The 121896-nt window shown below is 48.0% G+C and overlaps 1 pseudogene across 1 annotated transcript; it reads right to left on the bottom strand.

The window, feature by feature from the left end:
* Positions 1–1525: 1525 nt before the first annotated feature.
* LOC147672511 (uncharacterized) lies at positions 1526–115641 on the bottom strand (annotated as a pseudogene). Its single transcript, XR_015303512.1, has 3 exons — positions 115530–115641; positions 58611–58702; positions 1526–4902 (listed from the first exon to the last, which is right to left on the bottom strand). The product of XR_015303512.1 is annotated as an uncharacterized LOC147672511 (transcript).
* Positions 115642–121896: the final 6255 nt, after the last annotated feature.

Below are 121896 nucleotides of genomic sequence, written 5' to 3'. Positions count from 1 at the left end.
ATTAAGATGAGTAAAATCCAGGAACGGGGTGGAGATCAATTGTTAAAACTAAGACGACTGGAATCGAGAATGATTTTGAGCATGGGAACAGAGGCACCATTTGGCCCTAATTTGGATGCTGAGTTACATGTACATTTGTGAGACACCATATAAGTATTGATACTATCCGAAACAACACATGGAATTGAGTGACAATGTACATCATAGAATATAAGATGTTGGACCAATACATGCCTGAAACAATCATGTAAACAGTATATTATGAAAAATAATCAGATCATAACAGTCAAAAACATTGGAATAAACAAGAGAAAAAATAATAAAGGAAGGAACATCAAAAGAACATTAATGTAAGAGGATTTACTTAAACATAGTACTCCACAGTTACAGGCATCTCTAAAACTATAAGTGGGAATAGAATGGTTTAAGATGGCGATAAATGAACTAGAAATGTAAATAATTAGTAAATCCAGGCTGCAGACCCTTTGTAAATGGATATGTTATACATTGACTTAGTTTAACTCTTCACCACTTGTATACTTCATATTGTATATAGTAACCACCACCATCCCCCCCTTATCTGAGATTTAACATATAGACGCCCACAAATGAAATTTTGGTTAAAATGTTTATAACAAGTCCTGTCTACCCTGACCCCCCCCCCCCTTCGCTTTATATTCTTTTGTCTTGTTTTCGTTACAAATTAATGTGAGTACTTCACTGAAATGAGTTGAACAAATGATAATCAATACTGTATATAGAAGAAACTTGAATATAAATACCTCGTTTAAGACAGAGAGTTAAAACTGTACCTTACGTAAATACTTCATTTAAGACACAGAGTTTAAACTGCACCTTACGTAAATGGTCTTAATTGCACTTATACAGTTTTCCGATAGTACTTCACTGAGACATGTTAAGATTATGATCTGATGAATAATTACTGTATATAGGAAGAAACTGATTTGATTATAAATACTTTATTTGGGATACAGGGTTAAATTGTACTTCACATGAATTGTAACCACACCGGTAAAAGTATTAAGAGCATGTACTAGCCATTCGTTAACTATGCAGGGTTGGAGGTCTAAATGACTATGGAAATAGAAGAGGGTACTTGCACATATCACTGTATAAAAGTAAGGTCTAGACCAGGAGACTCTATGGTCCAGTTGAAGGCAGGAGCCGAAACGCGTAGACTGTCTATTTGATGCACTTTCTTTTGCACATGGTGTGTAAATAAAACTGTGAGAAGATCAACTGTTGCTGTGCCGTGTCTTTATCTATGAACTCGTAGGAGAAGAAGCGAAGGTGATATATATATATATATATATATATATATATATATATATATATATATATATGTATATATATATATATATATATATATATATATATCCATTGTCACATTCCTTGCCCTTGATGGTTTTCCAGTGTGTATTCGCTGATATTTGCTTAATATTGATGATTCACTAAAACTACTTCTACATTCTCTGCAATGGTATGGTTTTTCCCCTGTGTGTGTTCTCTGATGGTACTTTCGGTCTGATAATCGACTAAAGCTCTTCAGGCATTCATTGCACTTGAATGTTTTTTCCCCGGTGTGCGTTTGCTGATGAATCCTTAATGTTGAAGATTCACTAAAACTGCTTCAAGATTCACTGAACTTGAATGATTTTCCCCTGTATGCGTTATCTGATGCTGTTTTATGTCTGATAATCGAACAAACCTCTTCATACATTCACTGCACTGGTATGGTTTTTCCCCGGTGTGTGTTTTCTGATGCTGTTTTAGGTATGATGATTGACAAAAGCTCTTCACACATACACTGCACTTAAATGGTTTTCCCCTCAGTGTGTTCGCTGATGAATCCTTAATGTTGAAGATTCACAAAAACTACTTTCACATTTACTGCACTGGAATGGTTTTCCCCCTGTGTGTATTCGCTGATGCCGTTTTAGGCTTGATAAATATATAAAGCTCTTCCCACATTCATTGCAATTGAATGGGTTTTCCCCTGTGTGTGTTCGCCGATGTTGCCTTAATGTTGATGAATCACTAAAACTTCTTCCACATTCACTGCACTGGAAAGGTTTTTCTCCAGTGTGTGTTCTCTGATGACGTTTTAGGTTTGATAAATATATAAAGCTCTTCCCACATCCATTGCACTTGAATGGGTTTTCCCCAGTGTGTGTTCTCTGATGCTGTTTTAGGTGTGATAATCGAATAAACCTCTTCTCACATTCGCTGCACTGGTATGGTTTTTCCCCGGTGTGTGTTTTCTGATGCTGTTTTAGGTGTGATGATCGACAAAAACTCTTCACACATTCACTGCACTTAAATGGTTTTTCCCCTGTGTGTGTTCGCTGATGATTCCTTAATGTTGCAGAATTCCTAAAACTACTTCCACATTCACTGCACTGGAATGGTTTTTCCCCTGTGTGTGTTCGCTGATGAATCCTTAATGTTGTAGATCGACTAAAGCTACTTTCACATTCACTGCACTTGAATGGTTTTTCCCCTGTGTGTGTTCGCTGATGAATCCTTAATGTTGAAGATGCGCTAAAACTACTTTCACATTCACTGCACTGGAATGGTTTTTCCCCTGTGTGTGTTCTCTGATGCTGTTTTAGGCTTGATAAATATATAAAGCTCTTCCCACATTCATTGCAATTGAATGGTTTTTCCCCTGTGTGTGTTCGCAGATGTTTCCGTACTGTTGATGAATCACTAAACCTTCTTCCACATTCACTGCACTGGAATGGTTTTTCCCCAGTGTGAGTTCTCTGGTGACATTTTAGGCTTGATAAATATATAAAACTCTTCCCACATCCATTGCACTTGAATGAGTTTTCCCCAGTGTGTGTTCTCTGATGCTTTTTTAGGTCTGATAATCCAATAAACCTCTTCTCACATTCACTGCACTGGTATGGTTTTTCCCCGGTGTGTGTTTTCTGATGCTGTTTTAGGTGTGATGATTGACAAAAGCTCTTCACGCATTCACTGCACTTAAATGGTTTTTCTCCTGTGTGTGTTCGCTGATGATTTCTTAATGTTGACACATCACTAAAACTACTTCCACATTCACTGCACTGGAATGGCTTTTCCCCTGTGTGTGTTCGCTGATGAATCCTTAATGTTGAAGATTGACTAAAACTACTTCCACATTCACTGCACTGGAATGGCTTTTCCCCTGTGTGTGTTCGCTGATGATTCCTTAATGTTGTACATTGACTAAAACTACTTTCACATTCACTGCACTGGAATGGTTTTCCCCCGGTGTGTGTTCTCTGATGCAGTTTTAGTCCTGATAAATATATAAAGCTCTTCCCACATTCATTGCAATTGAATGGTTTTTCCCCTGTGTGTGTTCGCAGATGTTTCCTTAATGTTGATGAATCACTAAAACTTTTTTTACATTCACTGCACTGGAATGGTTTTTCCCCAGTGTGTGTTCGCTGATGCTGTTTTAGGTGTGATAATCGATTAAACCTCTTCACACATTCAGTGCAATTATATGATTTTTCTCCTGTGTGTGTTCTCAGATGGTATTTTAGGTCTGATAATCGACTAAAGCTCTTCAAACATTCACTGCACTTGAATGGTTTTTCTCCTGTGTGTGTTCGCTGATGATTCCGTAATGTTGACGAATCACTAAAACTACTTCCACATTCACTGCAATGATATGGTTTTTCACCAGTGTGTGTTCCCTGATGCCGTTTTAGGTTTGCTGATTGACTAAAGCTCTTCCCACATTCATTGCACTTGAATGGTTTTTCCCCTGTGTGTGTTCGCTGATGATTCCTTAATGTTGAAGAGTAATTAAAACAACTTCCACATTCACTGCAATGGTATGGTTTTTCCCCTGTGTGTGTTTGCTGATGTGTCTGGAGACCTGATAGCTGGCTAAAGCTCTTCATACATTCAGTGCAATTATATGGTTTTTCCCCTGTGTGTGTTCGTTGATGTCTTTGTAGGCCTGATAACTGAATAAAGCTCTTTACACATTCAGTGCATTTGAATAGTTTTTTCCCTGTGTGTGTTTGCTGATGGGGTTTTAATATTGAAGACAAACTAAAGCCCTCACTGCATGTGTCTGAGACTTCTCTCTTGGTTAGTGTCTCTGGGTCTGGTATATATTTGTTTACATCCATAGACTGTACTTCCTGAAGGGCCAACATGACTGATAAAGCACTTGTGTTATTCTTGCAGTCTCTGTATGTATCGTATTTTGCACGTTTGCTTTCTGATTAAAGAATAAAGTGCAATGGTCACCAATTACTTCCCAATCTCATAACGTGTGTAAGGCTTCATTGTGGGCGATTCTGTCTTCAGACTGGATAATGGTTCTGCACGCATGCGGGTAAAGATCCATCGTCTTTCTGGTCGGGGCACACTGGGACAGTGCTCTGTATTTTAGACAGCAAAACCCCCATTTCTTTTAACCCTCAGTTGTCTGACTCCACTCAGTTGCGCTTTTCAATGGTTGCTGTGGATTGGTTTGAAACAGTTTGCAATACACCTCTAAGACTGAATGGTGGCCTGGTATTATTTAAGGAAGCAGATCACTGCTGTAACCACCTCATACCAACATCATGATCAAAGCTGTTATTGGACATGTTTACACAAGAGGAGCTTTATCAGTGTTGTCTTAATTGTCTAGATGTTATTTCTTCGTTTTGAGGCATGGAGGTGCACAGCTGAGACTCGTGGAATCCCTGAATTTCTCGTGTACCTTGTCCCTTCTTTCAGGATGTCTCAGTTTATGTTCGGCTCCGGCTGGCTCTGACGGCACTTATGTTTTCCTGAATACTGGAACTCAATATTTCGGACTTCGTCTTTGCAGATTTACAGTGTTATCTTCCTTATTTTGAAACATTTCGTACAATCAAAGATTGTTTTCTGTCGGATGTAAAAAGATTTAAAATAACTTAAAGTGAAACATAACGGAATGTACATACACAATTTTTAATTGATTGTATAAATATTTCTTGATTACCATTTTTGAAACTTATGAAGGCATATTGAACCATAGAAAATACCAAGTTTCAGAGGAGGGTCAAGGGTAAGTAGTTTAAAGACCATCAAAGTCACAACCCCTACTCAAGCTACTAGAATCAACAAAAAACTTGACGGTCTGCAATTAAGCTGAGTCTTAGATGTTCTCACCGGAAATAGTCAGAACTGGACATGCCCTGAGCCAGCCTCACAGTAGTCAAGAGACACTAGTAATGTAAACAAAGTCCTATCAGCCCACCCTCGTGGCTGAGCATCATCATTTAGGATATATGAAACCTGGCTGGTGTCTCCGTGCCTTGATGTATTGGCAGGATGACATGTGCCAAAGGTTCAATGAGTGATAGTGTCCTCGCTCCTGGCGGTGCTGGTACAGTGCAGTGCAGTGAATGTAGTGAGTGATATTAAAATGACTATTGAGGCAAAAAAATATTTTATTAGGTATTCACCTAGACGTCAGGTTAAAACGAGTGAGAGAACAGTGTGAAAAAATCACTGTATTCTTTGCTGATTGGTCAAACAGGCCAACATGTTTCTGCCTTATGGTGAAAAGTCCACCGGCATTCTTCAGGGCCAAAGCTGTAATACTACTACTGCAAAGTTAAACTCAAACTTGAAGTGCAAAGTAAATTAAAGTGAAAAATAGTATAATAACTGGTATCGTCAATTAGACGATCCTACCGTATCCTTGTAAATTCTATAGTAAGTGGAGGATACCATCCCTGTAAAAGAAGAGAAACAGAGAAACACACCCACTCAATATTCTGTTGATGTGCATGTTCAATTCCAGGAAACATAGGGGTCCTGGATCAAATCATTAAGTAAGAATCAGAAAGACTCAGCTCGGTCAGTCTTTGATTAACTGGCCAGTAATATAAAAATATCAAAATATCGGTTGCCCAAAGGGTCAATCAACATCTTATGATTACAGAGAATTAATCAACAAATTGACTTACCCAGCAAGTTGTGGGAGTATAGCCTCACCTCACTCGGCAACGACTCAGAGTGATGAGGCCCCGCTCTGTGCACAGAAATAAATATGAAAGGCACATTTGAGAAACCTCATAAGTGTCTTATACCATTGGTATCTACTACTATGTGCATATAAATTGTTCGTAATCTACCCGCAATAATCACTTCGCCGTGGCACCAAAGGTAAGTGTAGCATCCGATATTAGGTACAAAAAGCTCTATATAATACTGGTAGAGCAGGACCCAAATTAGTCCTGCTGAGTGACGTGGAGATAACACTCAAATGTCTATCTTGGTCCCTGTGGCTAGAAGATGTAATTTAATTCTAAAGCCCATGACACCCAAGGAATATTGTCATTCATCCCTACCACATCCGTCGGAGAGGTGAGTGTGGTGCGGGTTGGAACTGACCATGAGCGTTTGACTAGTCTATCTTTCCCTTGGGGGTCCCTGAGGGTTAAAAGAACTGAGGCTCTCTTTATCTAGACCTGACATTGTTTAAACTTACAAAACAGCAACGTGCATGCTGCCCCTGATTAGCTTTTGAGACACTAATCCCTCTAGAGTGATTTTGAAGACTATGATGCAGGGGGTTATTGACCATTAAGCAGCATAGAGGACAAGGCGGTCTTCCCCAGTCATGGGCTTTAGAATTAAATTACATCTTCTAGCCACAGGGACCAAGATAGACATTTGAGTGTTATCTCCACGTCACTCAGCAGGACTAATTTGGGTCCTGCTCTACCAGTATTATATAGAGCTTTTTATACCTAATATCGGATGCTACACTTACCTTTGGTGCCACGGCGAAGTGATTATTGCGGGCAGATTACGAACAAGTTATATGCACATAGTAGTAGATACCAATGGTATAAGACACTTATGAGGTTTCTCAAATGTGCCTTTCATATTTATTTCTGTGCACAGAGCGGGGCCTCATCACTCTGAGTCGTTGCCGAGTGAGGTGAGGCTATACTCCCACAACTTGCTGGGTAAGTCAATTTGTTGATTAATTCTCTGTAATCATAAGATGTTGATTGACCCTTTGGGCAACCGATATTTTGATATTTTTATATTACTGGCCAGTTAATCAAAGACTGGCCGAGCTGAGTCTTTCTGATTCTTACTTAATGATTTGATCCAGGACCCCTATGTTTCCTGGAATTGAACATGCACATCAACAGAATATTGAGTGGGTGTGTTTCTCTGTTTCTCTTCTTTTACAGGGATGGTATCCTCCACTTACTATAGAATTTACAAGGATACGGTAGGATCGTCTAATTGACGATACCAGTTATTATACTATTTTTCACTTTAATTTACTTTGCACTTCAAGTTTGAGTATAACTTTGCAGTAGTAGTATTACAGCTTTGGCCCTGAAGAATGCCGGTGGACTTTTCACCATAAGGCAGAAACATGTTGGCCTGTTTGACCAATCAGCAAAGAATACAGTGATTTGTTCACACTGTTCTCTCACTCGTTTTAACCTGACGTCTAGGTGAATACCTAATAAAATATTTTTTTGCCTCGATAGTCATTTTAATATCACTCACTACATTCACTGCACTGCACTGTACCAGCACCGCCAGGAGCGAGGACACTATCGCTCATTGAACCTTTGGCACATGTCATCCTGCCAATACATCAAGGCACGGAGACACCAGCCAGGTTTCATATATCCTAAATGATGATGCTCCGCCACGAAGGTGGGCTGATAGGACTTTGTTTACATTACTAGTGTCTCTTGACTACTGTGAGGCTGGCTCAGGGCATGTCCAGTTCTGACTATTTCCGGTGAGAACATCTAAGACTCAGCTAAATTGCAGACCGTCAAGTTTTTTGTTGATTCTGGCATATTTAACCATACACAGAAATTTACATAAAAGTTGCTTTGAATATGTCTCATCTTAATTATTCATGAGTAAGTTGGTAAAAAAAAGGGCGCTCGCATAGCACTCATACACTAGTTACAGCTTTAGCTAGTGGCATATGGCATAGGTTTTGTAAAATAAGAACAGCTCTTTGAATAAGAGATAGGAGATGGATCAGGAAGACTTGAGACAGAAGGGTGGACATCAGAGTGTTATGCCATGAATCAAATATTGCTGCTCGCAGAGGCGCCTGGCTTCATCCACTACACCCACAATATGCAGTAGAGCAGCAGTTTAATGATTGTATTTACTTTGTGGTTTTACTTCTCTCACATATACTTTTAAGTTTGTCAGTATTATCCACCGGGATGGGAGTTTCCCAGCTGGACGAGGAGATTGAGCTGGGCTGCTCTGTGGTTTAGTTGTCCCACCTCTAACTTTAGAGCTTGAGATAGCACACTAGCCTGGCGGCTCACTAGTTGAGAGCTGTGGTGCATCAGCGTAGCAAGAGCACAGATGGTGCTCCAAAGCCAAAGCCTGTTAGCACACTTTCATCTCTGGGTCTTGCTCAGCACCCGAAATAATCTTAAAAACATCTCTTAAGTCAAACTGCTCTGTCCATATATCCTACACCTCTGCTGCCCTCCATACAAGGTAGGGCCTGTTCTCAAATGTATTCACCTGCACCTCTCATGCATAGACCTGCTTTCAACATTCCATTTCCAGCACAAAACCTGCGAACAACATTTTCCAACTACGTAATTCCCATGACTTTTCATGGGTCTCTCCTCCTACTCATGCTTTTCAACATCACCTGTACAAACCACCATGGCCACATTTAATGGAACAATACTGAGGTGCGCTCAGTCTTTCCACAAGATGGAGAACGCACCAGAACAGCTCATGCTGCACATAAGATAAAGATAAAGTGCCATCTGCTACTCTCACACATGCCTGGCAATGACACAGTCTCTACACAGCTTTTACAAAGGACCAGATGCTTAGCATTGCTTTTCAAATACACACAAAATGCCATAGGCACAGCTCAACAATGTAAAATAAAAGTATTTCACAGTGTGAAATGCACCGCCAAATGATCCAAAGCATGCAGCATGCCACCAAGGTTCTTTACTATCTCAACTGCGTTCTACAGCAGCAAAGTTTGTTGTCACCAAAGTTTTCTTCATTTGAAAAAGGTGCTATGCATGTGGTATTTGTGCAGCACAAACCTCAACAAAAAGCAGCTGAGCTCCCTATCAGTCCAAGGCAGGCACAGAGTCAACGAGTGATAGGTGAGGCGGCTGGATAGTGGATTGTTACTGCGTTGTGATCGAAGAGCCTGAAACTAGCAGCATGTGTGCTAATTCCTCAGCAGCTTTCCCTCTATGACATGTAGAGTGGGTGCAGGCCAAGATCAGACAGAAATAAAACATTTATAGCTCAGTAATATTCAGAGATATAGAAGCGGAAAGTAGGATGCTGGCTTCCAATAATACAGCACTGAGCACTCCACCTCAGCCAATCTTTAACGAATGTTTGAAGAACAGAGCAACGGGAAGGTGTTTTAAATGCCGACCATCGACCTTTCACCAGCTGCACACGGGGGACAGCATTGGCTAGATGAACGCTGTGCTCCTGCAACTGCTCAAGTCATGCATACAGGCGCTACAACATGTTAGCCAAGTGTCCTGGAACCCTCGATTCCAATTCACTCAATTTAACTACACACATTACAGTTAACTCTCCCCCACCGTATCAAGAGCGTGTTTCCTGATTCAACACCAGAGTGTCCGTGCTGTAAACTGGCTGATGCTGGTTTCTAACATATGGTGTGGGAGTGCCCACCACTACAGGTGTCATGGCTCGAGGTTACAGCCACCATAGCAGAACTTGCAGATTATACACTGTCAACTACCCTGAATCCTGCCTGCTAGGCCTTCAGCCTAAAGCAAAGGGGGGCAAACACTTCACCGGTTCATAGACGTTGCATACGTACTTTTCAAGTGATGAATAGGAATGTCTTGGAAAGCGGCCTGTGTGCCGGACACTAAGAGGTGGCTGCATACTCCCTTGCACTGTGCACAAGCAGAGAGAAAATTACAAAAAACAATTTGATGGACAGAATGTAGATCAGTGTCTTACATTCACCCCAGTACAAGGATCTGGGCCTAAATCCATCGTTTTTTGCACTCCACACCACCCTGGGTCAGATAATGGCTTTATGCAAATCAGCTCTGACCCTGTGCCCCATGGGAACAGTCCAGTCCGAACTACAACAGCCATATCTTTCCCAGACCGGAATCAAGCATCCGAAGACCGGACCGGTTTCGAGGTAACACCTATCATCAGCCCGGCTAGCTTGACTCCAGTGGTGTGGAGGCTCTGGGACCCACGTCTGAGCTACCCCAGTACACTCAGGGAGAAAATTACAAAAAACAATTTGATGGACAGAATGTAGATCAGTGTCTTACATTCACCCCAGTACAAGGATCTGAGCCTAAATCCATCGTTTTTTGCACTCCACACCACCCTGGGTCAGATAATGGCTTTATGCAAATCAGCTCTGACCCTGTGCCCCATGGGAACAGTCCAGTCCGAACTACAACAGCCATATCTTTCCCAGACCGGAATCAAGCATCCGAGGACCGGACCGGTTTCGAGGTAACACCTCTCATCAGCCCGGCTAGCTTGACTCCAGTGGTGTGGAGGCTCTGGGACCCACGTCTGAGCTACCCCAGTACACTCAGGGAGAAAATTACAAAAAACAATTTGATGGACAGAATGTAGATCAGTGTCTTACATTCACCCCAGTACAAGGATCTGGGCCTAAATCCATCGTTTTTTGCACTCCACACCACCCTGGGTCAGATAATGGCTTTATGCAAATCAGCTCTGACCCTGTGCCCCATGGGAACAGTCCAGTCCGAACTACAACAGCCATATCTTTCCCAGACCGGAATCAAGCATCCGAGGACCGGACCGGTTTCGAGGTAACACCTCTCATCAGCCCGGCTAGCTTGACTCCAGTGGTGTGGAGGCTCTGGGACCCACGTCTGAGCTACCCCAGTACACTCAGGGAGAAAATTACAAAAAACAATTTGATGGACAGAATGTAGATCAGTGTCTTACATTCACCCCAGTACAAGGATCTGAGCCTAAATCCATCGTTTTTTGCACTCCACACCACCCTGGGTCAGATAATGGCTTTATGCAAATCAGCTCTGACCCTGTGCCCCATGGGAACAGTCCAGTCCGAACTACAACGGCCATATCTTTCCCAGACCGGAATCAAGCATCCGAGGACCGGACCGGTTTCGAGGTAACACCTCTCATCAGCCCGGCTAGCTTGACTCCAGTGGTGTGGAGGCTCTGGGACCCACGTCTGAGCTACCCCAGTACACTCAGGGAGAAAATTACAAAAAACAATTTGATGGACAGAATGTAGATCAGTGTCTTACATTCACCCCAGTACAAGGATCTGGGCCTAAATCCATCGTTTTTTGCACTCCACACCACCCTGGGTCAGATAATGGCTTTATGCAAATCAGCTCTGACCCTGTGCCCCATGGGAACAGTCCAGTCCGAACTACAACGGCCATATCTTTCCCAGACCGGAATCAAGCATCCGAAGACCGGGCCGGTTTCGAGGTAACACCTCTCATCAGCCCGGCTAGCTTGACTCCAGTGGTGTGGAGGCTCTGGGACCCACGTCTGAGCTACCCCAGTACACTCAGGGAGAAAATTACAAAAAACAATTTGATGGACAGAATGTAGATCAGTGTCTTACATTCACCCCAGTACACGGATCTGGGCCTAAATCCATCGTTTTTTGCACTCCACACCACCCTGGGTCAGATAATGGCTTTATGCAAATCAGCTCTGACCCTGTGCCCCATGGGAACAGTCCAGTCCGAACTACAACAGCCATATCTTTCCCAGACCGGAATCAAGCATCCGAGGACCGGACCGGTGTCGAGGTAACACCTCTCATCAGCCCGGCTAGCTTGACTCCAGTGGTGTGGAGGCTCTGGGACCCACGTCTGAGCTACCCCAGTACACTCAGGGAGAAAATTACAAAAAACAATTTGATGGACAGAATGTAGATCAGTGTCTTACATTCACCCCAGTACAAGGATCTGGGCCTAAATCCATCGTTTTTTGCACTCCACACCACCCTGGGTCAGATAATGGCTTTATGCAAATCAGCTCTGACCCTGTGCCCCATGGGAACAGTCCAGTCCGAACTACAACAGCCATATCTTTCCCAGACCGGAATCAAGCATCCGAGGACCGGACCGGTTTCGAGGTAACACCTCTCATCAGCCCGGCTAGCTTGACTCCAGTGGTGTGGAGGCTCTGGGACCCACGTCTGAGCTACCCCAGTACACTCAGGGAGAAAATTACAAAAAACTATTTGATGGACAGAATGTAGATCAGTGTCTTACATTCACCCCAGTACAAGGATCTGGGCCTAAATCCATCGTTTTTTGCACTCCACACCACCCTGGGTCAGATAATGGCTTTATGCAAATCAGCTCTGACCCTGTGCCCCATGGGAACAGTCCAGTCCGAACTACAACAGCCATATCTTTCCCAGACCGGAATCAAGCATCCGAGGACCGGACCGGTTTCGAGGTAACACCTCTCATCAGCCCGGCTAGCTTGACTCCAGTGGTGTGGAGGCTCTGGGACCCACGTCTGAGCTACCCCAGTACACTCAGGGAGAAAATTACAAAAAACAATTTGATGGACAGAATGTAGATCAGTGTCTTACATTCACCCCAGTACAAGGATCTGGGCCTAAATCCATCGTTTTTTGCACTCCACACCACCCTGGGTCAGATAATGGCTTTATGCAAATCAGCTCTGACCCTGTGCCCCATGGGAACAGTCCAGTCCGAACTACAACAGCCATATCTTTCCCAGACCGGAATCAAGCATCCGAGGACCGGACCGGTTTCGAGGTAACACCTCTCATCAGCCCGGCTAGCTTGACTCCAGTGGTGTGGAGGCTCTGGGACCCACGTCTGAGCTACCCCAGTACACTCAGGGAGAAAATTACAAAAAACAATTACAAAAAACAATTTGATGGACAGAATGTAGATCAGTGTCTTACATTCACCCCAGTACAAGTATCTGGGCCTAAATCCATCGTTTTTTGCACTCCACACCACCCTGGGTCAGATAATGGCTTCATGCAAATCAGCTCTGACCCTGTGCCCCATGGGAACAGTCCAGTCCGAACTACAACAGCCATATCGTTCCCAGACCGGAATCAAGCATCCGAGGACCGGACCGGTTTCGAGGTAACACCTCTCATCAGCCCGGCTAGCTTGACTCCAGTGGTGTGGAGGCTCTGGGACCCACGTCTGAGCTACCCCAGTACACTCAGGGAGAAAATTACAAAAAACAATTTGATGGACAGAATGTAGATCAGTGTCTTACATTCACCCCAGTACAAGGATCTGGGCCTAAATCCATCGTTTTTTGCACTCCACACCACCCTGGGTCAGATAATGGCTTTATGCAAATCAGCTCTGACCCTGTGCCCCATGGGAACAGTCCAGTCAGAACTACAACAGCCATATCTTTCCCAGACCGGAATCAAGCATCCGAGAGGTGTTACCTCGAAACCGGTCCGGTCCTCGGATGCTTGATTCCGTTCTGGGAAGGACATGGCTTTTGTAGTTCGGACTGGACTGTTCCCATGGGGCAACAGGGTCAGAGCTGATTTGCATATCGCCATTGTCTAACCCAGGGTGGTGTGGAGTGCAAAAAAACGATGGATTTGGGCCCAGATCTTTTGACTGGGGGAGTGTGTGACATTGATCCACATTCGGTCCATCACTTGTTGTTTTTGCAGTTGCCGCCCTAAGTGCACTGGGGATGCCCAGACGTGAGTCTCAGGCACTCCACACCACTTGGAGTCAAGCTAGCCGGGCTGATGAGAGGTGTTACCTCGAAACCGGTCCGGTCCTCGGATGCTTGATTCCGTTCTGGGAAGGACATGGCTTTTGTAGTTCGGACTGGACTGTTCCCATGGGGCAACAGGGTCAGGGCTGATTTGCATATCGCCATTGTCTAACCCAGGGTGGTGTGGAGTGCAAAAAAACTATGGATTTGGGCCCAGATCTTTTGACTGGGGGAGTGTGTGACATTGATCCACATTCGGTCCATCACTTGTTGTTTTTGCAGTTGCCGCCCTAAGTGCGCTGGGGATGCCCAGACGTGGGTCCCAGGCACTCCACACCACTTGGAGTCAAGCTAGCCGGGCTGATGAGAGGTGTTACCTCGAAACCGGTCCGGTCCTCGGATGCTTGATTCCGTTCTGGGAAGGACATGGCTTTTGTAGTTCGGACTGGACTGTTCCCATGGGGCAACAGGGTCAGAGCTGATTTGCATATCGCCATTGTCTAACCCAGGGTGGTGTGGAGTGCAAAAAAACGATGGATTTGGGCCCAGATCTTTTGACTGGGGGAGTGTGTGACATTGATCCACATTCGGTCCATCACTTGTTGTTTTTGCAGTTGCCGCCCTAAGTGAGCTGGGGATGCCCAGACGTGGGTCCCAGGCACTCCACACCACTTGGAGTCAAGCTAGCCGGGCTGATGAGAGGTGTTACCTCGAAACCGGTCCGGTCCTCGGATGCTTGATTCCGTTTTGGGAAGGACATGGCTTTTGTAGTTCGGACTGGACTGTTCCCATGGGGCAACAGGGTCAGAGCTGATTTGCATATCGCCATTGTCTAACCCAGGGTGGTGTGGAGTGCAAAAAAACGATGGATTTGGGCCCAGATCTTTTGACTGGGGGAGTGTGTGACATTGATCCACATTCGGTCCATCACTTGTTGTTTTTGCAGTTGCCGCCCTAAGTGCGCTGGGGATGCCCAGACGTGGGTCCCAGGCACTCCACACCACTTGGAGTCAAGTTAGCCGGGCTGATGAGAGGTGTTACCTCGAAACTGGTCCGGTCCTCGGATGCTTGATTCCGTTCTGGGAAGGACATGGCTTTTGTAGTTCGGACTGGACTGTTCCCATGGGGCAACAGGGTCAGAGCTGATTTGCATATCGCCATTGTCTAACCCAGGGTGGTGTGGAGTGCAAAAAAACGATGGATTTGGGCCCAGATCTTTTGACTGGGGGAGTGTGTGACATTGATCCACATTCGGTCCATCACTTGTTGTTTTTGCTGTGCACAAGCAGAGGCCAACACACTACACATGCTACTCTCCAGAGGAGTGGGGAGAAGGGGTAGGGGGTGGGAAAGTAGGATCTGCTTTCATGGTTACCCCCACTTTTTGCTGGTGTCATACAGTTTTTTCTGACTAGTCTGACTGAGATCCTGCTAATCAGGGCCCCAGTCACTGGGCTTCCTTCCTAAACTGGCTATGGTGAGTACCTTGGTACATTCCTAATTGGCTGCTGTTGTACGCTAGTAAGTCCCTAGTATGTGGTACTCGGTACCTAGGGATTAGGTACTCCAGGGGACCCTTATGGGCTGCACTATGTGTTATGCCACCCATAAGGGACCTCCAAACTCTGACTACAGGCCTGTCACTGCAGTCTGTGTGAGTTGGTGCATGTAGAATTGTACCCAAGTATGATGTATATCCTCCTGTTCATGCGGTCTCTGTTCCCCTGTGGACAGTGGGGCCGGAAGCCGCACCGGCAGATTGCATGGATTAGACATTATGTTGATCTACACTTAAGTGTTCCCGGCAGCCTCCTCCGTACATACTACTTCCTTATAATGTATTGTTTTATTGGCGCACTGTCTGCCATTAGGATTGGCATGTGTCATTGTCCTCACCATCCTCCTTGCCCTGTGATCACCCTTTACTTTAGCCCCCTCGCTGCCAGGCCTTTTGTCCCCCTGTACCACTCCCTTTTTTGTTATAATCACCATCTTCCCAGCTTTCAGGAACAGGGAGACATTTGTCAGAAAACCAACATTTTCTACAAGGTTTTGGCATTTTACTAGGAAATAGCCTATGTTCCTATTTTTTGTGCTTTCAACTGCCTTCCAGGTAGTGGTAGAAATGGATCCCGGAAAGCAATAGATTTATGAACAAAGACATAATTCTGAATTTAGCAAAGGGTCAAATTGTGTAGGTCCTTCAAGGTTTTCCTATAGAAAGTAACAGTTGAAATAAAAAAAATATTGAAAATGAGTTCAAAACAACAGTCATTTGTGCCTGCATTTAACTTCTTCCAACTATGCTAGATTTTTTAAAGCAATATACTGTTATGTTTGCAGAACCCTTCTGTTAGCGGGGATATATCGGGCTTGTAGGTCCACCAAGAACCCGAGATACCCAGAGCCAATAACTGAGCTGCACCTTGCAATGGTTATTCATTGTGTATCGGGTAGACAGCAATACATTTGGTAAAATATAAAGAATGAAAAATAGGTATCAAGGAAATCTACGTATTTCTCATATTGGGAACAAGATAAGGAGTTTTGAAGCAGTGGTTATTTGCACATCTCAGAATTTGTGGATAGCCATACCAGCATGTGTTTTCAAAATGTCTTCTTTTTTATACACTGTATTACATTTGGAATACAGAAATGCTTAGAAAAACAACCGGTAATAACACTTGTTCTAGTATTCTGGGTTCTCCTAAGTCTACTGATAAAAAGAGTACCTCACTTGTGTGGGTAGGTTTAGTGCCCGTGACAGGTAATGGGTTAAAACGCAACATGGGCATTTTTTGAAAACTAGACACCCAAGGGAATCCAGGATGGGGGCACTTGTGTGGCTCTCACCAGGTTCTGTTACCCAGAAACCTTTGCAAACCTCAAACTTTGTAAAACAAAAAACATTTTCCTCACATTTCTGCGATCTGTGGGGAGTCACAACATTCCAACCTCCCAGCATTCTGCCAAGTCTGTCGATAAAATTGGTACCCACTTCTGTGGGTAGGTTTAGTGCCCGCAACAGGAATCGGTCCCAAATAAAAGAAATGTGGTCACATAATTTGTTGCAAGGAAATGGACCCTTCTTTTGCAATGTGCCTACCTGTGGAGTTTGGACCCTAGTTCAGCCTGCACATAAGGAAACATAGCAACAGGAAATTGTCCAAAACGTACTGTGGACACTTCAAAATTATTGATCACAAAAAGACATGGTTTTGCGAGGGAGTCACATGAGCTTTTGGTCACAGGCTTGCCAGCCATCTAGGGAAACCTACCAAACCCAGACAATTCTAAAAAATAGACACCTGGGAGAGTCCAGGCAGGTGTGGCTTGCGTGGATTTCCCAATGTTTTCTTACCAAGAATCCCCTACAAACCTCAAATTTTGCTAATCAAAATTAAATTATCTTCACATTTCTGTTATGAGATCGCCATGCCAGCATAAATTCCCTACCACCAGGAGTGCCCCTTAAAAAATAAAAATGATACCTCACTTGTTTGGGTGTCCAATGCAGAATCGCCTAAAAAAATGTAAAAATAAATAGGGTGTTAGAGCTTGCTGTGCTATTTCCTCAGTCTCTACGTTTTTGGCCTTTCCCAGTCGCAGACCCTTGGCCACCCAAACAAGTGAGGCATCATTTTTAATGGGAGACTGAGAGGAATGCCGGGTGATAGGAAATTTGTGCAGCATGGTGTACCCACACAGAATTGTGAGAAAATGTTATTGTTTAGCTAAATTTGAGATTTGCAGGGGATTCTGGGTAAGACAACATTGTGGAACCCATGCAAACCACACATCCTTGGACTCCCCGGGTGTCTAGTTTTCATAAATGTCTGAGTTTGGTAGGTTTCCCTAGATGGCCACCGAGCCAGGGCCCAAAAATGCACTTGCCCACCTTGCAAAACAAGGTCATTTTGTGATAAATAATGTTGATGTCTTCACACTGTGTTTTGGGACCCTCCCTGTCGCAGGCCCTTAGCCTTCCCACACAAGTGAGGTAGCATTTTTATCAGGAGAGCTGGGAGAACTTTGGGTGGTAGGAAATGTGTGAGGGCTTGGTAAAAAACTCCCTTCGCAAAAATAGGTTGTTTTGAGATAGATTGAGAGCACCTGCATTTTTTGGCCCTGGCTTGCATGCCATCAATGGAAATCTACTAAACATAGACATTTCTGAAAACTAGACACCTGGTGGAGTCCAGGGATGTGTGGCTTGCATGGATCTCCCAAAGTTTTCTTATCCAGAATCCGCCGCACAGCTCAAATTTAGCTAAAAGGTCACATTTTTCCTCACATTTCTGTGTGCCAAGTTTGTGAGATCACTGTGCGGCACACATTTCCCACCACCCAGAATTCTCCTCAGTCTCCTGATAAAAATGATACCTCACTTGTGTGGGTGCCCAAAGCAGAGTCAGCCTAATAACTGCCCTTTTGGACCCTCTTTGGCCCCCCTCAGTGTTTCATTTTATTAGTTTTTAGGTTCTCTGTTTTGGGCGCCCACACAATTGAAGTATCATTTTTATCAGGAAACTGAGTAGTATGCTGGGTGGTGGGAAATTTGTGCCAGCACGATGATCCCACAACTTTTCCACACAGAAATGTGAGGAAAGTTTGACTTTTTAGCTAAATTGACGTTTTGCAGGAACTTCTGGGTAGTAAAACGCTGGAGGTTTCACGCAACCCACACCACCAGCCAAGCGCCATCCATGCACACCACCAGCCAAGCACCATCCATGCACACCACCAGCCAAGCACCATCCATGTACATCGCCAGCGACACAACATCCACATACATGCCAGCCAAGCAACACCCACACATACCGCCAGCAAATCGAAAGTCCGCACACACACCGCAAGACATGGTCCATCCATGCAGACCGATAGCCAAGCGGCGGTCCACTCACACTACCAGCCAAGCGCAAGTCCACACACATCACCAGCAAAATGCAGGTGCACACACGGTCCGCCAAACGCCAGTAAACACCGACCATCAGCCGCACTCCAGTTCCCACACAGAAGCTAGTGTCTAGAGGCTTTCTGCAGATTAGCCTGAAAATATTGCTGACCTGGCCTAAGAGGGTGGGAGAGCAGAAGCAGCAAAATGTTGTTCACAAAAAAAGGAGAGCAACCCTGCCTAACCCCATAAACATATCTCTGGTTCCTAGTAGGCTTTCTGCCCCCCGGAGCAGATCAGGGTCTGTTGCTCTTTTGGGGGAGGGGGCATTGGCATCGCACCCGTCTTTTATTTAAAGAAATCCTGGTGTCTAATAAGATTTCTGCCCCTGGGAGCAAATCGAGGGTAACTACCCCCATCTGCCCCCTCGAGGCGGGCAGAAAGACTGTCCCATTTTTTGTTTGGAGGTGGGGACATTGGCATACATATTGAAAACAAGAAATGAAATCCCCGGGGCCTAGTGGGCATTCTGCCCCCCCGGGGGTGACCGGGGCTAGTACCCTCAATTGCACGTGAAGGGGGGAGCAGAAAGACTTATTTTTATAATTCTGAATGGGGGCACGGCTTTGCCCACCCCTCTTTTATAATAACAATGAAATCCCTAGTGTCTAGTGGGCTCACCACCCCAAGGGGGCAGATCGGGGGTAATAACCCCTATCTGCTCCCGGCACGGACAGATAGATTGTACCTTTCGTTTTGGGGAGTAGAGACATTAGAATGCCCATTCTGGGAAGCCCCCACTCCTCTTTCAGAGAGGAAAATAAACCCTGGCGTCTAGTGGGCTTTCTGCCCCCGGGGAGACTGATCGGGTTTAATAACCCCCATCTACCTCCCAGAGGGGCAGGCAGACTTTCCCTGCTGTGTTTAGGGTGTGTGTGTGAGAACAAAGGAGTTAGGTGCTGGCGGGACTGAGGGAAGGGCTGGACCATTTAAACTAACAGAAACAAAGAAGATGCCTGAACCCTCATATCTTAGTATGGAACTTATTAGATAAAGACCAAGTGCAACTTTATGAAACCTGGTAAGGTACTTTTATTTATACCTATTACTCTTGTTTTTTAAATTATTTTTTGAAGGAATTTTGTTTTTTGGCACTGCCATGGGGTGTCCTTATGCCCCAGAAATGGCAGTGCTCTACATGGCACAGTATGAAATGAGATTTGTGGACAACAATAATCCCTACATCAGGAACATCGCACAGTGGTGGCGCTATATAGATGACGTCTGGCTCCTGTGGCAGGGGAGCCAGACCGATCTATTAGCGTTCCATGAGTGGATTAACACAAGACATAATGACATCAAGTTTTCCATTGAACGAAGTACTACCAAAATGAACTTTCTGGATGTAGAGGTAACTTGTAGTGATGGTGTCCTGAAAACTTCATTATACAAGAAACTGACTGACAAAAACACCCTTTTGCACCACAAGAGTCACCATCCCAGGAATCTAAAAGCCAATTTGCCCTATGGGCAATTACTGCAGATATGCAGAAATTGCACGGAGATTAGCGATTATGACCATCACGCACAGACATTCTGCCAAGAGATGATCCATAGAGGGTATCCAAAGAAACTCCTAAAACACTCTTACAAAAGAGCCCGATTCCCACCACAGGAGTGTTTGTTACAAACAAAGGAAAAGAAAGAACTTGATCGCTTGGTGTGTGTGACCACTTTTGGCCCGACACACACAAAATGAGACAAACGATTCTGAAAAATTGGCATGTGCTAGAAGGATTGGATTGTCCATTTCCTCGCCCGATCTTTGCATACAAAAAGAACAAAAGCATAGGTCAGCAAATCGTGAGAGCGAACCTGGCGCAGCCTAAATCCAAACATGACATTCTGTCCTGTTGGAACATGAAGCCGATCGAGGGTTATCACAGATGCGGCAATTGTGTTGCGTGCTCCAGCACAATTGAGGGAAAAGAATTTGAACATCAGGGGGTCAAGTGGAAACACTCTGGTTTTTCTAATTGTAAGACTAAGAATGTCGTATACGCAATAACATGCCCGTGCCAAAGAATCTATATTGGCAAATACAAATCAGCAAGTGAACCTACGCATCAGTCAACATAGGTCCCGGATTAAAAAGAAGGTCCAAACTGCCCCTATCGTAGAGCACTTCATGGACAAGTCCCATACTGAGCACGATTTCAAATGGACAGGTCTCTTCACAATAAGTATAGTGCAGCGCCCATCGGAGGTCGACAGGGTGTTGCTTCAAAAGGAAGCTCACCTCATTTTGAAATTTAATAGTACATTGACAGGCCTCAACAGCATGTCTGAATTATCAAGGCTTTGATGGTTTAGTCATTCACAATGGCAATATGAAACGCATAAAATACATGAAATATACTCCCTGCCCCCCCCACTCCTTGTGTCTGTTCCTACATAAATAAAGGCGCTCGATTTTTCATTCATTATTGAAGTGAGATAAACACATGTCAGCCTTCAAGTTTGAGACCGCCCGTGTGACATGCAGTGAGATGAATTCTTCGCCTCCACTTCGAAGTAATTATAAATCACCTCTCTCCTCTGGCAACAACAATATGGGACTACATGTCCCACAATGCCTACAGACAAGGAACTCGTGACCTTTATAATAACTAAGATGGCCTCCGCATTTTTCTAATCGCGCGAGTGAGAGCCTGACGGTGAAGCCAGCAAGTGAACTCCAGATGCGTGCACATTCAGGTTAGGACGCGTTGTCTTTTGCGTTAATCTGCTATTGACACAACAGTTACCGCACACATAATTTATCGCCCCTTACTGGCTTCTAATTTAACTTTTAGTGTGCTACGAGCAAAGAGGAACACACGGACACCCTGTGGGCTGCACAAAATTAATACCTGAATCCAGTTGGTGTTCCAGGTACGTTTGAGCCCAGTACAAGACTTGGGGGTGTACACCAATAGACGCGCGCTGGTCTTTCACTCTGTTTCCCGAGTATTGATTAGTTCTCATTCTTCTAAACAGGTCGGCCCACTAAAACAGAGTGCCAGTAAGAGATCGGAAATATATTTTTGAATTTGGATACAGACACAAGGTATGGGGCTTATGTAATGATGATATATAGTTCTGGTCCAACATCTAAATGGCCGCACAACAAATGTATTCTCTTCTTGATTAGGTTAATTGTCTTAGTGACCGCAACCTCCTCCCTTCACGAGGCGCCGGACGGTGCACAGTGAGGTAGGTAGAACTAAGGGATGTTCCCTAAAGTACTTTAAGTATTTTAATAAACTCTGCCAAATCTTTGACACAACCCATGCTTCATCCACTTTAGAATTAAAGCCTGAAGCATCGTCCCCCAGGTTTACAAATGAAAATACGTTCTGCCTGAAAGACACAGGTATTTTCTCTATTATTTTCCCAAATAAGAGAGGTAATTGATTGAGGCAAACAGGTTCTCAACAAAACTTTATTGTTTTTGTGTCCCACACAGACAAATACCAAAACCCTGATGAGGGTTCGAAAACTTGCTATTCGAACCTGAAACGCGTCGGCACATCTACAAGAGTGAGTTATATCATTGAGGGATTGATGGAAATACATTATATTCTGTTTTTGCTCTTGGTTTCGCATTGCTTTGTTTGTCTACAAATATGAATTCATTTGCAAATATTGATGAAATGTTTTCTTTTAATGTGTATTGTTCTGTGTTACTGTGATATTGTTTTGATTTGTTTTTTCTTGTCAAAATTGTAAAATAGTGTGTAAATGTGGTAAATGTGCATCTATTTGTGCCAAAAAACAAAATTAATTCAAAAAATAATTTAAAAAACAAGAGTAATAGGTATAAATAAAAGTACCTTACCAGGTTTCATAAAGTTGTACTTGGTCTTTATCTAATAAGTTCCATACTAAGATATGAGGGTTCGGGCATCTTCTTTGTTTCTGTGTGTTTAGGGTGTGGGCATAGATATGCCCATTGTGGGCAGCTTCCACCTCTCTATTATGAAAACAAACGAATAAACCTGGTGCCTAGTGGCTATTCTGTGACATTATAGTGCCCATTTAGGGCAGCCCCCACCCCTAAGTAAAAAGAAAAAAAAAATCCTTGGTGTATAGTGTTCCTTCCGCCTCACCCCCCGGGGGGGCAGAAAGACTGAACTTGGCCAAATTATGATGAGGGAGCAAAGGCCCTTGCCCAAGGGGCCCGTCCCCCCTCCCTGGTGTCTAGTGGAGAATCCCTGCTTGGGGATCACCCTCTTGCGGTGATCCCCAAGCTGTGATCAACTAGATTCTCCCCTTTCCAATGATACCTCTTGTGTCTGCCTATGTGCATGGGGGTGAGATAGCCCCAGGAACATGTAGGCAGTGAAAGTGAAATGAGCTGATCGGCTAAATTCACTTTAACTATAGTGAAGTCAGCATGCAATGTGCGCCGATTGTCCGTACACTGGAAAAAAAGTGCCTCGATTTCAAAATAGTGGGCCTTAGACGTAATGGTTACTTTCTTGGCACCAGAGTACCACAACTAAGTATGGGCGAAATGTGTGAATTTGCTTTCGGCGTATTTGCGTGAAATGGCACCCTCTGGTTCATCACTGCCACCCTCTGGTTCATCACAGCACCCTCTGGTTCATCACTGTCACCCTCTGGTTCATCACAGCACCCTCAAGTCCACCACTGCTTCACCACTGCCACCCTCTGGTTCATCACTGTCACCCTCTGGTTCAAAACTGCCACCTTCTGGTACATCACAGCACCCTCTGGTTCACCACTGCTTCATCACTGCCACTCTCTGGTTCATCATTGTCACCCTCTGGTTTATCACTGCCACCATCTGGTTCATCACAGCACCCCCTGATTCACAACTGCCATCCTCTGGTTCATCACTGCCACCGTCTGGTTCACCACTGCCACCCTCTGGTTCATCACTGCCATCCTCTGGTTCATCACAGCACCCTCTGGTTCACCACTGCAACCCTCTGGTTCATCACTGCCACCCTCTGGTTCATCACAGCACCCTCTGGTTCACCACTGCCACCCACTGGTTCACCACTGTCAACCTCTGGTTCATCACAGCACCCTCTGGTTCACCACTGCCACCCTCTGGTTCATCACTGCCACCCTCTGGTTCACCACTGCCACCCTCTGGTTCACCACTGTCACCCTCTGGTTCACCACTGCCACCAGAGTGGTTCACCACTGCCACCCTCTGGTTCACCACCGTCACCCTCTGGTTCACCACTGCCAGCCTCTGGTTCATCACTGCCACCCTCTGGTTCACCACTGCCACCCTCTGGTTCATCACAGCACCATCTGGTTCACCACTGCTTCATCACTGCCACTCTCTGGTTCATCACTGTCACCCTCTGGTTCATCACTGCCACCCTCTGGTTCATCACAGCACCCTCTGGTTCACAACTGCCACCCTCTGGTTCATCACTGCCACCCTCTGGTTCACCACTACCACCCTCTGGTTCATCATTCCCATCATCTGGCTCAACACAGCACCCTCTGGTTCACCACTGCCACCCTCTGGTTCATCACTGCCACCCTCTGGGTCATCACAGCACCTTCTGGTTCACCACTGCCACCCACTGGTTCACCACTGTTAACCTCTGGTTCATCACAGCACCCTCTGGTTCGCCACTGCCACCCTCTGGTTCATTACTGCCACCCTCTGGTTCACCACTGCCACCCTCTGGTTCACCACTGTCACCCTCTGGTTCCCCACTGCCACCTTCTGGTTCCCCACTGCCACCTTCTGGTTCACTACTGCCACCCTCTGGTTCATCACTGCCACCCTCTGGTTCATCACTGCCACCCTCTGGTTCATCACAGCACCCTCTGGTTCACCACTGCCACCATCTGTTTCATCACTGTCACCCTCTGGTTTATCACTGCCACCCTCTGGTTCATCACAGCACCCTTTGGTTCACCACTGCCACCCTCTGGTTCATCACTGCCACCCTCTGGTTCATCACTGCCACCCTGTGGTTCACCACTGCCACTCTCTGGTTCACCACTGTCACCATCTGGTTCATCACTGTCACCCTCTGGTTCATCACTGCCACACTCTGGTTCACCACTGCCACCCTCTGGTTGATCACTGCCTTCCTCAGGTTCATCACAGCACCCTCTGGTTCATCACTGCCACCCTCTGGTTCATCACTGCCACCCTCTGGTTCATCACAGCACCCTCTGGTTCACCACTGCCACCCTCTGTTTCATCACTGTCACCCTCTGGTTTATCACTGCCACCCTCTGGTTCATCACAGCACCCTCTGGTTCACCACTGCCACCCTCTGGTTCATCACTGCCACCCTCTGGTTCATCACTGCCACCCTGTGGTTCACCACTGCCACCCTCTGGTTCACCACTGTCACCATCTGGTTCATCACAGTCACCCTCTGGTTCATCACTGCCACACTCTGGTTCACCACTGCCACCCTCTGGTTGATCACTGCCTTCCTCAGGTTCATCACAGCACCCTCTGGTTCACCACTGCCACCCTCTGGTTCACCACTGTCACCCTCCGGTTCATCACAACACCCTCTGGTTCACCACTGCCACCCTCTGGTTCATCACTGTCACCCTCTGGCTCAACACTGCCACCTTCTGGTATATCACAGCACCCTCTGGTTCACCACTGCTTCATCACTGCCACTCTCTGGTTCATCATTGTCACCCTCTGGTTTATCACTGCCACCATCTGGTTCATCACAGCACCCCCTGATTCACAACTGCCATCCTCTGGTTCATCACTGCCACCCTCTGGTTCACCACTGCCACCCTCTGGTTCATCACTGCCATCCTCTGGTTCATCACAGCACCCTCTGGTTCACCACTGCAACCCTCTGGTTCATCACTGCCACCCTCTGGTTCATCACAGCACCCTCTGGTTCACCACTGCCACCCACTGGTTCACCACTGTCAACCTCTGGTTCATCACAGCTCCCTCTGGTTCACCACTGCCACCCTCTGGTTCATCACTGCCACCCTCTGGTTCACCACTGCCACCCTCTGGTTCACCACTGTCACCCTCTGGTTCACCACTGCCACCCTCTGGTTCACCACTGCCACCCTCTGGTTCACCACTGTCACCCTCTGGTTCACCACTGCCAGCCTCTTGTTCATCACTGCCACCCTCTGGTTCACACCTGCCACCCTCTGGTTCATCACAGCACCATCTGGTTCACCACTGCTTCATCACTGCCACTCTCTGGTTCATCACTGTCACCCTCTGGTTCATCACTGCCACCCTCTGGTTCATCACAGAACCCTCTGGTTCACAACTGCCACCCTCTGGTTCATCACTGCCACCCTCTGGTTCACCACTACCACCCTCTGGTTCATCATTCCCATCATCTGGCTCATCACAGCACCCTCTGGTTCACCACTGCCACCCTCTGGTTCATCACTGCCACCCTCTGGTTCATCACAGCACCCTCTGGTTCACCACTGCCAGCCTCTGTTTCATCACTGTAACCCACTGGTTTATCACTGCCACCCTCTGGTTCATCACAGCACCCTCTGGTTCACCACTGCCACCCTCTGGTTCATCACTGCCACCCTCTGGTTCATCACTGCCACCCTGTGGTTCACCACTGCCACCCTCTGGTTCACCACTGTCACCATCTGGTTCATCACTGTCACCCTCTGGTTCATCACTGCCACACTCTGGTTCACCACTGCCACCCTCTGGTTGATCACTGCCTTCCTCAGGTTCATCACAGCACCCTCTGGTTCACCACTGCCACCCTCTGGTTCACCACTGTCACCCTCCGGTTCATCACAACACCCTCTGGTTCACCACTGCCACCCTCTGGTTCATCACTGTCACCCTCTGGTTCAACACTGCCACCTTCTGGTATATCACAGCACCCTCTGGTTCACCACTGCTTCATCACTGCCACTCTCTGGTTCATCATTGTCACCCTCTGGTTTATCACTGCCACCATCTGGTTCATCACAGCACCCCCTGATTCACAACTGCCATCCTCTGGTTCATCACTGCCACCCTCTGGTTCATCACTGCCACCGTCTGGTTCACCACTGCCACCCTCTGGTTCATCACTGCCATCCTCTGGTTCATCACAGCACCCTCTGGTTCACCACTGCAACCCTCTGGTTCATCACTGCCACCCTCTGGTTCATCACAGCACCCTCTGGTTTACCACTGCCACCCACTGGTTCACCACTGTCAACCTCTGGTTCATCACAGCACCCTCTGGTTCACCACTGCCACCCTCTGGTTCATCACTGCCACCCTCTGGTTCACCACTGCCACCCTCTGGTTCACCACTGTCACCCTCTGGTTCACCACTGCCACCCTCTGGTTCACCACTGCCACCCTCTGGTTCACCACTGCCACCCTCTGGTTCACCACCGTCACCCTCTGGTTCACCACTGCCAGCCTCTGGTTCATCACTGCCACCCTCTGGTTCACCACTGCCACCCTCTGGTTCATCACAGCACCATCTGGTTCACCACTGCTTCATCACTGCCACTCTCTGGTTCATCACTGTCACCCTCTGGTTCATCACTGCCACCCTCTGGTTCACCACTACCACCCTCTGGTTCATCATTCCCATCATCTGGCTCATCACAGCACCCTCTGGTTCACCACTGCCACCCTCTGGTTCATCACTGCCACCCTCTGGGTCATCACAGCACCTTCTGGTTCACCACTGCCACCCACTGGTTCACCACTGTCAACCTCTGGTTCATCACAGCACCCTCTGGTTCGCCACTGCCACCCTCTGGTTCATAACTGCCACCCTCTGGTTCACCACTGCCACCCTCTGGTTCACCACTGTCACCCTCTGGTTCACCACTGCCACCTTCTGGTTCACTACTGCCACCCTCTGGTTCATCACTGCCACCCTCTGGTTCATCATTGCCACCCTCTGGTTCATCACTGCCACCCTCTGGTTCATCACAGCACCCTCTGGTTCACCACTGCCACCCTCTGTTTCATCACTGTCACCCTCTGGTTTATCACTGCCACCCTCTGGTTCATCACAGCACCCTCTGGTTCACCACTGCCACCCTCTGGTTCATCACTGCCACCCTCTGGTTCATCACTGCCACCCTGTGGTTCACCACTGCCACCCTCTGGTTCACCACTGTCACAATCTGGTTCATCACTGTCACCCTCTGGTTCATCACTGCCACACTCTGGTTCACCACTGCCACCCTCTGGTTGATCACTGCCTTCCTCAGGTTCATCACAGCACCCTCTGGTTCACCACTGCCACCCTCTGGTTCATCACTGTCACCCTCTGGTTCATCATTGTCACCCTCTGGTTTATCACTGCCACCATCTGGTTCATCACAGCACCCCCTGATTCACAACTGCCACCCTCTGGTTCATCACTGCCACCATCTGGTTCACCACTGCCACCCTCTGGTTCATCACTGCCATCCTCTGGCTCATCACAGCACCCTCTGGTTCACCACTGCAACCCTCTGGTTCATCACTGCCACCCTCTGGTTCATCACTGCCACTCTCTGGTTCATCACAGCACCCTCTGGTTCACCATTGCCACCCACTGGTTCACCACTGTCAACCTCTGGTTAATCACAGCACCCTCTGGTTCACCACTGCCACCCCCTGGTTCATCACTGCCACCCTCTGGTTCACCACTGCCACCCTCTGGTTCACCACTGTCACCCTCTGGTTCACCACTGCCACCCTCTGGTTCACCACTGCCACCCTCTGGTTCACCACTGCCACACTCTGGTTCACCACCGTCACCCTCTGGCTCACCACTGCCAGCCTCTGGTTCATCACTGCCACCCTCTGGTTCACCACTGCCACCCTCTGGTTCATCACAGCACCATCTGGTTCACCACTGCTTCATCACTGCCACTCTCTGGTTCATCACTGTCACCCTCTGGTTCATCACTGCCACCCTCTGGTTCATCACAGCACCCTCTGGTTCACAACTGCCACACTCTGGTTCATCACTGCCACCCTCTGGTTCACCACTACCACCCTCTGGTTCATCATTCCCATCATCTGGCTCATCACAGCACCCTCTGGTTCACCACTGCCACCCTCTGGTTCATCACTGCCACCCTCTGGGTCATCACAGCACCTTCTGGTTCACCACTGCCACCCACTGGTTCACCACTGTCAACCTCTGGTTCATCACAGCACCCTCTGGTTCGCCACTGCCACCCTCTGGTTCATTACTGCCACCCTCTGGTTCACCACTGCCACCCTCTGGTTCACCACTGTCACCCTCTGGTTCACCACTGCCACCTTCTGGTTCACTACTGCCACCCTCTAGTTCATCACTGCCACCCTCTGGTTCATCACTGCCACCCTCTGGTTCATCACAGCACCCTCTGGTTCACCACTGCCACCCTCTGTTTCATCACTGTCACCCTCTGGTTTATCACTGCCACCCTCTGGTTCATCACAGCACCCTCTGGTTCACCACTGCCACCCTCTGGTTCATCACTGCCACCCTCTGGTTCATCACTGCCACCCTGTGGTTCACCACTGCCACCCTCTGGTTCACCACTGTCACCATCTGGTTCATCACTGTCACTCTCTGGTTCTTCACTGCCACACTTTAGTTCACCACTGCCACCCTCTGGTTGATCACTGCCTTCCTCAGGTTCATCACAGCACCCTCTGGTTCACCACTGCCACCCTCTGGTTCACCACTGTCACCCTCCGGTTCATCACAACACCCTCTGGTTCACCACTGCCACCCTCTGGTTCATCATTGCCACCCTCTTGTTCACCACTGTCACCCTCTGGTTCACCACTGCCACCCTCTGGTTCATCACAGCACCCTCTGCTTCACAACTGCCACCCTCTGGTTCATCACTGCCACCCTCTGGTTCATCATTGCCACCCTCTGGTTCACCACTGCCACCCTCTGGTTCATCACAGCACCCTCTGGTTCATCACTGCCGCCCTCTGGTTCATCACTGCCACCCTCCAGTTCACCACTGCCACCCTCTAGTTCATCACTGCCATGCTCTGGTTCCTCACTGCCACCCTCTGGTTTACCACTGCCACCCTCTGGTTCACCACTGCCACCCTCTGGTTCATCACTGTCACCCTTTGGTTCATCACTGCCACCCTCTGGTTCACCACTGTCACCCTCTGGATCATCACTGCCACATTCTAGTTCATCACTGCCACCCTCTGGTTCGCCACTGCCACCCTCTGGATCATCACTGTCACCCTCTGGTTTATCAATGCCACCCTCTGGTTCATCACTGCCGCCCTCTGGTTCATCACTGCCACCCTCGGGTTCACCAGTGCCACCCTCTGGTTCACCACTGTCACCCTCTGGTTCACCACTGCCACCCTCTGGTTCATCACTGCCGCCCTCTGGTTCACCACTGCCACCCTCTGGTTCTTCACAGCACCCTCTGGTTCACCACTGCTTCATCACTGCCACTCTCTGGTTCAACACTGTCACCCTCTGGTTCACCACTGCTTCATCACTGCCGCCCTCTGGTTCACCACTGCCACCCTCTGGTTCATCACAGCACCCTCTGGTTCACCACTGCTTCATCACTGCCACCCTCTGGTTCACCACTGCTGGACTTCTAAATGTGCTGGACTTGTAAAGCGCGCAGCTGCCCGTAAGCATCCCGGCGCTTGCTTAGGGAACCCGTCCTGGTATTCCCCTGTGAGAAACCACGGCAGGGTGTCCACAAGGTGAAAGCCAGGCATCCCGCCGCCAGGGGCCGTAGTGGAGATTAAGCAAGCTATTGCCCAGAGTCGCAGAGTGTGACCCTGTGAGTTACTGCCACCCTCTGGTTCATCACAGCACCCTCTGGTTCACCACTGCTTCATCACTGCCACTCTCTGGTTCATCACTGTCACCCTCTGGTTCATCACTGCCACCCTCCGGTTCATCGCAGTACCCTCCGGTTCACAACTGCCACCCTCTGGTTCATCACTGCCATGCTCTGGTTCATCACTGTCAACCTCTGATTCACCACTACCACCCTCTGGCTCATCACTGCCACCCTCTGGTTCATCATAGCACCTTCTGGTTCACCACTGCCACCCACTGGTTCACCACTGTCAACCTCTGGTTCCAGCACCCTCTGGTTCACCACTGCCACCCTCTGGTTCATCACTGCCACCCTCTGGTTCACCACTGCCACCCTCTGGTTCACCGCTGTCACCCTCTGGTTCACAACTGCCACCTTCTGGTTCACTACTGCCACCCTCTGGTTCATCACTGCCACCCTCTCTTTCATCACTGCCACCCTCTGGTTCATCACAGCACCCTCTGGTTCACTACTGCCACCCTCTGTTTCATCACTGTCACCCTCTGGTTTATCACTGCCACCCTCTGGTTCATCACAGCACCCTCTGGTTCACCACTGCCACCCTCTGGTTCATCACTGCCACCCTCTGGTTCATCACTGCCACCCTCTGGTTCACCATTGCCACCCTCTGGTTCACCACTGTCACCATCTGGTTCATCACTGTCACCCTCTGGTTCATCACTGCCACCCTCTGGTTCACCACTGCCACCCTCTAGTTGATCACTGCCTTCCTCAGGTTCATCACAGCACCCTCTGGTTCACCACTGCCACCCTCTGGTTCACCACTGTCACCCTCTGGTTCATCACAGCACCCTCTGGTTCACCACTGCCACCCTCTGGTTCATCATTGCCACCCTCTTGTTCACCACTGTCACCATCTGGTTCACCACTGTCACCCTCTGGTTCACCACAGCTACCCTCTGGTTCATCACAGCACCCTCTGCTTCACAACTGCCACCCTCTGGTTCATCACTGCCGCCCTCTGGTTCATCACTGCCACCCTGTTTCACCACTGCCACCCTCTGGTTCATCACAGCACCCTCTGGTTCATCACTGCCGCCCTCTGGTTCATCAGTGCCACCCTCCAGTTCACCACTGCCACCCTCTGGTTCATCACTGCCACGCTCTGGTTCATCACTGCCACCCTCTGGTTCACCACTGCCACCCTCTGGTTCACCACTGCCACCTTCTGGTTCATCACTGTCACCCTTTAGTTCATCACTGCCACCCTCTGGTTCACCACTGTCACCCTCTGGATCATCAGTGCCACCCTCTAGTTCATCACTGCTACTCTCTGGTTCGCCACTGCCACCCTCTGGATCATCACTGTCATCCTTTGGTTTATCAATGCCACCCTCTGGTTCATCACTGCCACCCTCTGGTTCATCACAGCACCCTCTGGTTCACCACTGCTGCATCACTGCCACTCTCTGGTTCATCACTGTCACCCTCTGGTTCATCACTGCCACCCTCTGGTTCATCACAGCACCCTCTGGTTCACAACTGCCACCCTCTGGTTCATCATTGCCACCCTCTTGTTCACCACTGTCACCCTCTGGTTCACCACTGTCACCCTCTGGTTCACCACTGCCACCCTCTGGTTCATCACGGCACCCTCTGGTTCCCAACTGCCACCCTCTGGTTCATCACTGCCACCCTCTGGTTCACCACTGCCACCCTCTGGTTCACCACTGTCACCCTCTGGTTCACCACTGCCACCCTCTGGCTCACCACTGCCACCCTCTGGTTCACCACTGCCACCCTCTGGTTCACCACCGTCACCCTCTGGTTCAACACTGCCAGCCTCTGGTTCATCACTGCCACCCTCTGGTTAACCACTGCCACCCTCTGGTTCATCACAGCACCATCTGGTTCACCACTGCTTCATCACTGCCACTCTCTGGTTCATCACTGTCACCCTCTGGTTCATCACTGCCATCCTCTGGTTCATCACAGCACCCTCTGGTTCACAACTGCCACCCTCTGGTTCATCATTGCCACCCTCTGGTTCATCACTGCCACCCTCTGGTTCACCCCTACCACCCTCTGGTTCATCATTGCCATCCTCTGGTTCATCACAGCACCCTCTGGTTCACCACTGCCACCCTCTGGTTCATCACTGCCACCCTCTGGGTCATCACAGCACCTTCTGGTTCACCACTGCCACCCACTGGTTCACCACTGTCAACCTCTGGTTCATCACAGCACCCTCTGGTTCGCCACTGCCACCCTCTGGTTCATTACTGCCACCCTCTAGTTCACCACTGCCACCCTCTGGTTCACCACTGTCACCCTATGGTTCACCACTGCCACCTTCTGGTTCACTACTGCCACCCTCTGGTTCATCACTGCCACCCTCTGGTTCATCACTGCCACCCTCTGGTTCACCACTGCCACCCTCTGTTTCATCGCTGTCACCCTCTGGTTTATCACTGCCACCCTCTGGTTCATCACAGCACCCTCTGGTTCACCACTGCCACCCTCTGGTTCATCACTGCCGCCCTCTGGTTCATCACTGCCACCCTGTGGTTCACCACTGCCACCCTCTGGTTCACCACTGTCACCCTCTGGATCATCAGTGCCACCTTCTAGTTCATCACTGCTACCCTCTGGTTCGCCACTGCCACCCTCCGGATCATCACTGTCACCCTTTGGTTTATCAATGCCACCCTCTGGTTCATCACTGCCACCCTCTGGTTCATCACAGCACCCTCTGGTTCACCACTGATGCATCACTGCCACTCTCTGGTTCATCACTGTCACCCTCTGGTTCATCACAGCACCCTCTGGTTCACAACTGCCACCCTCTGGTTCATCATTGCCACCCTCTTGTTCACCACTGTCACCCTCTGGTTCACCACTGTCACCCTCTGGTTCACCACTGCCAACCTCCGGTTCATCACGGCAACCTCTGGTTCACAACTGCCACCCTCTGGTTCATCACAGCACCCTCTGGTTCACCACTGCCACCCTCTGGTTCATCACTGCCACCCTCTGGTTCACCACTGCCACCCTCTGGTTCACCACTGTCACCCTCTGGTTCACCACTGCCACCCTCTGGTTCACCACTGCCACCCTCTGGTTCACCACTGCCACCCTCTGGTTCACCACCATCACCCTCTGGTTCAACACTGCCAGCCTCTGGTTCATCACTGCCACCCTCTGGTTCATCACAGCACCATCTGGTTCACCACTGCTTCATCACTGCCACTCTCTGGTTCATCACTGTCACCCTCTGGTTCATCACTGCCACCCTCTGGTTCATCACAGCACCCTCTGGTTCACAACTGCCACCCTCTGGGTTATCACTGCCACCCTCTGGTTCATCACTGCCACCCTCTGGTTCACCCCTACCACCCTCTGGTTCATCATTGCCATCCTCTGGTTCATCACAGCACCCTCTGGTTCACCACTGACACCCTCTGGTTCATCACTGACACCCTCTGGGTCATCACAGCACCTTCTGGTTCACCACTGCCACCCACTGGTTCACCACTGTCAACCTCTGGTTCATCACAGCACCCTCTGGTTCGCCACTGCCACCCTCTGGTTCATTACTGCCACCCTCTGATTCACCACTGCCACCCTCTGGTTCACCACTGTCACCCTATGGTTCACCACTGCCACCTTCTGGTTCACTACTGCCACCCTCTGGTTCATCACTGCCACCCTCTGGTTCATCACTGCCACCCTCTGGTTCATCACAGCACCCTCTGGTTCACCACTGCCACCCTCTGGTTCATCAAAGCACCCTCTGGGTCATCACAGCACCTTCTGGTTCACCACTGCCACCCACTGGTTCACCACTGGCAACCTCTGGTTCATCACAGCACCCTCTGGTTCGCCACTGCCACCCTCTGGTTCATTACTGCCACCCTCTAGTTCACCACTGCCACCCTCTGGTTCACCACTGCCACCTTCTGGTTCACTACTGCCACCCTCTGGTTCATCACTGCCACCCTCTGGTTCATCACTGCCACCCTCTGGTTCACCACTGCCACCCTCTGTTTCATCGCTGTCACCCTCTGGTTTATCACTGCCACCCTCTGGTTCATCACAGCACCCTCTGGTTCACCACTGCCACCCTCTGGTTCATCACTGCCGCCCTCTGGTTCATCACTGCCACCCTGTGGTTCACCACTGCCACCCTCTGGTTCACCACTGTCACCCTCTGGATCATCAGTGCCACCCTCTAGTTCATCACTGCTACCCTCTGGTTCGCCACTGCCACCCTCTGGATCATCACTGTCACCCTTTGGTTTATCAATGCCACCCTCTGGTTCATCACTGCCACCCTCTGGTTCATCACAGCACCCTCTGGTTCACCACTTATGCATCTCTGCCACTCTCTGGTTCATCACTGTCACCCTCTGGTTCATCACAGCACCCTCTGGTTCACAACTGCCACCCTCTGGTTCATCATTGCCACCCTCTTGTTCACCACTGTCACCCTCTGGTTCACCACTGTCACCCTCTGGTTCACCACTGCCACCCTCCGGTTCATCACGGCACCCTCTGGTTCACAACTGCCACCCTCTGGTTCATCACAGCACCCTCTGGTTCACCACTGCCACCCTCTGGTTCATCACTGCCACCCTCTGGTTCACCACTGCCACCCTCTGGTTCACCACTGTCACCCTCTGGTTCACCACTGCCACCCTCTGGTTCACCACTGCCACCCTCTGGTTCACCACTGCCACCCTCTGGTTCACCACCGTCACCCTCTGGTTCAAGACTGCCAGCCTCTGGTTCATCACTGCCACCCTCTGGTTCATCACAGCACCATCTGGTTCACCACTGCTTCATCACTGCCACTCTCTGGTTCATTACTGTCACCCTCTGGTTCATCACTGCCACCCTCTGGTTCATCACAGCACCCTCTGGTTCACAACTGCCACCCTCTGGGTTATCACTGCCACCCTCTGGTTCATCACTGCCACCCTCTGGTTCACCCCTACCACCCTCTGGTTCATCATTGCCATCCTCTGGTTCATCACAGCACCCTCTGGTTCACCACTGACACCCTCTGGTTCATCACTGACACCCTCTGGGTCATCACAGCACCTTCTGGTTCACCACTGCCACCCACTGGTTCACCACTGTCAACCTCTGGTTCATCACAGCACCCTCTGGTTCGCCACTGCCACCCTCTGGTTCATTACTGCCACCCTCTGATTCACCACTGCCACCCTCTGGTTCACCACTGTCACCCTATGGTTCACCACTGCCACCTTCTGGTTCACTACTGCCACCCTCTGGTTCATCACTGCCCCCCTCTGGTTCATCACTGCCACCCTCTGGTTCAATACAGCACCCTCTGGTTCACCACTGCCACCCTCTGTTTCATCGCTGTCACCCTCTGGTTTATCACTGCCACCCTCTGGTTCATCACAGCCCCCTCTGCTTCACCACTGCCACCCTCTGGTTCATCACTGCCACCCTCTGGTTCATCACAGCACCCTCTGGTTCACCACTGCCACCCTCTGGTTCATCACTGTCACCCTCTGGTTCATCACTGCCACCCTCTGGTTCATCACAGCACCCTCTGGTTCACAACTGCCACCCTCTGGGTTATCACTGCCACCCTCTGGTTCACCACTGCCACCCTCTGGTTCACCCCTACCACCCTCTGGTTCATCATTGCCTTCCTCTGGTTCATCACAGCACCCTCTGGTTCACCACTGCCACCCTCTGGTTCATCACTGACACCCTCTGGGTCATCACAGCACCTTCTGGTTCACCACTGCCACCCACTGGTTCACCACTGTCAACCTCTGGTTCATCACAGCACCCTCTGGTTCACCACTGACACCCTCTGGTTCATCACTGACACCCTCTGGGTCATCACAGCACCTTCTGGTTCACCACTGCCACCCACTGGTTCACCACTGTCAACCTCTGGTTCATCACAGCACCCTCTGGTTCGCCACTGCCACCCTCTGGTTCATTACTGCCACCCTCTGATTCACCACTGCCACCCTCTGGTTCACCACTGTCACCCTATGGTTCACCACTGCCACCTTCTGGTTCACTACTGCCACCCTCTGGTTCATCACTGCCACCCTCTGGTTCATCACTGCCACCCTCTGGTTCATCACAGCACCCTCTGGTTCACCACTGCCACCCTCTGGTTCATCACAGCACCCTCTGGGTCATCACAGCACCTTCTGGTTCACCACTGCCACCCACTGGTTCACCACTGTCAACCTCTGGTTCATCACAGCACCCTCTGGTTCGCCACTGCCACCCTCTGGTTCATTACTGCCACCCTCTAGTTCACCACTGCCACCCTCTGGTTCACCACTGTCACCCTATGGTTCACCACTGCCACCTTCTGGTTCACTACTGCCACCCTCTGGTTCATCACTGCCACCCTCTGGTTCATCACTGCCACCCTCTGGTTCACCACTGCCACCCTCTGTTTCATCGCTGTCACCCTCTGGTTTATCACTGCCACCCTCTGGTTCATCACAGCACCCTCTGGTTCACCACTGCCACCCTCTGGTTCATCACTGCCGCCCTCTGGTTCATCACTGCCACCCTGTGGTTCACCACTGCCACCCTCTGGTTCACCACTGTCACCCTCTGGATCATCAGTGCCACCCTCTAGTTCATCACTGCTACCCTCTGGTTCGCCACTGCCACCCTCTGGATCATCACTGTCACCCTTTGGTTTATCAATGCCACCCTCTGGTTCATCACTGCCACCCTCTGGTTCATCACAGCACCCTCTGGTTCACCACTTATGCATCTCTGCCACTCTCTGGTTCATCACTGTCACCCTCTGGTTCATCACAGCACCCTCTGGTTCACAACTGCCACCCTCTGGTTCATCATTGCCACCCTCTTGTTCACCACTGTCACCCTCTGGTTCACCACTGTCACCCTCTGGTTCACCACTGCCACCCTCCGGTTCATCACGGCACCCTCTGGTTCACAACTGCCACCCTCTGGTTCATCACAGCACCCTCTGGTTCACCACTGCCACCCTCTGGTTCATCACTGCCACCCTCTGGTTCACCACTGCCACCCTCTGGTTCACCACTGTCACCCTCTGGTTCACCACTGCCACCCTCTGGTTCACCACCGTCACCCTCTGGTTCAACACTGCCACCCTCTGGTTCATCACAGCACCATCTGGTTCACCACTGCTTCATCACTGCCACTCTCTGGTTCATTACTGTCACCCTCTGGTTCATCACAGCACCCTCTGGTTCACAACTGCCACCCTCTGGGTTATCACTGCCACCCTCTGGTTCACCACTGCCACCCTCTGGTTCACCCCTACCACCCTCTGGTTCATCATTGCCTTCCTCTGGTTCATCACAGCACCCTCTGGTTCACCACTGCCACCCTCTGGTTCATCACTGCCACCCTCTGGTTCACCACTGCCACCCTCTGGTTCACCACTGTCACCCTCTGGTTCACCACTGCCACCCTCTGGTTCACCACCGTCACCCTCTGGTTCATTACTGTCACCCTCTGGTTCATCACTGCCACCCTCTGGTTCATCACAGCACCCTCTGGTTCACAAGTGCCACCCTCTGGGTTATCACTGCCACCCTCTGGTTCATCACTGCCACCCTCTGGTTCACCCCTACCACCCTCTGGTTCATCATTGCCATCCTCTGGTTCATCACAGCACCCTCTGGTTCACCACTGACACCCTCTGGTTCATCACTGACACCCTCTGGGTCATCACAGCACCTTCTGGTTCACCACTGCCACCCACTGGTTCACCACTGTCAACCTCTGGTTCATCACAGCACCCTCTGGTTCGCCACTGCCACCCTCTGGTTCATTACTGCCACCCTCTGATTCACCACTGCCACCCTCTGGTTCACCACTGTCACCCTATGGTTCACCACTGCCACCTTCTGGTTCACTACTGCCACCCTCTGGTTCATCACTGCCCCCCTCTGGTTCATCACTGCCACCCTCTGGTTCATCACAGCACCCTCTGGTTCACCACTGCCACCCTCTGTTTCATCGCTGTCACCCTCTGGTGTATCACTGCCACCCTCTGGTTCATCACAGCCCCCTCTGCTTCACCACTGCCACCCTCTGGTTCATCACTGCCACCCTCTGGTTCATCACAGCACCCTCTGGTTCACCACTGCCACCCTCTGGTTCATCACTGTCACCCTCTGGTTCATCACTGCCACCCTCTGGTTCATCACAGCACCCTCTGGTTCACAACTGCCACCCTCTGGGTTATCACTGCCACCCTCTGGTTCACCACTGCCACCCTCTGGTTCACCCCTACCACCCTCTGGTTCATCATTGCCTTCCTCTGGTTCATCACAGCACCCTCTGGTTCACCACTGCCACCCTCTGGTTCATGACTGACACCCTCTGGGTCATCACAGCACCTTCTGGTTCACCACTGCCACCCACTGGTTCACCACTGTCAACCTCTGGTTCATCACAGCACCCTCTGGTTCGCCACTGCCACCCTCTGGCTCATTACTGCCACCCTCTGATTCACCACTGCCACCCTCTGGTTCACCACTGTCACCCTCTGGTTCACCACTGTCACCATCTGGTTCATCACAGTCACCCTCTGGTTCATCACTGCCACACTCTGGTTCACCACTGCCACCCTCTGGTTGATCACTGCCTTCCTCAGGTTCATCACAGCACCCTCTGGTTCACCACTGCCACCCTCTGGTTCACCACTGTCACCCTCCGGTTCATCACAACACCCTCTGGTTCACCACTGCCACCCTCTGGTTCATCACTGTCACCCTCTGGCTCAACACTGCCACCTTCTGGGATATCACAGCACCCTCTGGTTCACCACTGCTTCATCACTGCCACTCTCTGGTTCATCATTGTCACCCTCTGGTTTATCACTGCCACCATCTGGTTCATCACAGCACCCCCTGATTCACAACTGCCATCCTCTGGTTCATCACTGCCACCCTCTGGTTCACCACTGCCACCCTCTGGTTCATCACTGCCATCCTCTGGTTCATCACAGCACCCTCTGGTTCACCACTGCAACCCTCTGGTTCATCACTGCCACCCTCTGGTTCATCACAGCACCCTCTGGTTCACCACTGCCACCCACTGGTTCACCACTGTCAACCTCTGGTTCATCACAGCTCCCTCTGGTTCACCACTGCCACCCTCTGGTTCATCACTGCCACCCTCTGGTTCACCACTGCCACCCTCTGGTTCACCACTGTCACCCTCTGGTTCACCACTGCCACCCTCTGGTTCACCACTGCCACCCTCTGGTTCACCACTGTCACCCTCTGGTTCACCACTGCCAGCCTCTTGTTCATCACTGCCACCCTCTGGTTCACACCTGCCACCCTCTGGTTCATCACAGCACCATCTGGTTCACCACTGCTTCATCACTGCCACTCTCTGGTTCATCACTGTCACCCTCTGGTTCATCACTGCCACCCTCTGGTTCATCACAGAACCCTCTGGTTCACAACTGCCACCCTCTGGTTCATCACTGCCACCCTCTGGTTCACCACTACCACCCTCTGGTTCATCATTCCCATCATCTGGCTCATCACAGCACCCTCTGGTTCACCACTGCCACCCTCTGGTTCATCACTGCCACCCTCTGGTTCATCACAGCACCCTCTGGTTCACCACTGCCACCCTCTGTTTCATCACTGTCACCCACTGGTTTATCACTGCCACCCTCTGGTTCATCACAGCACCCTCTGGTTCACCACTGCCACCCTCTGGTTCATCACTGCCACCCTCTGGTTCATCACTGCCACCCTGTGGTTCACCACTGCCACCCTCTGGTTCACCACTGTCACCATCTGGTTCATCACTGTCACCCTCTGGTTCATCACTGCCACACTCTGGTTCACCACTGCCACCCTCTGGTTGATCACTGCCTTCCTCAGGTTCATCACAGCACCCTCTGGTTCACCACTGCCACCCTCTGGTTCACCACTGTCACCCTCCGGTTCATCACAACACCCTATGGTTCACCACTGCCACCCTCTGGTTCATCACTGTCACCCTCTGGTTCAACACTGCCACCTTCTGGTATATCACAGCACCCTCTGGTTCACCACTGCTTCATCACTGCCACTCTCTGGTTCATCATTGTCACCCTCTGGTTTATCACTGCCACCATCTGGTTCATCACAGCACCCCCTGATTCACAACTGCCATCCTCTGGTTCATCACTGCCACCCTCTGGTTCATCACTGCCACGGTCTGGTTCACCACTGCCACCCTCTGGTTCATCACTGCCATCCTCTGGTTCATCACAGCACCCTCTGGTTCACCACTGCAACCCTCTGGTTCATCACTGCCACCCTCTGGTTCATCACAGCACCCTCTGGTTTACCACTGCCACCCACTGGTTCACCACTGTCAACCTCTGGTTCATCACAGCACCCTCTGGTTCACCACTGCCACCCTCTGGTTCATCACTGCCACCCTCTGGTTCACCACTGCCACCCTCTGGTTCACCACTGTCACCCTCTGGTTCACCACTGCCACCCTCTGGTTCACCACTGCCACCCTCTGGTTCACCACTGCCACCCTCTGGTTCACCACCGTCACCCTCTGGTTCACCACTGCCAGCCTCTGGTTCATCACTGCCACCCTCTGGTTCACCACTGCCACCCTCTGGTTCATCACAGCACCATCTGGTTCACCACTGCTTCATCACTGCCACTCTCTGGTTCATCACTGTCACCCTCTGGTTCATCACTGCCACCCTCTGGTTCACCACTACCACCCTCTGGTTCATCATTCCCATCATCTGGCTCATCACAGCACCCTCTGGTTCACCACTGCCACCCTCTGGTTCATCACTGCCACCCTCTGGGTCATCACAGCACCTTCTGGTTCACCACTGCCACCCACTGGTTCACCACTGTCAACCTCTGGTTCATCACAGCACCCTCTGGTTCGCCACTGCCACCCTCTGGTTCATAACTGCCACCCTCTGGTTCACCACTGCCACCCTCTGGTTCACCACTGTCACCCTCTGGTTCACCACTGCCACCTTCTGGTTCACTACTGCCACCCTCTGGTTCATCACTGCCACCCTCTGGTTCATCATTGCCACCCTCTGGTTCATCACTGCCACCCTCTGGTTCATCACAGCACCCTCTGGTTCACCACTGCCACCCTCTGTTTCATCACTGTCACCCTCTGGTTTATCACTGCCACCCTCTGGTTCATCACAGCACCCTCTGGTTCACCATTGCCACCCTCTGGTTCATCACTGCCACCCTCTGGTTCATCACTGCCACCCTGTGGTTCACCACTGCCACCCTCTGGTTCACCACTGTCACAATCTGGTTCATCACTGTCACCCTCTGGTTCATCACTGCCACACTCTGGTTCACCACTGCCACCCTCTGGTTGATCACTGCCTTCCTCAGGTTCATCAAAGCACCCTCTGGTTCACCACTGCCACCCTCTGGTTCACCACTGTCACCCTCCGGTTCATCACAACACCCTCTGGTTCACCACTGCCACCCTCTGGTTCATCACTGTCACCCTCTGGTTCAACACTGCCACCATCTGGTATATCACAGCACCCTCTAGTTCACCACTGCTTCATCACTGCCACTCTCTGGTTCATCATTGTCACCCTCTGGTTTATCACTGCCACCATCTGGTTCATCACAGCACCCCCTGATTCACAACTGCCACCCTCTGGTTCATCACTGCCACCATCTGGTTCACCACTGCCACCCTCTGGTTCATCACTGCCATCCTCTGGTTCATCACAGCACCCTCTGGTTCACCACTGCAACCCTCTGGTTCATCACTGCCACCCTCTGGTTCATCACTGCCACTCTCTGGTTCATCACAGCACCCTCTGGTTCACCATTGCCACCCACTGGTTCACCACTGTCAACCTCTGGTTAATCACAGCACCCTCTGGTTCACCACTGCCACCCCCTGGTTCATCACTGCCACCCTCTGGTTCACCACTGCCACCCTCTGGTTCACCGCTGTCACCCTCTGGTTCACCACTGCCACCCTCTGGTTCACCACTGCAACCCTCTGGTTCACCACTGCCACACTCTGGTTCACCACCGTCACCCTCTGGTTCACCACTGCCAGCCTCTGGTTCATCACTGCCACCCTCTGGTTCACCACTGCCACCCTCTGGTTCATCACAGCACCATCTGGTTCACCACTGCTTCATCACTGCCACTCTCTGGTTCATCACTGTCACCCTCTGGTACATCACTGCCACCCTCTGGTTCATCACAGCACCCTCTGGTTCACAACTGCCACCCTCTGGTTCATCACTGCCACCCTCTGGTTCACCACTACCACCCTCTGGTTCATCATTCCCATCATCTGGCTCATCACAGCACCCTCTGGTTCACCACTGCCACCCTCTGGTTCATCACTGCCACCCTCTGGGTCATCACAGCACCTTCTGGTTCACCACTGCCACCCACTGGTTCACCACTGTCAACCTCTGGTTCATCACAGCACCCTCTGGTTCGCCACTGCCACCCTCTGGTTCATTACTGCCACCCTCTGGTTCACCACTGTCACCCTCTGGTTCACCACTGCCACCTTCTGGTTCACTACTGCCACCCTCTAGTTCATCACTGCCACCCTCTGGTTCATCACTGCCACCCTCTGGTTCATCACAGTACCCTCTGGTTCACCACTGCCACCCTCTGTTTCATCACTGTCACCCTCTGGTTTATCACTGCCACCCTCTGGTTCATCACAGCACCCTCTGGTTCACCACTGCCACCCTCTGGTTCATCACTGCCACCCTCTGGTTCATCACTGCCACCCTGTGGTTCACCACTGCCACCCTCTGGTTCACCACTGTCACCATCTGGTTCATCACTGTCACTCTCTGGTTCTTCACTGCCACACTTTGGTTCACCACTGCCACCCTCTGGTTGATCACTGCCTTCCTCAGGTTCATCACAGCACCCTCTGGTTCACCACTGCCACCCTCTGGTTCACCACTGTCACCCTCCGGTTCATCACAACACCCTCTGGTTCACCACTGCCACCCTCTGGTTCATCATTGCCACCCTGTTGTTCACCACTGTCACCCTCTGGTTCACCACTGCCACCCTCTGGTTCATCACAGCACCCTCTGCTTCACAACTGCCACCCTCTGGTTCATCACTGCCACCCTCTGGTTCATCACTGCCACCCTCTGGTTCACCACTGCCACCCTCTGGTTCATCACAGCACCCTCTGGTTCATCACTGCCGCCCTCTGGTTCATCACTGCCACCCTCCAGTTCACCACTGCCACCCTCTAGTTCATCACTGCCACGCTCTGGTTCCTCACTGCCACCCTCTGGTTCACCACTGCCACGCTCTGGTTCACCACTGTCACCCTTTGGTTCATCACTGCCACCCTCTGGTTCACCACTGTCACCCTCTGGATCATCACTGCCACATTCTAGTTCATCACTGCCACCCTCTGGTTCGCCACTGCCACCCTCTGGATCATCACTGTCACCCTCTGGTTTATCAATGCCACCCTCTGGTTCATCACTGCCGCCCTCTGGTTCATCACTGCCACCCTCGGGTTCACCACTGCCACCCTCTGGTTCATCACTGTCACCCTCTGGTTCACCACTGCCACCCTCTGGTTCATCACTGCCGCCCTCTGGTTCACCACTGCCACCCTCTGGTTCATCACAGCACCCTCTGGTTCACCACTGCTTCATCACTGCCACTCTCTGGTTCAACACTGTCACCCTCTGGTTCACCACTGCTTCATCACTGCCGCCCTCTGGTTCACCACTGCCACCCTCTGGTTCATCACAGCACCCTCTGGTTCACCACTGCTTCTTCACTGCCACCCTCTGGTTCACCACTGCTGGACTTCTAAATGTGCTGGACTTGTAAAGCGCGCAGCTGCCCGTAAGCATCCCGGCGCTTGCTTAGGGAACCCGTCCTGGTATTCCCCTGTGAGAAACCACGGCAGGGTGTCCACAAGGTGAAAGCCAGGCATCCCGCTGCGAGGGGCCGTAGTGGAGATTAAGCAAGCTATTGCCCAGAGTCGCAGAGTGTGACCCTGTGAGTTACTGCCACCCTCTGGTTCATCACAGCACCCTCTGGTTCACCACTGCTTCATCACTGCCACTCTCTGGTTCATCACTGTCACCCTCTGGTTCATCACTGCCACCCTCCGGTTCATCGCAGTACCCTCCGGTTCACAACTGCCACCCTCTGGTTCATCACTGCCACGCTCTGGTTCATCACTGTCAACCTCTGGTTCACCACTACCACCCTCTGGCTCATCACTGCCACCCTCTGGTTCATCATAGCACCTTCTGGTTCACCACTGCCACCCACTGGTTCACCACTGTCAACCTCTGGTTCCAGCACCCTCTGGTTCACCACTGCCACCCTCTGGTTCATCACTGCCACCCTCTGGTTCACCACTGCCACCCTCTGGTTCACCACTGTCACCCTCTGGTTCACAACTGCCACCTTCTGGTTCACTACTGCCACCCTCTGGTTCATCACTGCCACCCTCTCTTTCATCACTGCCACCCTCTGGTTCATCACAGCACCCTCTGGTTCACTACTGCCACCCTCTGTTTCATCACTGTCACCCTCTGGTTTATCACTGCCACCCTCTGGTTCATCACAGCACCCTCTGGTTCACCACTGCCACCCTCTGGTTCATCACTGCCACCCTCTGGTTCATCACTGCCACCCTCTGGTTCACCATTGCCACCCTCTGGTTCACCACTGTCACCATCTGGTTCATCACTGTCACCCTCTGGTTCATCACTGCCACCCTCTGGTTCACCACTGCCACCCTCTAATTGATCACTGCCTTCCTCAGGTTCATCACAGCACCCTCTGGTTCACCACTGCCACCCTCTGGTTCACCACTGTCACCCTCTGGTTCATCACAGCACCCTCTGGTTCACCACTGCCACCCTCTGGTTCATCATTGCCACCCTCTTGTTCACCACTGTCACCATCTGGTTCACCACTGTCACCCTCTGGTTCACCACAGCTACCCTCTGGTTCATCACAGCACCCTCTGCTTCACAACTGCCACCCTCTGGTTCATCACTGCCGCCCTCTGGTTCATCACTGCCACCCTCTGTTTCACCACTGCCACCCTCTGGTTCATCACAGCACCCTCTGGTTCATCACTGCCGCCCTCTGGTTCATCAGTGCCACCCTCCGGTTCACCACTGCCACCCTCTGGTTCATCACTGCCACCCTCTGGTTCATCACTGCCACGCTCTGGTTCATCACTGCCACCCTCTGGTTCACCACTGCCACCCTCTGGTTCACCACTGCCACCTTCTGGTTCATCACTGTCACCCTTTAGTTCATCACTGCCACCCTCTGGTTCACCACTGTCACCCTCTGGATCATCAGTGCCACCCTCTAGTTCATCACTGCTACTCTCTGGTTCGCCACTGCCACCCTCTGGATCATCACTGTCATCCTTTGGTTTATCAATGCCACCCTCTGGTTCATCACTGCCACCCTCTGGTTCATCACAGCACCCTCTGGTTCACCACTGCTGCATCACTGCCACTCTCTGGTTCATCACTGTCACCCTCTGGTTCATCACTGCCACCCTCTGGTTCATCACAGCACCCTCTGGTTCACAACTGCCACCCTCTGGTTCATCATTGCCACCCTCTTGTTCACCACTGTCACCCTCTGGTTCACCACTGTCACCCTCTGGTTCACCACTGCCACCCTCTGGTTCATCACGGCACCCTCTGGTTCCCAACTGCCACCCTCTGGTTCATCACTGCCACCCTCTGGTTCACCACTGCCACCCTCTGGTTCACCACTGTCACCCTCTGGTTCACCACTGCCACCCTCTGGTTCACCATTGCCACCCTCTGGTTCACCACTGCCACCCTCTGGTTCACCACCGTCACCCTCTGGTTCAACACTGCCAGCCTCTGGTTCATCACTGCCACCCTCTGGTTAACCACAGCCACCCTCTGGTTCATCACAGCACCATCTGGTTCACCACTGCTTCATCACTGCCACTCTCTGGTTCATCACTGTCACCCTCTGGTTCATCACTGCCATCCTCTGGTTCATCACAGCACCCTCTGGTTCACAACTGCCACCCTCTGGTTCATCATCGCCACCCTCTGGTTCATCACTGCCACCCTCTGGTTCACCCCTACCACCCTCTGGTTCATCATTGCCATCCTCTGGTTCATCACAGCACCCTCTGGTTCACCACTGCCACCCTCTGGTTCATCACTGCCACCCTCTGGGTCATCACAGCACCTTCTGGTTCACCACTGCCACCCACTGGTTCACCACTGTCAACCTCTGGTTCATCACAGCACCCTCTGGTTCGCCACTGCCACCCTCTGGTTCATTACTGCCACCCTCTAGTTCACCACTGCCACCCTCTGGTTCACCACTGTCACCCTATGGTTCACCACTGCCACCTTCTGGTTCACTACTGCCACCCTCTGGTTCATCACTGCCACCCTCTGGTTCATCACTGCCACCCTCTGGTTCACCACTGCCACCCTCTGTTTCATCGCTGTCACCCTCTGGTTTATCACTGCCACCCTCTGGTTCATCACAGCACCCTCTGGTTCACCACTGCCACCCTCTGGTTCATCACTGCCGCCCTCTGGTTCATCACTGCCACCCTGTGGTTCACCTCTGCCACCCTCTGGTTCACCACTGTCACCCTCTGGATCATCAGTGCCACCCTCTAGTTCATCACTTCTACCCTCTGGTTCGCCACTGCCACCCTCTGGATCATCACTGTCACCCTTTGGTTTATCAATGCCACCCTCTGGTTCATCACTGCCACCCTCTGGTTCATCACAGCACCCTCTGGTTCACCACTGCTTCATCACTGCCACTCTCTGGTTCAACACTGTCACCCTCTGGTTCACCACTGCTTCATCACTGCCGCCCTCTGGTTCACCACTGCCACCCTCTGGTTCATCACAGCACCCTCTGGTTCACCACTGCTTCTTCACTGCCACCCTCTGGTTCACCACTGCTGGACTTCTAAATGTGCTGGACTTGTAAAGCGCGCAGCTGCCCGTAAGCATCCCGGCGCTTGCTTAGGGAACCCGTCCTGGTATTCCCCTGTGAGAAACCACGGCAGGGTGTCCACAAGGTGAAAGCCAGGCATCCCGCTGCGAGGGGCCGTAGTGGAGATTAAGCAAGCTATTGCCCAGAGTCGCAGAGTGTGACCCTGTGAGTTACTGCCACCCTCTGGTTCATCACAGCACCCTCTGGTTCACCACTGCTTCATCACTGCCACTCTCTGGTTCATCACTGTCACCCTCTGGTTCATCACTGCCACCCTCCGGTTCATCGCAGTACCCTCCGGTTCACAACTGCCACCCTCTGGTTCATCACTGCCACCCTCCGGTTCATCGCAGTACCCTCCGGTTCACAACTGCCACCCTCTGGTTCATCACTGCCACGCTCTGGTTCATCACTGTCAACCTCTGGTTCACCACTACCACCCTCTGGCTCATCACTGCCACCCTCTGGTTCATCATAGCACCTTCTGGTTCACCACTGCCACCCACTGGTTCACCACTGTCAACCTCTGGTTCCAGCACCCTCTGGTTCACCACTGCCACCCTCTGGTTCATCACTGCCACCCTCTGGTTCACCACTGCCACCCTCTGGTTCACCACTGTCACCCTCTGGTTCACAACTGCCACCTTCTGGTTCACTACTGCCACCCTCTGGTTCATCACTGCCACCCTCTCTTTCATCACTGCCACCCTCTGGTTCATCACAGCACCCTCTGGTTCACTACTGCCACCCTCTGTTTCATCACTGTCACCCTCTGGTTTATCACTGCCACCCTCTGGTTCATCACAGCACCCTCTGGTTCACCACTGCCACCCTCTGGTTCATCACTGCCACCCTCTGGTTCATCACTGCCACCCTCTGGTTCACCATTGCCACCCTCTGGTTCACCACTGTCACCATCTGGTTCATCACTGTCACCCTCTGGTTCATCACTGCCACCCTCTGGTTCACCACTGCCACCCTCTAATTGATCACTGCCTTCCTCAGGTTCATCACAGCACCCTCTGGTTCACCACTGCCACCCTCTGGTTCACCACTGTCACCCTCTGGTTCATCACAGCACCCTCTGGTTCACCACTGCCACCCTCTGGTTCATCATTGCCACCCTCTTGTTCACCACTGTCACCATCTGGTTCACCACTGTCACCCTCTGGTTCACCACAGCTACCCTCTGGTTCATCACAGCACCCTCTGCTTCACAACTGCCACCCTCTGGTTCATCACTGCCGCCCTCTGGTTCATCACTGCCACCCTCTGTTTCACCACTGCCACCCTCTGGTTCATCACAGCACCCTCTGGTTCATCACTGCCGCCCTCTGGTTCATCAGTGCCACCCTCCGGTTCACCACTGCCACCCTCTGGTTCATCACTGCCACCCTCTGGTTCATCACTGCCACGCTCTGGTTCATCACTGCCACCCTCTGGTTCACCACTGCCACCCTCTGGTTCACCACTGCCACCTTCTGGTTCATCACTGTCACCCTTTAGTTCATCACTGCCACCCTCTGGTTCACCACTGTCACCCTCTGGATCATCAGTGCCACCCTCTAGTTCATCACTGCTACTCTCTGGTTCGCCACTGCCACCCTCTGGATCATCACTGTCATCCTTTGGTTTATCAATGCCACCCTCTGGTTCATCACTGCCACCCTCTGGTTCATCACAGCACCCTCTGGTTCACCACTGCTGCATCACTGCCACTCTCTGGTTCATCACTGTCACCCTCTGGTTCATCACTGCCACCCTCTGGTTCATCACAGCACCCTCTGGTTCACAACTGCCACCCTCTGGTTCATCATTGCCACCCTCTTGTTCACCACTGTCACCCTCTGGTTCACCACTGTCACCCTCTGGTTCACCACTGCCACCCTCTGGTTCATCACGGCACCCTCTGGTTCCCAACTGCCACCCTCTGGTTCATCACTGCCACCCTCTGGTTCACCACTGCCACCCTCTGGTTCACCACTGTCACCCTCTGGTTCACCACTGCCACCCTCTGGTTCACCATTGCCACCCTCTGGTTCACCACTGCCACCCTCTGGTTCACCACCGTCACCCTCTGGTTCAACACTGCCAGCCTCTGGTTCATCACTGCCACCCTCTGGTTAACCACAGCCACCCTCTGGTTCATCACAGCACCATCTGGTTCACCACTGCTTCATCACTGCCACTCTCTGGTTCATCACTGTCACCCTCTGGTTCATCACTGCCATCCTCTGGTTCATCACAGCACCCTCTGGTTCACAACTGCCACCCTCTGGTTCATCATCGCCACCCTCTGGTTCATCACTGCCACCCTCTGGTTCACCCCTACCACCCTCTGGTTCATCATTGCCATCCTCTGGTTCATCACAGCACCCTCTGGTTCACCACTGCCACCCTCTGGTTCATCACTGCCACCCTCTGGGTCATCACAGCACCTTCTGGTTCACCACTGCCACCCACTGGTTCACCACTGTCAACCTCTGGTTCATCACAGCACCCTCTGGTTCGCCACTGCCACCCTCTGGTTCATTACTGCCACCCTCTAGTTCACCACTGCCACCCTCTGGTTCACCACTGTCACCCTATGGTTCACCACTGCCACCTTCTGGTTCACTACTGCCACCCTCTGGTTCATCACTGCCACCCTCTGGTTCATCACTGCCACCCTCTGGTTCACCACTGCCACCCTCTGTTTCATCGCTGTCACCCTCTGGTTTATCACTGCCACCCTCTGGTTCATCACAGCACCCTCTGGTTCACCACTGCCACCCTCTGGTTCATCACTGCCGCCCTCTGGTTCATCACTGCCACCCTGTGGTTCACCACTGCCACCCTCTGGTTCACCACTGTCACCCTCTGGATCATCAGTGCCACCCTCTAGTTCATCACTTCTACCCTCTGGTTCGCCACTGCCACCCTCTGGATCATCACTGTCACCCTTTGGTTTATCAATGCCACCCTCTGGTTCATCACTGCCACCCTCTGGTTCATCACAGCACCCTCTGGTTCACCACTGATGCATCACTGCCACTCTCTGGTTCATCACTGTCACCCTCTGGTTCATCACAGCACCCTCTGGTTCACAACTGCCACCCTCTGGTTCATCATTGCCACCCTCTTGTTCACCACTGTCACCCTCTGGTTCACCACTGTCACCCTCTGGTTCACCACTGCCACCCTCCGGTTCATCACGGCAACCTCTGGTTCACAACTGCCACCCTCTGGTTCATCACAGCACCCTCTGGTTCACCACTGCCACCCTCTGGTTCATCACTGCCACCCTCTGGTTCACCACTGCCACCCTCTGGTTCACCACTGTCACCCTCTGGTTCACCACTGCCACCCTCTGGTTCACCACTGCCACCCTCTGGTTCACCACTGCCACCCTCTGGTTCACCACCGTCACCCTCTGGTTCAACACTGCCAGCCTCTGGTTCATCACTGCCACCCTCTGGTTCATCACAGCACCATCTGGTTCACCACTGCTTCATCACTGCCACTCTCTGGTTCATCACTGTCACCCTCTGGTTCATCACTGCCACCCTCTGGTTCATCACAGCACCCTCTGGTTCACAACTGCCACCCTCTGGGTTATCACTGCCACCCTCTGGTTCATCACTGCCACCCTCTGGTTCACCCCTACCACCCTCTGGTTCATCATTGCCATCCTCTGGTTCATCACAGCACCCTCTGGTTCACCACTGACACCCTCTGGTTCATCACTGACACCCTCTGGGTCATCACAGCACCTTCTGGTTCACCACTGCCACCCACTGGTTCACCACTGTCAACCTCTGGTTCATCACAGCACCCTCTGGTTCGCCACTGCCACCCTCTGGTTCATTACTGCCACCCTCTGATTCACCACTGCCACCCTCTGGTTCACCACTGTCACCCTATGGTTCACCACTGCCACCTTCTTGTTCACTACTGCCACCCTCTGGTTCATCACTGCCACCCTCTGGTTCATCACTGCCACCCTCTGGTTCATCACAGCACCCTCTGGTTCACCACTGCCACCCTCTGGTTCATCACAGCACCCTCTGGGTCATCACAGCACCTTCTGGTTCACCACTGCCACCCACTGGTTCACCACTGTCAACCTCTGGTTCATCACAGCACCCTCTGGTTCGCCACTGCCACCCTCTGGTTCATTACTGCCACCCTCTAGTTCACCAATGCCACCCTCTGGTTCACCACTGTCACCCTATGGTTCACCACTGCCACCTTCTGGTTCACTACTGCCACCCTCTGGTTCATCACTGCCACCCTCTGGTTCATCACTGCCACCCTCTGGTTCACCACTGCCACCCTCTGTTTCATCGCTGTCACCCTCTGGTTTATCACTGCCTCCCTCTGGTTCATCACAGCACCCTCTGGTTCACCACTGCCACCCTCTGGTTCATCACTGCCGCCCTCTGGTTCATCACTGCCACCCTGTGGTTCACCACTGCCACCCTCTGGTTCACCACTGTCACCCTCTGGATCATCAGTGCCACCCTCTAGTTCATCACTGCTACCCTCTGGTTCGCCACTGCCACCCTCTGGATCATCACTGTCACCCTTTGGTTTATCAATGCCACCCTCTGGTTCATCACTGCCACCCTCTGGTTCATCACAGCACCCTCTGGTTCACCACTTATGCATCTCTGCCACTCTCTGGTTCATCACTGTCACCCTCTGGTTCATCACAGCACCCTCTGGTTCACAACTGCCACCCTCTGGTTCATCATTGCCACCCTCTTGTTCACCACTGTCACCCTCTGGTTCACCACTGTCACCCTCTGGTTCACCACTGCCACCCTCCGGTTCATCACGGCACCCTCTGGTTCACAACTGCCACCCTCTGGTTCATCACAGCACCCTCTGGTTCACAACTGCCACCCTCTGGTTCATCACTGCCACCCTCTGGTTCACCACTGCCACCCTCTGGTTCACCACTGTCACCCTCTGGTTCACCACTGCCACCCTCTGGTTCACCACTGCCACCCTCTGGTTCACCACTGCCACCCTCTGGTTCACCACCGTCACCCTCTGGTTCAACACTGCCAGCCTCTGGTTCATCACTGCCACCCTCTGGTTCATCACAGCACCATCTGGTTCACCACTGCTTCATCACTGCCACTCTCTGGTTCATTACTGTCACCCTCTGGTTCATCACTGCCACCCTCTGGTTCATCACAGCACCCTCTGGTTCACAACTGCCACCCTCTGGGTTATCACTGCCACCCTCTGGTTCATCACTGCCACCCTCTGGTTCACCCCTACCACCCTCTGGTTCATCATTGCCATCCTCTGGTTCATCGCAGCACCCTCTGGTTCACCACTGACACCCTCTGGTTCATCACTGACACCCTCTGGGTCATCACAGCACCTTCTGGTTCACCACTGCCACCCACTGGTTCACCACTGTCAACCTCTGGTTCATCACAGCACCCTCTGGTTCGCCACTGCCACCCTCTGGTTCATTACTGCCACCCTCTGATTCACCACTGCCACCCTCTGGTTCACCACTGTCACCCTATGGTTCACCACTGCCACCTTCTGGTTCACTACTGCCACCCTCTGGTTCATCACTGCCCCCCTCTGGTTCATCACTGTCACCCTCTGGTTCATCACAGCACCCTCTGGTTCACCACTGCCACCCTCTGTTTCATCGCTGTCACCCTCTGGTTTATCACTGCCACCCTCTGGTTCATCACAGCCCCCTCTGCTTCACCACTGCCACCCTCTGGTTCATCACTGCCACCCTCTGGTTCATCACAGCACCCTCTGGTTCACCACTGCCACCCTCTGGTTCATCACTGTCACCCTCTGGTTCATCACTGCCACCCTCTGGTTCATCAAGGCACCCTCTGGTTCACAACTGCCACCCTCTGGGTTATCACTGCCACCCTCTGGTTCACCACTGCCACCCTCTGGTTCACCCCTACCACCCTCTGGTTCATCATTGCCTTCCTCTGGTTCATCACAGCACCCTCTGGTTCACCACTGCCACCCTCTGGTTCATCACTGACACCCTCTGGGTCATCACAGCACCTTCTGGTTCACCACTGCCACCCACTGGTTCACCACTGTCAACCTCTGGTTCATCACAGCACCCTCTGGTTCGCCACTGCCACCCTCTGGTTCATTACTGCCACCCTCTGATTCACCACTGCCACCCTCTGGTTTACCACTGTCACCCTATGGTTCACCACTGCCACCTTCTGGTTCACTACTGCCACCCTCTGGTTCATCACTGCCACCCTCTGGTTCATCACTGCCACCCTCTGGTTCATCACAGCACCCTCTGGTTCACCACTTCCACCCTCTGTTTCATCGCTGTCACCCTCTGGTTTATCACTGCCACCCTCTGGTTCATCACAGCACCCTTTGCTTCACCACTGCCACCCTCTGGTTCAGCACTGCCGCCCTCTGGTTCATCACTGCCACCCTGTGGTCACCACTGCCACCCTCTGGTTTACCACTGTCACCATCTGGTTCATCACTGTCACCCTCTGGTTCATCACTGCCACCCTCTAGTTCACCACTGCCACCCTCTGGTTGATCACTGCCTTCCTCAGGTTCATCACAGCACCCTCTGGTTCACCACTGCCACCCTCTGGTTCACCACTGTCACCCTCTGGTTAATCACAGCACCCTCTGGTTCACCAGTGCCACCCTCTGGTTCATCATTGCCACCCTCTGGTTCATCACAGCACCCTCTGCTTTACAACTGCCACCCTCTGGTTCATCACTGTCACCCTCTGGTTCATCACTGCCACCCTCTGGTTCACCACTGCCACCCTCTGGTTCATCACAGCACCCTCTGGTTCATCACTGCCGCCCTCTGGTTCATCACTGCCACCCTCCAGTTCACCACTGCCACCCTCTGGTTCATCACTGCCATGCTCTGGTTCATCACTGCCACCCTCTGGTTCACCACTGCCACCCTCTGGTTCATCACTGTCACCCTTTGGTTCATCACTGCCACCCTCTGGTTCACCACTGTCACCCTCTGGATCATCACTGCCACCCTCTAGTTCATCACTGCCAACCTCTGGTTCGCCACTGCGACCCTCTGGATCATCACTGTCACCCTCTGGTTTATCAATGCCACCCTCTGGTTCATCACTGCCGCCCTCTGGTTCATCACTGCCACCCTCGGGTTCACCACTGCCACCCTCCGGTTCACCACTGTCACCCTCTGGTTCACCACTGCCACCCTCTGGTTCATCACTGCCGCCCTCTGGTTCACCACTGCCACCCTCTGGTTCATCACAGCACCCTCTGGTTCACCACTGCTTCATCACTGCCACTCTCTGGTTCATCACTGTCACCCTCTGGTTCACCACTGCTTCATCACTGCAGCCCTCTGGTTCACCACTGCCACCCTCTGGTTCATCACAGCACCCTCTGGTTCACCACTGCTTCATCACTGCCACCCTCAGGTTCACCACTGCCACCCTCTGGTTCATCACAGCACCCTCTGGTTCACCACTGCTTCATCACTGCCACTTTCTGGTTCATCACTGTCACCCTCTGGTTCATCACTGCCACCCTCCGGTTCATCGCAGCACCCTCTGGTTCACAACTGCCACCCTCTGGTTCATCACTGCCACGCTCTGGTTCATCACTGCCAACCTCTGGTTCACCACTACCACCCTCTGGTTCATCATTGCCATCCTCTGGTTCATCACTGCACCCTCTGGTTCACAACTGCCACCCTCTGGTTCATAACTGCCACCCTCTGGTTCATCACAGCACCTTCTAGTTCAACACTGCCACCCACTGGTTCACCACTGTCAACCTCTGGTTCCAGCACCCTCTGGTTCACCACTGCCACCCTCTGGTTCATCACTGCCACCCTCTGGTTCACCACTGCCACCCTCTGGTTCACCACTGTCACCCTCTGGTTCACCACTGCCACCTTCTGGTTCACTACTGCCACCCTCTGGTTCATCACTGCCACCCTCTCGTTCATCACTGCCACCCTCTGGTTCATCACAGCACCCTCTGGTTCACTACTGCCACCCTCTGTTTCATCACTGTCACCCTCTGGTTTATCACTGCCACCCTCTGGTTCATCACAGCACCCTCTGGTTCACCACTGCCACCCTCTGGTTCATCACTGCCACCCTCTGGTTCCTCACTGCCACCCTCTGGTTCACCACTGCCACCCTCTGGTTCACCACTGTCACCATCTGGTTCATCACTGTCACCCTCTGGTTTATCACTGCCACCCTCTGGTTCACCACTGCCACCCTCTGGTTGATCACTGCCTTCCTCAGGTTCATCACAGCACCCTCTGGTTCACCACTGCCACCCTCTGGTTCACCACTGTCACCCTCTGGTTCATCACAGCACCCTCTGGTTCACCACTGCCACCCTCTGGTTCATCGTTGCCACCCTCTTGTTCACCACTGTCACCTTCTGGTTCACCACTGTCACCCTCTGCTTTCACAACTGCCACCTTCTGGTTCATCACTGCCACCCTCTGGTTCATCACTGCCACCCTCTGTTTCACCACTGCCACCCTCTGGTTCATCACAGCACCCTCTGGTTCATCACTGCCGCCCTCTGGTTCATCAGTGCCACCCTCCGGTTCACCACTGCCACCCTCTGGTTCATCACTGCCACGCTCTGGTTCATCACTGCCACCCTCTGGTTCACCACTGCCACCCTCTGGTTCACCACTGCCACCCTCTGGTTCATCACTGTCACCCTTTGGTTCATCACTGCCACCCTCTGGTTCACCACTGTCACCCTCTGGATCATCACTGCCACCCTCTAGTTCATCACTGCCACCCTCTGGTTCACCACTGCCACCCTCTGGATCATCACTGTCACCCTTTGGTTTATCAATGCCACCCTCTGGTTCATCACTGCTTCCCTCTGGTTCATCATTGTCACCCTCCGGTTCACCACTGCCACCCTCTGGTTCACCACTGTCACCCTCTGGTTCACCACTGCCACCCTCTGGTTCATCACTGCCGCCCTCTGGTTCACCACTGCCACCCTCTGGTTCATCACAGCACCCTCTGGTCCACCGCTGCTGCATCACTGCCACTCTCTGGTTCATCACTGTCACCCTCTGGTTCATCACTGCCACCCTCTGGTTCATCACAGCACCCTCTGGCTCACAACTGCCACCCTCTGGTTCATCACTGCCACCCTCTGGTTCATCACTGCCACCCTCTGGTTCACCACTACCACCCTCTGGTTCATCATTGCCATCCTCTGATTCATCACAGCACCCTCTGGTTCACCACTGCCACCCTCCAGTTCATCAGTGCCACCCTCTGGTTCATCACAGCACCTTCTGGTTCACCACTGCCACCCACTGGTTCACCACTGTCAACCTCTAGTTCATCACAGCACCCTCTGGTTCACCACTGCCACCCTCTGGTTCATCACTGCCACTGCCAGGGAGACAGAGAGTCAGAGGGAGACAGAGAGTCAGAGGAAGACAGAGAGTCAGAGGGAGACAGAGAGTCAGAGGGACAGAGAGAGGGAGATGGAGAGGGAGAGGGAGGGAGAGAGAGAGAGACAGATGTGTCTATGCTAGGTCTGGTGAGTCTGGTGGCTCAGTGGACGAAGGCGTCCACTGCAAGGACCTATGATCAACCTCATGGTCACAGTTTTTTTTCTTGCACCAGCCCCGCCCCTTCCCCACTGACCCCGCCCCCACCGGTGTGGCCCTCAGACACAAACAACACTGTAAATTTGGCCCCCGAGAGAAAGTTTGTGAGTACCCATGACTTACAGGGTTACAGCAGGTGCCCAAGTTGAAGTTAATTTCTTTGTAACCATTTTGTAAATGTTACAAGGAAATTAGCTTCAACTTGGGCACCTGCTGTAGCCCTGTAAATCCTGCATGTACTTCAGTTTTTGAAAAAATCCGTCCCGCTCGTGAGTTCGCGGATTGTTCTGCAATTTTGCGAGATTCGCGGATCGCAGATTCGCGGATCGCGAAATTGCAGAAAATCCGCAAATTGCGCGAGCGGAACGAATTTTCCGTCCATACTTAACCACAACCTTGGACGTAACCGTTATGTCCAAGGCATGGAAGGGGTCAGTAGATCTTGCTCTGACACTGATGTAACTGGCAATATTTCCCAACCATGATGTGCTCTACATATGCCACATATATTTGTAGTGAGGGCGGGGTTCTACTTGCACACATTGCTATGTTAGCATAAGCGTTTTAGAAGTTAAACGCCATTTTGTCACTTTTTTGCTTTCTGCACACAACACTGTAGGTTGCTGTTGTTGCAAATTAGAATGCTTTATTTTTTTCACATGAGAACGGTCTGTTTTCCACATCCCTAGACTTACACTGCGACCTTAGTCTGCACACTGCTTGCAGAAATCTTCAAGGTCAGAACAATAATGTATGCTGTGATTCAGGTTGATGCACTTGGAAGAATATCGTTTCCAGAGTCAGAGAGCTTTGCTGATCCTGATGTGATTCACCTCTGCTGATCTTGGAGGTATGGGGTTCCTCAGGTAGTAGAATAGAAGGTCTAAGAGACCTTCTATTATTATAAAACCTAGTTCTTAGCAGGGGTGGGTGGTACACAAGGCACTATAGGACCTGTTTCCACTATCATTGTAATATGATTTCTCCCTTTCTGTTTTATGGAATTGTAACAATGCTGACTGTTTAATTTCAGATCATATGCCTGCTTATGTTAGCCAAAATACTGCATCTTAGAGCACGTAGTCCAAAATAAACATTTTAAACTTTTCTGTGTCTCTAATTACTCATGTTGTGGACTGGTATGAGAATAAAACGAAAATGTGTTCTTGATTCCCACCATTCCCAAGAGTACCCTAATTCGCATGGTCTGGGTTGTCTAATCATTGGTAGCTTCGCTCTAGGACAGAGAGCTAATGAGACACTGATGCTATTCGGATAGGGGTTCTGGGTTCTGAGGTGAGTTTCTGGTCCACCACAATTCACTAAGGTCCTGGTTTTCTGTGCATAAACAGAATCCCTGCAACATATTATGTTATTGATGTTCCCTGCAACTTGTATTGCTCAAAGAGTTTCCACTTGTTGATGTTTTACAAGAATAAAAAATGCAATCAAATATTTATGAGACAATGAGATGCAAACATACCTCCAGCCTGCACATCCTGGGACAAGACTGCTGGAAAGAGATCGATGGGAAATGAGAAAGGTTTGGAGGTGAGCAAAACACTGAAACATTACCTGAAAGAACAAATAAAAAAATAAAATTGAAAGGAGAAGATAGATGGATATTTGAAATTACACTAGGGACAAGCAAGAGAAGGAAATAAACTCATTAGCCCTGTGATTTTTTACAGAGCAAAAAAAAGTAAAAAATATTTAAAAAATTTGCAAAACACTGAAAAAAAACTACCATTTAGAACCCATAGAAACTGAAAACAGAAACGCCTATGAATCTTGTTTTCAATGCCTATGATCAGAGAAGAGGACTTGTTGCATGTATGGGAGTATTAACAACGAGACTTAGTGTGTCATGACGGTGCACCAGGTGTGGTTTTCTGTAGTCATGCATTGCAATGGGCTCTGGGAAGTGCAGTCTTTTTGTAACTGTGTTTAACTTGGAAGCTGATAAAGCTATGGATGAAATGCATAATTGTTGAGACTTTCTGAATCTGTACACTTAGGAAAACCTAGGTTTTGAGCATGTCCACTTTCACCCATACTCCTCCTGATAGCCCCAGAGCCCCTCACATTCACTCTATACTGCTCAGAAGACATTTGGGGAACTGAAACCAAAGCCGGCAACCTGGAAATTAAGCTGTATACGGACAACATACTCCTCACTTTACCCTCTCCAGAACGTTTGCGGCCAACACCGATGTTCACCATATCAGACTTTACAGCATTTTCCAGGTACAGAATGAACTAGACCAAAAGTGAAGTCTTACCCTTGATGGTCTATACTACGAGGGAAGCCATCCATGAACATCCATTTCGGTAAATGACCACCAAGATGAAATATTACGAGTATTGATTATTGAGTATTGATTACTACCGATTTTCCAACGATGATCAAAGACATTATGACTGCACTGACTGATCAAATGCACAGGATTTTCAGTAAATGGATCAAACCGCAATTGTCGCTATGGCAGACAAATCCAAACTGGAAACATGGTGGTAGCCCGAGGTTTAATTAAATTTTCTGCATGCTGCCTATACTAGTCCTGGCATCAGAACTATGCCTAATAGATGCAGTCGTTAAAACATACTTGTGGCAAAGTGAGACACGCAGACCGGCCATGTTGAAACTCGAAGCCGCTACTGCAGGTGGACTGAGACTTCCAAAGATAGAAATGTACCATATGGCGCATCAGCTCTCACAGGAAGCATATCATTCTGCCACATATCTGGAACGCACCAATTGGGTACTCCTGAAACAACAACTGTGGGTGGGCACAGGGACCGCAGGTGATATAGCTGCATCATCCCTCACAAATACCTCAAATAGAACTGCTTTGGGGGCCTCGAGCTGCAGAAGCGATGAAGGGGGAAATCTTCACCACCATCTACTCTGCCATTGGTGAGGGGTGCTAGTTTTTATCCTTCCTTCCCTGTTTCTCTCACAGATCGACATCATAAACCCAGAAGGTCGCAATGTGATATTAGCAGGCAAACTAGATGGCAAAGATATAGCCTGTGTGAACACTCATGCCCCCAATGTGGGCCAAACTATCATCCTATTCTCCCTAATTTTCTCGTCACCCGAATACATCATTACCCTATGTTACTCGGAGGAGATTGCAATTGCATGGCTGATGTCACTTTAGATAGATCACACCCCCACTGCCCACATCCCCACTACATAAAACTGCCCACGCATTTCGATGATGGATTAACAATTGAGGATTTGTTGATACCTGGAGAACCTCAACTCCGGAGGGCGGCTTCGACTCTTATTACTCGGGTACGCACAAGCTTTCAGTACACTTAAATACTTTCTTATGCTCGGCCAGCGTACATGCGAGAGCTAGAAGGGTCGAATATCGGGTGAAAAATACTGCGACAACCACCCGTTATTACAGATTCTGGCCTGGGCGCTGATCAGACCCCGCACTGCGACATGGAAGCTCAATACTGCAAAGCTGATGACCCAGTCTTCAGACCTACCCTAGGGAACGTGATCAGTAATTACTTTATGGAAAATTCGGGTACGACTTCCTCCCCACTAGCCGAGTGGGAGGCATTCAAACTAGTGGTGCGTGGTCGCAGCATCTCAGCAGTAGTAAGGACTCGGTCCCAGCTTCATACTGAGATCAATCACTTGGAGCTCCTCTTAATGAAACTGGATCTACTGACAGAGGGAGAACAGGTGCTGCATGACAGACTGAGAGCAGAAAAGGAAAAACTGCTCAAACTAGTGGAGCGACTCTCGGCATACGATTATCGAGCATATATAAAACTAGGGCACACATAGAATGTTATAAATCCGGCAGATTACTAGTGTGGTTGGCCAATCCTGATAGACAGGGTTCCCAAATATTTCAGATGCAAAACAAGGGGAAGGTGACCTTGTTTACAGGTATGCCGTGATTAATACAGTCTTTGCTGTCTATTATTCTAACATCTATGGGTGCTCTGATGTGGCCCCCACCCAGCCCATGCAGGATTATGTTCCATCGGCAAGTACGAAGCAAATGATACAGGTAGTGGCTGCATCCCTAGGAGGTGACATCACAATCCAGGAGGTGAGGGGGCGAGTAAAGCCCTGGGCAAGGTACCAGGCTCAGATGGCTTGACCCTGGAATTTTATGCATTTTGTGCAAACTCGCTTTCACCAATCTTGACTACATTGTATAATGCAGCAAGAGCAGCGGGGGTCTCCCACCAACCATGGGCGAGTTCCTGTTTCTTCCACTCCACAAAAAGGGTAGAGTGACAAGGTAACATCCTAAAGACTGCTCTCCATATTAAATGTAGATTATAAACTGCTTATATAAAATGTTGGTGACTGGGCCCCCATTTAGGTGATCTTATTCACACGGATCAAATGGGGTTTATACCTGAGGTTCCGTGACGGTTCCGTGACGACTTGAACCCGTGTTTTCAAGTTTGTCGGAAATACATAAAAATGGTATCAGTGAACCGCAAATGATCCATTTAGTATATCCTAGTGTTTTCGCTACGCTACAAGTAAGAGCACTCCTTCCACTGACACATTTCTGATCTACCCATGGCATCCATCTTAGATCATGGCCGCCATTTTGTGGTTCCTTGCCCTCACATATGCAATAGCCTCTGATCATTTCATTCACTCCACTTTGATTAAGGACACGTAGCCTTAGCCGGAGATTCACCTCTTACATGACACGTACACCTTAAACCAGATCACGCTGTAGCTACATGACTCGACAAAGGCTGCCTCCTCTGCCCGAGGCCAGTCCTGCCAAACTGGTCTTCGTGTCCATTGTACCTGATCATAATTAGGCGGCCGAAGCCGGTAGCCTTGCCCATTTACAACCCACAAACATCTCTTATCCCGCTTTCCTATCTTCTGCACCTGGCTCTGCTCCTTTCCTTCTGGGCCTTTATTAGGGGGAGGTAACGAACTTTACGATGAGGCGGTCCGGCTCTTGAATGCAATATTGACAAGGGATTGTGATGGACTGGTGGGAACCCCTCTTCGTGAATGTTTGGTATCAGATATTATCGACAGTTCCTGTGTAACGCCAAATATTTATTGTTTAGAGACACAAAGGTTTGGGAATGTACCGACATGTGAAATATTTGCCTAGAGCACAATTTTTAGTATATAAGGAGCAACCCACTTTGTACAAATCGAACAGTCTCCTGAATTCTGCCCGTGTGTAGATTCAGTGACTTCTGTGTCCCTGCAGTAATAAACCTTTGGTCTTTGACGCCACCATCGAGAAGCCCGTGTTTCTGTTCATTTGTGCACCAAGGCAGGTGGAACTCCGGGGTCTTCGGGTGTTGTACCCTGACACCTCTGGACGGAACCAAAAAGTCCAGAACTCCAATTGGCGCCCAACGTGGGGCGACGTCATTCGGTACCGGTCCAAAAGCCTGAAGAGTTCGAGAAGCTTCGTGTGAAGATTCCTGAGGGAGGCGCCCCACTTCATCGATCCCGGCATATCGCACAAGTGGCCCTGAAGTTCTCTTCCACGAGGGTTCCCGTTCAGGACGGCTGCAGTGGGCCGTTGCCTTGACCGTCGCCCTGTCTTGGACCCGAAGTGGTGCAGTCCTTAGTACGGCGAAACGTGACGGGTTTCTCCTTGGTGACGTCTTCAGTGACTCAGTTAAGTATTTAGTGATAGCTAGCTGGTTACTTTTGTGAGGATTGTTAAAAATCCTTGATCGGTTCTTGGTTTGGTTTGGTTTTGTAAGATTATCTTTGGTTGTTCTAATTACGATAATCTATTTGGTTCAGTTTTGGGTATCGATACATCAGTTCGTTTTTGGTAGGCCTAAGTTCTTGGTTCAAGTGCACAATTTGTTTCGTGTCTGTTTGTTTTGTGTTCCGGACTGAAAATGGTAAGTCGGAAAATGTTGTCTTGTTTTAGTTGCAACAGTGACTCACAATTAGAGGACTCTTGTCTGGTTCCTCCGATTGGGACTCCCCTTTATGATTTATACTGTAAGTATGGTGTGGGTCCTATAACTTATAATGAGATATGGGTCCGTTATTGTAAGAAGGATGGTGTCCTTAGTTGGCCACTGCATGGTAGTTTTGAACAAGAGATTCTCGACAACTTAGAAGCGAAATTGTTTAGGAAGAAAGCCCGGCCGGCAATGTTTGACTCTTTTCGTTATTGGCGGAAAGAATCCAAACAGAGAGAAATGAAAAGGTTGAAAAAAGAGCAAAAAGAGCAAGAAGAGTTAACTCTAGAGCAAGCGACTAAACAGTTGCAGGCTAACGAGTGTGAGAAGGCCATAGATGTAGCCATTAGAGAGCATAACTTAGCGATTGACAAGTGCTATCCTGCCTTGCCATCGAAAATGGCTAAGATACTGGAGGATTCCGAAAACGATCCTCTGCTGTCTTATCTGTTACGTTCGCCTCCACCGTATGCACAAGGTGCTACGGCTCCACTCATCCCGAATGTTCAATTGCCGGTTGCTGGACAACCTGGTGTTCTTGTTCCTCAGAATCTAGTTCCTGTACCTCCTGTGATCAATGTAAATGTTCCTATAGCTCCTCCTCTTCCCGCACTGCTGGCTCCTATACCTACCACTATACCTACTGTTCCTCAAACTATTTTCCTCGATACTCCTACTGTTTCGTCATCTATTCCTACCTCTACCGCATTCTCTATGTCTGCGAGTGTACTAACTCCACTTTCTGTTCGTCGAAGAATCACTGATTCTGTTACTAATATGCTGTCTCCTATATATAAAACCTTGATTAAGACTCCTACTCCTGACTCTGTTCAGAGACGGAGTCAGCTTCCAAGTACTGAGGAACGGGGAGTTTTAGACTCCACGGCTCTCAGATGGATTACGAAAGTTAGAAGATATAGTACGAGAGATGTGTTAGAGACATTTATGCAATGGGGAGAGCCAACGCAACGGTACGTCTTTGATGAGATGTGCTCGTTGTTACGTGAGGAAATAGAAGAAGACGATGTTGAATCAGATTTGGAAGATTTAATTAAGGTGCAGAAAGAGTTTGCTGCGGGAATGATAGTGGGCGATAATATAAAGGAAGCGATGGAACTTATTTTGAGTTTTAGGATTGATCCATCTCTTCGTTCGCCGAGAGATTTAGAAAAAAGTAAAGTGAAGCCAAGTCGCCAATATCCTATGAGGGAGGTTCCTCCAATTTGGCGCGAAGCAGTACAACGTGATGATAATGCGGGTATTGCAGCTGCTCCAGCACAGTTCCAAAGAGTATGGATACATATTCCATGGAAGCGAGCAGAAGTGTTAGCAGTGAAACAGGCCTTGCCAGATCCACGTAAGAATCCAGCCGGATATTACAAGGAATTGACACAGACAGTTGAGGCTTGTATAATGAACTTAGCCGACATTGATATGTTGTTTGGTAATGTAGTTCCGCAACCAGTGTGGGCTAAAATTCGTAGAGAGGATCATCAGGCTGCTTTAGGTGGTGATTGGGCAGCTATCACTGCAGCAGATGCTCAACAAACGGGTGGTGCGAAACCCGAACCCTTAATTGCTAATCTTCCTGGTAGAATAATTGATCTAATGAAGACTCTGATGCCAGCATTGCGTGTTAATTGGGATAAATTATCCGCATGCAAGCAGAAGAAAGACGAAAGTGTCTCTGACTTCTTCACGAGGTTCGAAGAGACTTTTGTAGACCATAGTGGTCAGGACATGAGCACTGAAGGAGGACAGAGATTGTTTGTCGATAAATTTGTGCATAATTTGTTACCTGAATTATGCAATAAATTGAAAGACTCAGAAAGTGCGTGGGCTGTATCTACGACAGCGCAAATACTTGCGACTGCACAGTACTACGAAAACAGGGATAAAGAGGAAAAGGAGAAATCAGAGAAGAAAACGAAAGATTTAAAAACTAAAGTTCTTTTACAGCAGGCGTATCCGCCTCGCACGAATCAGACTAATATGCAACAGAACTCGTATCAAAAGACAGATTATAATTCGACCAGGCCTCAATACCAGTGGAATCAGTGTGCGTACTGTAAGAAAGAGGGTCACTACAAGAATGATTGTCAGATTTTAGCGCAAAATAATGCGGCAGCAGCTCAGAGAGGTCGTGGTGGTTTTGCACAGAATTCTAGAGGACGAGGACGAGGTGCTATGCCTCCGCAAACGAATGATCGTCCCTCTAATCACTTTGATCAACGAAATGTACAGTCAGCTCAACAGAATAGATCTCAGCAATATCTTGTTGAGGATTATTGTGAAGTTGAAGAGGGATTTCAACAAAATGGGTACTAGGACAGCCATAGACAGAGAGAGGGAGTAGTATCAGTTCCAGTAGATCAGAGTGGGCCTTATGTCGCAGTAGCAACATCAGGTGTAGTCGAACCGTTTCTGTTGGATACTGGTGCCGCGAAAAGTTCTATAATTCATGCGAAACTCCCTGGCGCACCTTTGTCTGGCTCAACAAATGTTTCCGTAGGTTTTTCAGGCGCCCCTGTGTACAACCCGATATCTGGTCCTTTGTCTATTTCTGTTGGACCGTGTCAATTGAAAGCACCCCTGATTTTGACGACAGGTTGTAATGAAAATCTGCTTGGTTTAGATTTGTTAAAACGACTATATGCGACATTGTACTGTTCTCCGGAAGGAGTACAGCTTACTTTGGGCAAAAATATCACCTCTCCGATGTACTTGTCAATGGACGCACTCCCGCCGGAGCTACGTTCACTCCCAGATTCTCTTTGGGCGACTGGTCCTAATGATGTAGGCCTGTTGGAAATTCCACCGTATGTAATAACTTTGAAAGCGAATGTGAAATTTCCAAGAATTCCTCAATATAAAATATCGAGTGAAGGTGAGCGTGCACTCTTATTGATTGTGCAAGATTTGATTAAAAAAGGTGTGGTTGAAGAAACGCGAGGAAATGTTTGTAATAGTCCTGTATTACCGATTTTGAAACGAACTGATCCTACAAAGCCTCCAGTCTATAGGTTTGTCATAGACCTTAGAGAAGTTAATAAGATTGTAATTCCACAGTTTCCTGTAGTGCCAGACATTACTGCCTTGTTAACATTGATTCCTGCCACAGCTACGTGGTTTTCAGTTATAGACCTCAAGAATGCATTTTTCAGCATTCCGATAGCTGAAGAAAGTAGGGATATTTTCGGCTTCTGTTTAGGAGGTCGCAGTTTCAGATTTAAACGCGCTCCACAAGGCTACTGTGAAAGTCCATCCATTTACAGTCAAGCTTTAAAAAGTCAGCTAGATTCTTTTGTCCTTCCTCCAGGCTCTGCCCTAGTACAGTACGTAGACGATCTTTTAGTGGCTGCCGATGACAAGGCAACTTGCAAAGCAGCTACAATTTCACTATTGCATCATTTGTCTAATTTGAATCATAAGGTGTCACCTTCCAAAATGCAATATTGCTGCCAAGAAGTAACCTACCTAGGTCACCTCTTATCAAAGGAGGGAAGGAAGTTGACCCCAGAAAGAATAAAAGCAATTACGCAGATGAGTGTTCCACGCACACAGAGGGAAGTACGTGCCTTTCTAGGTATTACCTCTTACTGTAGGCAGTGGATTCCAAATTTTTCACTGTTAGCAAAGCCATTGGTAGCTTTGACTGGGAAAAATGTTCCGAGTCCGGTGCCATGGTCTGATGAATGTCAAGAGAGTTTTATTGAGTTACGAAAAGCACTGTGTTCAGCTCCTGTATTGGGTACACCGGATTATAGCAAGCCATTCACGCTCTACGTTCACGAAAGGGAAGGTTGCGCGTTGAGTGTTCTGACACAGAAGTTTGGTGATAAACAACGCCCTTGTGCGTATTTCTCATCAACATTAGATCCGGTAGTTAGAGCATTGCCTAGTTGTTTGAGGGCTACAGCGGCAGCTGCAGCCTCCATTCGACAATCTGCTGGTTTGGTGATGAACAATATGCTAGTGGTCATGGTTCCTCATGCAGTGGATACACTCATGAACCGAACTAAGACACAACACCTTACTAGTGCGAGATTATCTGGTTACGAGCTGACGTTATTAGCGAGCCATATTCAGATCAAAAGATGCAATGTATTGAATCCAGCAACACTGTTGCCGACTGATCTAGAGTCGAGTGATTCTGAGCCACATGACTGCTATTTTAAAACGGAGGAAGAGACAAAAGGACGAATTGACCTTAAAGATACTCCGTTACCCGATCCGGATGGTACGCTGTATGTGGACGGGTCATGTTTTAAATTAGAGAATGGTGATGTGACTGCTGCTTACGCAGTGACGACTTTGAAGACGATTGTGGAGACTGCAAGAGTGAGTCAGAATTCTGCCCAAGCTGCAGAATTAATAGCTCTTACGAGAGCGTGTGTTTTAGCTGAGGGAAAGAGAGTGAATGTGTTTACAGATAGTCAGTACGCATTTGGCGTGGCCCATAGTTTTGGCCGGTTGTGGAGAGAAAGGGGTTTCATTACGTCCCATGGGACTAAGATTCAACATGGTCAGCTAGTTAACGACTTGTTGGAATCTTTAACCTTACCGACTGAAGTTGCGATTGTGAAGTGCAGTGCTCATAAAGCAATCACGGATGATGTTGGCCGGGGAAATGCCTTTGCTGATGAAACCGCTAAACAAACAGCTAGAGACATGATGAGTAGAATGTATGTTGCAACATCTGCAAGATGGATTGCTGAGTCTGGAATGTGTGAGGACACAATGGAAAGTGTGAAAGAGATTCAGAAAGAAGCGACTGAGGAAGAGAAACGCGTATGGAGAGAAAGTACGGGCAAATTGGACTCGAATGGATGTTGGATCGATTTGACAGAACAGCAGCGTTGGATGTTGCCTGATGCGTATGTGCTTGCAGTAGTGACGATGGCGCATGGAGTGGCGCACATAAGTTCTAAAGGGATCTGTAAGATGTTGGCTCCGGTCTGGAAGAATGATGGAATCAGTAAATGTGCAGAGAGAGTGGTGAAAAATTGTATGGTGTGCTTGATGCATAATCCTGGCAAGGGAACTCCAACTCCTGCTGGTCATTTTGCTCCTCCTTCCTGTCCCTTTGAAGTAATCCAGTTAGACTTCATTCACATGGAACGCTGTAACAATTTAAAATACGTCTTGGTGGTGGTTTGTGCTTTTTCCAGGTGGATAGAAGCATATCCACTGAAGGACAATACTGCCTTATCAACTGCCAAAATCCTTCTCAAAGAATATTTCCCTAGATTTGGAATGCCACGGATTGTATGGTCAGATAACGGAAGTGAGTTTATAGGGAAAGTTATGCAGAGTGTGTGTGCAGGCCTAGGACTGAAACAAAAATTTCACAGTGCGAACCATCCCCAGTCTGCTGGTTTAGTCGAGGGTTACAATGGCACCCTCAAGCTGAAATTAGCCAAAATACAAGCATCCACAGGTTTGGCTTGGCCAGACGCACTTCCTTTGGCCTTGTTATCAACGAGAGCAACAGTGCATTCTAGAATAGGGCTTTCTCCATATGAGATTGTGTTTGGCCGCCCGGCAAATGTCTGGGGTGTGCCAAGGCCAAAACAATTTTGCTCCATTGAATATCCTATGTTGATAGACTACCTTTACGACTTGACTGCTAAATTGAGTCTTATTCATCAACAGGTTTTTGATGCACTACCAAAGCCTCCGGAGAGTCCAGGGCATCAGCTGAAACCGGGTGACTTCATTGTGGTCCGGAACTTCGCGAGGACAAAGAACCTTCAGCCTCGCTACATCGGCCCCTTCCAAGTCCTACTGGCGACGAGGACAGCTGTACGTGTTGCTGGCCGCAAGCACTGGATCCACGCTTCTCACGTAAAACGTGTTCCACTGCCGCTGCCCTACGACGACTGGGTGAAGAAGGGAATTGGTGCCTCCGAATCTGAAGCAATTCCGAAATTTGTCCCTTTCAGCAATGCCGATTTGATTACTGACACTTTGAAACTTGACTCTCCTCATGAAAAGACTGCTTTGAACATTGAACATTTGTCTCCAGCATCAAAAGAAACTTTGCCATCTGCGAACTTAAACTCTACAACAGCTGCTAGTGATACACTATTTTCCGATCAGACAGTACCAGCAAAGAAGAGATACAACCTTAGAAGCCATAAAACGAACTAATAAAGCAGGCAACTGCACATTGTGATTTTGATATTTATATACATTGAACATTTTGCTTTTCAGCCAGGAAGTTTGCTATTGTTTATTGTTTTTAATAAATTGCCTTGCCGTCTGGGTAGCCGTAGGGTCGTGGCTGTGTGCCTAGTTTGAATTTGCAGGGGTCTGACACAAGGTCGATCTTTCTGTTAGTACTGGGAACTCCCAGGGCTGACAGAGGCATTTTCATCTACGTACACATCATCAGTGGTCGCGAGCGGATTGTAGAAGATGGAACTTCCTGCGCTGCAACGAGAAAATGTGATTTACGTTCGCAGAAACAGACTAAATAGAATCCTTCACAGCAAATGTTTCTTGATGCAATGTGCCATTACATTTTTGATTGTTTTAGCAACATTGGTGGGTGGAATTGTCTTTAGCATAAATTTGATTTTTGTGCCAGTTTCTACAGTGCCTCCCCTTGATCCAGCTATTTCTACTGTTTCTTCTATACACTCTTTTCACTCATTTCCAGAACATGAGCAAGCTCGACGCTCAGAATTCATTAATAACACTTTTGTACAGCTCTTGCACCAACACCAACTGGTAGTTAACACTACAGACTGCTGGGTGTGTGGCTTGATACCTCACACTATGGATAAAGGTATTCCCTATTTGGTTTTGCCTTACAGCTATAATGGATCATTTCAGGCCTTCCAAACCATCTTTGCTTATGCCCTTGAGACCTATCCTCCACGTCCACCACGCTCCACTAAATATAACTCTGCCAACAAAGCTTTAGTCCAGGGAATTATTGACATGATCAAGGATGTCAATAATACTCCATCTTACCCTAGAGACGAATTGCGAGTATATTTAAGTTGGAATACTTCAGAGTATCGCCTTAGTTTAGGAGAAAGCAAGCGTAAAAGCTCAACTCCAATCTGGGTTGTACCTCACCGAGGTCAGGTCTGTTTGCAAGGTAATGGGAGAAATCCGAGAGCTCAGCTAGGGAGGAGTGAGTGCGTAGAAACTTACGTATTTTCGGCTAACTCCTCCCCTGCCTTCCTTACTGCTAGGGGTACCTACTTCATTTGCCAAGACAGAGCTTATACATGGTTGCCTGCTGACTTCTCAGGATCATGTTATATTGCTCGATTGTTGCCTCCGACATACACTGCTTCACCGGATTACCACAGAACAAGAGTAGCTAGAGGTGTTTTCAGCAAGGAAGATACCGCTGGTCAGGAAGCTGGAGACTTCTTCAAAGGCTTCCTTCCGTTCTGGGGGCCTATGGCCAATAGTAGAAACATACGTCAGCTAACACGGGTAGTTGAATCTACTATTACCGAAACTGCTGGTGCCCTTAGCAATCTGACAGCTGAGCTTCAGGCGGATAGACTCATGACGTTGCAAAACCGTATGGTTTTAGACGTTATCCTTGCAGATCGAGGTGGGGTATGCAGAATGATCCAATCGAGCTGCTGTGTCTTTATTCCTAATAATGCTCCAACAGTTTACGAGGCGATCTCTAAGTTGCACAAGATTTCGGACTCCATACATGTAGACAAGGGAAACTGGTCCTTCATGGAGTGGGTTTGGACTCTGATCTCAGCGTGGGGATGGAAGGTTCTAATGGTCATTGGTGTCATCTTAGTATTCCTATTCTCATGTTGTCTGATTATCCAGTGTGGTCCTGCTCTGTGTAGTCTTTGTGCTGCAGCTTGTCTCAGAAAACCACCTGCGTTTGGAGAAAAGGCACGAGAAAGGATGATGATACAACAGCATGTCACTGACCTAATGAGCATAGAACTAGATTCAGATATAGACTGATTAATTGCCTATGTAAGGGCAAAAGGAGGGTCTGAGGTTCCGTGACGGTTCCGTGACGACTTGAACCCGTGTTTTCAAGTTTGTCGGAAATACATAAAAATGGTATCAGTGAACCGCAAATGATCCATTTAGTATATCCTAGTGTTTTCGCTACGCTACAAGTAAGAGCACTCCTTCCACTGACACATTTCTGATCTACCCATGGCATCCATCTTAGATCATGGCCGCCATTTTGTGGTTCCTTGCCCTCACATATGCAATAGCCTCTGATCATTTCATTCACTCCACTTTGATTAAGGACACGTAGCCTTAGCCGGAGATTCACCTCTTACATGACACGTACACCTTAAACCAGATCACGCTGTAGCTACATGACTCGACAAAGGCTGCCTCCTCTGCCCGAGGCCAGTCCTGCCAAACTGGTCTTCGTGTCCATTGTACCTGATCATAATTAGGCGGCCGAAGCCGGTAGCCTTGCCCATTTACAACCCACAAACATCTCTTATCCCGCTTTCCTATCTTCTGCACCTGGCTCTGCTCCTTTCCTTCTGGGCCTTTATTAGGGGGAGGTAACGAACTTTACGATGAGGCGGTCCGGCTCTTGAATGCAATATTGACAAGGGATTGTGATGGACTGGTGGGAACCCCTCTTCGTGAATGTTTGGTATCAGATATTATCGACAGTTCCTGTGTAACGCCAAATATTTATTGTTTAGAGACACAAAGGTTTGGGAATGTACCGACATGTGAAATATTTGCCTAGAGCACAATTTTTAGTATATAAGGAGCAACCCACTTTGTACAAATCGAACAGTCTCCTGAATTCTGCCCGTGTGTAGATTCAGTGACTTCTGTGTCCCTGCAGTAATAAACCTTTGGTCTTTGACGCCACCATCGAGAAGCCCGTGTTTCTGTTCATTTGTGCACCAAGGCAGGTGGAACTCCGGGGTCTTCGGGTGTTGTACCCTGACACCTCTGGACGGAACCAAAAAGTCCAGAACTCCATACCTAAACCCAGTTTGATCCCTAACATTCGCCTTATGCTCCATACCTCATTAGTGGACTATCCTAAAGCACTAGTGATCAACACTGACACAGAGACAGCATGTGACTATTGGCGCTGAGACTTTCTTGATGCTACTCTGGCCAGCATGGGACTGCGGAATAGCTTCCTCACCTGGACACGTCTGCTATATGGGCCCCTGATGTCTCCGGTCCGAAATGGGGTGTGATATCAGCACCCTGTAGGGTAGAGGCTGATACCACACAGGGTTGCCCGCTGTCGCCAGTGCCATTTGTCTTGGCTGTTGAGCCCCTGGTCCTGATGCTCTGCACCACCCATCATTATCAAGGAATAGTGATTAACGACCACCCCATCTATATCTCCCCATACGGGGGATGATCTATAAGTGTACCAGTGTGGGGAACACGCAAATGTGGATCACGCATTTAGCGCTTTGGATGATTTTAGCCACATGTTGGAGTCCAGGTGAATTGGGATAAGTCAAATACATTCCTGATACACGCTCCGAAAACAGCCGCTATTCTGCCAGAAATGGGGCAGGATCCATGCTCGGAACCAGTCACATTATTCTACCTGGGCATTCATATTTACTACAACTTGGCTGATCTTGGCCAATCTTCAACTGGCACTGAATTTTACAGATATCCATATATTTCTGGATAACACTTCCTCTATCAGTCGCAGGCAGGGTGGTACTGCGAAGATGGTTTTCCTTCCCAGTCTCTTGCATTACTTTGCAGCTCGCCCAATTTGGCTAACAAAATCCATCTTTTGGGAGATTAACAGCCTATTGATATACCTCATATAAGGCACAGGACGTCGTAGACTGGCATTAACCAAAATCCGGCTCTCCACTGATGGAGGTGGGTTAGCGGTGTCTGACTTGGAGCTTTATTGCCTTGGGGCGCACCTGAAATGGGCAGCTTACTGAAGGCATTGTTGATGGGGGAGGAGGGGGCATGATAGTGACTGGCGTACACTTTCTCTCCACCAGTACCATGCTATAGGCCAGATTGATTTGTCATAATGCTCAAACAGGCGTTAAATATTCTGGTCTCTTGCTGGATACCCTGCAATTTCAGAGGTCTTGCAGAGAACACAAATGAGGGTTCCGTTTGTGAAGTACCTCACACTGTCGACATTACTACAACTCTCGCATGAGGGATATTGGTCAGGGTTGCTGGAGAGAAAGGGTAGGAATATGCTATGGAACTAGTAACAGGTGGAGAACTAAGGAACTTTGTGGAACTCGCAAACAAATACACCCTACCCTCGCATCAGTATTTACTGTATGGGGCAGTGGCAGCAAACATGTGGAGGGAATGGCGGAAGACAGGTAAGAACCCCCGAAACAGAGGGGAGAAACCATGTGGAAGTAACGCCAATCCACAAGGTGGGGGTGGGGGGGATAGAGTTCTGAGAAGGTCCTCAAGAGCCAGTTACACAGCTGTAGAAGGCCCAGCGGATCCTTGCATCTATAACACTATTCAAACTATCAACTAAGAAATTCCATAACAGAACACAACATGACCAATGTCTGTACACTGCTATATTACATCAAATAACAATAAACAGTAAAGGCATCCTATCTGCAGAGGCTACACATCTCCTTTTTTTTTTTTTTTTTAAATTTTTTGAAACCTTTATTGTGCAGATTCAGCAAACAAATACGGGCCCACAACCACCTGGCCGGCCGTGAAACATTTAAAGCACTGTTGCAAACTATACGATGACCCAGTAGCACGTCAGTACAAATAAGCAATCGATCAGAGATTCACTAGACCCACTCGTACTACCGAGAGACAGGAGGAATAAAGGTTAATTTTTTTAAAAAAATTGGGGACTTTTATAAAAAAAATATAAAAACAAGAAGAGTCATAGTCCAGTCAATCCCACTACAACACGAGTGTGCAATGATCAGCAGGCGAGTCCCAAGAGACAAAGGAGAAGTTATAATCGGAGCAGCGGCATGACGAAATACACATCAGGATAAGTAAGCACACAGTATGTCTTATGCCGGTCAGTGCCCACCTCGCATCGAACCAAACTACAACCCAAAGACAGAAATAAGACAAGAAAAGAAGTCGGAAGAAAGAAAAAAATAAGGCCCATAGAAACGAAAACGCACAAAAGAAATTCCCCCCCCCTGCCCCCCACCCTACACGCATGCAGAGGCTACGGCCTACCCCCCCCCTCTAGCAGTGTGCCTGTCGCCCAAAAAAAGAGTACCCGAAATATAGAAACAGAGAGATAAGTAAGAAAGAAAAGAAAAAGAAATTCGTATATAAAGAGAGGTGGAGGAGGAGCCCGCTACCAGTCCCTCTGCGCCATCTTTCCACAGGTCAAGCAGTTCCATAGTAGCCCAGGATATATTGTTCAGTAAAAGAACAGCAGTACAAGCATATAATGTTGAAAAGCGCAAAGTCGGCACACCGCGTCACCCAAAATACCAACATGGTCCACATCCAATTCGGTCTGCAACAGGGAAACCATCAGGCAACAATAAAGTACGATCATCCCTGTCCCGTCTTCACCCTCCCCTCCCTGCCAACAAAGGTAACCCAGAAAGGTGCCAGCAGTAATCCAAAGGGGGCACATCGATTCCCACACTCAACCAGAGCAAGGGCACTGAGGGCCAACGGTCCCGCAAAGGAGTACACAACCCCCCTAGGAGACTTCGGGGCCGAGCGGGGGAGGAGAGTCTCGATGTCCAGCTCCTGTTGGAGCGAGCTCTGGGTTTCAAGGGGCGAGGCGCGGGGAGAAGACTCACGTCTTAATCGCAAGCCACGGGTCACGCTTCGGTCCAGGCTGGCGTCGCTCATTACAAAGGCAGCCCCGGATCCTGAAGTCCCAAGGCAATCACTGTGAAGCGGGGCCGCCATCTTGTAGTAGTCGGACCCGGGGAGAAGCGTAGCACTGTGGTCCGGCAAGTCCGCCATGTTTGAGCACCCCGGTGCAAACAGTATACCGTCAACCTTGCCAATCAGGGTTAGCACGGAGAAAGTCATTTCTTGACGGAAGGAGACAATGGCCGCCAGTAGAGCACCGTAGTCTTGGGTACACCCACGCTCACAGCCACTCGCATCCCCCAGCTCGCCACATCCGTGTCCGCTCGACGGCCCCGACTCCTCAAGATTGTGCGCCATTACTCACTGCACATGGAAGCCCTCCAAACCAGGGGCTGGCCGCTCGCAATACACAGTAGGGCTATGCCCAGATAAAGTGGCAAGCAGACCCAGGAAGCAGCAGTTGATATTATCCCACAAGCCAGTTGTTCCGCTTGAAGTCGGTGGGGTAGATAGATGGGAGACCTCTCGCTAGCAGCAGGGCAGCAGTAGGGCAAACAATCGGCAACGAACGATAAGGGTTCCCGCAATTAGAAAATCGCTCCAGACACAGGCGCCGGGCACAATCAACCCTGTACCTGCAGTCCGATGAAGCGGGAGGTCCAGAACCGACCGTGATTCCCTCAATTGGTCCGGCCGGCGAAGTACAGCTGCCGACGCCCGGTGTTATTCACTCCACAGCCGGCTCCAACATCTGCTCGAGGCCCCGGTCTGAGGGCCGCCGCGGGCCTCGAACTTCAATCGAGCATTTCTCCCAGTTGCAGAGGAGCGCGGTCTTCAGGATTTCCCCACTAGCCGACGGGGCATTACGGCTACTGCATCGTGCCGACTGAGCGCAGGATCGGTGACAGGATAGGCGCGATGAAAGAGTTGGTCGGCGGAGCCGAGGGACTACACGTCCGACCCAGTCGCCATCTTGGCTCCTCCCCCCTTCTCCTTTTTTTAACACCACCCACACACACACACACACACACACACACAGTGAACCACACACCCTAAATATCGATTCCAAAATATAGACTGCCCAAAATATCGAATCAAAAATATAGACTGCCTAGAATATCAAATTACCACAATATAGTAAGTCAGAATATCGAATTTGGGGTATGAAATATCGAATTCCATAATATCGAATTTAAAATATCGATTTCCATAATATCGAATTTTTTTAGTGTATGGTAGTATATGTATTCAAATTATGTATTAAATTTGTAATGTATGTTTAATTTTGTTATAGTTAATTTTTGCGTAATTTAATTCTGTCGCGGGTTGTGGGTTTATAGGGGAATAGGTTGGGAAGTGATTTAATTATAGTAAATTAAATATCAATTTTTATTTATATGTATTGATAATTAATTGATAATTAATTAATAATTGGTAATTAATTGGAAATTATTTTTTTTAATTCGTAATCAATTTTTATTAATTCGTAATTAATTTTTTTAATTGGTAAGTCATTTTTATTTATTGGTAAATATCTTTTATTAATTGATTAATTGATAATTATGTTAATTTTATTAATTTTTGGGAGCGGGTTGTGGGTTTATAGGGGAATAGGGTGGGAAGTCATTTAATTGTAATAAAGTAAATATTTATTTGTATTTATACGTATTGATACTTAATTGATAATTAATTATTAATTGGTAATTAATTTTTAATAATTTGTAAATAATGTTTGTAATTGGTAAAACATTTTTATTAATTGGTATTTATTTTTAAATACCAACAACAAGGATAGCAATGGGTCAAAAAACTAAAAACTATCTGTGTGTCTATAGGGTACAGCCGTGAAATCCACTTAGAGTATTTCGTGGTGAGAAAATTATTCCCATCAGATTACCGACCTGTACCGCCCTACATCATTTGGAATCCTTCACCATGAAGGCAAGTGGTTTTACCCACAGCAGATTTGGCAGGTTGTAGCCTAATCTGATGGATATGTCTCAAATGTGAGTGTGGTATACTGTAGTATCAGGTGGTAATCTGACTAGCAGTGCTAACTGTGCATAATGTGAGAGAATCGTAAAATTGGGTAGTGAAAGTGGAGAAAAAGAGCAATTTTAATGGGTTCCTATCCACTCCCAAAACAAAATCAGTGCATAGTAGTGTAAACAAATAACTACTACGATTTACATAAAAAAAAAAAATCATAAAAGCACAACAAATGCATGTAAAAACATCACACTCAATGAAAGCTTGCATGTTAAATTTAGCATTTGAGAAGAGCTACGGTCATAATCGAATCTTAAAAATCATCCAATACAGTTAGAATTACAAATAGTGATAACCAGCACAAAATACATAAAAAGACCCAGGCAAGAATATTTCACAGCATGGTTTTCCGCAGCAACATGACCGATCTTAAAAACCGAGATACCACAAAAATCACATGCTCATCTTCCAATTTTAACAATCGTACGAATGCAGGCTTACAGTTTCTTACTCCCCATCGTTTTAACAAAGGTTTCAAGTAAAACTTTCTGGGGGCTGAATAAAAGGAACAAAAGAGCATTAAATGCAGGTTAGATTGGAGTGCGATGCTATCACACGGACAGATCAAAGTCGGTGTAGACCAGTTATTCACCTCCGGTACAGAAACCATACGAAAGAAAGTACCGAGACGTAAACGAGTCAAAAGCATTCTATAATAAGGGCTGGGGTCCACTTTTAAATACTTTTGCATGCCTTCACTAGGGGTGATTTCTTGGAAATTTAGGATGGTTTGCTTACTTTTTTCAGTGTTCCATCTCAAAGTTTCCAGATGGGTGGTCAGTGTTTTCTTAAGAACTGCTCTACTCACACCCTCCATGCTCCTGGGATTTACATAGTAATCCAGATGGCCTATGTCATTGAGTACAGATCTTACGTATGACAACCACCGGAAGTTTGCGACCCCATCTAGGGCCAAACAGTCCTCCAGAATATCCCTGTTAAAGCTGGCCTCTCTGGTAGTCCAAACCTTGTGCCATAAAAGAATTGGGGCTGTCTTAATTGTGTCCCCCAGATGTTTAACTCCCGCCTCTATATGTGTCATAAATGAGGATGTAGTCTTTGGGACACCCAGAAGGTAGTTGATGAACTGATTCTCACAACTCTGCAAGGATTGGTCCTTCTCGATGCCCCAAAGACCCGCCCCGTAGGTGGCCGTGGACACACACTTCGCCTGGTATATTTGAACCAGTTCTTTGGCTGGTTTACCACCCACTCTATTAGAAAAGGCGCGTAAGGCACCTATAGTATGGATGAAGGCCAGCTTTCTGGCTTCGATCGCCTGTTTCCAGCGACATTTCCTTTCAAACATTATGCCAAGGTAGCAGAACTTGTCCACGGTGGCTATATTCTGATTGTTCAGGAGTACTTTGCAAGGGATTTTAGTGAGCTTGTTACTACATGGCATGGTAAAAGTCTTCTGGATATTTACTTTTAACCCTCTATCATGCATAAAGCCTGCAAATTTAGACACTGCCCTCTGCAGTCCCACTTGTGTACGGGACATTATTGCCGCATCATCTGCGTACAGAAGGATCGGAACCGGTAAGCCTTTCACAGTAGGGTAGTCGTTTTGAGAGAGAGAAAGGTAGTGGCTCACTGAGTTGATATAATAAGTGAATAGCCTAGGGGCTAAGATGCACCCTTGCCTGACTCCTCTTGACAAGGCGAATTTGTCCGTGCATTCGCCTTGCTTACCAAATCTCACTCTTGCCCCACAGTTATGGTATAATTCTCTAATAAAGGTGATTATGCATGCATCGATGCCCATTTCGGTCAATATTGACCATAACAAAAGGTGATCCACACAATCAAAAGCCGAAGTCAAATCGACAAAAGTAATAAAAAGTGATCCGCCTCTAGCCTGCGTGTATTTGGCACAGAGAAGGGCCAAGTTTAGACACTGCTCAGCAGTCCCTATACCCTTCCTGAAACCATATTGGAGGTGCGAAACTGCATTGTGTTCCTCCTCCCATTCTTGGAGTCTCTTTAAGATAATCCTCCCTGCTAGTTTCATAAGGCCATCTAATAAAGATATCGGCCTATAGCAGGTTGGATCATCACGCCTGCCCTTTTTAAAAATTGGGACCACTATTGCGTCGGACCAGCTATCTATGAACCCCTGTTGGTTGCCTTTGTTCAACACATTTGTGAGCAAGGGGGCCCAGAAGTCTGGTTCAGCCTTGTACACATCCACAGGGGTACAATCTGGCCCAGGAGCTTTGCCTGATGCACTATCCCTAATTGCATCACACATCTCCCCCACCGTGAATGTGATATCAATAGGGAAAGCAGAAACGTGGGGACCGGTCTTTCTTCTGCTGTCTATGATTTGTGGGATAGTTGGAACATGTCCTATTAAAGTGGTAGTTGCAACTGGCTGTGTGTCCGTATACAGCTTTTTAAAATGTGTCAACCATATGTCGCCTGTTATTGCCAGATCAATTTTATTACCATTGTTAATTGGCTGGTACGAGGATTTAACGAGCCTCCAGAACTTGGTGGAGTTTTTCTGGGCAGAGGCTTCTTTTAGTGAATCCCACGCTTGCTTTTTTAATGCCAGAGTTCTTTCTTTTAAAGTACTTTTATATGTTTTCCTAGCACTACGAACTGTGTCGGGGTCTCTAGGTTTGAGGGCTAAGGCTTTTTTAAGAGATTTTAATGCTTTTGTGCAATTCCGATCAAACCACCCTTCTCTTTGTACATGGTTAGTATTCGCTGCCCTGGTCAGCAAGTTTCTTATTCGCTGTTGAATATTACCAAAGGCAGTCATAACAGAAGAAGAGTCCGCTTGTTCCTCTAGACAGAGGTTAACATCGTTTACAGAGTCTAAAAGTAGTTTTTTCAAAAAGGCAGCGGGAACAATCCTCTCCCATTTCACAGTGTAGCCGTTAATTTTGGCTAGATCAACACCATAGGGGTACCTACAAGGGGTTGGGTTCTTAGAATTACGTTCCTTTGTTTTAAAACTGACAGAAAGGGGGTAATGGTCGCTAAATACATCCTTCCCAACCACACACGAGGTTAAAATTCCAGAATTGGCAGTGGAAATTAATATAAAATCAATGGTTGAATTGCAATCTCTACCAAAGAACGTTGGCTCAAACTCCACAGGTGAGGGACAGTGCAAGTTGGCAAAACAGAGATTAAATTTAAGGACAAAAGTATTTAACAACATCCCTCTCTTTGTATGCACGAAATGAGTAGGATAATCCTCTCCAGGGTCCGAGATACCACACAGGGGGGATTCGGACTGTGGACAGATGGTACAATTGAAATCTCCAACCCACATTATTGTAGCCCCCTCAAGGTTATCCACAATATGTGACAGCAGGCGAGATATATTTGACATGGTGGTCTCCAGTTCAGTGTCAGTCATATTATTATAAAAGTTCAGCAATACTATATTCTCTAATGTGCCCCACCTGAGAAGTAAAATTTGAAAGTGGGTATTAGAGATGAATTTGTGAATTTTAGCCTTTGTTGCTGTTGATACATAGACACAGAGTCCCCCCTTATTGTGACCCTGGGCTGATGGTATAGCAGGAGAAAAGAAAGTTTGGTACCCCAGTAAGTGCACTTCACTACAGCACCAAGTCTCTTGGAAACACAGGATATCATACCTATGGATAAGGTTCAGCCAGGCTTTATTGAGGGCCTTGCTGGCTAGGCCCGCCACGTTCCATGAGATAAGTGAGCTAGTGGCAGTAACCTCACAAGTGACTACAGAAGGACGACCCCGATTCACACAAGATAGGTCAAGTTGTTGTCTTCTGGTGATACAAGTGTGTGAGGAATTCAAAGAATTGGGAGTTACACTGTTACCCACACCCTGTTGTGACTGTGGGTGATCAAGTGACCATAGTTCGTTTGATGTGTCCGTACCCACTTCTGTTCTGCCACTCATGCTCTTTAGAGGGCTAGATGGCGCGGGGTAGATGAGGATATGGTGGCTAGAACAAAGGCCATCCGAAAATTTCTCTCCAATAATTGATTGATGGAGTCATTCATTGTCATCCAATCCCGATAATGGTTGGTAAAAATTTGACATGGGTATGTTCCAAAATTCTTTGGGATTGTGATGACGTGGGTTGCCCCAGTAGAGGTTTAAATGGTTAGTTTTCCTTGGTTGTGAAGGTACCTGACTGGATTGTTGCCAGAAGTCATTGGTGTTTTGGAGTAGATTCTGATCTATTCGTGTCTTTGCATGGGCCAAGCTATCATGGCCAAAGGGTCTATATGACAGTTGGACAAGAGGATTTGGATGGTAGGGAAAAGGAGTGTTATCGCCCTTGTGGGGGTTATGAAATGTAGGGGTATTAAAACCTCCGGGGGTTTTAGGACAGCCATGGCTATACAGATGGTGGGGCCTAAACTGAGGTGGCGGTTTCCTCAGTATGGCCTCAGGATAGAAATAGCTTAGGTTGTGAGTTGAAATTCCCCCCTCCCCCATTCCAGGATACCAATCACTAATGTAGGTTACCAATCTGTGATCCTTGAAATTTACTAGGATCACGTCGCCATCAATATCCTTGGGTCTAGTACCTACCCAATGGCATCGTCTTGCCGAGACGATATCGCCATTAAGGTGAGGCGGGAGTGGTCTATTTCTCCTAAGCCAATAGATGACCTTATTTTTTAGGTTGGCCTGATGTTCACGCTTGCCTTCTGGCGGGGGCAACACTCCTGTTAGTGCTATAACATAATTTAGGCATTCAGGGGGCAAGTCTACGGTGTTCTGTGTTCCACTGATTGACTTATGTGGCATGGTAAGTGTGGGTTTTGAACTAGTACTATTGTTTGAACGCTTAGTGTGGGACCTTCTAGGAGAATTAGGTTTATCCGCAGTCAGAGGTTTTTCTGGTACAGTTGTTTTACTAATACTTCTATTACTATTTTTAGCCTGTGATTTCGAGTTTTGGGCCGGTTTTCGTGGCCCTGATGTTGGAGGTGCAATTGCCTTGGGTGTACCAGACACTGTCTTAGGTGTTTTAGATGTTTTAGATTCATTGGGTTCTTTAGAAGACTGTGTAAAGACTCCAGGGTCAGTTGGTTTAAGAGAAGATGGCTCTGAATACCCCTGCAGGAGTATTTCCACACTCTCCCCTAATCTTTTGATCCTTTCAGTAAGAGGAAGGATCAGTGCCTTAATGAGGCGGTCGATGTCATCCAATAGACCGGCGTAGCTGGGTACCGAGATGGAATTGGGAATAGCCTCCATCTCGGGCAGTGCAGGCCCAACCTTATTAGGAACAGTAAATATGGAAGGTGAAGGTTGATTTAAGGGGACAGCTCTCTTCTTAATTGTCAACTTCTTTCTCCGCTTCCTAGGGGGGGAGCCAAGGGGGAGTTTACTAGAGGGGGTTTTAGAGCTTTTAGGAATGTCCATAGGTAATGTCGATGGGTGCTGGGCCAGATTCAAACGCTTATTGTGGTGGTCAGATGTACTTGGTGTAAACACGGGAGATGGAACGTCTGGGTCGTAGAGAGGGGCTGGATCTACAACAGGGGTACATAAGTCAATTGACTGAATGTCAAGTACCTGAGAATTAACAGGCCCATCAATAGTGATGATTTCATTCTGTGTGGACAATTCAGTCTGGAAGATGAGTGGAATGTCATCTATAGGAGATGAAATGTTTACAAGATCTACTGAAGGAGTAAACTCCATTACAGTTGAGCTGACTGTTGTAATTGCATCCACGAGTGTTGTGGGTTTTAATTTCAACCTGTCAATAGAAAGACGCCGACTCGCCCTTTTTTCAGCCAAAGTAATTTCCCGGTCAACATCAGTTTTAATTTTGGCAAAGAATTTGTCTAAAGGGCCTAACGTGAAAGACCCTTGTGTGACCGGTGTCTGCAATGCCTCAGAAGAAGACATCGTTGTCGGTAGTAAAGCGATGCAAAGGCAATATAGGCAGGATTTCAGTAAGATAGCTTACTGGAACAGTTAAGTTCCTGGGTGGGACTTAGAGAAAGGGCCCGGCCCGGCCTCGTTTGGCCCCGGACGGCCACAGACGGCCCCGCTCTTGTCCCGGTCTTCTCCCGGCGCTCCCCGCGCGCTCCCGCGCTGCGGAGGTAGTGCTTCTTTTTATGGCTATACTGGATTGGCTTCACCGAAGGGGGCGGTGCCGGCAGGGAGAGCAGCCCAGCTGTGATTGGGCGCGCGGGGACTCCTGGTCCGTGGAGTCCCCCGCTCTCCGCTCGCAGCCCTGCCGGTCCTGTTCGTTGGTATGAGGCCCCTGTGATTGGTTGTAGCAGCTGCCCAGAGCCGCGATGCGGGACCCGCGGAGCGGGTCCGGCGAGGCGTGGAGGCTGCTGCTGGCTGTAACGGTGGTTCTTGCAGGAAGGTCGGCTTAGTTATTGGCAGTCCGCTGTTGCCTTGTAAATGCGGCCTTTTAATGATTGTGAAGGCGGGGGGCGGTGCCGGCAGGGAGAGCAGCCCAGCTGTGATTGGGCACGCGGGGACTCCTGGTCCGTGGAGTCCCCCGCTCTCCGCTCGCAGCCCTGCCGGTCCTGTTCGTTGGTATGAGGCCCCTGTGATTGGTTGCAGCAGCTGCCCAGAGCCGCGATGCGGGACCCGCGGAGCGGGTCCGGCGAGGCGTGGAGGCTGCTGCTGGCTGTAACGGTGGTTCTTGCAGGAAGGTCGGCTTAGTTATTGGCAGTCCGCTGTTGCCTTGTAAATGCGGCCTTTTAATGATTGTGAAGGCGGGGGGCGGTGCCGGCAGGGAGAGCAGCCCAGCTGTGATTGGGCACGCGGGGACTCCTGGTCCGTGGAGTCCCCCGCTCTCCGCTCGCAGCCCTGCTGGTCCTGTTCGTTGGTATGAGGCCCCTGTGATTGGTTGTAGCAGCTGCCCAGAGCCGCGATGCGGGACCCGCGGAGCGGGTCCGGCGAGGCGTGGAGGCTGCTGCTGGCTGTAACGGTGGTTCTTGCAGGAAGGTCGGCTTAGTTATTGGCAGTCCCTACAATAGATGTTTGGTCGATATGTTTCTGCAGTAAGGGCGGAGCCAGTTGGTCTCCTACTGCTTCTTCAGGACCTTAACTTATGCTACTGCTTAGTGTAAATTAAATCAGTGGAAATAGTGAAAAATAAAGGAGATATTTTATATCACCTGAAATTTGCCTGTTGTGATGGTTCGAATGTCACCCAATATCAACAAACAAATACACAGAAAGACACACCGAAGATTGAATTATGAACATACATCAAAAACATATGTATTACATTGTAATTTTAGTGCCAACTCATTATGCTGGTCACTGCATGCAGTATTGATGAGTTCTATCAAAGTAACCCAGTAGATGTCATGTTTACTGATTAGTAGTAGATTAGAATTTTTACTCACCTAGGTTTTAGGGAATGTATGCCCCACCTCACCTGGCCACAGCGCAGGTAAAACGGAGCACCGCTCTATTGAGGGGAAGAGAAGGTAAGTAAGGGAAGGACTTATATGCTGCATTGTTTATATTAGATGAAAAGCCCTGATGTCGGGGTCGTCATATATTTGATAGTAATTGGCGCGAAAAACGCCTCTTAGCTTCGTATTCTTTGCCATTAATACAACCCCAAATCGGGCATTGACGTAGTCGTCACATATATGATATAAAATTGAAATTGATATGAAAATAGCGCCAAAAGCAGCTCGTGGCGCCGTGTTTGTAGCAATTACTGCAAATCCTTTGTAGTTGTTAGGTCAGGGATTGCTTGCTGTGCTACCCAGTAATCATTACGTAAGGAATAAATTCAAAAAAATGAAACGAGTGGTTAAAATTAAGCAATCAGCGCGTTGCACTCAACAAAGCCCACTGGTAATGGGCACGGACCTACTGGACAGGTCCTTCGCCTAGAGCCGGGTAGGTTGAGTTAAATACTCAGGCTGCGAGTAAAATATCGGTGTTAGAGCTAGGTGCTTACCTGTCCGTCGGTACCCCGGAAGTCCGTCTACGCTGTCTATGGGGAGGTACCTGACAGGACAGGAAGCCACCATTAGTACACGCTGCAACGTGACTCCCGCTGCACGTGATCTTGCGTGCGGACGTAAGGGGCGCCTGGAAATTGTAGTTTGTTGTCCCGCGGCTTCGTAGTAAACAAACTACTTAGTCGCTGTTTGCCGGTCGCCATTACAGAATGTGTAAACGCTCAAGGAACAATGATGATGCCTCTATTAATGTACTCTTTGCATCATGTTGCTTCTATGGCCATTTATTCCCTGTTCTCAAAACTAATAATCAATAATTTTTTTGTGTTCAAATCTTTTTTATTAAGCAAAAACAAAATTGAGGGCAGCAATAAAGCATCGTTATTCATACAAACATATTGGAGTGATGCCGAAATCAGTCATAGTTCAAAACATATAAAATGATATAGGAAATAAAGAATAAAGAATAAAGGCGCATAAAATAATACAATAATCACTGTACCGATCTAAAAAAGAGGTGATAACAATTTAGAAAACAATAAACAATCAGCATCGCAGTATTACTGTTGCATACAATTCCGTAGAAGCCTTCCATCCATAGCCAGGCATGTAATGTCATGCAGTACCTCGTCATCCCTGCACAGTACGTCTCTGGTTATTATGCCCATTCTGTGCAGAAGGTATCCCAAGGAATAACTAAGCATAAAGTTGGTCGGACAGTACCTTATGGTGGGTCGAAGGTGAAGGAGGAGGAAGCCTGGTCTAAGGAGGACCACAACTTGTTGTTGCTGACCTGCCATGGTGATGTGTGTAGAGCGGAGTTGTCAGTGCCTCTGATGCAGGACAGCCATTCCCTCCAGGCATTTAAAGAGACCTCTGCCGCTGTTTTCCAGTTGCATAGGATCACCTTGCATGCCAGTGTTAGTAAGAGGTCTAGAAACTGGCGGTCGTGGTCTCCCTTTAATAGTGGATCTATGGCCCCCAGGATGATATAAGTGAATTCCCTTGTGAGATGTATGGCAAATATGTGTCCAATATAATCAAAGATCTTGGTCCAATATGTGTGAAGCATGGGACAATTAAATAACATGTGTGGGAGATTACCAACATCCAAAGAGCAGTTCCAGCATGTCGGTGTATCTCGTAGGCCAACCTTATGTAGTCTCTGTGGGGTCCAGAATGTCCTGTTGAGTATCATATACTTAGTCTGCGACAGTATCAGCGAAACCTTGTGTGTGAGTGCCGATGCATGTATCCTGGTCCAGTCTATGTCTATACCAGTGTTGTTTGGTTCTGCTTCCCGTTTGAATTCATTACGCCTCATCGATTTGTTAGGTGTTGGTGCAAGTAGTTTATATATTTTTCAGACGAAATGTCCGGAGGATTGGAAATGTGGAAGCATAGACGTTAGCCACGGTGTCGCTGGCTTGAATGTTCGTGTGGACAGAGCCGATTTTATCTTCAGGAAAGCGTAGAAGTCAATCGGTAATAGGGAGTGCCTAGCTTGTAGAGTCGAGAAGGGCAATGGCATGTTATTCTCATAGAGATCTGAGACCACGTTAATACCGCTATCAGACCAGTGGTCCCATATAGGGGGTGAGCCGTTGATTTTAATCGATGGGTTGCGCCATAAGGATGCAGAGGTTGATTTGTGGAATTGCAGACCAGTCTTGTGGAGGTGATCTAATCGCAAAAGTGCTCTCTTGGTATTGAGCATGATGTATTTAGAGTGCGTAAGGTGTGAGAGGTCCATTGTAAGTACTGCAGAAAGCGGGGCCTTGCCTATAATGGATTTCTCAGTATCAATCCATAGAGGCGTATATTTAGGATCTTCAGCAAACCAGGAAGCACCCTGCTTGCAGAGAAAGGCGGCTTGGTAATTTCTGAAGTTGGGTAAACCTATACCGCCTTTTAATTTTGGAAGTTGTAGCTTTTTCATGGCAATTCTCGGTTTCTTCCCTTTCCATAGGAAGTCTGTGAATGTCTTCTCTATTTTATGCAGGAAATCTTCCGTGAAGGTCATGGGAAGCATGCATGCCATATAGTTTACCAGGGGACTGATCATCATCTTTAACGTCTCAGCTCTACCCCACCATGAGAGGAATTTCGGCGACCAACCATCTAACAGTTTTTGTATTTTCTTATAGAGTATATCTTCATTAATTTTCAAGGTGGTAATCAAATCCCTCTCAAATTCCATACCTAAATATTTAAAACTCTTCGGCTGCCAGGTAAGTCCGGAGTCACCCAGGATACTTTTGTTACTCAGGTTGTTTAGTAATTTCACTTCTGTTTTATCCTTATTCAGGGAGTATCCGGAGACACACGAAAATTCTTCAATTGTAGTGAGCAAAGCCGGTATAGCTTTATCAGCCTTCTCACTCAGGACAAGCACGTCATCGGCGTATGAAGTGAGTTTAATTGTGCAGTCTGTGAATGGAATTCCTGCAATGTCAGGGTTTTCCCTTATATAGTACAGGAAGGGTTCGATTGCCAGAAGGAACAAGGACGGGCACAAGGGGCAGCCCTGCCTAGTACCTTGTTCCAGGTTAAAAGGGGGGGAAAATGCACCACCAGCTCTCACTCTAGCGGAGGGACAGGCATAGAGGGACATGACTAATTTAGTAAATAGGGGACCCAGGTCGAAATTATGTAATACCGCATTCAGGTATGTCCAATCCACTTTGTCGAACGCTTTCTCAGCGTCTAGTGTAATCACCACAGTGGGTGTGGATAAGAGCCACGCCTTTTCAATAACGTGAGCCAGAATTCTAGTGTTATCACTCGACAACCTGTTTTTCAGGAATCCCGCTTGCGATGGATGTATTAAGGACGGCAAAACCTTCTGGATGCGTCTTGCTAGAATCGAGGCCAGGAGCTTGCAGTCTAAGTTTATCAGCGATATAGGCCTGTAGTTTTTAGGGAGTTTAGAGTCCTTGCTCTCCTTGGGTATTACTGCAATTACTGCTTCAGCCATAGTGCCTTTAACCTCTCCCGTGGTACTAATTTCTTGAAAGACCTCTAATAGTGGAGTGGTAAGAACATGAGCAAAGGTCTTATAAAATGGTGCTGTATAGCCATCTGGGCCAGGGGCTTTCCCCTTCTTGAGGGATTTGATCGCGGTAATAACCTCTGATTCAGATACCGGTTCGTTTAAGGATTCTCTTTCTGTGGATGTAAGTGTTGGAAGTGTACAATTTGAGAGGTACATCTCCATTTTTTCTCTGTCAACGTGTACGTTCCTGGCATAAAGTTTCTCATAGAATTCTTTGAAGATGTTCGAGATTTTATTGGGGTCAGAGCTAGGAGTGCCATTCTCATCTATCAGAGAAGTAATGGCGTTTTTTTGAATTTTAAATTTGAGATATGCCGCTAGTCCCTTCCCTGCCTTGTTAGAATCACAAATTTTAAAACGCTTCCTCCTATCTAGCCAGATACCTGCCTTCTCACTTATAAGTTTGTTATAGGTGTATTTTTGGTTGGACAGTTCAGTTAGAGTCTCAGGGTTTCTATCATTCAGGTATTTGCGCTGGAGTTGTGAGATGTCTTCTTCTAATTTTAGCAAGGCCGCGGTGCGGTTCTTGTTAATTGCAGAGGATATTTTTATAATAAGTCCCCGTATGGTGGATTTTAGCCCCTCCCACCGAATGGTGTCTGAAGTTTCCCCTTTTTTGTTTGTCAACAAGAAATCTTTAATGGCGTTGTCAATGGTTTCTTTGTGTTTTGTGTCATTGAGAATTGTGTCATTGAATCTCCACATGGACTGATGAGTAGTTGGCTTAACATTAGATAGTGTGAGAGAGACGCAGGAATGATCAGAGACTAATCTGGGAGCAATGTCCGAGTCCTCAACTCTGGCCACCGCGTTTTTAGATATGAGTATGTAGTCAATTCTCGAGAACGAGTCATGAGGTGGGGAAAAAAAAGAATAGTCTCTACCATCAGGATGTAATAAGCGCCATGTGTCTATCATATGAAACCTACTGCATAGTGTCATGAACGCCTTGTGGGCCTTACCTGGGCGAAAGACACATTTGGAGTCTCTATCTATTATCGGGTCAAACGGAAGATTGAAGTCGCCCGCCAGGACATGAACTGCTGTGTCTGGAATGGAGTTGATCTGTTTCGTGAGGCCCAGCCAGAAAGACGGGTCATGTACATTAGGGGCATATATTGTCGTAATGAAGAATTCAGTATCATCTTTGAGTAGTTTTGCCGAAACCCATCTGCCTTTCGTGTCTGTTGTAGTGGAGATCACCTCCACGTTTGCAGATTTTGCTATGAGCATCACCACCCCATTTTTCTTAGAAAGTGCTTCAGAGCCTATTACCTCAGTGTAGTGTTTGTTGCGTAGTGTGTGAAATTGCTTCATTTCCAATTTTGTCTCCTGCAACAGGGCTATGTCTCCACGTTGCCTACGTAAATAATCAAGTATCTTCTGGCGTTTAACCGGTTGGTTAAGGCCTTTCACATTCAACGATAATATTTTGAGGTTGGCTATAGTGGTTGTCACTATTGGAGTATCTATAACAGGAGCCATCAATTATATAAGATCTGATATTGTCTCATAACGCATTTATATGCATAGGACTTAGACCGTAAAGAGAGCATTAGACATTTGTCAGTATCGGCAGTAGCATATCTTATATTGACTGCAGGGCACGCACAATATGCACAATATGCAGGAAGTTGAAGGATAGAATGCAAGCTTCGGAATGCAGTGTGATACGGTAGATGCAAAGTAGGATGCAAAATGTGATGCAGAATAGAAAAAACAAAGCAAAACAAAGTACAGAATGTGAAATCAATCCCTCCCTTCCCCCCTACTAACCTCCCTCCACCCTCCTCCCTCACCCACAGCCCACCCCTCCCTCCCCAATAGTAGAAAATAAACATGGAGACTCGGGAATGACGACCTCGAGACCGCCTCCGTACAGCCTATTCATAACTATTAATCCTTGGGGCTGCGACCCCAGATTAGCGAAACAGTGAAACAGGTATGAAGGCATCGAGAAACAACAATAATGCCATAACATTGAATTCTTTAACAAACAGGGGTGGTGATGGAGAGTCTCCTAATTAAGCAGAATGCTCTCACCCAGTCAAGAGATCAGGGCTAGATCCAACACCGTTTTTTAGCTCACTGCACCATCCCAGCTCAGAACCTGGCTATATGCAAATTAGTCTGTTCCTGTCCCAGTGCATGATGGGAACAGGGCAAACCAAACTACCAAGCCAATTCTTACACTGGGAAGGAAACAAGCTTCCGGGGACCGGTTTCTGGCATTTCAGCCGTTGTCGGCCCGGCTTGCTTGAATCCTGATGGTGCAATGAGCAAGGGACTCACATCTGAGTATACCCTTCCACGCTTAGGGTGGACAAAATATTTAACAAACAGGGGTGGTGATGGACAGAGTATCTGAATTAAGCAGAATACTCTCACCCAGTCAAGAGATCAGGGCTAGATCCAACACCGTTTTTTAGCTCACTGCACCATCCCAGCTCAGAATCTGGCTATATGCAAATTAGTCTGTTCCTGTCCCAGTGCATGATGGGAACAGGGCAAACCAAACTACCAAGCCAATTCTTACACTGGGATTTGCATATAGCCAGGTTCTGAGCTGGGATGGTGCAGTGAGATAAATAACGGTGATGGATCAAGCCCTGATCATTGGACTGGGTAAGAGTGGTCTGCTTAATTCAGACACTCTGTTCATCACCACCCCCTTTTCTGAATCGTTTTTGGCCACTATAGGTGTGGCAGGGTATACTCAGACATGAGTCCCTTTCTCACTGCATCATCAGGATTCAAGAAAGCCGGGCCGAAGACGGCTGAAATGCCAGAAACCGGTCCCCGGTAGCTTGTCTCCTTTCTGGTGAAGAATTGGCTTGGTAGTTTAGTCTGCCCTGTTCCCATGATGCACTGGGCCAGGGACAGACTGATTTGCATATAGCCAGGTTCTGAGCTGGGATGGTGCAGTGAGATAAATAACAGTGATGGATCAAGCCCTGATCTTTGGACTGGGTAAGAGTGGTCTGCTTAATTCCGTCACTCTGTTCATCACCACCCCCTTTTCTGAATCGTTTTTGGCCACTATAGGTGTGGCAGGGTATACTCAGACATGAGTCCCTTTCTCACTGCATCATCAGGATTCAAGCAAGCCGGGCCGAAGACGGCTGAAATGCCAGAAACCGGTCCCCGGTAGCTTGTCTCCTTTCTGGTGAAGAATTGGCTTGGTAGTTTAGTCTGCCCTGTTCCCATGATGCACGGGGCCAGGGACAGACTGATTTGCATATAGCCAGGTTCTGAGCTGGGATGGTGCAGTGAGATAAATAACGGTGATGGATCAAGCCCTGATCTTTGGACTGGGTAAGAGTGGTCTGCTTAATTCAGACACTCTGTTCATCACCACCCCCTTTTCTGAATCGTTTTTGGCCACTATAGGTGTGGCAGGGTATACTCAGACATGAGTCCCTTTCTCACTGCATTATCAGGATTCAAGTAAGCCGGGCCGAAGACGGCTGAAATGCCAGAAACCGGTCCCCGGTAGCTTGTCTCCTTTCTGGTGAAGAATTGGCTTGGTAGTTTAGTCTGCCCTGTTCCCATGATGCACTGGGCCAGGGACAGACTGATTTGCATATAGCCAGGTTCTGAGCTGGGATGGTGCAGTGAGATAAATAACGGTGATGGATCAAGCCCTGATCTTTGGACTGGGTAAGAGTGGTCTGCTTAATTCAGACACTCTGTTCATCACCACCCCCTTTTCTGAATCGTTTTTGGCCACTATAGGTGTGGCAGGGTATACTCAGACATGAGTCCCTTTCTCACTGCATCATCAGGATTCAAGCATGCCGGGCCGAAGACGGCTGAAATGCCAGAAACCGGTCCCCGGTAGCTTGTCTCCTTTATGGTGAAGAATTGGCTTGGTAGTTTAGTCTGCCCTGTTCCCATGATGCACTGGGCCAGGGACAGACTGATTTGCATATAGCCAGGTTCTGAGCTGGGATGGTGCAGTGAGATAAATAACGGTGATGGATCAAGCCCTGATCTTTGGACTGGGTAAGAGTGGTCTGCTTAATTCAGACACTCTGTTTATCACCACCCCCTATTCTGAATCGTTTTTGGCCACTATAGGTGTGGCAGGGTATACTCAGACATGAGTCCCTTTCTCACTGCATCATCAGGATTCAAGCAAGCCGGGCCGAAGACGGCTGAAATGCCAGAAACCGGTCCCCGGTAGCTTGTCTCCTTTCTGGTGAAGAATTGGCTTGGTAGTTTAGTCTGCCCTGTTCCCATGATGCACTGGGCCAGGGACAGACTGATATGCATATAGCCAGGTTCTGAGCTGGGATGGTGCAGTGAGATAAATAACGGTGATGGATCAAGCCCTGATCTTTGGACTGGGTAAGAGTGGTCTGCTTAATTCAGACACTCTGTTCATCACCACCCCCTTTTCTGAATCGTTTTTGGCCACTATAGGTGTGGCAGGGTATACTCAGACATGAGTCCCTTTCTCACTGCATCATCAGGATTCAAGCAAGCCGGGCCGAAGACGGCTGAAATGCCAGAAACCGGTCCCCGGTAGCTTGTCTCCTTTCTGGTGAAGAATTGGCTTGGTAGTTTAGTCTGCCCTGTTCCCATGATGCACTGGGCCAGGGACAGACTGATTTGCATATAGCCAGGTTCTGAGCTGGGATGGTGCAGTGAGATAAATAACGGTGATGGATCAAGCCCTGATCTTTGGACTGGGTAAGAGTAGTCTGCTTAATTCAGACACTCTGTTCATCACCACCCCCTTTTCTGAATCGTTTTTGGCCACTATAGGTGTGGCAGGGTATACTCAGACATGAGTCCCTTTCTCACTGCATCATCAGGATTCAAGCAAGCCGGGCCGAAGACGGCTGAAATGCCAGAAACCGGTCCCCGGTAGCTTGTCTCCTTTCTGGTGAAGAATTGGCTTGGTAGTTTTAGTCTGCCCTGTTCCCATGATGCACTGGGCCAGGGACAGACTGATTTGCATATAGCCAGGTTCTGAGCTGGGATGGTGCAGTGAGATAAATAACAGTGATGGATCAAGCCCTGATCTTTGGACTGGGTAAGAGTGGTCTGCTTAATTCAGAGACTCTGTTCATCACCACCCCCTTTTCTGAATCGTTTTTGGCCACTATAGGTGTGGCAGGGTATACTCAGACATGAGTCCCTTTCTCACTGCATCATCAGGATTCAAGCAAGCCGGGCCGAAGACGGCTGAAATGCCAGAAACCGGTCCCCGGTAGCTTGTCTCCTTTCTGGTGAAGAATTGGCTTGGTAGTTTAGTCTGCCCTGTTCCCATGATGCACTGGGCCAGGGACAGACTGATTTGCATATAGCCAGGTTCTGAGCTGGGATGGTGCAGTGAGATAAATAACGGTGATGGATCAAGCCCTGATCTTTGGACTGGGTAAGAGTGGTCTGCTTAATTCAGACACTCTGTTCATCACCACCCCCTTTTCTGAATCGTTTTTGGCCACTATCGGTGTGGCAGGGTATACTCAGACATGAGTCCCTTTCTCACTGCATCATCAGGATTCAAGCAAGCCGGGCCGAAGACGGCTGAAATGCCAGAAACCGGTCCCCGGTAGCTTGTCTCCTTTCTGGTGAAGAATTGGCTTGGTAGTTTAGTCTGCCCTGTTCCCATGATGCACTGGGCCAGGGACAGACTGATTTGCATATAGCCAGGTTCTGAGCTGGGATGGTGCAGTGAGATAAATAACGGTGATGGATCAAGCCCTGATCTTTGGACTGGGTAAGAGTGGTCTGCTTAATTCAGACACTCTGTTCATCACCACCCCCTTTTCTGAATTGTTTTTGGCCACTATAGGTGTGGCAGGGTATACTCAGACATGAGTCCATTTCTCACTGCATCATCAGGATTCAAGCAAGCCGGGCTGAAGACGGCTGAAATGCCAGAAACCGGTCCCCGGTAGCTTGTCTCCTTTCTGGTGAAGAATTGGCTTGGTAGTTTAGTCTGCCCTGTTCCCATGATGCACTGGGCCAGGGACAGACTGATTTGCATATAGCTAGGTTCTGAGCTGGGATGGTGCAGTGAGATAAATAACGGTGATGGATCAAGCCCTGATATTTGGACTGGGTAAGAGTGGTCTGCTTAATTCAGACACTCTGTTCATCACCACCCCCTTTTCTGAATCGTTTTTGGCCACTATAGGTGTGGCAGGGTATACTCAGACATGAGTCCCTTTCTCACTGCATCATCAGGATTCAAGCAAGCCGGGCCGAAGACGGCTGAAATGCCAGAAACCGGTCCCCGGTAGCTTGTCTCCTTTCTGGTGAAGAATTGGCTTGGTAGTTTAGTCAGCCCTGTTCCCATGATGCACTGGGCCAGGGACAGACTGATTTGCATATAGCCAGGTTCTGAGCTGGGATGGTGCAGTGAGATAAATAACGGTGATGGATCAAGCCCTGATCTTTGGACTGGGTAAGAGTGGTCTGCTTAATTCAGACACTCTGTTCATCACCACCCCCTTTTCTGAATCGTTTTTGGCCACTATAGGTGTGGCAGGGTATACTCAGACATGAGTCCCTTTCTCACTGCATCATCAGGATTCAAGCAAGCCGGGCCGAAGACGGCTGAAATGCCAGAAACCATTCCCCGGTAGCTTGTCTCCTTTCTGGTGAAGAATTGGCTTGTTAGTTTAGTCTGCCCTGTTCCCATGATGCACTGGGCCAGGGACAGACTGATTTGCATATAGCCAGGTTCTGAGCTGGGATGGTGCAGTGAGATAAATAACGGTGATGGATCAAGCCCTGATCTTTGGACTGGGTAAGAGTGGTCTGCTTAATTCAGACACTCTGTTCATCACCACCCCCTTTTCTGAATCGTTTTTGGCCACTATAGGTGTGGCAGGGTATACTCAGACATGAGTCCCTTTCTCACTGCATCATCAGGATTCAAGCAAGCTGGGCCGAAGACGGCTGAAATGCCAGAAACCGGTCCCCGGTAGCTTGTCTCCTTTTTGGACTGGGTAAGAGTGGTCTGCTTAATTCAGACACTCTGTTCATCACCACCCCCTTTTCTGAATCATAACATTGAATTCAGCAAAAGCCACTACATTAACTGTGTATGCGGGAACTAAGCACACCAGAATAACAGTTTAAGCCCCATGGATCTGCACCAGACCAAAGAGGTGTGCTACATAGTAAGGCTATAGCATAATGTATTAATTTAAGGCATAGGAGCATTAGTATGGTAATCTAGACATAGCAAGGGCTTGAGAGACCGTTCCGACATAGTTCAGGATAGTGGAAGATTCGCTGGCAGAGTGCACAAGAAACTCGCAGAGCAGAACAGAACAGAATAGGTCGTCGGCTTGGCAGAATTTAAATGAGCAATGAACAAATCTATTTGTGGTAAGTAACCATGTACCACATTCGGCCAAAGACAGTCTTACTCAGTTTAGGCCAGAGTAGGTGCATTATGCGGAGCTAGGAACATTAGATTAGCAGCAACGGTAGACAAAAAACTCATCCTAGGCCGGATGAAGAGGCTCCCTGTTGAGTTGAGGGGGAGACCTCGATGCTGCTATCTCCCTGGTTGGAGAGGGGCTGTCGCAATTTTCGTGGGTCAGAGAACACATGAGTCACGCCTTGTATTGTTACTTTAAACTTTGTCGGGCCTATGAAGCCATACATGCAACCAAGTGTCTTCAGCTGTGGTTTTAATGCAAGGAACGCTTTCCTGATTTCCATAGTCTCCTTACTGAAATCTTGTGAGATGAAGATTTTGTGGCCTTTCCATAGCACATGGTTATGCTTGCGGACGAAGGTGAGTATCTGCTCTGTGTGTTGGTATTTTAGTGGTTTGCATAAAATCGCTCTCGGACCCTTCTGCTCTTTGGTAATTCGTCCCGGTACTCTATGCGCTCTGTCGAACTACAGTGGCTGAGTGAAGGTTAGATTTGTGGCCTGTGTGAACCACTGCTCAAGGAAGGGTATGCAAGAGCCATGGGATTCCTCTGATTTTTCTGGCATACCAAAAATTCTCAGGTTCCCCCTTCTATTTCTGTCTTCCAATTCCGCAACTTTCCTCACAAGATGGTCCGAACAAGAGGAGAGATTCTTGATGGCTCCAAATGTTTTATTTTCGAAGTCTTCCAATTTACTTATCCTGCTCTCAGACTCCGTTAATCTCGTATTAATGACTTTGATGTCCTGGCGGATTGCAACAACATCCTCTTTGGTGGATTTGGCTAAGTCCCTAACTTCTTCCAGTCTGCTCAGTATTGTTTCCATAGCTTCTGCCATTACCTTATTTCCTTTGACTGGCGTTGGTGGGTCAGATTTCAGGCGCTTTGAATTTTTCCCATTCTCCTTGTCTCCCATTATTAAGTTGTTTACTGCAATTTGGCTTCGTCTAGCCGTCGGCTATCACTGCTCGCCACCGAGCTCACCTAGGACACAGTTGTTGATCTGTATCTAACCTGGTATTGCTTTGATGTTCACCAACCTCACCAACCTCACAGCACTGAGACTGAATTGCTTTAGCACATTATATACCTTTCTGCTTTATTCTGGTGGTTGTGAGTAGTGAATAGCGATTTGCTAATAAGGAGTTATGCGTATATTACCAGCATGATAGTTGCAGACCGCCCCATGTACACTCATTTACATTATCCGCCATTTTGTACATTGCGTGTGTTTACTCCTTGTAAATATCAAATGCAAATGGCTGCTGTAGAGGTTCAACCAGCACAATTCACAGTATTACAGATTTTATCTACTCAAGGGTGTTACAGGTCACAGAGTCTCAATGCCTTAGTATGAGTGACTTAGTAGATCCTCTCAATTGTCTTAGTAAATCCTCTTAGTAAAGCCTCGTAATTATTCCAACCATTTCAATGCAGCTCTGTCATTCAAACACGATCCAGTCTCTGTGGGCGTTTACATTTGTGTGTTCGATTGCAGCGTTATACTCGGGAAATGTGCATGGACACAATGATCAGAGTGTTAGAGTGCAGGGCGATTCAAGCGCGATTTTAGACGTGCTGGGGAGCCGCCATTTTCAACTGTTATTTCTCGCGCCGTTTTTCACACAAATGTACATTTACCAGCAGCCTCATCCGTGAGGTCCGTTTACTCACGGTACAGTTGTTGCAGCTCGCCGGTCCGCAGCCGTGTTTCTACTTGTGTGGGCATTCCCGCTCAGCGCGTTGTGGTACGGCCGAAGCTCCGGGAGACCGCGTGGATGTGTCCGGAAGTGGGCTCCGCAGTGCAGTGCAGGTTCCTCCGGTCGGGGCAAAACTGCAATTAATTCCTGTCTCCTTGGACGAATTTGTCTCAAACTTCCCTCATCACTGGTTCTAATGCTCCGACAGCCAGGCACTCGTTCTTGGCCAGAAGTAGAGTTGGATTGCAGCTCTTTTGGCAAACTCAATTACGGCCGCATGGAGGAGGAAAAAGTTACGCTGCCATTTCTCCGGCGTCCAAGCCACGCCCCGCACTAATAATCAATAATAATGGAATGTGTGTGCAATTCGGAATAAGTACGATTTCGACTGGAATTGCATATGCAAGTCGCCATGGGACGGCTACTAGCAACTCATAGAATATTCTTAAAGTAACCGTGGTAATCGAACTACTTAGTCACAGTTAGCCAGTCGCCGTTGATGAATGTCTGAATACTTGGAGAACAGTGGTGATGCCTCTATTATCTCGCTCTCTTACGTATATTGGCTAGAATCCCATATATAGTTTTACAAGGGACAGCTACTGCCAAATCTGTCAAATCTGCAGATACTCATAAGCCAGTACGTAAAAATGGCCTCTATAGATTTTGCCCACCATTAATAAGGTAATGCTAATCAGAATGTCAAATGTTGGTGGCATTGATGTAATGGTATCATCAGTGACTGTATACAGAGGTCAGCAGACGACTAGATAACATATATAGTGCAATTTTATCCATGAAGAAAGAAGTCTATTTTGCGGGATGACTGTCTGGGTGATACAGAAGCTAATATTATAGCGACATCCACGGAATGTCCTCATTTTATCCCGTCTTGTCTGTCTGTAATCTGTAGACCCATTTCTGTTCTCGTTTAATTAAAAAGGCACTGATATCCGTAATGTGAGGCGAAATCATTGGCTGTTCTAGTACAGTCCAGCGCGAATCTGTTGGCAGATGTTGTGCCTGAATGAAGTGGCTAGTGAGTCTCGTGGCTTGTCTCGAGCATCGTATAGAGCTTTTATGCTCGGATATCCGTAGCTTGACTTTCCGAGTCGTCATTCCCACATACTTCCTATTGCACGGACATGTGATGAGGTAGATGAGGTTCATACTATTGAAGTTGGTAAACCTTCGCTGCTGCCATGGTCGATCTGTCCCAATATCGATGGTCACCGTTTTTGATGTTTGTGGGCAGGCGGCACAGTTGCCACATGGGTGGTGACCTGTTACTGCGGGCATGTCCCATAAGGTTCCCACAGCTCGTGGGATCTCACTTTTTGGTCTTGTGTGGACCAACCGGTCCTTTAAATCCTGTCCCCTTTTGAAAGCAAATAGTGGGAAGGGCAAAGTATCCTTGCCTGTGTTCAAAATGCTGAAGTGTTTCTTTACAATCTTTTGGATTTGGTTGGACTGTACACTAAAGGCACTGACACAGGTTATGCGATCTGATTTTCGTTTTGGAGGCAAGATTTCTAGCAGACTAGCTCTATTGTTATTCGCAGCTCTTTTCTTCAATTGCCAAATCAACTTTTTAGGATACTCTTTGTCAGCTAGATCTTGTGCCAAGCTATTGGCATGGACTTCAAAAGTTGTTTTCGTCGAGCAATTTCTTTGAATATGTAAAAATTGCCCATAGGGCAAATTGTCACGTAGTGACTTGGGGTGACAGCTGTTATAGTTGAGCAAGGAATTCCGTGCCATTGGCTTGCGGTATAGTTCTGAGGCAAGACCAGACGGAGTACTTGAAATTAGCAGGTCCAGGAATGCCAGTCTGTTATTATTATATTCCATGGTGAATTTGAGGAATTGATTACTTTGGTTGAGCCAGTCGTGGAAGTCTTTCAGTTGGTTCTCTGTACCTCGCCACACGACGAAAATATCAGCTATGTAGCGCTTCCACGTTCGCAGACACCTAAGATGTGGGTTGGTGTCTGCGAAGATGTGCTCTTGCTCAAACCTGTGTACGTACAGATTAGCGAGACTAGGGGCAAAAACGGTGCCCATGCTAGTCCCTCTAATCTGCAAATACAGAGAATCTTCGAACTGGAAGAAATTCTCAGTCATCGCCAGAGTGGCAAATGTCATAATCAGTCTGACTGGGGTTATTGAATTGAGCTCTCTTGTTGCTAGAAGCCCCTCGACAACCTTTAAGGTCTCCATTTGTGGTATCGATGTATACAAACTTTCAACATCGAATGACACCAAGATGTCAGTTTGTATGTTGTATTTAATGTCAGGCAACAGCCTGAGAACATCTTTGGTGTCCTTTATGAATGTTGGGATTTCTATTACCATGGGCTTTAAAAAGAAGTCGACAAATGTCGACAGGGGCTCCAGTAGAGACCCCATCCCTGATATTATGGGACGTCCTGGAGGGGGTCGCTGTGTTTTGTGTATTTTAGCGAAAGCATACCGTAAACTTACATCAGATCCTACTGAAAGACTAACAACTGAAATTGGACATATTGTTGAGGAGGCGCTATCTGAAGGGTGGATCACAACCAAAGAAGGGCAACATCTTCGTACATCAAACACTAAGACACCCTATTTTTATCAATTGGTGAAGGATCCCAAATGATGTAGGGCGGTACAGGTCGGTAATCTGATGGGAATAACTTTCTCACCACGAAATACTCTAAGTGGATTTCACGGCTGTACCGTATAGACACACAGATAGTTTTTAGTTTTTTGACCCATTGCTATCCTTGTTGTTGGTATTTATAGTTGTTAGGGGTGATAGTAATGCTCGGTCGGTAAATATCCCCTAGGACCCTCCTCCGTTTTTTGTAATTATTTTTAATAAATTTTTTATTGGTATTGATAATTAATTTAATTTTATTTTAATATTGAATCATTACTTTCCCTACTGTTGCACTCTCTGGAGTGGGAATAGTAATTTTTACCCCTATGGTAATCAACGCTTTCCATACTGTTGCACTCACTAGAGTGGGAACAATAATTTTTACCCTCCCGCTATCCAACGCTTTCCCTACTGTTGCACTCTCTGGAGTGGAAAAAGTAATTTTTACCCCCAGCTATCCAACGCTTTCCCCACTGCTGCACTCTCTGGAGAGGAAATAGTAATTTGTATCCCTACGCTATCCAACGCTCTCCCTACTGTTGCACTCTCTGGAGTGGGAATAGTAATTTGTACCCCCCACTATCCAACGCTTTCCCTACTGTTGCACTCTTTAGAGTGGGAATAGTAATTTTTACCCCCCACTATCCAACGCTTTCCCTACAGTTGCACTCTCTGGAGTGGAAATAGTAATTTTTACCCCTACGCTATCCAACGCTTTCCCTACCGTTGCACTCTCTGGAGTGGGAATAGTCATTTTGACTCCTACACTATCAACGCTTTCCCTACTGTTGCACCCTCTGGAGGGGGAATAGTAATTTTTACCCCTACACTATCAACGCTTTCCCTACTGTTGCACTCACTGGAGTGGGAATAGTAATTTTTACCCTTCCGCTATCCAATGCTTTCCCTACTGTTGCACTCTTTGGAGTAGGAATAGTAATTGTTACCCCAATGCCATCCAACGCTTTCCCTACTGTTGCACTCACTGGAGTGGGAATTGTAATTTCTAACCCCCCCCCACTATCCACGGTTTCCCTACTGTTGCACTCTTTGGAGTAGGAATAGTAATTGTTACCCCTATGCCATCCAACGCTTTCCCTACTGTTGCACTCACTGGAGTGGGAATTGTAATTTCTAACCCCCCCCACTATCCACGGTTTCCCTACTGTTTCACTTACTGGAGTGGAAATAGTAATTTTTCCCTCTCACTATCCAACAAATTCTCTAATTTGTTTTCTCCCTCTCATGAGTTTAAAATGTGCTTTACCAGAGACCAATTGAGAGACACAACGAGGACACCACTTTTCTACCTCTCATTAGTTTAAAAGGTGCTTTACCAGAGATCGAAAGAGGGACGCAATAAGCACGCCTCTTTTCTAACTCTCATGAGTTTCAAAGGTGCTTTACCCGTGATCGAATGAGGGACACAACGAGGACACCTCTTTTCTAACTCTCATGAGTTTAAAAGGTGCTTTACCAGAGATCGAAAGAGGGACACAACGAGGACACCTCTTTTCTCCCCGTCATGAGTTTAAAAGGTGCTTTAGCAGAGATCAAATGAGGTGTAGATCTATAAACCCACACTAAATCGCTGGTTGTACTCCATTGTCAGTGAGCAGCTCCTCGGGAGTCCGTTCTTTAGCAAACACTTCACAAACAAAAGGATTCAAAGAGTTTGTATTGGGTTCAGCTATACCACGTACTTCCACCCCCCTGGAAAGATGATCCATCATGACAATAAAGTGTCTCATATTAGAAGGTAATACATGAAAAGGGTCGGAAAAAAAATGAAACGCAACTCTCTGCCACACCTTGCCAGGACATGAAACAGGCCCAGCAGTGCACACAGAGGTCACCAAATGTTTATCACTCAAACAGCATGGTGCACAATTTCTCACTAATCCTTCTACCTCCACATCCACTCCAGGGCACCAGAAATCATTTCTTATCCTACGCTTAGTGGCACTCAAACCCAGATGGCCTACATGAGCTGTCTCCAAAACCTTTTGGTTGAAACATCCTGGGGGAATTAACTTATCACCTGGGGAGATGTTGTTGATACTTGCCTGCCCACTAAGGATCTTTGCCCCGCTGCTTGCTTTGCGCTGTGAGTGCGCGGACACCTCGGCTGTTGGTCCCCCCCGCTGCCACCCATAGCACCATCACGCGGCCGCCGAGCGGGGGGACTAAAGCCCCCAGAATCCTCTGCGGGATCTCCCCGCTCACTCAAGCCCACTTCCACGCCCGGAGGCGCTGAAAACACCGGCGCTCCCTCGGTGGAGCGGGAGATGTTTTTGATACTTGCCTGGAGACTTCCTGCCACTAAGGATCTTTGCCCAGCTGCTTGCTTCGCGCTGTGAGCGCGCGGACACCTGGGCTGTTGGTCCCCCCCGCTGCCGCCCATAGCACCAACACGCAGCCGCCGAGCGGGGGGACTACAGCCCCCAGAATCCTCTGCGGGATCTCCCCACCCACTCATGCCCACTTCCGCACCCAGAAGCGCTGAAAACACCGGTGCTTCCTCCGCGTCGCGGGACCCGCGCGGGCGGCACCGGGCTAACCCCGGGACAAGGGCAGGACCGTCTGTGGCCGTCCGAGGCCAGACGAGGCTGGGCTGGGCCACCCCCTTTACATCTGCTCTTCGGGACACTAACAGTAAGATTGTAGTACTCTAATAGTGACATTATTTACTAGAGTCATAATAGTTCGAACTGTGTAACAATACTGCTATAATTACCTCTCCGCTATCTTGAGATTTTTGTTGTATCTGATTCTAGCCCTGTACACACACGTCACAGAAAGATGAATTCACGTCCCAGCAAAGGCAGGAAATCCTTGGTGGGAGGGTCTGTTAGAGGGACATTAGACCAGTTTATAACCAGGGCCGCCTCAGTGTTAGAACGCGAGATAGCTATAAATGAGCGTCGTCTGTCTTCAGAACTCCTGTATAATAAACGCTCGTCCCTGGGTCCGATCCAGCTTGCGACCACCCCACCAAATGAAAGTATGGAAAAATATTTAATTAGTGACATCAGTGTCCCTTTATAGTTACAAGATCTAACAGCATCAACTGAATTAAACAGGGAACATAACACCAATGATTTAAATATAGAACCACCATTAGAAATTACAGCAGAGGAGCTCATATCAATAACACCTCTTAAGCCCACCGCAAGAAAGAAAAAACAAAACAAATCATCGGGCCCAGGGCTTGTAAAAAAAAGAAAGCGCAGGGGGAATTGTCAAAATGGTAGGTGCGCAAAAACACCAAAAATACTCCTGAGCCCCTTAAAGGGCCCTGGACCAGCTGTAAGGAAGACCCTGCCTGACCATTTTGCCCCACATTCTTATCCCACGCAAGATCTAATGGGAAATATTGAGCAACTCGTTAAATCCCTATTATTACCACTTGTGGAGAGGGTGAAAAGAATGGCAGAACAATTGGGGTCCATAGAAGAGGCAATTATAAGCAATACCGAACGAACTAGGGAACTGACAACTCACAGGCAGAAACAGCCCACATGTGCTATATCTACAGGGCTGAAACCAACTAACGTAGCGAACAGAGAGGATTTATTACCCGTACCAAAAGAAAACATACTGGCATCCTCGATATTAGATAAAGGTCATACGATCCATAGGGAGAAAGAGCAGGTGGTCAAGTCAACAACCCAGATAATACCCATGGAAACACTGTCAGGATGCTCCCCTCTGATAAGAACCCAAGGGGAAATCCACAACATATAGATTTGCCACCGGAGGCGGCACCCTATGTTGTGGTACTTACCAGGGTCCCGGAACTAGTAGCCGGGAAAACAGAAGGATATCTAGAACTCAAAAATAAGTAGTACACTGGCTGAGAAAGAATAGGCCATTACACCCAATATTGATCGCAAAATCCTGCACGTAAGAAGACTAGGCTGGCTGGGGCACAGACCGAAGGACATACAAGGGGATGTTATTATTATCAACTTTAGGGATCACATGGTAATTACACATATTGGATATTGGTATACTGAGAGAGGTGGGGGAGGAATTTCGACACATGACTTAAGTTACTTCTACCCCCAATCCTTATTGACTAATCCTCCAAGACCCGGACCCCATACATGTCCAATATAGCAGGCCCCAGTTTTAACATTCCTACCTTTAATCGTTTTGCCACGTCTTCCGGACTGGAAGGAGTAGATTGACTCTCTAGGGGGCTCCGTAATCATTTTGGAGGCACTTGCACTCACCTCCCACCAGCCACAGCAGCACTGGGCTCCAGCTTCCTTCCCCTCTCCCGCAGCCCACAGTCACCAACAGCCGCAGTGCGGAGGGGGAGAGACACCTGAAGGACTACCCAGCACAGACGCCCTAGCAGCAGCCGAAGCCGCACCTACCACGATCCGCGCCAGGAGGCGCTTCAAAAGGGACACTACCCCTGTGGAGCGGGGGCTCCGTAATCATTTTGGAGGCACTTGCACTCACCTCCCACCAGCCACAGCAGCACTGGGCTCCAGCTTCCTTCCCCTCTCCCGCCGCCGCAGCCCACAGTCACCAGCGGCCGCAGTGCGCAGGGGGAGAGACACCTGAAGGACTACCCAGCCCAGACGCACTAGCGGCAGCCGAAGCCGCACCTACCACGATCCGCGCCAGGAGGCGCTTCAAAAGGGACACTACCACCGCGTCGCGGGACCGTGCCCGGGGCTAAGCCCGGGCAAAGGGCGGGCCCTCTACGGCCCTCAAAGGCCGGATAAGGATGGGACGGGCCACCCCCTTTGGCTGCCACACTGAAGGCCTACTATCACGAAGGTAAAGACCCCCTCTAATCGATCTGTCTCCAAATTTGTGGACTTTTCCATATATCGCCGCCCTATATCCCTTTATCACCATGACCTCCAAGGGGTACCATTTAACTAGCGTAGCAGGTATTGGGCACATGTTCTCTCTGTTAGACGAGTTAAACCTCCTATGTAAAACCAACTATGCTACATTGGAATCTCCCCCTCCGCCCAAAAGCGTTAGTACACTACCAGACAAGGCTACACTCCTAGATCCCCCCATATTATTTAACAAAACCTGCAGCCCAAACACTCAAAGTATTGAACCCCCTCAGGTCCCATCTGTGAAAAGGAAATATAACGGTGTCAATCAAGGAGGAAACGACACCAAAACCCAAAAATTGTGCCTAAGCCCATCCACTGCTAATTCCTCAATGATCCCACCGACTGTTGAGTATCCAGAGGCCATAACACCTCCTCCCCACTTGCACATACTACCCCTTATCGAACAACTGGTTAGCTCCATGATAGCTCCGTTGTTAGAAAAAATTAACATGTTAGGGGATAGGCTCTCTGGAATAGAGAAAGTTATCAAGTCAAACCCGCTGGTTGACAAATGTAGTGACACATCCAACCGCCCTAAGTCACCTCCTACTCACCTAGGCTCTAAACCATTTGTGCAGGATAATAGGCGTCAAACACAACCTGCTGGCCCTAGTGCATCAGGGCAAAAAATAGCTAAATACCCCGCTAAAGTTTCCCTTCCCCAGCTGACCGCACCCAGAGTAGGTCACAACAAAGTTAATTCTATACATTTACCACCGGAAGCGGCCCCATACGTGTGCATCCTTGCGGGTGTACCTGCTCTTCCACTTGGAAAAACTGAGAGACAACACGATTTAGTTAACAAAACCAAATTCTGGCTGTCAAAAAATAGGCCACTGCCTCGTAATTTATACGGAGCAATAAGGAGCGTCAGAAGGGTGGGCTGGTTGAGCTCCCTTCCCAAAGATGTTGCTGGGGACTTGGTACTTGTGAGATTTAGAGACAGAAATATTGTCCCTTACTTGAAAACTTGGCCGCCTCAAGTAAGAGACGGCCCAATATCCATATGGGACTTACATGACTTCTATCCCAAAATCCTGTGTTTTCCTCCTCTTCCGAAATCATACCCTATGTGGCAGGATTCATAAAATGCATCATGATTTTTTGGGAAACATCTGGACATGTAACAATGACTAACCACGAACTCCTCTGATACTGTCTCAACCTTGGAGTGGAAAAGAATTCTTATGATTGGGACCTTACCTTACTGTATCTTGGTCTCTTAAAGTGTTTTTATTATAATCTGCATTGTAAATTGTATGTATTATGAACTTTTATGGCTTTGTATCACAAAAACCGAATAAAGTATATTTGAATTTGGACTCTCTAGTCTGGCGCCCAGGGATCGCTATGCACCCAAATATTCAGAAATGCTAGCGGCCCCAAACGGTGGACTTGAAGGTGAACAGATCAATCCAATGGATCCCAGTAAATTCCATATGGAAACAAAAGCCATTGAATGGGATGGCTTAAAGGGAGGGAGCATATAAGGGAAGAACACATAAGCCATAAAGATAAGGCCACATTGCCCAACACCAACTTCGCAACGATCTCAGGCACTTATGACGTACTTGTAGGAAAAATCAATCTGAGAGAGACAAGTAAGATGGCACAACAACCTATACGGTTTAATCAGACACTGACTGAATCAAACGAGATAAAGGGAAAGGACCCTGTAAACATCAAGGACTCAGATATGGCTACTATCATCTCCCCTCTAATCTGTGAGTTTATTAATCCGAATACCCTACCATCAGTTAACACCCCATTAATTAAGTCATTAACACACCATAAGGAGCACAAATTGCACTTTAGCTCCCCACTACCCCCGGGCACAATGGAGGGTTTACCAGTAAGGGCGGATAGCCCCGTTTCCATCACAGAGGCTCAACCTACTAACAACTTATTATGTTGGAACGTGGCGGGTCTATCTGACAAAATCTCTAATCCTCTATGGCTGGAAACCATGACCCTATACAGTATCGTTTGTATACAAGAAACATGGACAATCAATGAGATTCACCTCCTGGGTTACAAGACTTTCCATACTCCAGCCAGGCCTAGTTTGAATGGCAGAAATAAGGGGGGATTATGTACATATATTTCAACCAATATAGGACCCACAGATGTAAAGTTCACATCCACAGAGTTTACCAAATCATTGTCACCTCTTGGGGATCTTTAAAAAATCTTACATTGGTAAACTTCTATAACAATATTCCAACTTTATAAGCTGAAACAGTTGTTAATAACCTTAGGGTAAACCTATCTAAAATAGAGGAGCAGACGGACGGAGACATGGCCCTTTAATGGGTAGTTGACTTTAATTGCCCTTTGTGTCCCTGGGGCAAGGCGGGCATTTGTGGATTAGGAGATAAGAAGGAAGATGCTCCCACGCATTTCTGTCACTCTAAATTAGGGGACCTTTTGAATAGTCTAATCTCCCATTTTGTTTTGTCATGTGTTAACGAACTGTACTCCCCAGTTAAGCCCTTCCGTCCCACCATTAATGGGAGAGGTTGCAATTCAACCGTTGATTATATACTTTTATCATCAAGGTACTCAGGGACAATACTCAATTGGGATACACTAGATATCGCCCTAAAGGACCATTATCCCATTGTTGTGATTTTAAAATTAAACGATTCATCAAATAAAATGAATAGTTTTTTACATAGTCCGCCACTAAAACTTGCTAGTACCAATGGGTACTACATCAAATGGGACAAAGTGGTGCCTGCAGACTTTTTACAAACTCTAGTTAAAAATACTTATGAGGATATCCAGACTTGCCTCTCGACCAAAGACAACCACCAGATAGTTATTAACTTGTTTACTAAAATCCTATTAGAGATAAAAAGACTTTTGACAAGGGCACCTAGACACGCCTCTCAAAACAGACAAGGCTGGTTTAATGAGAGTTGCACTAGGGGCACTTAAAGCACTTAAAGAGGCCTTACACATCATCCCAAGATCACAGGTAAAAATCCGGACAGCCAGGCATGCTTACCGTGCTGCCTTAACAAGCAGGGAAAACAACTCAAGAAGGATGCATGGCTGTCACTTCAGGAGGCAACCGACAGGAGGGACAATACAGCCTTTTGGAAGGCAGTAAATGCCCCCTTCCTGCAAAGCAACCAGGCTGCTAAAATAGATCTACTAATACCTGGTGACACCTGGGTCACACACTTTAGTAGCTTATACGATAAAGCGGAACCTATGGATCCTGGGAACGTACAGAGAACTGACTATGGTGCATCTACAGGCCAAAAAATACCCAGTCCATTCCCGTTGGATATTACATTTGAATGCGAGGAAGTCCTTATGGCATTGAAGGAAAGTCCTTCGTGGAAGGCCCACAGCCCAGACTGTGTCCCCATAGATGAATACAAATCAATGATTGATCTATGGGCACCCCTGCTCACTAACGTGCTAAACTCTTTAAATACCTCCGGCTTTATCTCAACCTGGCCAGAGGTTATTTTAGTGCAGATTTTCAAGAAAGGTGACAGGAATGACCCTTCCTGTTACCGTCCAATTTCATTACTCGATGCCCTGATAAAGGTTGCTGAGAGGATTATTTTAAACAGAATACAGGAGTGGACAGAAGAGCACGATGTAATCTCGAATTTACAATATGGTTTTAGAGCAGGCAAAGGAACCATAGAACAAGGCTTAAACCTGGCCCAATAATAGCCAAATACACTCAGGCAAAAAAAGAAAACCTCTTTGTGACCTTCGTGGACTTAAGTTCAGCATTTGATTGCGTAGACCATGAGCTGCTCTGGGCGATACTTTCTGAGATCGGCTTAGATAATCACATCCTCCTGTTCATTAAAGAACTCTACAGGGGGGGCAGGAGCACGAGTCATATACGGAAGGGGGGATGAGTGCTCTGATAAGTTCCAGATCTGCAGAGGAGTAAGACAGGGGTGCATCTTAGCACCCCTGCTCTTTACCCTATACATAAATGCAGTTGGTCAACATCTTAACGGAGCATACCACGACTACCCTACCATTAACGGGATTTCAATCCCCATACTATTATATGCGGATGATGCCGCTATAAAGTCACAAACAAAGGTAGGACTACAAAGGGCAGTAGGGAAGTTCACTGAGTTTATGAAAAATAGAGGTCTACATGTAAATGTCTCAAAAACTTTTACCATGTCCTGTAGAACTGGGACTAGAAAGAAACAATGCCCAATTTTCCTGGACGGTAGAAAAGTGGAGAACACAGATAGGTTTTCATACCTTGGCATCAATTTTGATAGAAGGGGCACTTGGCAGGCAGCCGTAATGGCAAGGGGCCTAGCGTTCTCCAGGGCTACGGGCGCACTGACTAATTTTGCGAAAAAATTGGGAGGATGGCCGGTTAAAGCCCTCTTACAGATCTATAAAGCCAAATGTATATCAACTGGTACTTATGGCGCTGGGATCTGGGGGATCAAGCATGCAGCCAGTCTGAAATGTTTCGAGAACTTTTTCCTTTGTTACCTACTAGCTGCTCCTCGGGACACAGCAACATATGTGGCCCACAGTGAATTAGGTCTTACATATATCACGGACACCATCAATTCCTCACCTATTTTACTGTGGCACAATGTCTGGGCAAAGCAGGAGACTAGCTTGAACAGGGAAGTTATAAAAGATTGTCTCAGCTTAGCCGGTGCTGATAATATCAAGTGGCTTAAATACGTGAGAAATACGCTCAATGACATTGGGCACCCGGAATTCTTTACTAATCTGGCAACCATGAACACCCTTCCCAGAGCTACCCTTAAAACATTGGTCTTACAGTGCCTGGATAACAACAGATGGTCTGTAGAAAAGGGTAAGCGTATGGTCGCAGAGCATCAATTGACCATTAACACTGAAGGGGTAAAACAGTATTTAACCTTAGAACCATCCCCCTTCACTCGTATGCTCTTGACCCGCTTTCGTACCAATACTTTTTTTAGATTAGTCACTTTCCCACAATGTAACAATTGGACAAAAAATATAGAAAACTGTCCGTGTGATAACATCTCATCCCAGTCTAACATCTACTGCATATTATACTGCAGGTTCCATTTGTTCCCGAGGGAAAGTTTCTTGAAACCCCTTTTGAAGTTTTGGGGCATACGAACCTGCAGAGTGGCCTATTACAAACTGAAAACCCTAGAAAATGCATATGTCATTAAAGTTGTATCTACTTATCTAAAAGTGGTTGTCATGGTCAGGACCTCGATGCAACTTTAGAACAACCGGTAAATAACTAGATTAGCAAATGTTATTGTCTGTTTTTAACATCAATTTATTCTGTTTTTGTGAGAAAGTGTCCCGAGTACTGTATTACTTTTTAGCTATTTTTAATGTATCTATTTTTATATGCTAATAGCATTTTATCATGCTGTTCTTAATCTGTATGCTTTTATGATTCTGTCTTTACAAATCGAATAAAGCTTTATGAATTTGAATTTGAATTTATCACCTCTTACCAACAATACACCTTTCAAAGATAACTCATCCGCCACCTTGCAATAAGATTGCAAAGAAGTCTCCAAAGTTTTTTCACCGGCCCCCCAAATTTCACAAAATTCATACCCTTGGTCAATACAGTATCCTCCCTCAACCGATCACACAATTCCATTAAATTGGAACAAATGACCAAATCTTCAATTTATGCAATGATACATGCCTCAATTTCTTCATGTAAATCTACTGAACACATATATAGTGGTAACCAAGACCGAAAGTCCACTCTAATGTTCTTTCATCCTGCAATTTGAATCACACTAAAACTCCAATAATTTGATAGATAATCTGGTTGAGGATCTTAATCTGGATCCGAGACAAAATAGCAACGAGCGGTCTGTGATCGGTCCTCAAGCTAAATTTTCTTTTCAAGAGATATGGCTTACGCTTGCCGACACCCCAAACACATTCCAACATATCACTTTCTATTACAGAATATTGTGTTTCCAAATCTTTCATGCTTCTGGAAGCAAACCCTACAGAGACTTCCGTCCCATCCATTACTTGTAGCAAAAAAACTCAATGCCATATTGTAGGAAATTGGTTATATATATACTACACAAAAATGAGGTATAGTGTGTATAGAGACCAGGTGAACCCAGAGGTAGGCAGAGGTTAAAGTTAGATAGAACCTTACTCTCTAAAGTGGTAGCTTGGTCGAGCAGTAAGGCAGTATCAGAGGACAGTGTTAAGCATTTGATGTACACACTCAGTCAGCAAATGACAAATAAACATGGCACAGGTATGCATTAAATACTTTTCAGTAATAAGTTACTGGATATAAACCAGTTTTGAAAATGCAATAGATATTGTACTTTGTTTGATTTACAGGGTATGCAGAAGGATGCAACAGTTAGCAAATACAGTACATTGAAATGAATATGCTTTTTCAGTAAATTACAGGTAAGTTACTTTCTACGTTACTTTTCTTAAACAAACATGGATACCTAGATTCAGCACTTGGACATTTCCTGGAAACAGGTACGTAAATACGTTTCGGTTATTCACATGATTTAAAAAAAAATATTTTTAGGTTTCAAAACTCCACACTTAGAAACTTTTTGTAGAAAAAGTGTCAATGTTATCCTATGGAGAGAAAACAGGTTAACAGTCCGTAGGTAAGTAATCGACTGTGGGAGTTAATGTTCTGAGGTTAGACGCAGGGGTCCCCCATGGTCAGTGTTGCACTGTTGTTACACCCTCGGCACTGGGGCGGCGGGGTGCAGAGTGTTGAGGCTCACTGTTATCCAAAGGGGGACAGGGGGTCTCCGGATGGTGGCTGCTAGCAAGCAGGTCACTGGGTTGTGAGAGCAAAGCTCCTAGGGTTAAGGTCAGGGCAAATTGGGAAACAAAGTAGCACAAAAGGTGCACCTCAGCGGCACTGGGGCGGCCGGGTGCAGAGTGCTGATTCGACGTTGGGCGCCCTGTTTTTTTCTATGGAGAACCTCAGGCAGGGAGAGGAAGGACTTCTGGGTGCGACCACCACTGGGAGTGGTAAGTTGGGAAGTTAAGGATTGGTTAGTCACCGTTGGTTTGGGCACACAAGGCCGCGGGGCGTCGGGTGCAGGGGTCACTTCTGGGGTCGGATCTTCTTACCAGCTCCTGGTCGCGTTTAAGGGGGCCTTCTGGATTTAGGCTGCATTCCTCAGCTGGAGGCTTGAGGCAGGTCAGGGGTCACCGGATCTCGGGTCAGGATCGCCATGGTGACCTCCTTGTGGTATTTTTCCACTCGAGTTCGGGCCTGGTTTGGCAGGTGCAGAGTGGGCTGTATTTACGGTCCCTGACTGCTGCCAGGGGTTGCTGTTTGAACAAGTCCAGTGTTCACAGGAGATTCAGTCTTTGAAGTGTAGGCAGGCGGGTCCTCCGTGGTTTTGAGGTTGCTGGCTGCAGGACACACCGGGATTTTGCAGGAGCAGGTTCGAGGGGAGACAGGCCTGTAGGACTGGGGTAAGTTAGTGGGCGCTGTCCTCTTGTTAGCTCTGCACGGCTCTTCGGTCCTTCTTCTTATCTTCTTTTCTTGTCGTTTCTGGATCTGAGGAATCGAGGCTCAGGGTTCCCCTTAATACTAGATTTAGGGATATTACAGGTAGGTAAAGGGCATGGACCAAAGGGTCCATTCCCTGGGGTGGGTACACCCCCTATTCTGCCACTCTCCAGTGGGAGGGCGGCTGGAGCCTGTCCCTGGTTGGCTGCGTCCCCCATCCTCAAGATGGCGGGGACTCGAGGCTGTGCTTCAACCCGCTTCCCCCACCTGAGAGGTGGAGTCGGCAACACCCCTCTTCCTCACTTGTTTTTCCTGCCCAAAGTGGGGGGTAGAACCACTAGGGACCAGTTGCTGAAAGCAGCAAATTGTCTGGAGAGGCTCACAAAGGCGGTATGCCTTTGAATCTTCTCCTTCGTGAACCCTGCCCATCCTGGGGGAGGAGGCTTGGTACCTCGTCCCAGGATGTGCATTGTTTCAGGTCCCCGAGAGCAGCAAGCTCTCGACCCAGGGGTCCCGAAACATGTCAATTGGTGGCAGCCTAAGCAGCCACTCAGTCAGATCACTAGGAGTTGGTTGAGTTTCAGGGGCATCTCTAGGATTCCCTCTTTGGTGCATTTTACATTAAATCCCACACTGGCATCAGTGTGAGTTTTATGTGCTGAGAAGTTTGGTAACAAACTCTCAGTCTTTAGTGTAGCCATTATGGTGTTGTGGATTTCGTGATGAAAAACTCCTAGCACCATATACTCTTAATGGCAGCACTGCACTTACAGTGCCCTGGAATGGCCCTGGGTACTGTAGGGGCACAGGGCTCATGCACTTGTACCCTCACCACTGGCTTAGGGCAGCCAGCTAGAGGGGTGACTGATCTATGCCAGGGCAGTGGCTTGTGGGCATGGCACACAGAGATGTTTGCCATGTCGACTCTTCACTTTGTTCTGTACCAAGACACGCAGCCTGCAAGGGCAGTGTGTAAGTGTCAGGGTACAGGGCCTCTAAGGGTGGCACAATAAGTGGTGCCGCCCTTAGGGGTCTTTTCTGGTCACAGTGCCCTTGGTACATGTGGTACCATTTACTAGGGGCTGACATGTGGCCAGAGATGCCAATTGGGGTTAGGCTTCAAAACAGTTTTAGGGAAGAAACATAGGCCCTGGGTACCTGATTAGCAGGAGCCCAGGGCACACTCAGTCAAAGAACATCAGCAATTCATCAAAAAGTGGGGGCATACCATGCAAGAAAGAGGGCACGTTCTCACACAACCCCCCCAAACGAAAGAAGATTAGACTAACCTTTCCCTAGAGAGTCTTCATTGTGTAAGTGGAAGAACCTGGAAAGTCCATCTGCATTAGCATTGGCAGTCCCAGGTCTGTGTTCCACTTCAAAGTCCATTCCCTGTAGGGAGATGGACCACCTCAACATTTTAGGATTTTCTCCTCCTATTTGCATTAGCCATCTGAGAGGTCTGTGATCAGTTTGAACTAGGAAGTGAGTACCAAACAAGAATGGTCTCAACTTCTTCAGGGACCAAACCACAGCAAAGGCCTTTCTCTCAATGGCACTCCAACGCTGCTCCGTGGGGAGACGCCTTCTACTTATAAAAGCAACAGGTTGGTTTTGGCCTTCATCATTGGTCTGGGATAGGACCGCTCCTATCCCTGGCTCAGAGGCATCAGTCTGCACTATGAACTGCTTGGCATAATCTGGAGCCTTCAGAATTGGTGCTGAGCACATTGCTTCTTTCAGGGTGTCTAAAGCCTTTTGGCAACTAACTGTCCAGTTTACCTTTATGGGCATCTTCTTGGAGGTAAGTTCTGTGAGGGGAGTCACAACGGACCATATCCCTTCACAACCTTCCTGCAGTACCCAGTCAAGCCTAGGAATGCCCTGACTTGGGCCTGGGTTGTTGGAGATGCCCAGTCTAGGATTACCTGGCTCTTGGGCTGTAAAGGTTGTACCTGGCCTCCACCAACAAGGTGGCCCGACTACACCACAGTGCCCTGCCCTAGCGGGCATTCGGATGACTTTATGGTTAGGCCTGCAGTTTGCAGGGCTTTTAAAACCGTCCCAAGGTGGATCAGGTGATCCTGCCAGGTGGAACTAAAGACAGCAATATCATCAAGATAAGCTGCACTAAAGGACTCCAACCCAGTCAGGACTTGATTCACCAACCTCTGGAAGGTGACAGGGGCATTTTTTAAACCAAAGGGCATAACAGATTTCTCATAGTGCTAATAGTGTTCCAACAGTTTAGCAGAAAAGCAGTGAGGTACGCACACATTACTAATTGATCAGGACAAATCTCAGTAGTGTTAAAAGATGTTTCAAAGTGTATTAAACAGCAGTTCAGAATGCACAATCCATTGTGCACATATTTTTCATACAGCAGCATAGTGTGTACAGATTCCAGAGTACAGTAAACATCACTGGAGTGTACAATGATTTCTCCTCGAGTAGTAAGAAGCCGTGCAGCGTCCCATTATTTCTCAAGGTGTAGCAAACAGTAGTGCAGTGTGCACATATATCTCATTGTTCGGTAAACTACTGCATGCAATGCGTTATCATAGTCAATTACAAGTAATGAAGCGTAACACAGAGCATAGGAAAAAGCAGTGCAGTGTGCACAGATTCGTCAGTGCAACAAAAAGCAGTGCAGCCCATATATTGCCGTCACACTGAAAAAACAGTGTGGTGTGAACAGATTACTCAGTGTAGTAAGATGTAGTGCAGTGTGCACAGAACCCTTATATTGCAGTAAGATGCAGTGCAGCGTGCACAGATTTCTTAAAGAGCAGTAAGATGCAGTACAGTGTGCACAGAACCCTTATATTGCAGTAAGATGCAGTGCAGCGTGCACAGATTTCTAAAAGAGTAGTAAGATGCAGAACAGTGCGCACAGATTCCTCATATTGCAGTAGGATGCAGTGTAGCGTGCACAGATTTCTTAAAGTGTAGTAAGATGCAGAACAGTGCGCACAGATCCTTCATATTGTAGTAAGATGCAGTGCAGCGTGCACATATTTATTAAAGTGTAGTAAGATGCAGTGCTGTGTGCACAGATCCCTCATATTATAGTAAGATGCAGTACAGTGTTCACAGATCCCTCATATTGCAGTATGATGCAGTGCAGCGTGCTCAGATTTCGTAAAGTGTAGTAAAAGCAGGGTGGACAGATTCCTCAATGCAGTGAAAAGCAGTAGAAGAGCCCAGCTCAGCCCCAGGGGCACCCAGATAGAAGAGCCCAGCTCAGCCCCAGGGGCCCCCCAGATAGAAGAGCCCAGCTCAGCCCCAGGGCCCCGGATAGAAGAGCCCAGCTCAGCCCCAGGGGCCCCAAATAGAAGAGCCCAGCTCAGCCCCAGGGCCCCGGATAGAAGAGCCCAGCTCAGCCCCAGGGGCCCCTGGATAGAAGAGCCCGGCTCAACCCCAGGGCCCCCGGATAGAAGAGCCCAGCTCAGCCCGGCTCCTGCAGAGATTCCCTCCAGGATTATTCAGTCTATTTCTACAAACACAGCAGAAGGTGCTGACCATCTCCTACCTGAGCAGAGACCTGTGCAGACATGTCCAAGCTCTCTCCTCCCCCCTGGGGCTTGGGGGGGTAATGAAGATATCTGCCTACCAGACAGGGCTCCTTCCTCCTCTGCAGCAGGTTGCACACACAGTGAGAGGCCGGAGGTGATGTCTCCAGCGCTGCTGGTGCTGTCTCTGCCACCGCTGACCCGGAAGAGGAAACCCTTCTGCTTTCATCCAATGTGCAGCTCAGTGGATTCATCAGCAGGCGAGGAGCACCCTCTGGTGGCCGCTGACGGAACCACCGCCTCCAGGCTCCAGCAGTAAATACATTTCACACAAACAAGCATTTATACCTGTAAAGACCTGGGTGTTTTAGATTTCTAGATGTGACAGACAGGGTTGACACCTAAAAGCAGCTGAGATGGCAAAACTAGTCACAGACATGGATGGTCTTAAGACACACAATACAAATACGGCATTTGCAATCCAGCGGGCCACACAGATGTGGCATTACTAGGCTGTCAGGGCGATGGATATGAAGTTTGTTTTAATTGCAGGAATTATTCATTTTAGGGAATCTTGGTTGTGTTAATGTATTTTTATAATTGCGTTGGGTGGTCTGTTTTAAAGCAGGTTTGAGTGGGAGCCTGACTCGTGCACAAGCTAATATTTAAACACAGAGTTACATAATATTTGTTTTGGGTGAGTGTCCCAGATGGTATTTATGTATTATGTATGTACAGCGTGATTATGAGAATGCTTACATTAATTCAGGAGTGGAGTTTTAAGTGTGATTGTATATTTCAAGGCGTAAAACATTTGTTTCAAAAGGATTGAACATTTCTGTATGAAATACAGATTGTGAGGATGGATTTTGGATAGAACTGACCAGGATTTAACTACTTGGATGTTTCATAGGTGGGGACATTTCCACAGGTACACTGGACAGCTTGTTGTGTTCTCCATGCCCAGGGGCTCCAGGTGTTGTACACTTTTTGGGGTGTCTTTTTAGGTCTCGCCTATGCAGCGCACATGCGCTGCATAGGAGACCTTTAGCCGTCGTTCAGCTCTTTTTTAAGCACTGCACTTGTGCTTGTGGCGGCATACACCTTGCGGGAGCACGCAGGGGCACGCCACAAGCACGAGTGTGTCCTTCGAAAAAGAGCAGACTACTCTCCAAAGCGCGCGCCTCGCTCCGCCTCTCCATCTTGCTCACGCTTCTTGCTTCACTTTCCCTTTGTTTGCACTTTAAGGTTTATTCTTTGCGGATGTATTTTTCATATGCTTAAATTATTCTTTGACATTTGCAGATTGAGACTCACTCACCGTTCACAAGGTCATACAACTTTATTGAGGCTTTGAGCCAGCGCACTGGTAGAAATGAGCCCTGCACCTTTGAGGTCGACCAGGATTATGACATTCACGTCACGTTTTCACGTCCGGTTTCTACATAAACATACTGTTTTCTTGCGCGCGTTGACTACTTTGTTGGTTTTGGGTTATATATGGATGGCGGTCACAGATGCACCGGTAAGGAATGCTTATATTTCTTTTTTATGGGACTTTTTCACTACTGTGACTTGGTCTCATTTAATCATTTGTTGCCATGTGGGATTAGATTTGGGTTAAGCCAATCTCCAATCATAATAACTTTCACGGGTAGCGGTCACACATTTTTTGTTAAATTGTACAAGTATTCCTAGACTCTTGTATTTACTACTCTGGTCTGCATTTTTACAGGGTGGAATATTCCAGCTGTATTGTTTTCTGTCTTTTGATCAGGTTACTGTGCATCCCTGTGTCCCCTTACCAGTTTCTGATTTTTGCTTAAGAATTTGGGGACTCCGTGTGCTTAGCTGGTGAGTTTTAGCTTCCTACGGATCATTTCACCATTGGGTTCATTCCAATTCTCTAGTAACGTTTTAATGCCTATTTGTTTTCAGTTGGAATGGGACATATGATGTCCCATTCTGCCTTTCATCCATATCGAGTTCCTTAGGTATTGTAGTACAGCGATTAGCATGGCCAATAGGTCTCGCTTTTGGGACCTAATAAATATTTAGTTATGCAGCACAATATCCTTGGTGCAACAACATTAACTGTTGCATGGCTAAACACTTATAAGGTCCCAAAGGCAATACCTGTTTGCTATGCCAATGCTTGTTTGTTCTTGATGCAACAGAGTTCTTGATGAGAAAGAACCTGTTTGTTGTGGCGCATTTTGGGTCTTTTTTTTTCCTACGTATTCTGTTACCCGACTGGTGAACACATTGATCCACCTTGTAGTTGCTTTTGAATTAAATAACCGAACATGAACTGATGAATATTTTTGGAGATGGTTTTTTGGCATGAATGTACCACTGACTGTTTTTGGTTGTGGTTACTCTATTAATAGTACTTTTGGTAGATTTTGTTGGTAACTTTTTTATATGTTGTATGGTTTTCCAGCACCAATGAATTTGTATCAAAAAAAAACACGTCTTCTCTAGAGGTCTAATAAAGAAGAATTTGAACATCAACAGTGACTTGACTATCATACATTGAACTACTGTAGACTTGGAGTGCTCACAGGATAATTGTTGAACTTTAAGTAACATTATGGTTAGGCTTGAGAATAATATCTTACTTTACGTTAAAAAAAACTAGGAAATTCACTGTGCAAAAACCATAGGGGGGGATTTTGAGGGACGATGCTGAGGGAAAATTAAATAAATAACTAATTTTCCTTCAGCAATGTCCCTCAAAATCTCCCCCAACCCGGCCTCACCACCCCAATGCTGTTACCCGCATGGCCCGCGGCTGGACACGTGTGCACAAACCAGCGCCATCAAGCTAGACCTAAAACGCATAAGACACCATCATGGTTAGTTGATCAGGAGACGTATGTCTGGGTAAAACAAACCCTAATTGAAGATCTTTATTTTAAAGAAAACAACAAATTATTATAACTCATGCACCTCCACACAGAGTGTATTCAGTAGCCAAGCTACTCTAACTATAACTTGCCACTCTACCATGCACTCGGTTCTCACAAAAGATTTGATCTGCAATGTCATTTCTGTTCTTGTAAATACTGGTATTTTAGACAGCATAAGCAAGATATTATAAAACAGTATAAGTAGTTCATGGAGAAGGCATGAGTTATAGTTACTGTAGTGTGTATACTGAGTCAAATAAATTGGGGCCCTATTCACAAAGGTAATCTGAGACAAAGTCGAACTTTACGACTTTTGGTATTCACATCAGTAATTTTCAAGTCGTAGCTTTTCGTCTGCAGTTGGGCAGGAATCTCCGGCTGTGGCCATACCCTCCGCACCCAGGCTGTACTCTCCGGCTAAAGCCGTACTCTGGGTCAGGCCGGATGAAGTGTAATCAGGGGGCTGGAGTGCAATTTTTACAAAAAGGAACATTAGGAACGTGTGGTAAATGGTAATGGAGGCCATGAAATTCAGTTTGGGAAGGGAAAAGAGTGTGGCCGGATACTAGATCATGTCCCAGAAAAGTTTGCTCATTTGCATCATGGTACATGCAATGCACAGTTTGCACTTCCCTCAGTGATGGCTGTAGTATCAGCACTACAGTAAACACTAAGGGGTGATTCTCGCCCAACTGCGGACATAAAGATATGAATCGTAAATTACCTCTGTGAATACCAAAAGTCGTAAAGTTAGGTTTTTGTCTCAGATTGCATTTGTGAATAAGGCCCACTGTGTATGGAGGTGTGTGAGTTTTAATAAATTGGCGCTGTTGTGTAAATTATAAATTAAAGGTATACGTTTAGAAATTTGGGTTCTGTGTGGTTTCAGTTTGAGTTTGCAGATAAAGAATAAATACATTTATATTAAAGGTGGTATCTAATTTATAAGTTTAAGGCACACTTACAACTTAAGAATTGCTACAAACAAAGTAATGACCAACACAGTTGACAACTAGTTGAGCACCTCAATCAAACAGTCCCAAAAAGTATCATAAAGTCTGTGCTAAAAAGGCCTTCGGGATCCGCTGTGCTCGGATCCCACTGGTTTTCTGAGAAAAGCTTCAAACAACGTGGAGGCAGCACCAGTTAAGTAGTCATGAGCCAAGTCTTTAAGTTGTTTTTCAAAATATTTTTTATTTTTCTTCGTGATGTATAGTGCAAAGGACAACCAACGCGTTTGGTTCCTACCAAAGGAACTTCGTCAGGGCTGTAAGCAACGTGAAACATATAAAAGTAAATATACATATATTACAAGAACAGCACATATACAATTTTAATCCACAAAGCGAGGCAAAAAGAGGCACTAACAAAAATAAATATAAAAAACCCCAGTGATCACATATACATATATATACACACCATGACAAAATCATGTTTGAACAAATGAACAAAACATAGAAACATAATGGATAAGATACATTATAATAGTATTACTTAAAAAGACACACAGGTTGGTCTTGATAGTGATATTTAAATAAATTTCTAGATTAGTTACAATCAAAATCTATAAAAATCTATAAAAAATGACTAACAGTGAGTAATTACAAACTAGAGTAAGAGAGAGATCACAATAAACAAATACCGAAAACTCAGTACATTATGGACCTGACAGTCAAAGCAAAAGTAAAATAATAAAGAAATATATAAATAAGTTTCAGGGAAAAGGTAATTCCAGAAAGAGAGATAAAAAGAATGGAGAGAAGAGCTAAGAGCACGAGTGAGAAGAAGAGGCAAACAAGAAGACTTGCAATGTGAAAGAAACCGGTACTAAATCAATGTTTAGTGCAGTCTGTCCTGTATTGGTGGACAAAAGAATAAAAAGAGGCAACGTAACAAATCTCAAAAGAAAATATTGATGAATGAGGTTTAGAGTTGTTCCAAAAATATGTTAAGACGAACAGGTGAGAAGTGCACCGATATGGATCAATAGTAGCTGTATACAGATAAAAATAATCATATAAGTTGATATGCTACGACCGTCACAGTCTATGACAATAAACCAATCAGGGAGGGAATATATCAATACCAGAGATTTTAAGGTTATAATCAAGGACAACCAAAAGTGGTGTGTCATCTCAAAGCTTGAGCTAGTAGGTTGTCTATTAACATTCCTAAATAATAAGATGCACAAATCCCCTATGATAAGGGAAGAAACAATCCACTAGCCAATAGGTTCAAAAGAAGATTGAATGAAAAACATGTTTTGAAAAGGATTAAAAGAACATGCATAAATGAACTGAAGTAATCCTATTGCTTAAAAAAAATCGGCGTAAAACTCTAAACACATACCAGTGATTGGTTTCTCAATAGCCATTCACCACCAAAGGGAAATCCACAATAAGGTAATATGACATAAAGTCCATGTTCTTTTGAATCCGTAATTAGGAAAGACCAGAAAACAACTGCATGGAAAAAAAATATATACACACAAAGCAAATGACAAGCACAATAGTGTGCCGACTTATTGATATACTTATCGATAATTAGCCTAACTAACTAAGATCTGATGTCTCTTTATTCCAAGCAAGTCTGTAAGGGGAGGTTTGAGATCATGCGTGAGGCGGCGTGATACGCCGTTACAGTGTCATGATCTAAAGTAAGGAAGAAAAAGAGGAGGGACAGCATATTAAAGCGGGTGCACAGAAAACGTGAGGTAGCCATAATAGGCTATTAGAGTGTCACTGTCTGAGCGGAAAAGCACACACATAGTAAAAGAAAAAACAAAAAAGGGGGAGACAACATATTGAGAGCAGTACACAAGAAACCACATCTCTGGTGCAAGTGCCTAACTAACGAGTGATATTTATAAACATGTCCCGACGTGGAGATTTTGATTACTTCGATCACGTGACCAGGCAATGGTCTTCATAAACCGGCTTTCGGATTTCCATAATGGCGACTGACAACTTTCGAGGTGCGGGGGAGGCTGTCACAGATTCCGTGGTCCGAGGTGAGTTCTTTCCGCTTCCCAGGGTGTACCTTACTGCTAGGAGTTCCGCCTTAAACACCCTTTTGACGCTTGGCGAACTTTTTGCTAATTTCCGATGGGCTCATGAGAGACTCGGTCGCCTTATTCAGACAGCCTCTCGGGTGTGGGCTGTGTTTTTAACCAATACCTATGTGGGTCTGGGCTGTGTATTTAGTTCATACCATAACATTATAAGTTTGGGGGCATATACTAGGTACTTTCCGAGGAATGCCTCCGACTGCTGATGGAAACTCTATGTCAAAGTAATCAAAATCTCCACGTCGGGACATGTTTATTAATATCACTCGTTAGTTAGGCTAGACATACATTTCAAGCATTCTCAGATCCTAAATAAAAGATCACATAAGATCTGACAGCATGAGAGTGAATTAATCAATCAAGATTTATTTAGGAACTAATTAATATCTCACGAAAGTGATACAGCAA

Source organism: Lissotriton vulgaris, unplaced genomic scaffold (assembly GCF_964263255.1).
Source record: "Lissotriton vulgaris unplaced genomic scaffold, aLisVul1.2 SCAFFOLD_1359, whole genome shotgun sequence".
NCBI classification, from domain to species: domain Eukaryota; kingdom Metazoa; phylum Chordata; class Amphibia; order Caudata; family Salamandridae; genus Lissotriton; species Lissotriton vulgaris.
This window is presented reverse-complemented; position numbering and strand designations above follow the sequence as displayed.